Below are 144,179 nucleotides of genomic sequence, written 5' to 3' on the forward strand. Positions count from 1 at the left end.
CCGGGAGTTTACCCAAACCCATGTCCATTGAGTCGGTGACGCCATCTTACCATCTCATCATCTGTCATTCCCTTCTCCTCCCACCCTCAATCTTTCCCAACATCAGGGACTTTTCAAATGAGTCAGTTCCTCAAATCAGGTGGTCAAAATATTGGAGTTTCAGCTTCAACATCAGTCCTTCCAATGAACACCCAGGACTGATCTCCTTTAGAATGGACTGGTTTGATCTCCTTGCAGTCCAAGGGACTCTCAAGAGTCTTCTCCAACACCACAGTTCAAAAGCATCAATTCTTCTGTGCTCAGCTTTCTTTATAGTCCAATTCTCACATCCATACATGACCACTGGTAAAACCATAGCCTTGATTAGATAGACTTATGTTGACAAAGTAACGTCTCTGCTTTTTAATATGCTGTCTAGGTTGGTCATAATTTTCCTTCCAAGGAGTAAGCGTCTTTTAATTTCATGGCTGCAATCACCATCTGCAGTGATTTTGGAGCCCAGAAAAATAAAGTCAGCCACTGTTTCCCCATCTATTTCCCATGAAGTGATGGGACTGGGTGCCATGATCTTAGTTTTCTGAATGTTGAGTTTCAAGCCAACTTTTCCACTCTCCTCTTTCACTTTCATCAAGAGGCTCTTTAGTTCTTCTTCACTTTCTGCCATAAGGGTGGTGTCATCTGCATATCTGAGGTTATTGATATTTCTCCCGGCAATCTTAATTCCAGCTTGTGCTTCCTCCAGCCCAGGGTTTCTCATGAAGTACTCTGCATATAAGTTAAATAAGCAGGGTGGCAATATACAGCCTTGACATACTCCTTTTCCTGTTTGGAACCAGTCTGTTGTTGCATGTCCAATTCTAACTGTTTTATACCTTTTTGTAAATCAACATTCATCAGACAACATTCTTTATAGGGTGTAATCACTATGAGCTTTTTTCCTTCTTTTTAACACCAAGCCTCTTTAATAATTCAGAGCTGAATTATAAATCCACCTTTTACTTCAATCTGCTTGGATAGCCCTTCTATTTTCCCTTAACTAAAATCATCCAGTGGAACTTATGTCAAATCTTCAGATGATCATTAGTCAGGATTAATGTAATTTTTCAACACTCTTTACAGACCATGATTTTCTTAATCTTCTGCAAAAGCCTTCTTTCTTCAAACTTCAAGTCACATAGTCATGTTGGCTATCCCTTCCTCCTCATTCTCATTTTCTCTAAGTAATTAAAGCAGGCATGTCTTGCTATGTTCTTGTTATCTAAATCAATAGTACAATATATGTAATATATGTGGTACCTTCAGTCATGCTATACTATAATATTTATGTAATTATATATGCATTGATCAGTGCTGCTCTATACTAAGTCCTTAGTTGAGTGTAGACTGACCTAAAAGGTGTCAACTGATTGGTTTACAAGTGGCAAAAAAATGTATTTTTTTCTGAAAATTTGAATTAAAGTTATGCACACTTAGAGTGATGTAACAAAAGTTACAAGAGCAATGGTCTATCAGCACAGGTCTACTCTAGTCTCCTCCTCCCTGAAATCCTGGTTTAACCTTTCCTGTGTTCAATGCCTTACATCACTTTCTTTCTAACTACATTGGTGCACCTTTATTCATTAAGTTTTTCATACCTATTCTAACCTTACTTTCCTTTCTTCCAAAAATTGATTTTCCTGGTTAGTACTATACTTTGCATCACATAGCTACTGTTGTCAACAAACCACTCAAAACATTGTGCCATTAAAACAACTATTTGTTTATCCACAGTTGTTCAAATTAGTAGTTTATTTTCATTCTGAGTGGGACCTTCCATGCATCTTTACTCAATCTCAAGTTAGATGTGCATCTTTCTTGACCTTGGCTGTCTGCTCTACACATCAGTGATATAGCTGCTCTTACTTGGGAATTATTTTGTGGTTCTTCATTCCTGTGGGACTGGTTTAGTGCTGGTTTTGTGATATTGCCAGGGATCCTGAGAGAGAAAGAAGGCATGCCAATCTCCTTGACATCAAAACATGAAACTTACACATTACCACTTCCACTGCATATGTTGAGCAAAGCAAGTTAAGCAGACAGCCCAGACGAAAATAAAGATAAATGGATTCCATAGCTTAACGGAAGGGAGTATTGGGTTCCTTTGTATGGGGTATGGAGTCAGGAGGAGTATAACTAGTTTGTAATCTATTACAAACTATCTTTATGAAATCTCAGCTGTTAGGCCCTCTTACCTCAGTGCCCCATCTGTTCCTCTGTATGAAGCTACAGCACAGCTGAGCAGAATCCTTTCACAGTAGAAATTAATTTCATGACAATATTACTGTTACTATATTGAGGTGGGCTTTTCATAGTCCTCAGACACTCTTTGAATCTTCCTGTGAAGACTCTCTCGCATCCCTCATTATCAATTTCAAAAACTCTTCATTCTCCATGAGCCACATATACAACTACTTCAAACCTGCGAGAGAATAAAATCAACACTGTTCATGTGATGCTTTATTCTATGAGCTCAGGTGTGATCATGCTTTGTTACAGCTCAGTGATATTGAAAGGTCTGGGTGGGAAAAGATATGCCACATTTTATAAAGAGGGGAATATAATCTGAAAAATGACATTATTGTGGTGCCAGTTACCTGCAACTCATAAAATGCATCATTTAAATGAACAGCAGAGTCAATACATCTAGTGTAGAAAAATGTGAAAAAGCCAAAACTCACCTCTCTCAATTATTAGTTGGAAACACGGGCAAGGTGCTATCTTTTCTCAACATCTGCTTCTTAATATGCAAAATATATAAAAAGGTAAAGGAAAATGACTGGTAGTGTTTCTTATAGCAAGAGATATATTCAACTAAGGAATGTGATCGGGAAATATAAAAATTCTTAAGTTTAATGTTCTGAAGGAATAAAACAAAACAGACTATTTGATGTTTAATGGATAAATATTTTAAAAACACTTTTCATAGATATATTTTGCTAATGCATTTTTAAAGCTTTGTTGTTTTTTTTCTTTTACTATAAGTACACCTAAAGAAAGACAAAATTGTTTTCTAATACATATACATCTGTTACTTATTTCATGCTTTGTTATAGTGACATATTTTCTTAGTTCTAGTATAATCACTTCTCTGTAAACAATTATAAATCATTTAGGATTTCAGTAATTCAAAGAAATGAAGAGTATACAGATACAGCAATACTTCTAAACATGAAGAACAAAATGCTTCAGCTGCCACTAACACTTAGCTTTCAGGATGGCCAGCTAAAGTTCATTTTCAACATTTCTTGCATTATCAGTTTTTAACTTTCTATTAAGTAGCCACTTCCTCCAAAGACAGAAGGAAGACTGATACTCTGCTCTTTTTCTAAGATAAATTCAGTGGGATTCACGGCCAGTGTTTTGCAATGTTACCATGCCTAAAAATATCTCTACTGCAAATGCAGAGCTATCATAGAAACTATATAAAAAGAAAAACTAAGAAAGATACACAAAGGAGTAACACTGCATTAAAAGTTCAATTGAACGATTAGAACTTCTGTATTAAAATTAGAAGGCAACTCAATCTTTCCACCTCATACTCAATTCTGTACACACACACTTTGGGGGCTATTTCTCCCCATAACTTTGGGCTAGATTTGGGCCAGGTTCTTTTTTCCATCACACACAGACAAAGAAAAACCCTCAAATGTCATCTAGTCACATAATGGTCTTATCTCCATAATTAATATATCCAGCCCTGTGTCATAACTGAACATAAGTGGAATACGTCTCCTTTTTTCCTCAAGCCATGAGCTGCAGGAAGACAAGGAAGATGACTTCTTCCTTCTTCTCTCCTATTGGTTCCACCTCTCCTCATTTCTTTCTTTTTTCTTCCCAAGTTTTGTTGAGATATAATTGACATATAACACTGTATTAGTTTAAGATGTAAAGCACAACGATTTGATTTAACATAAAGAAACAATTACCGCAATAAGTATAGTGAACATCCATCATCTTATACAGAAACAAAATTTAACTCATTATTAACTAAATATTTTTCCTCATGAGGAAAGCTCTTAGGATTTACTCTCCATAGAGTTTTCATATGCAACATAGAGCAGTATTGATTATATTTATTATCCCTCATATTTATCTTTTTTTTTTTACAGTAGGGTCTTTGTTGATTATCTATTTGAAACATAACAATGTGTACATGTCAACCCCAAATTCCTAATCCTCACACTGCCCTTCTTACCTGGTGACTATAAATTTGTGCCCTAAATCTGTAAATATATTTCTGTTTTGTAAATAAGTGCATTTGTACTTTTTAAATTTTTTTTTAGATTCTACATATGAGCAAGGAGGTAAGGATTGAAAAGATGCAAAGGATGTTAAACAAAAAAAGATCTTCATGATCCATATAATCATGATGTTGTGATCACTCACCTAGAGCCAGACATCCTGGAATGTGAAGTCAAGTGGGCCTTAGGAAGCATCACTACGAACAAAGCTAGTGGAGGTGATGGAATTCCAGTTAAAGTATTTCAAATCCTAGCAGATGATGCTGTGAAAGTGCTGCACTCAATATGACAGCAAATTTGGAAACTCAGCAGTGGCCACAGGACTAGAAAATGTAAGTTTTCATTCTAATCCCAAAGAAAGGCAATGCCAAAGAATGCTCAAACTACCACACAATTGCACTCATCTCACACACTAGTAAAGTAATGCACAAAATTCGCCAAGCCAGGCTTCAGCAATACGTGAACCATGAAATTCCAGATGTTCAAGCTGGTTTTAGAAAAGGCAGAGGAACCAGAGATCAAATTGCCAACATCCGCTGGATCATCAAAAAAGCAAGAGAGTTCCAGAAAAACATCTATTTCTGCTTTATTGACTATGCCAAAGCCTTTGACTGTGTGGATCACAATAAACTGTGGAAAATTCTGAAAGAGGTGTGAATACCAGACCACCTGACCTGCTTTTTGAGAAACCTGTATGCAGGTCAGGAAACAACAGTTAGGACTGGACATGGAACAACAGACTGGTTCCAAATAGGAAAAGGAGTGTGTCAAGGCTGTATATTGCCACCCTGCTTATTTAACTTATATGCAGAGTACATCATGAGAAACACTGGGCTGGAGGAAGCACAAGGTGGAATCAAGATTGCCAGAAAAAATATCAGTAAGCTCAGATAGGCAGATGACACCACCCTTATGGCAGAAAGTGAAGAACTAAAGAGCCTCTTGATGAAAGTGAAAGAGGAGAGTGAAAAAGTTGCCTTGAAATGCAACATTCAGAAAACTAAGATCATGGCATCTGGTCCCATCACTTCATGGGAAATAGATGGGGAAACAGTAGAAATAGTGGCTGACTTCGTTTTTCTGGGCTCCAAAATCACTTTAGATGGCGATTGCAGCCATGAAATTAAAAATGCTTACTCCTTGGAAGGAAAGTTATGACCAACCTAGACAGCATATTAAAAAGCAGAGACATTATTTGCCAACAAAGGTCCATCTAGTCAAGGCTATGGTTTTTCCAGTGGTCATGTATGGATGTGAGAGTTGGACTATAAAGAAAGCTGAGTGCCTAAGAATTGATGCTTTTGAACTGTGGTGTTGGAGAAGACTCTTGAGAGTCCCTTGGCCTGCAAGGAGATCCAATTAGTCCATCCTAAAGGAGATCAGTCCTGGGTGTTCTTTGGAAGGACTGATGCTGAAGCTGAAGCTGCAATACTTAGGCTACCTGATGTGAAGAGCTGACTCATTTGAAAAGACCCTGCTGCTGGGAAAGATTGAAGGCAGGAGTAGAAGGGGACGGCAGAGGATAAGATGGTTGGATGGCATGACTGACTCAATGGACATGGGTTTGGGTAAACTCCGGGAGCTGGTGATGGCCTGATGCAGTCCATGGGTTCACAAAGAGTCGGACATAACTGAATGACTGAACTGAACTGAACTGAGAAGCACTAGAGAACAAAAAACAGCTGAAGAATACAACAAATGAATTGAAAGATAACCTAGAAGTAATCAATAGCAGAATAGCAGGCAGAAGAATTGATAAATAATCTGGAAGACAGAATGGTGGAAATCGCTGCCTCCTCACCTCTTTTTATCCCATGCTGCTTTCAACCCGTTGAAAGTATTAGAAAACAGGGGAGGAAGGGAAGAGAGGAGACAGAAGCATCCAAGCTTCATGTTGACTGAAACCATGGTAAGTTCTGGTGCTTTCTGTGCTTGGCTGCTATTAAAACCGACTTTGTCTTAATGTGTATATGTGTTCTTTAGAGAATCTTCCACCTCCCACATCATATTTGTACCCAACAAAGACACCACTCTACCTACTGGGCACTAACCACTTCTTCCTTAGCTACAGGCTTCTAAGGGTGCACCTCACATCATCTACAGAGAGGTTCCTAGCTATTTCCTGGGCCTTCTATACCAGAATCTAATGACATCTCCTTTTCAGCTCTCCCACATGGATGATATTTTTCTGCATCCTGGAGACTCTGGTGCATGCTTCAGCCTAAAAGATTCTGGCAGTAAAAGCCCATTCCTAACCAGCTACATTTGCTTTGCTCCATCATTAGGACTACAAGCCAGTCATCATCTCACACCTTTCTTTTCCTGAGAAATTGTTAGAGTACAGACTCTGACAGTGCCAGATTCCTGGGCTGCATGTACATTCTCTCTGTGGTCTCTGTAGGCTTCCAAACATAAGATCAAAGTGGAATACTCCCCAACTACCTCCCCACATACAGACTCACTCCAATACTGAGGAGGACAGCTCAGGCACTCTGGCTGTCCTTTCCTAATCCACATCTCTAACCTCCATTTACTTACTCAGCCTCTCCAAATTAGTTCACAAACAGAAGATCAGTTGCCAATTAAAGCTATAGTTGTCAGACACTTTACTTTCCTGAAAGGATGATTACTGCCTAATATCTCATTTTGGAATACATCAGCTAAAACTCAGGTGAAACTTGGACAAACATGGTTATGATTCTATTTTAAACACACTGTTACAGATGTTATAGATGCCAAAACATGAGTAGGGATTGCTGCATCAGGCCTTGTGAATTTCTAGGGACTTTCAGTTTCAAATTGGAAGTGACTGATGACATTTTAGAAATAACACCCAAAAAAGATGTCCTTTTCATTATAAGGGACTGGAATGCAAAAGTAGGAAGTCAGTTAACACCTGGCGTAACAGGCAAATTTGGCCTTGGAGTACAGAACGAAGCAGGGTAAGGGCTAATAGAGTTTTGCCAAGAGAACGTGCTGGTCATAGCAAACACCCTCTTCCAAAAACACAAGAGAAGGCTCTACACAAGGACATCACCAGATGCTCAACACCAAAATCAGATTGATTATATTCTTTGCAGCCAAAGATGGGGAAGCTCTATATAGTCAGCAAAAACAAGATCGGGAGCAGACTGTGGCTCAGATCATGAACTCCTTATTGCCAAATTCAGACTTAAATTGAAGAAAGTAGGGAAAACCACTAGACCATTCAGGTATGACCTAAATCAAATTCCTTATGATTATACAGTGGAAGTGACAAATAGATTTAAGGGACTAGATCTGATAGACAGAGTGCCTGATGAACTATGGACAGAGGTTTGTGACATTGTACAGGAGATAGGGATCAAGAAAATCCCCATGGAAAATAAATGCAAAAGAGCAAAATGGCTCTCTGAGGAGGCCTTACAAATAGCGGGGAAAAGAAGAGAAGCGAAAAGCAAAGGAGAAAAGGAAAGATATTCCCATCTGAATGCAGAGTTCCAAAGAATAGCAAGAGAGATAAGAAAGTCTTCCTCAGCCATCAGTGCAAAGAAATAGAGGAAAACAACAGAATGGGAAAGACTAGAGATCTCTTCAAGAAATTTAGAGATACCAAGGGAACATTTCATGCAAAGATAGATACGATAAAGGTCAGGAATGGTATGGATCTAACAGAAGCAGAAGATTTTAAGAAGAGGTGGCAAGAATACACAGGAGAACTGTACAAAAAAGATCTTCACGACCCAAATAATCACGATGGTGTGATCACTCACCTAGAGCCAGACATCCTGGAATGTGAAGTCAAGTGGGCCTCAGAAAGCATCATTACGAACAAAGCTAGTGGAGGTGATGGAATTCCAGTTGAGCTATTTCAAATCCTGAAAGATGATGCTGTGAAAGTGCTATACTCAATATGCCTGCAAATCTGGAAAACTCAGCAGTGGCCACAGGACTGGAAAAGGTCAGTTTTCATTCCAACCCCAAAGAAAGGCAATGCCAAAGAATGCTCAAACTACCACACAATTGCACTTATCTCACACGTTAGTAACATAATGCTCAAAATTCCCCAAGCCAGGCTTCAGCAATACGTGAACTGTGAACTTCCAGATGTTCAAGCTGGTTTTAGAAAAGGCAGAGGAACCAGAGATCAAATTCCCAACATCCGCTGGATCATCAAAAAAGCAAGAGAGTTCCAGAAAAAACATCTATTTCTGCTTTATTGACTATGTCAAAGCCTTTGACTGTGTGGATCACAACAAAGTGTGGAAAATTCTGAAAGAGATGGGAATACCAGACCATCTGACCTGTCTCTTGAGAAACCTGTATGCAGGTCAGGAAGCAGCAGTTAGAACTGGACATGAAACAACAGACTGGTTCCAAATAGGAAAAGGAGTATGTCAAGGCTGTATATTGTCACCCTGCTTATTTAAGTTATATACAGAGTACATCACGAGAAACGCTGGGCTGGAAGAAACACAAGCTGTAATCAAGATTGCCAGGAGAAATATCAATAACCTCAGATATGCAGATGACACCACCCTTATGGCAGAAAGCAAAGAAGAACTAAAGAGCCTCTTGATGCAAGTGAAAGAGAAGAGTGAAAAAGTTGGCTTAAAGTTCAATATTCAGAAAACTAAGATCATGGCATCTGGTCCCATCATTTCATGGGAAATAGATGGGGAAACAGTGTCAGACTTTATTTTTTTGCCTCAAATTCACTGCTTTAGTGATGGCAGCCATGAAATTAAAAGACGCTTACTCCTTGGAAAGCAGGTTATGATCAACCTAGATAGCATATTTAAAAGCAGAGACATTACTTTGCCAACTATGGTCCGTCTAGTCAAGGCTATGGTTTTTCCAGTGGTCATGTATGGATGTGAGAGTTGAACTGTGAAGAAAGCTGAGTGCCAAAGAATTGATGCTTTTGAACTGTGGTGTTGGAAAAGACTCTTGAGAATCCCTTGGCCTGCAAGGAGATCCAATCAGTCCATCCTAAAGGAGATCAGTCCTGGGTGTTCATTGGAAGGACTGATGTTGAAGCTGAAACTCCAGTACTTTGACCACCTCACGCGAAGAGTTGACTCATTGGAAAAGACCCTGATGCTGGGAAAGATTGAGGACAGGAGGAGAAGGGGACGGCAGAGGATGAAATGGCTGGATGGCATCACCTACTCGATGGACATGTGTTTGGACAGACTCTGGGAACTGGTGATGGACAGAGAGGCCTGGCGTGCTGCGGTTCATGGTGTTGCAAAGAGTCGGACACGACTGAGCGACTGAACTGAACTGAACTGATGGGAAAGCAGATCTGGAAGTGAGCTGATGTCTAAGTTGGCTAGACAAGTGAAGATCAGATCATGCCCACTGAGGAAGGCTGAAACTACAGTAGGACCTCTGATTCAAGATTTAGAGAACCTCATGAACCTAAGGAAGAGGAAACATTGCCAGCTGGGAAATTAAGGGACATAAATAGTGCTAGATGCTGTAAGCACTGGCAGGGGAGAGACAAGGTTATTGTCTATGTATTTATACCATGGAATTAAGCAAAATTTTCAAATAGCTGTGCTTTACCCTGGTGACTGACTGTTAAGCATTTACTAGTCCACTAAGTGATAGATACCTATATGCAATTCAATATAAAAATTAACATGAAACCAACAGAGTGAAGTCTCAGTCATGTTCGACTCTTTGTGACCCTATGGACTGTAGCGTACAACGCTCCTCCATTCATGTGACTTTCCAAGCAAGAATACTGGAGTGGGTTGCCATTTCCTTCTCCAGAGGATCTTTCTGACACAGAGATAGAACCCCGGTCTCCCACATTGTAGGCATACGCTTTACCGTCTGAGCCACCAGAGAAGTCCTACAGATTTAAGGTAAAATCTTAATACACATATATAGGTAACATACATGATTCATGGAATGACATGAGAAAAAAATAAAAGTCATGAACATATATATTAGCATGAAATATATGCAGTAAAAATCTATGGAGGGAAAATTAATGATTCCACAATGAAAAGAGAAAAAAATAATATATTTCTCTTAGAAACAGATCAATCAAGCAGGAAGAATATTAGTAAGAAGATAGACACTGTGAACAAGAGAATTAAAGTGCTAAATTTAATGAAATTATAGACATACACAAAATTTAAACAGTAGAACATTTTAATGATTGATATTGATGATTTTGATTAAAAATTGTGATTAAAAATTGGCATTAATACAATTAAATCAGTTATATACATATGTGTGTGTGTATATTGTATTCTAAAACATCTTGAGCTAAAAGAAAATTAAAACACTGTGACATGATTATTATTTTTACTTGTGCTTCCATTTTGTAAGGCTGTAGTCAAATCTTTTCATGTGTCTTATGTTTGCAGATACTAATATTCCATAGTGAAGGTATCAGACTTCGTCTTATTTTAAAATACACAAATAATTTCATACAAACTGACTAAATGTTTTAAAGCAAGGTACAAAGATTTTCAAGTATCCTAGAAACTTATGCTCAGTGTGACAGGAAATGAAATGAAAATTCATGAAGACCGTTTGTGACATCATGTTTAATTTCAAGGGCCAGAGATGCCGAGACAATTAGAAGACATATAGCAAAATTTCTGTCAAAGAAATGGTAAAATGGATAATCATGGACAAAGCAAGAAATTGATTGATAAGACATGCCTGTCTAAAGAACACTGTGCAAAATAGAATTAAAGAAACAGCCAACATTTTAAATCTGCTATTTCAGTTATAAATATTAAAAATTGCAGGATTATCCATTATACATTGATGAAACTACAGTTGTGAACCCAGTGATTTTTTGGTAATTACCAGCCTGGAGGTATAAAAAGAACCCCTAAAGTCACAGTATATTGCAATTATTTGTCATTTTGTAGAAATGGAAAAGTAATTTTTAAACACTATACACTGGTGGTACTGCACTTGTACAAATGAGGATAGGGAAATCCAAAGATACGTCAAGTAAGAGGCTTTCATCCACATTTCTTATTTTGATGTAAAGAAAGGTGCTCTGGCCAATAATGTATGGACCATTAAGAGATGATGCTGTTAATCTCAGGTGACTGCCAACCATATTAGGGGCAGATCATTAACTACTTGTTATTTTTTGCAGCTTTATGAATAAGGGGCTGGAATTAAATTGGTTATTGTTCATTGTGTATTTCACTGATTTTATTATGGGGAAGTTTATTTTATTGACACGGTAAGAATTTTAATAACTTTGTAACTAAACTTTCCAATATGAAAGATTTATGCCAGGTGCAATATGAAAGATTGTTTTAAGAAGACAAGATATTGAAATAAAAATTCATATATCAATGATCATTTACACTATTTTGGCTAAGAGTATATGGTCTCAGTGTTCAGACATCTCAGGAAACACATTATTATTTTTGTTTGTTTTTACACACGTGTTTCTAGACATCTGTGTTTGAATACTCTCAGTGAACAACAATTTTCTTTTAGACATAGAACCATGATGACACTTTTATACAAGCAATATTGACCCAAGAATCTCTTCATTATTGAATAATCATAAATATTACAAGACTTATCATTAAATGATTTATTTTCTAATGAGCTTTTTTGCAATATTTGAATGTACTTCCATAATTTATTGGTTATTTTTATTTCACAATTTAATTTTTAATTTAGTAAAGTTGTTTTGTTAATTTTTTTATGACAAGTGTTACTGGTTTCCCATTAATACTAGTGATAAAAAGCGTTCATTTTAAATATACTTTGTAACTAAACTTTATAAAGCAAAATAATACTAGGTAGATTATAATATACATTATCAATAACTGGTAAATACATGAAGTTTTGGAAGTATTTTACCATACAATAATGGCATAAATATTTTCGCGTTCCTTTTATAGAAGAAAATGTTAGTCGCACAGTCGTGTCTGAAACTTTGAGACTCCATGTACTCTAGCCCACCAGGCTCCTCTGTCCATGGAATTCCCCAAGCAAGGAGTGGGTAGCCATTACCTTCTCCAAGAGATCTTCACGACCCAGGGATCAAACCTGGGTCTCCTGCATTAAAGATGGAATCTCTACCAGGTGAGCCACCAGGAATAAGAAACTTTGCAAGAGAGAGGAGAAAGGAGGAAAAATATTGATTTTTCTAAGCTATATTGGGTGCTATAGTTTTCATTTTGGACTACCTATTTCATTTAATTCCTATGAAAAATCCAATATTTACTTCTGTACCTCTAGTTTAAGGCAGAACGTAAAGACTGAGATGTCTAATAACTCAAAGTTCAATTAATAACAAACTCTATGAAACACACTTGAATTCTGGGTGTTCGTACTGTACAATATTTTGCTTTAAGTGGACATATTGAATGGGTCAGTTTATATAAACAATGTGATTCCTTACTCCAAAGTTTATCCACAGAAGAGGTGGGCATGATAAAAAAAAGTATGTTTCAAAAATACTGTGAGTCCTGTAGAGTAGCAAAGGTAATACTGGTCTGAGCATCCAGAAGACAAGGAAGAGGAAGTGACAATTGCACATGACCTAAGGTTGTCTGGAGCCTTCAGACAGCAGAGAATAAAAGGCCAGTCAAAGTAGAGAGATGAGTAGAAGGACAAAAAGAAAGAATATATCATAATTTCACAATGACCTAATAAGCAATTCCAACATTAAATTTATATGAAGAATAAAGTCACTAAATATCTCTGTAGTAGATACCTCAGTTGAGATGTTTGCTGCCATGTACTTTCTCCCTGCCATGTGCCATGTAGCGGAGTCATTAACTGGTTCTACCTGATTGCCTGAGAGAACAGAGCATATGTTTTTCAGGTTGGTGCATTGAAAAGGGTGCATCAACAGTGATATGTTTCCCTTTACCCCACTGTGGCAACATATGAGACTTCATGGTGCCAGTGTTCATGACCAAAGTGTCCTATATGCATGTTCTTTATTTCATATTTGTCATGGAGTACTGCACCACCTGCATTAGGACCTGTATTGTTGATAAATAAATCTTTAGGGAGTTAAGGCACAGATTTAGGAACTAATTTGTTACTATCACAAAGCATGGATATTCTAATACAATAAATACAATTATAATTAAAATGATGATGTAGAAAAATTTCTGCAAAATAAAAGAGGAGCTAATGCCAATAATGTAAAAACTCCACAAAAATCAATTAGAAAGTGATTAACCCTGATAGATAGAAGTTTCAGAATATGAATTTGTAACATAAATAACTTAAAATTATATGAATAGATACTCACTTTTCATTAAGAACTATAGAATTGAAGATTTAAACATATTTATCTGTCTTCAAAACTGATATTCCTAATGATAAGGCCAAATATGAACAAAACACCACAAAATGCTGCAGTGAAATTCTATGGTTGAGGGAGCATGGTTTCTCTTTGTTTTCTCCATTGGTTGCTTGAACATTTCCTGTATATTTTCAATAGGCATGCAATTATTTTGTTATCAGAAAGACATTGTCATTCAAAAACTGAAATCATAAACAAATTAGAAGCATTTAAATAATATTACATTAATGTCCACACGGTAAGAACTTTTATAGGCACGGAAACATTTCAAGAACTCCAAAAGAATATATCTATCAACTTAAATATATTTTAGAAGTATTTGAGTCCTTAAGCTATCATTAATAAATTAAGAGAAATGTACAAAATGTTTTGTGTGAATGTGAAACAAGATTCAAAACTTGCAAACAGCATGATAAGATTATTTTAACAACCAACAAATATCTGAATGTCAAGGTAAGTAGCAGAAGGACACAAAGAAAGTAAAGAAAACTATCTCTAGTTCTGGTTCAGGTCTAAGAATACTTCCAGGTCTGGGAGATGGTAAGGGGTGGAGTTTTGTGCCTACTCAGTTCTGATTTCACCTGGCCTGAGCAATGAACTTTGACTTGCACAGCAACTATTCCTACTGCACCCTTGGTTGTGCAACACTCTCTGCAGTGACTTGGTAGTGCTTCCTTTGTAACTAAAATATGTCTTATTAAGATGAGAAAGACTGTAATAAATTGTCATCTTTGCCATAAAAATATGACCAGAAGAGAGGAGTCATGTCTTCAGTGAACTTCACACGTTGAAAATGTCACAAGGGACTTTTCTAGTAGTTGTGGAAGCTGTAAAAACAGATTAATTTCTAGCGGAAGAGATATCATTCAGTTCAGTTCAATTCAGGCAGTCGTGTCTGACTCTTTGCAACCCCTTGTACTGCAGCATGCCAGGCTTCCCTGTCCATCACCAACTTCTGGAGCCTACTCAAACTCATGTCCATCATGTCAGTGATGCCATCCAACCATCTCATCCTCTGTTGTCCCCTTCTCCTCCCCACTTCAATCTTTCCCAGCATCAGGGTCTTTTCCAAAGAAATATCATTACAAGTCTTATAAAAAAGACCAAGGTGGATATAGCACTGCCTCTATAACTTGAACATTTCAGTCTCTTACGTTTCAGCAGGGACATGAAACAAGAGTGAAGCATCCACAACTGACCACATGAAAACTCTCAAGGGAATATTCTATTTTCTGGATATCACATTTAAAAGTCTCTCACGCTGAAAGGAAACTTTCTCAAGGAGGCTTTTATCTGAACACTCTAAAATAAGTCTCCTGTGTACTTAGACAGTCCGTGGAATATGTCTGCATTGCTTTTCCCTCAAGGGGAAGTTCTGAGCAAACCATTAAATGTGTTTTATTAGTTTAAATTCTAGCTGATTCATGTGAATGTATGGCAAAAACCACCACAATATTGTAAAGTAATTAGCCTCCAACTAAAATAAAAAAAAAATCTAAATTGTTTTTTTGGATTATAGAAAATGTGTTCATCTTCAGTTTGAAGAAGAAACAAAATAAGGCACCAGTTTAAAAAACAAAAGAACAGACAAAACCAACAATTAAACCTCTGGCAACCAAAAAGACCACAAACTATAAAAAGTCCCTCCCACCCCCCCAAAAAAATAAAAACTTATTTGAGGTCTTGGAACTGTAATTCAGGGATCCTAGATTCCAGAGGAAACAACAATGTCCTGGGTGGAGTTTTGTGTGTGTGTGTGTGTGTTTTTTAATAGGATAAAAGGAGAAAGTTAATACAGACTTACACAAGTCGTTTGAATCAGAGAGTAAGATTAGTCTATACAAATAATTCAGTTATGACATGGATATGGATCATGAACAGTTCCATCAGATCTTTGTTAGTAGACTAAATGTTTCCTGCCAATAGAATGGGGAAAAGCCTGAAGAATTGCTTCTTGAAGGACTCAAGTTGCCTGGGAAGCTAGTAATTCTACACCTATGCTCCTTCTATGGAAATCATCTAAAGGGCGAAGCCAGCCCACAGTAGTGTGCCTGTGTCTGGGTTGGTCATCTCCAACTAAGACAGAGGTTATTTGATGCAAGTCAAAGATGGCTTGTTTATAGCACAAGATTATATTCTTCTACAAAGTAGAGGGAGTCCTCAATGACCTTGGGAAAATACTCAGCTATGGCCCATAATTCTGCAAGGAGCTAAGGCTCTGGATTCCAGATTGTGGCTGCCATAGAGTTAAAAAATACCAGTGACAAAGGGAAAAAAAAAAATTACAGGAGGGCTACTAGGTTGGGAGATTACAGAGGAGGATTAGGGGAATCAGAAAAATAGAATGGCAACACAGTGAGTCCTAGGTAAGCAGGAGTCAAAGGAGAATGAACAGAGGAATTGTTGATTTTTTTTTTTTTTGAGTATTTATTTAAGAGTAGAGGTCTTTTTTTGCAGCAGTGAACTTGGAAACACAGTATCCTGAAATGAAACAAGTTTAGGTTTTTAAACCTTTGAGTTTCATGATCTCCTCGAGAGACTTCAGCTTATGAATTTAAATAGGCTTACCACTCTGTTTGTTTAGTTTTAGACCAATTAGCCTCTAACTGTACATCCCAAATAATCAATTTTTCAGTTTCAAAAGTTCCCCATTGTGACTAGGTCAATTTTATGTCATCTATGGTATGTATTGCCATTGGTATGCTGACCTAGACAAGCATAAGAAACCCCCAGCTTTTTTACATATACCCTGCAGGAGTCCCAGATGGGGAAAAATCCTCCACCATAACAGTGTTAGGCTGTAAATGCCCCATTATAGTGAACTCAGAGAAAGGGAACAAATCCTTAATCAATTTGTTTAAAAAGGACACCAAACTAAAGGTCTGAACCTCAATCAAAGATGAAGGTTCAATACTGAGAGGACTTATCATCCAAGTCTTGTGCCACTAGGGAGGTGACAGAGCACAGGGGGCTCACACAAGCACCTTGTCAAATCCATGGCAGGTTTGGAGATGGACAGAAGACCACTTCATATCCCACTTCTGATACCAAAAAATGTCAACTGATAGGAACATGAACTGTAAAGAAGCAAAAGGACAATGCATTAGGGGGTCTTAGTATTGTAATTTGGGGATCACAGATTCAAGAAGAAACCAGAATAGTGTCCCATCAGTGGAAAATGGGTAGGAGTTTTTACAGGAAAATGAAGGATGTTGATACAGGTTTACATAAGCTGTTTACCAATAATTTGAATTGGAAAGTAAAATTATTTTTTTATATACAAATGGGTTATTGTATGCATCTCATTCATTACTAGGGGTACTTATATTTTCCTTGGCTAGATAAAGCCCAGTTTTTAGTATTATTCTATTTTGTAACTCAGTTACAATTCAGCAGTTTTCAAATTGAATGTTCAGTAAAATTCCAGCATGCAAAACAAACATGGATGTTCTCAGGTCACATCACAGTAACACCCTGAAATAATTTTTTTCATTCTTCCAAAATGTAGTCACTTATATCAAAGGTTTGTAAACTGCAACTCTAGGGGTGAAATACAGCATCAGTTCACTTCAGTCAGTCATGTCTGACTTTTTGCCACCCCATGGACTGCAGCATGCCAGGCTTCCCTGTCCACCACCAACTCCAGGAGCTTGCTCAAACTCACGTCCATAGAGTTGGTGATGCCATCCAACCATCTCATCCTCTGTTGTCCCCTTCTTCTCTTTTTTTCAATCTTTCCAGAACCAAGGTCTTTTCCAATGAGTCAGGTATTTGCATCAGGTGGCCAAAGTATTGGAGCTTCAGCTTCAGTATCAGTCCTTCCAGTGAATGTTCAGGACTGATTTCCTTTACGATTGACTAGTTTGATCTCCTGGCAGCCCAAGGGACTCTCAAGAGTCTTCTCCAACACCACAGTTCAAAAGTATCAATCTTTGGTGTTCAGCTTTCTTTATGGTCCAACGCTCAAATCCATACATGACTGCTGGAAAAACTACAGCTTTGACTGTATGGACCTTTGTCAGCAAAGTAAGGTATCTGCTTTTTAATATCCTGTCTAGGTTGATTATAACTTTTTTTTTAGAAGGAGCAAGTGTCTTTTAATTTCAAAGTTGTAGTCACCATCTGCAGTGATTTTCGAGCCCAAGAAAATAAAGTCTGTCACTGTTTCCATTGTTTCTCCATCTATTTGCCATGAAGTGATGGGACCAGATGACATGATCTTAGTTTTCTTAATGTTGAGTTTTAAGCCAGCTTTTTCAGTCACCTCTGTCATTTTCATTGAGAGGCTCTTTAGTTCCTCTTCAGTTACCGCCACAAGGGTGGTATTATCTGCATATCTGAGTTCAATTCAGTTCAGTCGCTCAGTCGTGTCCGACTCTCTGCGACCCCATGAATTGCAGCACGCCAGGCCTCCCTGTACATCACCAACTCCCGGAGTCTACCCAAGCCCATGTTCATCGAGTCGGTGATGCCATCCAACCATCTCATCCTCTGTCATCCCCTTCTCCTCCCGCCCCCAATCCTACCCAGCATTAGGGTCTTTTCCAATGAGTCAACTCTTCGCATGAGGTGGCCAAAGTATTGGAGTTTCAGCTTCAACATCAGACCTTCCAATGAACACCCAGGATTGATCTCTTTTAGGATGGATTGATTGGATCTCCTTGCAGTCCAAGGGATTCTCAAGAGTCTTCTCCAACACCACAGTCCAAAAGCATCAATTCTTCAGCGCTCAGCTTTCTTCACCGTCCAACTCTCACATCCATACATGACCACTGGAAAAACCATAGCCTTGACTAGACGGACTTTTGTTGGCAAAGTAATGTCTCTGCTTTTAAATATGCTATCTAGGTTGGCCATAACCTTCCTTCCAAGGAGTAAGCGTCTTTTAATTTCATGGCTGCAGTCACCATCAGCTGTGATGATGACAGCATATCTGAAGTTATTGACAATTTTCCAGTTGACAATTGATTCCAGGTGAAAATTGATGCCAGGTTGTGCTTCATCCAGCCTGGCATTTCACATGATATACTCTGCATCATACAAGTACATGTAAATAAGCAGTTAAATAAGGAGAGTGACAACATACAGCCTTGACATACTCCTTGCCATTTTGGAACCAGTCTGTTGTTTCATGTATTGTTCTAACTATTTGCTTCTTGACCTGCATGCAGATTTCTCAAGAGGCAGGTCAGATGATCTGGTATTCCTAGCTCTTTATCGATTTTCCAGTTTGTTGTGATCCATGCAGTCAAAGGATTTAACCAAGGGGCTTCCTTGGTGGCTCAGTTGGTAAAGAGTCTGCTGACAATGTAGGAGACCCAGGTTAAATCCCTGGGCTGGGAAGATCCCCTGGAGAAAGAAATGGCAAACCACTCCAGTATTCTTGCTTTGGAGAATCCTATGGGCAGAGAGAAAATAGTTTATGGGATTGAAGAGTCATACAGGACTGAGAAACTAAACCTAAACTGACCTAATGAAGCAGATGTTTTTCTGGAACTTTCATGCTTTTTCGATGATCCAATGGATGTTGGCAATTTGATCTCTGGTTCCTCTGCCTTTTCTAAATTCAGCTTAAACATGTGAAAGTTCACAGTTCACGTACTGTAGAAGCCTAGCTTGGAGAATTTTGAGCATTAATTTGCTGGCTTGTGAGATGAGTGCAACCATGTGATAGTTTGCACATTTTTTTACATTGCCTTTTTTTGGGGTTGGAATGAAAACTGACCTTTTCCAGTCCTGTGGCCACTGCTGAGTTTTCCAAATTTGCTGGCATATCGAATGCAGCACTTTCACAGCATCATCTTTTAGGATTTTAAAGAGCTCAGCAGGAATTCCATTGCCACTAGATTTGCTTCTAATGATGCTTCCTAAGGCCCACTTGATTTCACACTCCAGGATGTCTGGTTCTAGGTGAGTGATCACACCATCGTGGTTATCTTGGTCCTTTAAATCTTTTTTGTACAGTTCTTCTATATATTCTTGCTACCTCTTCTTAATATCTTCTGCTATTTTTAGGTCCATGCCATTTCTATCCTTTATTATGCCCATCTTTGCATGAAATGTTCCCTTGATATCTCTAATTTTCTTGAGATCTCTAGTCATTCCCATTCTATTTTTTTCCCTCTATTTCTTTGCATTGATCAATGAGGAAGGCTCTCTTATCTCTCCTTGCTATTCATTGGAACTCTTCATTCAGATGGATATATCTTCCATTTTCTACTTTGTCTTTCACTTCTCTTCTTTTCTCAGCAATCTGTAAACCCTCCTCAGACAATCATTTTGCATTTTTGCATTTCTTTTTTCTTGGGGATGGTCTTGATTCCTGCCTCCTGTACAGGTCACGAACCTCAGTCCATAGTTCTTCAGGCACTCTGTCTATCAGATGTAATCCATTGAATCTACTTGTCACTTCCACTGTATAATCGTAAAGGATTTGATTTAGATCATACCTGAATTGTCCAGTGGTTTTCCCAACTTTCTTCAATTAAAGTCTGAATTTGGCAGTAAGGGGTTCATGATCTGAGCCACAGTCAGCTCCCGGGCTTGTTTTTGCTGACTGTATAGAGCTTCTCCATCTTTGGCTGCAAATAATATAATCAATCTGATTGTTGTGTTGACCATCTGGTGATGTCCCTGTGTAGAGTCTCCACTTGTGTTGTTGCAAGACGTTGTTTGTTATGATTAGTGTGCTCGCTTGGCAGAACTTTATTAGCCTTTGTCCTGTTTCATTTTGTATTCCAAGACCAAACTTGCCTGTTACTCCAGCTATTTCTTGACTTCCTATTTTTGCATCCCAGTCCCCTATGATGAAAAGGACATTTTTTTTTTTTTCTGGTGTTAGTTCTAGAAGATTTTGTATGTCTCCATAGAACCATTTAACTTCACCTTTTCACATTAGTGGCTACAGCATAGAGTATTGCTGTGATATTGAGCGGTTTGCCTTGGAAACAAACAGAGATCATTCTGTCATTTTTGGGATTGTACCCATTACTGCATTTCAGACACTTATGTTGACTATGAGAGCTGCTCCATTTCTTCTAAGGGATTCTTTCCCACAGTAGTATATATAATTATCATCTGAATTAAATTCACCCATTCCATTTCATTTTAGTTCATTGAGTCCTAAAATGTTGATGTTCACTTTTTTCCAGTAGTATATTGGGCACCTATTGGCTTGGGCAGTTCATCTCTTAGTGTCATATATATATGTATACATATATATATATACACACACACACATATATACATATATATATACATATATATATATATATATATATACACCTTTTCCTACTATCCATGGGGTTCCCAAGGCAAGAATACTGAAGAAGATTGCCATTCCCTTCTCCAGTGGAGCATGTTTTGTCAGAACTTTCCACCATGACACATCTCACTTGGTTGGCCCTACGTGGCATGGTTCATAGTTTCATTAAGTTAGACAAAACTGCAATCCACGTGATCAGATTGATTAGTTTTCTCTGACTGAAGTTTTCATTCTGTCTGCCTTCTGATGGATAAGGATAAAAGGTTTATAGAAGCTTCCTGATGGGAGACATTGGTTGGGGGTGAATCTGGGTCTTACAACACACCAACATGTAATCTGGGAAATACAACATACCACTTGCTTTTGCAGTATGAGCTAAAAATATTTGTTCATTTTTCAATTGTTAGAGGGTAACCAAAACAAATAATTTGAAAATTGAAAATTATATGAAATTCAAATTTAAATGCTTGTAAATACAGTCCTCATCACTTCATGGCAACTAGATGGGGAAAAAGTGGAAACAGTGACAGACTTTATTTTTGGGGGCTCCAAAATCACTGAAGGTGATGACTGCAGCAGTGAAATTAGTAGAAGCTTGCTCCTTGGAAGGAAAGCAATGGCAAAACTAGACAACGTATTGAAAAGCAGAGATATCACTTTGCTGAGCAAAGTTCATATAGTCAAAGCTATGGTTTTTCCAGTAGCCAATTGTGGTGCTGAAGAAGATTCTTGAGAGTCCTATGGGCAGTAAGTGATCAAGCCAGTCACCTCTAAAGATATCAGCCCTGAATATTCATTGGAAGGACTGATGTTGAAGCTGAAGCTCCAATACTTTGACAACTTATGGGAAGACCCAACTCATTGAAAAAGACCTTGACGCTGGGAAAGAATGAGGGCAGGAGGAGAAGGGGCAACCAAAGATGTGATGGTTGAATGGCATCATTGACTCAATGGAGATGAGTTTGAGAAAACTCTGGGAGATAGTGAAGGTCAAGGAAACCTGGCATGTTCCAGCCCATGGGGTTACAGAGAGTTGGCATGACTCAGTTACTGAAGAACAACAAATACAATCATTTTGGAACACAAACTTATCCTTTTATAGATTGTCTATAGCTGCTTTCACCCTGAGATGGCAGACTTGAGAAATTGTAACGCTTTGTAGCCAAAATTATTCACTATCTCGCCCTTTACAGAAAAAGTTTGCTGAACACTGATTACTATTTCACCTGAAAATACTTTAAATTCATAATTCCTTTTTTTTTTTTTTAGTTTACAAAATAGTTCAATCTCCATAAATTTCAACCTCTTGCTTAGCTAGAAATTATAGATTTAGGGTAGGAATCCAATTAGCATCTACTGCGTCAACTACAAATTGGCACTCACCAAGAGCATAGCCAATGACTGAACAACAAACGCATTTGCCATCTGCCTCTATGGAGATTGAACCCCGTGCCATTATAGCTGTTGACCTAACAACCCCTGAGGGAGTTCAGGTTGGAGTGAGGCACTCTGTACTCCAGGGAATCTGGTAGAGCAGGCCTATAGATAGTTGGATGTTTTTAGGAACAGATTTTATGATCTCAATCCTTGCTTCTCCTCATATCTAGAGAAGCACTAAATCCCTTCGTGGTGACATCAGACCCTCATGACTAACAAAAAGCCTTTTGTAAATTGAGTGCTTCATGGCATTGAACTCCTCCTTCACCAAAACCTTATGTATTGACTTTCCCCCACTGCCACTTTGGAGCAGTCTCTCAGAGCTATCTGAGATGCTGCCTCCCAGGCTGCAGTCCTCATTTTGCCCCAAACTCACAACTCTCAAGTTGTATATCTTTTTTTAGTAGACAACTGCCTGAAAATAATTTCAGAAGGCAGTCAAAAAAAGCGTTAAAGCCTGTGCCATAAAACTGACAATGCCACAAGCAAGGAAGAGTCTAGAATATTCAGCTGCAGCATGATCTGACTCTTGACCTCACATTCCACATTATAGACGTAATGTAGATGGGGGGAAAAAAGTGGCTCTGAAATTTAAGCATTCCTCTTAAAGTTAACTAAACTTTGAGGGGAAAAAAAGTAGACTAAAGTCTGGTTAAGCAGGTTTGAGGAATTAAGCCTATGCAATAGATGGGGATCTCGGTTAAGGTTACTTGGGCCATCAGGGAGTTATCTTTTCTAAATCCATGCTGGATTGGAGGAAACAAATCCCAAGGACAGACTACATTTATCTGATAAGGAACTTGGCTTCCCAGGTGGCTCAGTGGTAAAGAATCCACCTGTCAATGCAGGAGATGAGGGTTTGATTCCTGGGTCTGGAAGATTTCTTGGAGAAGGGAATTGCAACTCACTCCAGTATTCTTGCCTGGAAGGACAGAGGAGTTTGGTAGACTACAGTCCATGGTGTCGAAAAGAGCTGAATGTGACTGAGTTCGAATGCACACACGATAAGGAGTTCTAGAACTCCAGCTAGCATTGTGAAAGATAAGGACAAGTCACCAATGGATGAAGGGTAGAGAGGAACTCATTCTTGTCTCGGAATCCTTCACAGCAACAATCAATGCCAGAAGAGCAGAGAACTGCATTCACCAAACAAATTAGGAAATAAACTATGTTATTTATATTTATAATAATATAAATGAAATACTTTAGTAGATATTTCCAAATTTGATAAAATATTTATAATAACGTTTATAACCAAATTGTTATATATATATATATATATATATATATATATGTATGTATATATATATATATAACAGCAATGAGAGATCCTCAAAGGAAAAAAATAAGCACAATAACCAAATATATCCAGGAAAATGTTACCAAAACAAGCAAAAATAGGACTAATGAAAAAATGCATCCAATACAAGGTAAGCCATAAGAAAAATCTCAGAAATTATTGTAGAAAGACAAATTAAGTATTGAGTCAATTTAATTATGGAATGAAGTCTACCCAGTTAGAAGGATTAGAATTTCAGACAGGACAGTAAATATTATGTCTTAGCAATGCACAATGATGAAAAACAAACACAGAATTTGCAGAAGAACACTATGGCTAAATTAAATACCAAGCATGCAATTTTAATAGAAGATAATAAACAATAATACTGTAAGAAATTTTCAGTTAAGGGTTAATAAAAGGTTAATATAAGGGTTAATAAAACACCTTATCCCAAAACTTTGTGTGTATCTGTGCCCAAAAGACCCCCTTGGGACTCTATCAGGTATAGTATTCCCACCATGTCCCCTTTCCTTAAATGAAAGGTTTTCCTTCATACTTTCCCTGGGTTTCACAAGGCTCACTCAAGAGTTAACAATGAGGACAATGTGAAGATGTAGTAATGAAGAATACCTATTGAATGGGAAATTGGTACCAAATTTAAACAATAGATCAGCCATAATTTTTTTCAGGAAGGGAATAAATAGCAATTCTTGATTCACATCCCTAAGTTGTTTTTACAGAAACCAGGTTCCCATCTGATGGAAACTACTGACTACAAGCACATAGATCCCTGAGAAATTAGGACCATAAGATCGATGATGTCAACTCCCAGAATATCACCCTGTTACACTTCCAAGCAATCAGGAGAATACCCAGGAGCTGATCCTAAACCCCACACCACTAATGTTGCCTTTAGAGACACTTCCCTGAAAGCCATCAGGGAGCTTTGGTCTTTTCAGCTTGAGCTGCCTGTTCTTGCTTGGCACACTAAAATAAATCTTGTACCTTCACCACAGCATGATGTCAGAGACTTTGCTGCTCATAAAATAAGTAGATCTGATTTTGGTTTGGTAGCAGTAGCTTTTTGTTTTTGTTTTTATATTTCTTTCATTAACAATAGATTTATTCTGAATTGTGGAAGTGTATATTGGTAAAGATAACCCTGTATGAGAGACATCAAAAGAGACACAGATAAATAGAACAGTATTATGGACTCTATGGGAGAGGGCGAGGGAGGGATGATATGGGAGAATGGCATGGAAGCATGTAAATTATCATATGTGAAATGAATCGCCAGTCCAGGTTCAATGCATGATACAGGGTGCTCGGGGCTGGTGCACTGGGATGACCTGGAGGGATGGGATGGGGAGGGAGGTGGAAAGGGGGTTCTGGAAGGGGAAAACATGTACACCCATGGTAGATTCATGTCAATGTATGGCAAAAGAAATACAATATTGTAAAGTTAAAAAATAGAAAATAAACTAATTAAAAAATAAATAAACAAAACAAAAAAGTTCCTAGATGCCCATCAGCAGACAAATGGATAAGGAAGCTGTGATACATATACACAATGGAATATTACTCAGCCATTAAAAAGAATACATTCAAATCAGTTCTAATGAGGTGGATGAAACTGGAGCCTATTATACAGAGTGAAGTAAGCCAGAAAGAAAAACACCAATACAGTATACTGCTACTGCTACTGCTAAGTCACCTCAGTCGTGTCAGACTCTGTGCAACCCCATAGATGGCAGCCCAGCAGGCTCCGCTGTTCCTGGGATTCTCCAGGCAAGAACACTGGAGTGGGTTGCCATTTCCTTCTCCAATGCATGAAAGTGAAAAGGGAAAGTGAAGCCGCTCAGTCATGTCTGACTCTTAGCGACCCCATGGACTGCAGCCTACCAGGCTTCTCCATCCATGGGATTTTCCAGGCAAGAGTACTGGAGTGGGTGCCATTGCCTTCTCCACCAATACAGTATACTAACACATATATATGGTATTTAGTTAATCGGTAAAGATAACCCTGCATGTGAGACATCAAAAGAGACAGATAAATAGAACAGTATTATGGACTCTATGGGAGAGGGTGAGGGAGGGTGGGATGATATGGGAGAATGGCATTGAGGCATGTAAATTATTATATGTTAAACGAATTGCCAGTCCAGGTTCGACGCATGATACAGGATGCTCGGGGCTGGTGCACTGGGATGACCCGGAGGGAAGGGATGGGGAGGGAGGTGGGAGGGGGTTTCTGGAAGGGGAAAACATGTACACCCATGGTGGATTCATGTCAATGTATGGCAAAACAAATACAATATTTTAAAGTTAAAAAAATAAATAAATAAACTAATTTAAAATTTTAAAAAAAGTGACTGAGCAGGAAAAAAAAAAAAGTACTTCACAATTTTATATGCTAATTTTCTCTGTGATATGCAATAGAATAATTTTTAAATGGTCCTAATACTGTTGAGAAATGCAGACAAGAAAGTGCAAAAAGCAATTTAAAAATATATTTTAAAAATGATAATTAATAAAAAGACATCAGGGAGGGGGAAATGCTCTAAAAAATACTGTCATTACAATATTTCCAAAGTTTGTGATATATAGGTAGTTTTTGCCTTGTCATTATATTTTGAAGAGTTAAAATGTACTTACACTATAAAGAAAGCTGAGCACAGAATAATTGATGCTTTTGAACTGTAGTGTTGGAGAAGACCCATGAGAGTCCTTTGGACTGCAAGGAGATCTAACCAGTCCCTCCTAAAGGATATCAGTCCTGGGTGTTCATTGGAAGGACTGATGTTGAAGCTGAAACTCCAACATTTTGGCCACCTGATGTGAAGAGCTGACTCATTTGAAAATACCCTGATGCTGGGAAAGGCGGGTGGAGAAGGGGACGACAGAGAATGAGATGGTTGGGTGGCATGACCGACTCAATGGACATGGGTTTGGGTGGATTCCAGGAGTTGGTGATGGACAGGGAGGCCTGGCATGCTTTGGTTCATGGGGTCGCAAAGAGTCGGACATGACTGAGTGACTGAATTGAATTGAACTGACACTATTATTTCAAGTTCAAAATTTCTAATTATGAAAAACTTACAAAATAGAAGTAAATAGATAACTACCAAAAAAATGAACATTCCAAGGCAAGTTTTTACTGAGCCCAAACTCATACTGCTCACTGCACAACAGAACAGTAAATGAAGAGATGTGTCAATGACTAAAGGCATAATGATTTTATTTAGAAAGCCAGCAGGGCAAGAGGATGGTGGGATAGTGTCCTAAAGAATCATTTTACCCCACTTAGAACCCAAGATACTTTTATACTTAAAGGGGAGGTGGGTGTAGCTGGTGGTAGCAAACATATTGATGCTAGAATTCTTGGTTTTTGCAGCTGTCCAGGGGGATCTGGTCACAATGCTCCTATAAATGTTCAGGAACTTGAATGCTATTCTTTGTCCTGCCCATTTTTATCTCTATTTGAATGGAAAAGTTTTATACTTTTAAAGGTCAGAGTCGTATCCTGTGTATTTCAAGCTATATGCAACATTCTGTTACAAAAAGTGCTAAGCCAGTATGACTAAGCACAGACAACAGAGCACAAACGTTAGAGCTAAAAGAATAGATCCAATACAGAGTGACATCTAGTTCTCCAACTTCATGAATCAGCTATATAACAGCCAAGGGGCTTGCATAACTCAATGAGCTATGAGGCATGCTGTGCAGGGCCACCAAAGACAAACAGGTCATAGTGAAGAGCTCTGACAAAACGTGGTCAGTTGGAAAAGGAAATGTCAATCCACTTCAGTATTCTTGCCTGGAGAATCCCATGGACAGAATGAAAAGGTAGAAAACATATGATATCAGACACCAGAAGATGAGACACCCAGGTTGGAACGTACCCAATATGATACTGGGGAAGAACAGAGGGCAATTACTAATAGATCCAGAAAGAATGAAGCAGCTGAGTCAAAGCAGAAATGTCAGTCTGTTGTAGCTGTGCCTGCTGGTGAAAGAAAAGTCCAGTGCTGGAAAGAATAATATTGCACAGGACCATATTGCTCTTTACAGCATCATACTTTACTTCTATCACCAGTCACATCCACAACTGGGTGTTGTTTTGCTTTGGCTCTGTCTCTTCATTCTTTGTGGATTTATTTCTCCTTTGATCTCCTCTGTATAGAGCTTCTGCTGAATAGTAGCATACTATTGGGCACCTACTGATCTGGATAACTCATTTTTCATTGTCCTATCTTTTTCCATTTTCATACTGTTCATGGGGTTCTCAAAGCAAGAATATTGAAGTGGTTTGCCATTCCCTTTTCCAGTGGACCACGTTTTGTCAGAACTCTCCACCATGACCCATCTGTGTTGGATGGCCATTCATGGCATGGTCATAGTTTCACTGATTTAGACAAGGCTGTGGTCCATGTGATCAGATTGGTTAGTTTTCTGTGATTGTGGTTTTCATTCTATCTGCCCTCTGATGGACAAGGATAAGAGGCTTATGGAAGCTTCCTGATATGGGAGCCTGACTGAGAGGGAAATGGCAGGTGCTGGAGCAGTGTCTGTGTGGTCCAGGAGCAGCTGTTAGGAGAGACCCCATGTTCAAGGGCAGAGAAACCCCAGCAAGACTGTAGATGCTGGAGCAGCGGCTGTGTGGCACTGGAGCAACTTTGAGGAGATATCTCATATCCAAGGGCCAAGGAGAACCCCAGAAAAACAGTAGGAGGGATGAAATGGTGTTTAGAATCAAACCCCATACCTGCCAGAGATGCTCAGAGGGCTCAAATAAACTTTGTGTGCACCAGGACCCAGAGACTCCACAGAGACTGAGACAGCACTGTGTTTGATGTCTCCTGCAAAGGTATGGGTCAGTAGTGGACTGCTGCAGGGGCAGGAGCTCTGGCTGCAGAAGGCCTGGTTATGGGATAAGCCCTCTTGGAGGAAGTCGCCATTAACCCCACCATAGAACTGCCAGCACTTACACAGGACTAGGGAAACCGACTCTTGGAGGGCACAAACAAAACCTTGTGTGTACCAGGACCCAGAAGAAAGGAGCAGTGATCCCACAAGAGACTGACCCGTGAGTGTCCAGGAGTCTCTGGTGGAGGCGTGGGTTAGTGTTGGGCTGCTGCAGGGTTAGGAGCACTGAGTGTAGAATTGCATGCATGGGACCTTTTGAAGGAGGTCACCATTATCTTCATTACCTCCACCATAGTTTGGCCCCAGGTAAATAACAGGGAGGGAACACAGCCCCACCCATCAACAGAAAATTGGATTAAGGATTTACTGAGCATGGCTGCACCCAACAGAACAAGACCCATCAGAACAAGATCCAGTACATTGTAACCCTGCTTATTTATCTCATGTGCAGAGTACAAGGCACTGCCGGCCCGCTCACAGAACAAAGGACTGAGCGATACCAGAGGAGAGCTAGCCGGCTGCGGACCGCCCCATCCCCCGCCGGACACAGCGGGCAGGCGGGGCCCGCCAGAGCCGGAAAGGGGCAAACTCCGCTCCAGAGAGGGCACCCCCTACCAAACTACAAACAGGCTCCCAGTTTCTAAGCAAAGACTACCTGAGATCCCGGAGGGTCGACAGCCGCCGGGAGGGTCGCAGCCAGAGACCAGCTCCCCAGAACCGACACAAAGCACACCGGAGCCGGGTGCGCCCGTAAACCGAGGCGGGGACCAGGGAGGTGATAAGCCGCACCGCCCCAATAGGGGAGAGCGCCCTCGCCAAACTCCTGGCCGCCTGGGCAGCTCCGACCGGGAACGGCACAAGCCGCGGGCGAAACCGAGTCTGCGCCTTTGTGGAGTAACCGGGAGCCTGAACCTGAGCGGCTTAGACCTGGGAAGTGCACGCAGCTCAGGACCCTCTCCCCCGCCGAGTAACCTGAAGCCTGAGCAGGGTAGACGGGGAAAGCACACACGCCGGGAGCGGGGGCGAACCCAGTGAGGCCGAGACACTGCGAGCTTACCACACACACGCCAGAATTGCAGTGTTCCTTCCTCCCCACAGCACGATTGAACAAGCGAACCTAAAGAGAACACCTCCACCGCTTTGTTGCAGGGCGGAAATTAGATACTGAAGAGATCTCCAAACAGAAGCCAAATAAACAGAGGGAAGCGCTTTGGAAGGGACAGGCCAACAGATTAAGATCCCTGTAGTTAATACCGACTGCATTGAAAAGGACCTATAGATCTTGAAAAGTATAAGCAGGAATAAGGATCTATCTAAAACTGAGCAGATCCCACACTGCTCACAACAGCTCCAGAGAAAGTCTGGGATATATATATTTTTTACTTTTTTTTTTTTTTAAATAAAAAAAAAATTTTTTTTTCTCTTCTTTCCTTTTTCTTCAAGTCCTCTATTACACCTTTAACTTTCATTTTCATAACCCACTATTAACTTGCAAAAAAAACAACAACCCTATTTTTGAAGCAAACTACATACATATATCTTATACCTTTTGTGTTTTCTTTTTTTTAATGTTTCCTTTCCTGTTCTACATTTTTTTACTGTTTCTTTTTTACTGTTTTACTGTTTTTTTTCTTTTTACACTGTTTCCTTTTTTTTTTTTTTAGATTGTAAGTTTTATAAGAGTCTAACCTCTACTCTAGATTTTTAATCTTTGTTTTACATATGTGATATCAACTTTGTACATTTAAGAACCCAATCTTTAGGACCCATTTTTACTCAGGAGTGTGATCACTGGCCTGATCACTCTCTCCCCTTATTGATGCTCTTTCTTCTCCCTCAGGGAACCTCTATCTCCCACCCTCCTCCTTCTCTTCTCAACCCAATTCTGTGAATCTCTGAGGGTGTTCTGGGTACCGGAGAACACTTCAGGAACAGGATACTGCCCAGATCTCTCTCTCCCCTCTTAATTCCTCCCTTTCTACTCATGCTCACCTCTGTTACCTTCCTCCCCCCTCTCTATGTATCTCTGTGAATCACTCTGAGGGTTCCAAACTGTGGAAAGCACAGAGGGAAGTGCTTACTGGCTAGATTGCTCTCTCCACATTTGAATTCCCCTCTTCCCCTTCTGGTCACCTCAACCCACCCCCCCCACATCATCTCTCCATGTAACTCAGTGAACCTTTCTGGGTATCCCTCACTGTGGAGAATCTTTTCACCATTAACCTAAAAGTTTTATTATTGAGGCTGTATGGAAGGAGAAGTCTTCAGGCTACTGCAAGAATAAGACTGAAAGCCAGGGGAAACATTAATTAATAAGAGACCATCCAATAGCCTCCATAAATTCACTGAAACCAAGCTCCACCCAAGAGACAATAAGTTTCAGAGCAAGACATACCACGCAAATTCTCCAGCAACGCAGGAACATAGACCTGAGCATCAATATACAGGCTGCCCAGAGGCACACCAAATCCATAGACATCTCAAAAATTAATACTGGTCACTCCATTGCACTCTAGAGAGCAGAAATCCAGCTCCACCCACCAGAACACCGACACAAGCTCCCCCAACCAGGAAGCCTTGACAAGCCAACTGTCCAACACCAACCGCAGTGAGGAACCTCCACAACAAAGAGGAACTTCATACTACCAGAATACAGAAGGGCCACGCCTAACACAGCAATCTAAACAAGATGAAAAGGCAGAGAAATACTCAGCAAGTAAAGGAAAATGAGAAATGCCCACAAAGCCAAACAAAAGAGGAGGAGATAGGGAATCTATCTGAAAAAGAATTTAGAATAAGGATAATAAAAATGATCCAAAATCTTGAAAGCAAAATGGAGTTACAGATAAATAGCCTGGAGACAAAGATTGAGAAGATGCAAGAAATGTTTATCAAGGACTTAGAAGAAATAAAAAGGAATCAATATAGAATGAATAATGAAATAAAGGAGATAAAAGACACTCTGGAGGGAACCAACAGTAGAATAACGGAGGCAGAAGATAGGATAAGTGAGGTAGAAGATAGAATGATGGAAATAAACGAAGCAGAGAGGAAAAAAGAAAAAAGAATCAAAAGAAATGAGGAAAACCTCCGGGACCTCTGGGACAATATGAAACGCCCCAACATTCGAATCATAGGAGTCCCAGAAGAAGAAGATAAAAGGAAAGGCCATGAAAAAATACTTGAGGAGATAATAGTTGAGAATTTCCCTAAATTGAGGAAAGAAATAGTCACAGAAGTCCAAGAAACCCAGAGAGTTCCAAACAGGATAAACCCAAGGCGAAACACCCCAAGACACATATTAATCAAATTAACAAAGATCAAACACAAAGAACAAATATTAAAAGCAGCAAGGGAAAAACAACAAATAACACACAAGGGGATCCCCATAAGGATAACAGCTGATCTTTCAATAGAAACCCTTCAGGCTAGAAGGGAATGGCAGGACATACTTAGAGTAATGAAAGAGAATAATCTACAACCCAGATTACTGTACCCAGCAAGGATCTCATTCAGATATGAAGGAGAATTCAAAAGCTTTACAGACAAGCAAGAGCTGAGGGAATTCAGCACCACCAAACCAGCTCTCCAGCAAATGCTAAAGGATCTTCTCTAAACAGGAAACACAGAAAGGATGTTTCAACACGAACTCAAAACAACAAAGTAAATGGCAACGGGATCATACTTATCAATAATTACCTTAAATGTAAATGGGTTGAATGCCCCAACCAAAAGACAAAGGGTTGCTGAATGGATACAAAAACAAGACCCCTATATATGCTGTCTACAAGAGACCCACCTCAAAACTAGAGACACACCCAGGCTGAAAGTGAAAGGATGGAAAAACATATTCCATGCAAACGGAGACCAAAAGAAAGCAGGAGTCGCAATACTCATTTCAGATAAAATAGACTTCAAAATAAAGGATGTGAAAAGGGACAAAGAAGGACACTACATAAAGATCAAAGGATCAATTCAAGAAGAAGACGTAACAATCATAAATATATATGCACCCAACATAGGAGCACCACAATATATAAGGCAAATACTAACAAGTATGAAAGGGGAAATTAACAATAACACAATAATAGTGGGAGACTTTAATACTCCACTCACGCATATGGATAGATCAACTAAACAGAAAATTAACAAGGAAACACAAACTTTAAATGATACAATAGACAAATTAGATTTAATTGATATTTACAGGAGTTTCCACCCCAAAACAATCAATTTTACCTTTTTCTCAAGTGCACATGGAACTTTCTCCAGGATAGATCACATCCTGGGCCATAAATCTAGCCTTGGTAAATTCAAAAAAATTGAAATCATCCCAGCCATCTTCTCTGACCACAATGCAGTAAGATTAGACCTCAATTACAGGAAAAAAACTATTAAAAGTTCCAACATATGGAGGCTAAACAACACGCTTCTGAATAACCAACAAATCACAGAAGAAATCAAAAAAGAAATAAAATTATGCATAGAAACGAATGAAAATGAAAGCACAACAACCCAAAACCTATGGGACACTGTAAAAGCAATACTAAGGGGAAGGTTCATAGCAATACAGGCGTACCTCAAGAAACAAGAAAAAAATCAAATAAATCAACTAACTCTACACCTAAAGCAACTAGAGAAGGAAGAAATGAAAAACCCCAGGGTCAGTAGAAGGAAAGAAATCTTAAAAATTAGGGCAGAAATAAATGCAAAAGAAACAAAAGAGACCATAGCAAAAATCAACAAAACTAAAAGCTGGTTTTTCGAGAAGATAAACAAAATTGATAAACCATTAGCCAGACTCATCAAGAAACAAAGGGGGAAGAATCAGATCAACAAAATTAGAAATGAAAATGGAGAGATCACAACAGACTCCACAGAAATACAAAGGATCATAAGAGACTACTACCAACAGCTATATGCCAATAAAATGGACAACTTGGAAGAAATGGACAAATTCTTAGAAAAGTATAACTTCCCAAAACTGAACCATGAAGAAATAGAAGATCTTAACAGACCCATCACAAGCACGGAAATAGAAACTGTAATCAGAAATCTTCCAGCAAACAAAAGCCCAGGACCAGACGGCTTCACAGCGGAATTCTACCAAAAATTTAGAGAAGAGCTAACACCTATCCTACTCAAACTCTTCCAGAAAATTGCAGAAGATGGTAAACTTCCAAACTCATTCTATGAGGCCACCATCACCCTAATTCCAAAACCAGACAAAGATGTCACAAAAAAGGAAAACTACAGGCCAATATCACTGATGAACATAGATGCAAAAATCCTTAATAGAATTCTAGCAAACAGAATCCAACATCATATTAAAAAGATCATACATCATGACCAAGTGGGCTTTATCCCAGGAATGCAAGGTTTTTTTAACATCCGCAAATCAATCAATGTAATACACCACATTAACAAATTGAAAGAAAAAAACCATATGGTTATCTCAATAGATGCAGAAAAAGCCTTTGACAAAATTCAGCATCCATTTATGATTAAAACCCTCCAGAAAGCAGGAATAGAAGGAACATATCTCAATATAATAAAAGCTATATATGACAAACCCACAGCAAACATTATCCTCAATGGTGAAAAATTGAAAGCATTTCCCCTAAAGTCAGGAACAAGACAAGGATGCCCACTTTCACCACTACTATTCAACATAGTCTTGGAAGTTTTGGCCACAGCAATCAGAGCTGAAAAAGAAATAAAAGGAATACAGATAGGAAAAGAAGAAGTAAAACTCTCACTGTTTGCAGATGACATGATCCTCTACATAGAAAACCCTAAAGACTCTACTAGAAAATTACTAGAGTTGATCAATGAATATAGTCAAGTTGCAGGATATAAAATTAACACACAGAAATCCCTTGCATTCCTATACTCCAATAATGAGAAAACAGAAAGAGAAATTAAGGAAACAATACCATTCACAATTGCAACAAAAAGAATAAAATACTTAGGAATATATCTACCTAAAGAAACAAAAGACTTATATATAGAAAACTATAAAACACTGATGAAAGAAATCAAAGAGGACACAAACAGATGGAGAAATATACCGTGTTCATGGATTGGAAGAATTAATATAGTGAAAATGAGTATACTACCCAAAGCAATCTATAGATTCAATGCAATCCCTATCAAGCTACCAATGGTATTTTTCACAGAACTGGAACAAATCATCTCACAATTTGTATGGAAATATAAGAAACCTCGAATAGCCAAAGCAATCTTGAGGAAGAAGAATGGAACTGGAGGAATCAACCTGCCTGACTTCAGGCTCTACTACAAAGCCACAGTCATCAAGACAGTATGGTACTGGCACAAAGATAGAAATATAGATCAATGGAACAAAACAGAAAGCCCAGAGATCAACCCACGCACATATGAACACCTTATCTTCGACAAAGGAGGCAAGAATATACAATGGAGAAAAGACAATCTCTTTAACAAGTGGTGCTGGGAAAACTGGTCAACCACTTGTAAAAGAATGAAACTAGAACACTTCCTAACACCGTACACAAAAATAAACTCAAAATGGATTAAAGATCTAAACGTAAGACCAGAAACAATAAAACTCCTAGAGGAAAACATAGGCAAAACACTCTCTGACATAAATCACAGCAGGATCCTCCATGACCCACCTCCCAGAATATTGGAAATAAAAGCAAAAATAAACAAATGGGACCTAATTAAAATTAAAAGCTTTTGCACAACAAAGGAAACTATAAACAAGGTGAAAAGACAGCCTTCAGAATGGGAGAAAATAATAGTAAATGAAGCAACAGACAAACAATTAATATCAAAAATATACAAGCAACTTCTGCAGCTGAATTCCCGAAAAATAAACGACCCAATCAAAAAATGGGCCAAAGAACTAAACAGACATTTCTCCAAAGAAGACATACAGATGGCTAACAAACACATGAAAAGATGCTCAACATCACTCATTATTAGAGAAATGCAAATCAAAACCACAATGAGGTATCATTTCACACCAGTCAGATTGGCTGCTATCCAAAAGTCTACAAGCAATAAATGCTGGAGAGGGTGTGGAGAAAAGGGAACCCTCTTACACTGTTGGTGGGAATGCAAACTAATACAGCCACTATGGAGAACAGTGTGGAGATTCCTTAAAAAACTGGGAATAGAACTGCCATATGACCCAGCAATCCCACTGCTGGGCATATACACCGAGGAAACCAGAATTGAAAGAGACGTGTGTACCCCAATGTTCATCGCAGCACTGTTTACAATAGCCAGGACATGGAAGCAACCTAGATGTCCATCAGCAGACGAATGGATAAGGAAGCTGTGGTACATATACACAATGGAATATTACTCAGCCATTAAAAAAATACATTTGAATCGGTTCTACTGAGATGGATGAAACTGGAGCCCATTATACAGAGTGAAGTAAGCCAGAAAGAAAAACAACAATACAGTATACTAATGCATATATATGGAATTTGAAAGATGGTAACGATAACCCTATATGCGAGACAGAATAAGAGACACAGATGCATGGAACAATTTTACGGACTCTGAGGGAGAAGGTGAGGGTGGGACGTTCTGGGAGAATAGCTTTGAAACATGTATATTATCATATGTGAAACAGAACACCATTCCATGTTCGATGCATGTGACAAGGGCTCAGGGCCGGGGCAATGGGATGATCCAGAAGGATGGGATGGGGAGGGAGGTGGGTGGGGGGTCCAGGAAGGGGAACACATGTAAACCCATGGCTGATTCATGTCAATGTATGGCAAAAACTATTACAATATTGTAAAGTAATTGGCCCCCAACTAAAATAAATAAATTTATAAAAAAAAAATAAATAAATAAAAAGCAGATACATCACATCGCTGACAAATGTTCATATATTCAAAGCTGTGTTTTTTTTTTCCAGTAGTCATGTACAGATGTGAGAGTGAACCATAAAGGAATCTGAGTGCCAAAAAACTGATACTTTTGAATTGTGGTGCTGAAGAAGACTCTTGAGAGTCCCTTGGATAGCAAGATCAAACCAGTCACTCCTAAAGGAATTCAACCCTGAATATGAATTGGAAAGACTGTTGCTGAAGCTGAAGCTCTAATACCTTGGATATTTGATGTGAAGATCCAACTCACTGGAAAAGACCTTAATGCTGGGAAAGACTGAGGAAAAAAGAAGAAAATGGGGGATGCAGAGGATGAGCTGGTTATATAGCATCTCTCACTCGATGGATATGACTTTGAGCTAACTCCAGGAGATACTGGAGAGCAGAGGGGCCTGGCATGCTACATTCCATGGAGTTGCAAAAGTCATTCAGGAGTTAGGACTGAAAGACAATAACAAATGCTCTTTTCTGTAAGTAACTGTTCTTATGATTGTAAACATATATTATTTCCTTTTTCAACATGATATAGCACTGCACTAATCAATATTTTACCAACATTTTCCCTATCTTTTTACACTTAGAAATGTGTGACAATCTTTATTAATATTTTGATATGCCTCCATTCTTTGAATATTTCCTTATTTTTCTATGGTTAACCATTAAAGTTGTTACTGCTTTTCTCTTACCCTCACCATTGTATCCACTTGTTAATCCAGAAAATATTTATTGGCTGCCCAATATATTTCAGCTCCTTTCTGAAATATGAAGAAGATACAACCACTGTCTATATTATTTAATAAAAAATAAGAACCAGAATGGTGTAACAAGACTCATTGAAAAATTTGTAAACCAAGATATCTGGGATTTTTTTTTTTCTGGTTTGTTGTTGTTATTGGTTTGTTTTACTTTTAAAATTTGTATGTTAGCCCAGGACTGGCAAGGTACTAGAGGCCCAAAAATATTGTTGAAGTCATTGTTGAATGGCTGTATGAATAAATGTGTAAGTGAATGATCAGAGGCAATATAACATGCAAGGGGGTATTTTGTTGCTTGTGTTTACATTTTCAAGTTTATAACTTCCTCCTCCATCCCTTTATCCTTATCCTCCATTTTTTCTAACTCCTCCTCCTCTTCCTTCTCGCTGATAGTGATGTATGTGTGTGTATGTGCTTTATTTTTATTCAGTTTTCTTGTGAATTGCTGTAGTATATCCATTACTGATTATCCTATAGATTTTTAACTTACTCTCAGTGCTTTGCTAGACTCTTGACACACTATATTGAGTTTTGTGTAAATATTTTTTCTAAGTTCATCTTTTTTATTTAAACTACTCTCAGGATTTTTTTACACATAAATTTTAACATTCTATTCAGTCAGTTTCAAAAAGAATCAAAGTCTTCAAAGGTCTATTAAAGTTTTTTCAATATGATTTTTGCCATAGCATATGAAAAAAAATAATCTTGCTTACTACACAATCACATAAGTCTATACAAATTATTTTCATGGTTTTATTTATTTTATATTATTTTTATTAAATTAAAATAATTTGTAATATACAAAAGTTCTAATTTAATTTATTTCCAAAATATCAATCACTTTGGTGAGTACCGTTAATTAACTAAACAATTCAATATTTATTGTCTCTTCATTCACCCTCGTATCATTTATCTCTGCCTATCTGCCCCATTCTACTATTCACTAATGAAAGTAAGTGAAAATGATAGTCATTCAGTCATGATAGACTTTTTGCGATTCCAAGGACAACATCCCACCAGGCTCCTCAGTCCATGGAATTCTCTAGGCAAGAATACTAGAGTGGATAGCCATTCCATTCTACAGGGGATCTTTATGACCCAGGGGATCGAATTAGGGGCTCCTGAATTGCAGGCAGATTCTTTAATACTCAAGTATAAGGAATCTATTACATCATAAAATATTAATTTATTTTTGCCATTAATCAAGCTCCGGTAGCCAGGGAAACGCCCTGAAGGGATGAACGGGGTCAGTGAATGATGCAGCCTCTCACTCATTTGGACTGCATCTTGGCAGATAAAATGATGCAGTCTCTCGCTCAAAGCACTGGGCTACATGTTTATTTTAAGCATCAGGTTTTCTTTTATACTTTTACAAAAGCATTAGGTCAGAGGTATGACATCTTCAGTTTCCCCTCACCCATATTTACTGTCTCCATAAATCACTGTTGTCCTTCAGAGTTCCCTCTTAAGTGTCCTTGTGATAACATTGTAACTCAAGTTTGTTTCTGGGCTGTATATCACATTCCTCAGTTTATTTCTTATCTCTCTAAATCCTGCTATCCCCTAGTAACTTAAGCTCATCATCTCCTAAAAAGGCTTTTAGCTATAGTATCTCTAAAATTCCTAGTTTCTATAAGCTACAGTAAAATATGCGAACACTACAACATACCTTAAACTTTAAGCTTCTAACTATTCTTAATTATTCCTAACCCCTAAACTCAGCAAACTTCTTTTGCCATAAACATTTCCCTTACAGGCGGGTTTCAGATAACAATGTTTCCCATGGTCTCAAGCTGCAGCCTATGTGCTCATCCTTGAGCATTCTTTGTAAAGATCCTTGAACAAATGTGAATAGTTAACTTTATGGATTATAACATTCTTTCCAGCCAACTCAACTGGAGGAAGGAAAGGACAAGTCAGAATCACAAGACCTAACTCCTTCATCCTGGGACCGTGCCTGCGGGATGAGGAGAGGGGGTTGGGGCCGTGCCTCCGTTTTGTCAGTAATGCCTATGGTGGCTCCCAACAGTTACTTTTTGTAGATTTCAGATACTCATGAAGTCTAAAAGTTATATACAAAATATAAATCAGTTCAATTCAGTAGCTCAGTCGTGTCTGACTCTTTGTGACCCCATGGACTGCAGCACGCCAGGCTTCAGTGTCCATCACCAACTCACGGGATTTACTGAAACTCATTACCATTGAGTTGGCGATGCCATCTAACCACCTCATCCTCTGCCATCCCCTTCTCCTTCTGGCTTCAATCTTTCCCAGCATCAGGGTTTTTTCAAATGAGTCAATGCTTCGCATCAAGAGGCCAAAGTATTGGAGTTTCAGCTTTAGCATCAGTCCTTCCAATGAATATTCAGGACTGATTTCCTTTAGAATGGACTGGTTGTATCTTCTTGCAATCCAAGAGACTCTCAAGAGTCTTCTCCAACACCACAGTTCAAAAGCATCAATTCTTTGGCACTATAAGAAAGATCTTCATGATCCAGAATGATGTCAAATGTAAATAAATAACATTTATTTTCCCCTTCTTATAGTTCTATCTCTATTCTTAATTGGTTTTGGTAATTGTAGTAATTATTAGACATTATTCCACAAAAGTACAGTGTTGCTAATGAAGACTCTTTTATAATTCCTTGTTTTAACAGTTATGATTCAACTTTTCTTATAATATAAGATAATGTATTTGACCTAAATATTCTTAATTATGTTAAGGAGTTATTCTATTCAGTTTCCTAAATCTTAATACGTTTAAATTCAAGATTGCATTTAAATTCATTATTGGATATTGAATTGTAATGTGAGTTAAGTTTGCATTTTATATACATTTGTAAACCTCTTCATGATTTGAATAGCTTGTTTAATTTGTTTATAAAAATTAATATATTTTGTGTCTCATTCAGTGTTTCAGAATTTTTTTCCTTTATGTTGTTTGCTTGTTATGTCCTTTAAATATTTTGATTATCTTGCTATGATCTCTCTCTAGTTGACTGCATTTAGAGTTAAAAATTTAGCTTTAATGAAATCTAATAATTTTATCATTTAATAAGGATGACAAATTTTAATCTAAGTGTATTCTCATAATTAAATAGTATCTTTGTCATCTTATTTCATAATTTTTGTATGCTTTTTAAATATATTTCTATATGCTTCCTTGGTGGCTCAGATGGTATAGAATTTACCTGTCAATACAGTAGACACATGGAGAAGGCAATGGCAACCCACTCCAGTACGCTTGCCTGGAAAATCCCATGGATGGAGGAGTCTAGTAGGCTGCAGTCCGTGGGGTCGCGAAGAGTTGGACACGACTGAGTGACTTCACTTGCACTTTCACTTTCATGCATTGGAGAAGGAAATGGCAACCCGCTCCAGTGTTCTTGCCGGGAGAATCCCAGGGATGGTGGAGCCTGGTGGGCTGCCATCTATGGGGTCGCACAGAGTCGGACACAACTGAAGCGACTTAGCAGCAGCAGCACAGTAGATACAAGATTTGATTCTGGGTCTGGAATATCCCCTGGAGAAGTAAATGGCAACTTACTCCAGTATTCTTGCCTGGAAAATTCCATGGACAAAGGGGTATGGTGGGCTAGAATCCATTGGGTCACAAAGAGCCAGATGACTGAGAGACTAAGCACACCACAGGACATATTCATAGCCTTCTTTTCCTTAACGGTCAAAAATTGTAAGCAACTAGAATATCAATTAATAGCTGCACTGATGAATAAATTACAGCATCTCCATACAATGATGTAATACATGAAACAAATAACTAGAAAATAAACCAAGACATCTAGGATACAAAAGTTAACAAAAATGTCTGATGTTCAGTTGCTCAATCGTGTCCAATTCTTTGCAATCCCATGGACTGCGGCATGCCAGGCTTCCCTGTCCATCACCAACTCCTGGAGCTTGCTCAAACTCATGTCTATCAGGTCGGTGAAGCCATCCAACCATTTCATTCGTTGCTGTCCTCTTCTACTTCTGCCTTCAATCTTTCTCAGCATTAAGATCTTTTCCAGTGAGTCAGCTCTTCGCTTCTGGTGGCCAAAGTATTGGAGTTTCAGCTTCAGCATCAGTCCTTCCAATGAATATTCAGGACTGATCTCCTTTAGGATGGACTGGTTGGATCTCTTTGCTGTCCAAGGGACTCTCAAGAGTCTTCTCCAATACTACAGTTCAAAATCATCAATTCTTCAGCATTCATCTTTCTTCATAGTCCAATTCTTACATCCATACACGACTACTGGAAAAACATAGCTTTGATTAGATGGAACTTTGTCAGCATTTAATCTCTCTGCTTTTTAAAATGCTGTCTAGTTTGGTCATAGCTTTTCCTCTAAGGAGCAAGTGACTTTTAATTTCGTGGCTGCAATCACCATTTGCAGTGATTTTGGAACCCGCCTAAAATAAAGTCTGTCACTGTTTCCCCATCTGTTTTCCATAAAGCTATGGGACCAGATGTCATGATCTTACTTTTCTGAATATTGAGCTTTAAGCCAACTTTTCACTCTCCTCTTTCACTTTCATCAAGAAGCTCTTTAGTTCTTATTTGCTTTCTGCCATAAGGGTGGTATCATCTGCACATCTAAGGTTATTGATATTTCTCCTGGCAATCTTGATTCCAGCTTGTGCTTCATCCAGTCAGCATTTCACATGATGTACTCTGCATATAAGTTAAATATGCAGGGTGAAAATATACAGCCTTGATGTACTCTTTTTCCTATTTGGAACCAGTATGTTGTTCCACGTCCAGTTCTAACTGTTGCTTCCTGACCTACATACAGCTTTCTCAGGAGACAGGTCAGGTGGTCTGATATTTCCATCTCTTTAAGAATTTTCCACAGTTTGTTGTGATCCACTCAGTCAAAGGCTTTGGTGTAGTCAGTAAAGCAGATGTTTTCCTGATACTTTCTTGCTTTTTTGATGATCCAGCGGATGTTGGCAATTTGATCTCTGATTCCTCTGCCTTTTCTAAATCCAGCTTGAACACCTGGAAGTTCATGGTTCACGTACTGTTGAAGGCTGGCTTGGAGAATTTTGAGAATTTTGCTAGCTAGGGCTTCCCTGATAGCTTAGTTGTTAAAGAATCCACATGCAATGCAGGAGACCCTGGTTCGATTACTGGATTGGGAAGATGGCCTGGAGAAGGGAAAGTCTACCCACTCCAGTATTCTGGCCTGGAGAATTCCATGGGCTGTAATAGTCCATGGGGTCACAAAGAGTCAGACTCAACTGAGCGACTTTCACTTTTGCTAGTGTGTGAGATGAATGTAATTGTGTAGTTGTTTAAACATTCTCTGGCATTGACTTTCTTTGGGATTGGAATCAAAATTGACCTTTCCCAGTCCTGTGGTCACTGCTGAGTTTTCCAAATTTGCTGACATATTGAGTTCAGCACTTTCACAGCATCATCTTTTAGGATTTGAAAGAGCTCAACTGGAATCCCATCACCTCCACCAGCTTTGTTCTTAGTGATATTTCCTAAGGCCCAGTTGACTGCATTGTAGGATGTCTGGCTCTAGATGAGTGATCATACAAGCGTGGTTACATGGGTCTTTTAGATCTTTTTGTATAATTATTCTGTGTATTGTTGCCACCCCTTTTTAATATCTTCTGTTTCTGTTAGGTCCATTCTATTTCTGTTCTTTTTTTTTTTTTTTTTATAAATTTATTTATTTTAGCTGGGGGCTAATTACTTTACAATATTGTAATAGTTTTTGCCATACATTGACATGAATCAGCCATGGGTTTACATGTGTTCCCCTTCCCGGACCCCCCACCCACCTCCCTCCCCATCCCATCCTTCTGGATCATCCCATTGCCCCGGCCCTGAGCCCTTGTCACATGCATTGAACATGGAATGGTGCTCTGTTTCACATATGGCAATACACATGTCTCAATGCCATTCTCCCAGAACGTCCCACCCTCACCTTCTCCCTCAGAGTCCATAAAATTGTTCCATGCATCTGTGTCTCTTATTCTGTCTCGCATATAGGGTTATCGTTACCATCTTTCAAATTCCATATATATGCATTAGTATACTGTATTGTTGTTTTTCTTTCTGGCTTACTTCACTCTGTATAATGGGCTCCAGTTTCATCCATCTCAGTAGAACCGATTCAAATGTATTTTTTTTAATGGCTGAGTAATATTCCATTGTGTATATGTACCACAGCTTCCTTATCCATTCGTCTGCTGATGGACATCTAGGTTGCTTCCATGTCCTGGCTATTGTAAACAGTGCTGCGATGAACATTGGGGTACACGCGTCTCTTTCAATTCTGGTTTCAGAAACTAATAACATTAATAATAAGAATAGTTTTACAGTGTTAGCTATATACCAGATTGCTTTAGGTAATTAATACAAATAATTATCTCTATCCCTATAATGTGCATATATTTTTATCCCCCTTAAGCAAACAAGAGTGCTCAGTACAGAGTGGTTAAATAACTTGATGAAATTATACAGCTAGTCAGTGTAGTTAGTAGCTGAAGGTATAACTTATAAGAATGAACCTTTTTTTTTTAATAAAGCGTTTATCGAAAAACATCATAAACAGCCAAAATGGTGGATTATTTTGCCTGACAGATATTCTTTAATAGTCTTAATGCCACTCCAAATAATTTCCTACCATTTTGTGTCAGCCTGGAGCTACTGTCATTCTATTTTAGAATCTATGTACAAAATAAACGTGTTTGCTTTAATTAGCTCTGTTGCAGAGTCATTTTTATATTAAAATCTACTGCATTATGCTAAGCAAATTTTAAGTGATCACCCCTATATATTGAAAAAAGTGATATGTTTTTATCTTGTAAAGACTTAAAGCATAAGGGTTATTATTCTTTCAACCCTTATATCTATGAGGAAGTTTAAAATGTTATGTTCATTGTTTTCAGGAAGACATTTGGATTAATGTTATCTAAAATATTTGTTGATAAACAAATAATTTAAAAATTAGAAACCACTTATTTATTTATTAGAAAATCTATAAACATTAGACATCATGGGAACAGTTATGACACAAAATAGTTCAACCAGATTAATTTTGTTTTAAATACCCATTCTTTTATTAAACAAATATTTGCATTTAACAGGAAAAATCTCTACTATTTTGGAATTTATAATCTGGTGAAAAGAGACAAAAATTAAGTAAATACTTAAATTGTATATTGGTTGAGCTCTGTGGTGAAAAATAAAGCAGGAGAGAAATACAGATAACATGAGAGAACTATGATAGAAATATTATAAATATATATACATATATATGTATTTATATATATGTATATATATATATATACTAAATACATAAATATACTAGTAGGTCTACATGTGTGTACTTAGTCAGTCTGTCGTGTCTGACTGTGAACCTACGGATTGTAGCCCACCGGGCTCCTCCATCCATGGAATTCTCCAGGCAGGAATAATATAGTGGGTAGCCATTCCCTTCTCCAGGGGAACTTCCTGACCCAGGGATTGAATCTAGGTTTCCTACATTGCCGGTGATTCTTTACTGTCAGTGCCACTGAGGAAACCTACTAATCCACTAATAGGTATACATAAGGGTATATATCTATATCTATATTTATATATACACACACAGGTAAGCATATATATATATATATATATACACTTATGTATAATAGTGTATACTTATATATAATATCAAGAAAGATAGGCTAGCTTTCTAAAGCATTTGAAATTATTACTTTTTAATTTTGAAAAAACATTTAACATGAAATATGTCCTCTTAGAAGTTTTTCTATGTGTATAAGGCATTGGTGACTATATGCACTAAGATATGTGACAAATAGTGAAAACTTATTCATCTTCCAAACTAAGACTTTATGCTTATTGAAAGGTAGTCTCCGTTTTCTTCTACTTTCAGTCCCTGGCAAACACCATTTCACTTACTTTCTGCTTCTATAAGTTTGACTATTTCTATTAACACCCCATAATGTATTTGTCCTTCTGTGACAGGTATATTTCACCTAGCATAATGTTCCCCTCGTTTAACCATGTTGCATGTGGCAGAATTTAATTCTTTGTTGTTGTTAAAGATTTTATATTTTCTAGAGAAATTTTAGGTTCATTATAATATTGAGAGGAAAGTACAGATATTTCTCATATACTCACTCCCTGTACATAGTCATAGTCTTGCTTACTATGAGCATTTCACACCAGAGTGGTACATTTTGGTATAACTAATGAATCTACCTTGACAATTATAGTCACCCTAAATTTTAGTATTTTCTCTGTCCTAAAGTCTTCTGTGGTCTGTCTACTCATTTCTCTCTCCATCACCCACTGGAAATTACTTACCATTTTACTGCCTCTGTAACGTGTCTTTTCCAGAATGGCATGTATTTGGATTTGAACAATATGTAACCATTTCCGATTGACTTCTTTCACTTAGTAATGTACATTTAAGGTTCCTCCATATCTTTTCATGGTTTGATATTTCACTTCTTTTTAACATTGACTAATATCCCATTGTCTGGATATATCACAGTTTATTTAGACATTTACCTACAGAGGAAATCTTGGTTGCTTCTGAGTTTTGGTAATTATGAATAAAACTGCTATAAATATCCATGTGTAGGTTTTTATGTGCACATATGCTTTCAACTCTTTGGATGAGCATGATTACTGAATTTATGGCAAGATTTTTAAAGTTTTGTAAGGAATCATCAAACTATCTTCTAAAGTGGCTGGTGTTATTTTGCTTTCTCACCAGCAATGGATAAGAGGATCTATTGCTCTATATCTTTGCTAGCATTTGCTATTGTTAGATTTTAGCCATTCTAATAGATGTGTAGTGATATTTGTTGTTTTAATTTTCATTTATATTATGGCCTGTGATGAGAAGCATGCTTTTATAGCATTTTTGCCACCTGTATGTGTCTTTCAGTGAGGTATCTGTTAAGATATTTGGTCCATTTTTTAATTGAATTGGCTACTTTCTTATTATTGAATTTTAAGGACTATTTGTACATTTTATATAACAGTACTTTGTCTGGTGTATCATTTGCAAATATTTAATCCCAGAGGTTGACTGGTCTTCTCATTTCCTTGATATTTACTTCTTTTTTAATGCTGACTACTATTCCATTGTATGTATATACCAAAGTACTCTTAGCCATCATCCATTGATGGACCTTTAGGTTGCTTCCTCATCTTGGCTATTGACAATAATGCTGCAAAGAACATGGAAGTGCAGGCATCTTTTCAAGATTCTGATTTCAAATGTTTTAAATAAATCCCAGAGGTGGGGTTTCTACATTCTGTAGTAGAATATTTTGAGAACTCTCCATATAGTTTTCTATAATAGCTGTATGAATTTACCTTCTTACAAAAAGCATGCAAATGTTTCCTTTTATCTATGTCCTTACTAACACTTATCATTTTTTTAAATGTCATCCTAATAGTATAAGGTGATATCTCATTGTCATTTTGGTTCCAATTTTCCTGATTATTTGTATCTTGAGTAACCTTTGCATATACATTTTGGCAATTTGTATGTATTTTTTGAGAAATGTTTATCAAGTTCTCTAATTTTCAATTTAACTTCTGTTAGTAAACAGTAGAAACTACTTATACATCTTAGAGATTAACTTCTTTTCAGTTATATGGCTTACAAACATTTTCTCCTATTGTGCATTGCCATGTTACCTTGCTAATTGTCTTTCAGCTTCATGTCGTCCCAAATGTCCATTTTTTGCTTTTGTTGCCTGTAATTTTGATGTCATATCTAAGAAATCATTACCAACACCATTACCAAGCTCCATAATGGAGCTTTTCTCTACATTTTATTCTAGAAGCTTTATAGTTTTAGGTCTTACATGATAATGGTATTCAAGCCTTATATTTAGATATTTAAGACATTCATACTTGATTTATTTGTATGATGTAAAATTTCAACTAAATAATAAAAAATATTTTAGAAAATAAACACATTTCCCTCTCCCATTCTTTCTAGCTGAATGCATTTAATGGGAGGAATCACATGCCCTGAAAAATTGGAAAAATTAAACAATTAAATTAGCAAAAGTATTAGTTTTCTCCAAAATTAAATCAAAGAGGCCCTCCCAGGACAAAGTCTGAAATTTTCAGACACATAAAAGTGTCCATATCGTCTATACCCAAATGGTAATCTCTTTCTTATACTGCTAAAAATAATTAAGATATTTGAGGTCTTTATGAGTGTTATTACATTTCAGAAGAAAATGTTTTTATTTTATGTCCTCCTTTCTATATTGTAATTTTTAAGGAATCATTTCAGTTCAGTTCAGTCGCTCAGTCATGTCTAATTTTTTGTGACCCCATGAACTGTAGCAAGCCAGCCTTCCTATCCATCACCAACTCGCAGAGTTTACTCAAACTCTGAGTCCAGTGATGCCCTTCAACCATCTCATCCTCTGTCATCTCTTCTCCTCCCACCTTCAATCTTTCACAGCATCAGAGTCTTTTCAAATGAGTCACTTCTTCCCAACAGGTGACCAAAATATTGGAGTTTCAGCTTCAACATCAGTCCTTCCAATGAATATTCAGGGCTGATTCTGATTTCCTTCAGGATGGACTGGTTGGATCTCTTTGCTGTCCAAGGGACTCTCAAGAGTATTCTCCAACACCACAGTTCAAAAGCATCAATTCTTTGGCACTCAGCTTTCTTTATAGTCCAACTCTCACATCCATACATGATTACTGGAAAAACCTGAGCTCTGACTAGAAGGACCTTTGTTGGCAAAGTAATGTCTCTGAGTCTAGGATGGTTATAACTTTTGTTCCAAGGAGTAAGCATCTTTTAATTTCATGGCTGCAATCACCATCTGCAATGATTTGGAGCCCCCCCCCCAAAAAATAAAGTCTGTCACATTTCCCCATCTATTTGCCATGAAGTTATGGGACCAGATGCATGATCGTACTTTTCTGAATGTTGAGTTTTAAGGCAACTTTTCACTCTCCTCTTTCACTTTCATCAATAGGCTCTTTAGTTCTTCTTTGCTTTCTGCCATAAGGGTGGTGTCATCTGCATATCTGAGGTTATTGATATTTCTCCTGGCAATCTCGATTTCAGCTTGTGCTTCATCCAGCCCAGTGTTTCTCATGATGTACTCTGCATATAAGTTAAATAAGCAGGGTGACAATATACAGTCTAGAAGTACTCTTTTCCCAATTTGGAATCAGTCTGTTGTTCCATGTCCAGTTCTAACTGTTGCTTCTTGACCTGCATACAGATTTGTCATTGCTTGAAGAGTTTCCACAGTTTATTGTGACCCACATAGTCAATAAAGCAGAAATAGATGCATTTCTGGAACTCTCATGCTTTTTTGATGATCCAACGGATGTTGGCAATTTGATCTCTGGTTCCTCTGCCTTTTCTAAAATCAGCTTGAACATCTAGAAGTTCTCGGTTCACATCCTGTTGAAGCTTGGCTTGGAAAATTTTGAGCATTTCTTTACTAGCTTTGGACTTCCCTGGTAGCTCAGACTGTAAAGTATCTGCCTGCAATGTGGGGGACCAGGGTTCGATCACTGGATCAGGAAGATCCCCTGAAGAAGGAAAAGGCAACCCGTTCCAGTATTCTTGCCTAGAAAATCCCATGGACAGAGGAGCTTGGAAGGCTACAGTCCACGGAGTCACAAAGAGTGGGAAACAACTGAGTAACTTCACTTTACTAGTTTGTGAGATGAGTGCAATTGTGCGGTAGTTTGAGCATTCTTTGGTATTGCCTTTCTCTGGGATTGGCATGAAACTGACCTTTTCCAGTCCTGTGGCCACTGCTGATTTTTCCAAATTTGCTGGCATATGAGTGCAGCACTTTCACACCATTATCTTTTAGGCTTTGAAAGAGTTCAACTGGAATTCTATCACCTCCACTAACTTTGTTTGTAGTAATACTTCCTAAGGCCCACTTTACTTTGCAATCCAGGATGTCTGGCTCTAGGTGAGTGAACATACCCTCATTATTATCTGGGTCGTTAAGATCTTTTTTGTATAGTTCTTCTGTGTATTCTTACCACCTCTTCTTAATATCTTCTGATTCAGTTAGGTCCATACCATTTCTGTCCTTTATTGTGCCCATCTTTGTATGAAATATCCATTTGGTATCTCTAATTTTCTTGAAGGGATCTCTAGTCTTTCCCATTCTTTTGTTTTCCTCTATTTCTTTGCACTGATCACTGAGGAAGAATCTCTCCTTGCTATTCTTTGAAACTCTGCAATCAAATGGGTATATCTTTTGCTTTTCTTCTTTGCTTTTTCGCTTTAAAAAATATGTGTTTACAAATCTCAAGCATGTTTGAGTTATATAAGACTTCATTTATTACCAGCCAATACATTTTGGTAAAATTTTAACTTGTTGGAAATTAATTATAAAAAAATGGAAAATATATAATAGAGGATACTTTTAGGAATTGCTTTCCTGTTTCCTAACAAACGTATATTTATAATTTCACCTTCCATAATAAATTTTGGACACCCTCTCCTACATGTTCAATAATTTTATAACTTTTGGGGGATATAAAACCAGGACATATTTAAAGCATAAATCATTTGTTATTATATACTATACTCAAAATGTTAATTCTTACTTTAAATTTCACAGTATGGATGTGCTACTAATTACATTCTCAGAGTCTTTGCAGGACTTCCTTTTTTTCACATATGTAATTCTTATATATGCAACAACACACACATATACATACATATGGACACACAAACACATAATTGATCAATGAACAACATGGGTTTGAACTGTACTGGTGCACTTGAAGATATCTTTTTTTTCTTTGTCAATCATACTGCTATATTCTGTGGTGAACAGTTGGTTGAATCCAGGGATGTGGAAACCTCAGATAGGGAGGCCACGTTTGGAATATGGGTATCTGCAAATGTTGGTGCCCATGGTAGTTCCTGGAACCAATCCCTCACAGATATTGAGAAGTGACTATATTTATTATTTCAGTGAGTGATAATTAGCTAAAAAAATGTAATGCTTTGTATATGAATTTGAAAATATTTCTCTCCATGTATTAGAAACATATAAGGGCTGTAAATTTTTTCCTTATACTATCAAAAATGTCACTCTTTAAAAAGTTTTTAATTTTTTTCTGGCTACTTTAATGACTAAATTTTAATTTATTTCAATCATTGGATCCATGAGACTTACTTTGAAATAATTAGGGAGAAATAGACTCAGATTTTTTCCAAAATAGTAGCCAGTATCCCACCAGCAGCCAGTATCCCACTAATATTTACCAAGAAAATAAATTTTCCTTCTGATTATAAATGCCACATTGTATTAAATCTCCTTAAAATATCTTAAATATCTTTAGGTTTTCTACCTTTTTCTTCTGTACCACAAGTTTTTAGTCATTACCATTTCCTAATTCATTAAAATATTTGATAAGGCTGATTTGAAATCAAACTTTTGATTCTAGTCTTTTTCCTGGCTATTTGTAGTTATTCACTTTTTTAATTAAAATATATCAAAACACCAATACAGTATACTAACACATACATATGGTATTTAGTCAATCAGTAAAGATAACCCTGTATGCGAGACATCAAAAGAGACACAGATAAACAGAACAGTATTATGGACTCTATGGGAGAGGGCGAGGGAGGGATGATATGGGAGAATGGCATGGAAGCATGTAAATTATCATATGTGAAACGAATCTCCAGTCCAGGTTCAATGCATGATACAGGGTGCTCGGGGCTGGTGCACCGGGATGACCCGGAGGGATGGGATGGGGAGGGAGGTGGAAGGGGGGTTCTGGAAGGGGAAAGCATGTACACTCATGGTGGATTCATGTCAATGCATGGCAAAATAAATACAATATTGTAAAGTTAAAAAAATACATAAATAAAATTCAAAAATATATATATATATATATATATCAAATTCCCAGCAACTATAAACAAATTCCTGTAGACATCTTTTCACTATTGAGTCTGACTACATAAGAAATTGTATGAATCATATGTATTCTTATTGATTTGAGTCATTGTATGTCTCTTCATAAAATTTGGCAGTTTTATTTAAAACATGTGCACATTTTGCTATGTTTGTATCTGTTAATACATATCATTTTTAACAGAAGCAACTTTAAATTCAAATTACATCTAATCTTCTTATAACATAAATAAGTTGTTTTGCACCACTTCCCTGGTGGCTCAGAGGATAAAGCCTCTGCCTGTAATGTAGGAGGCCCGGTTTGATTGCTGCGTCGGGAAGATCCCCTGGAGAAGGAAATGGCAACCTCCTCCGGTACTCCTGCCTGGAAAATCCCATGGACTGTGAAGGTTGGTAGGCTACAGTCCATGGGGTCGCAAAGAGTTGGCCACGACTGAACAACTTCACTTTCACTTTCAAGTTGTTTTGCAAGGGAGAAGGATGGCATAAATGTTCTTAATAAACTGTTAAACCAAAAATTAATTTTTGAGATTAACCTTGGGGCAGAAAATGTGATAGCCAGTTCCAGTGAGTAAACAAAATAGAGTTGTGCCCTCACTGAGCTTACAGTTTAATGGGTGAAAAACTAAGGAATAAAAAGCAAATGGACCACTTTAGCAACAGAACTGATCCTTTGTTGCCAACCTCTGAGCATTTTCAACTACTTCACATGACATCCTATTGTACATCCAGCATATGGGTTTTTCAGTGCTCTCATCTGTTTGTTAGACTAGCCAAAATAGCGGGCATTGTCATGATGCCCACAGCTAATTGTACTGGGTTCATGGCTCAGGTTTAAATGCAATGTAGAGAGAGGAAGTGCACAATTACTCAGATAAAGAACTCATTGAAACAAAACTGTTTACCACTTGTAATGCATAGATAACTGACAATATTTTTCAGTAGCATCGTGTATGTGTGTGTGTGTGTGTGTGGCTATACAGGAAATGATATAATTGATGAGATCATGAAAATAGCGATCAGAAATGTTCAGCTCTATTTTATATGAGCAAGATACACATATAATTTGATTTAATGGAATTTGTTGTTGTTTTTCAGTCTCCTAGTAGTGTCTGACTCTTTGTGACCCAATGGACTGCAGCACACCAGGCTTCCCTGTCCTTCACCATCTCCTGGAGCTTGCTCAAATTCATGTCCATTGAGGCGGTGATGTCATCCAATCATCTCATCCTCTGTTGTCCCATTCTCCTCCTGCCTTCAACCTGATGGAACACCTCATGATTAATTTTAAGAATAAAGAGATAATTTTGTGACTAATACTCTATCAGAACTTTTAGTATTAAACTTGATGATTTAACAAATAATTGTCTACATATTGTTTTAATTGTTCCTCAGAACATGTTGTTAAAATCAGGTCATATTTTTATTTATATATTTTATGATAAGAAAATTGTAGTTTATAGAGCACAATGTTTTGAATAATTTTCTGTTGTTACAAAGGTATTTGAGAGCAGCATTTTTAATAAAATTAGTATAAAATTATAGTGGGGGTTTCAAAGTGTATTAGATTTTAAGGATTAAACATCTACCCTTGCTCTTTCTGCTAAACTCCATAAATAATTCTTTACGTATTCTTCCACCATTGCTCTGCTTCTCTAGTTGATAATGTTGCTGAATATTATTTTTTAGCATTTTCAGATCAATGAAGGTTAAATGTAAAATACTTTTATGTGTGCTAAATGTGTAGCCTTTTCTATCCATAAACTCTTTTGATTGAAATGAGATATTAGTTACATAGTTTGAAAACCAACAGCAAAGAAAATTCATATTCATATAAATTTTTATATGCAGTAAATCAAGCATTTCTATCTATAAATCTATGAGATTTCTAGAAGAAAATTTTCAAATATAGTAATAATAAAAATAAAACAATTTGCTTGATGTTTTGTTATCATTGACTTTGATTTCTATGCACTCTCAAGTTCTTTGAATACAATCAACTATGGAAACAAACAGAAGATCAATCTAATAATACCTGCAACACTATAGAAATTACAAATAAATATATTGTGATCTAGATGAAAATTCAATATTCTGTTTGCTGTGTTCCATAAAGCTGTGAAATATAGCAAAATAATCTAAAATAATGCATTAATATCACATCTATTTTCTGTATTTCTTGAATATCTATAGTGCTGTCCCTTCTAGTGCAGAAAGTTAAATTTCCAGTTTTCACTTCCAAAGTCATTCATCTTTAGATATGCTATTCATTTTGAACCAATTTTCATATTAAGCCTAGACAAGATTTTTAATTTATGCAGGTGAAGCGTCTTGCTTCTCAACTAAGTGACATCTAATTGAAACAATTATTAGTGAAAGCATAACTTGAAAGACCATGATACCACATGGTCTCTTCCTGTGAGAACCCCCTCAGGCATATTCTAAAAATAATTATTTCAATCTATAGATATTATATTTTACAATATGTGTGGCATAGATTTGGAACTACATTTCCTCCTGAATTTCATTAGGTAGAACAATGTCTAAATCAATCATTACTTTGTTTTTAAATATTATGTCATTCAAGTTATTCTGTTACTTGTATTTGTATGTGCACTCAAAAATTGCTTCCTAAGTTGTTTAATATGTTGCAGCATACTTAAAATATTAAAAACCTTTATATTGCAAGTCCAAGTGTAAAATTAATTTCATCAATCTTGACCTGAGTCACTAATTAGTAGAAATTCTTATAATGGACTGTATGATTCCTTGATTTTACCTGGATAGAATGAATATACTTATAAGTATATAACATGCCAGCCTTTATAGCTTTTTTGAACATGTTGTTTTTCTTTTCTGCACCATGTTTTTCTTTAATGCACCCAACTACCTTATGAAATAAACGGTATTTTTTTTTCTCACTTTGGAAACAAATGGGGTTTGTTTGCATGTGAATTCTTTACTGTCTGAGCCACCATGGAAGTCAAAATGGCAATTAGCTTTTTTTTTTTTAATTACCAAATCCATACAATTACTTAGAGTTGAAGCTATGATTCTGAGATCAACCTAACTAAACCACCATCTGTCTCCACTGACTTATGATCAACTTTCAGATACCAGTGCCTTCCTCCCAGAGGATTTGATGTTATATTTATTTGTCCATACCATAAAAATTTCTACTTCTGGCCTCATTTCAATTTCTCACATATTAAGTAAATTATCTTTTGTTTTGAATTCTCAGCTACCATCATTGGTAATACCTATCAGTCTCATCTCAAACAGTAAAAAATGAAAATTAGGAGTCCAAAGAAGATATATTTGGTATTTTTATATCAGTTTATTTTAATTTGTCCTTAATTAATAAAATATACTTTGATTGTGGTTAAAACTTTGTTCTGAGTCTGTGCTCCACCAATTAACCACATGGTACTGTGTCTGTTGTACAAGAACTATTACCCTTGGCCACACACCAGGGTTCAGAATATACTGTGCAACGAAAGAGACATAAATTTTTAATGAAAACAAACTAAATAAAAACAAGCTGTATTGAGAAAAGGGTTAAATTTCTAAAGTTGAGTCAGCAGAGACTAGAAGATATGGGTTTCCCACCTTCCCTCCTTTCACAGAAATCTGCATTGCAGCTGACCTACCAGTGGAGGAATTGTAATCCTTCAGATCTCTTGCTCTCATAGGGAAAGTGTATGAAAGCAGCTTTGCAGTAGAGGAAATAATGGACTGTTTATTGGGAAGTAATGTTGTTTGGGGGTACTACTAGAAGCAGCTCCTTTGACACTTTTCTGTTTGTGCATCTGTTTTCCTCAGAGCTTAATCACAAAGATGAGATTATCAGGCAACATTTAACCTAGTTCCCGATTCCTGCTTTACTAATGTACACAACACTTTACCTAGCCTATTTATTCCTTTTATGGATTAGAAGGAGCAAGAATGAAGTAGATAAAGAATGACTGACTCCGTATCCCTAGTTTTCCCTTAGTAAACTTGCAAGTGGATCTCATGGGTGCAGGCAGACATTTTGGGCAAGAGAACATCCAATTCCAGGGAGTCCACGTGAGCAAGGCAGTGCCCCAAGTAAAATCAGAAGTCAGTATGCCGGGAGCCAGCTCACGAGATCCCACCCATGACAGAGTCATGAGAAAGAGGACTGATTGAGCACGGCTTCTCAGGCCTCAGGGATACTCGGAAGGCTGCCTCAGTGCTCACCTTAAAGATGATATCTGTTCCTCTGACGTTTGTTATAATAAACCCCCTCTTATTTTCTGTGACTTAGACAAAAGGCCTATTCTGAATTTTATTGTTTTTAAAATAGATCTTTCTGAAACCTCAATCAGCAAGGCCCCTGAACGGTAGCACCCTAATAAAATTATCTGGGATATAGAGTATGCTAACCTAAATTCCTCTTGTCAACATATTGGTTTGTTTAATAAATGTGCCTGTGCCTTTGGAGCTAATGTGCATAACTACTCCTTAACAACAAAACAGCATTGAGAGCCTCTACACAAAAGCCCCAATGGGCGCAGAGCACTTCGAGGAGAAAGAGGATTATTAGAAAACATAAAAAATATTACTTTACTTAGTCTATATTTACTCACTATGTTTTTATTCTTCACGTATCTAGCCTATATAATAAAAACATAATAGTTAGAAATTTATATAAGTAAAAGTTTAGCTTTAATACAAATAATAAGGCAATTGTTAATTCAGCTGGTGATTTTGCTAAGCACTGACCTTTGGGCTACATTGTCTCAGCTTGCTGTGCTATGACTTTATGGGACCACATTCTTTTCTGTTAGGGTCAAGGCATAAGATAGGTTACAGAGAAACAGGTTTTACTTTGAAAATCTGAGTTTATAAATTCTTTCTTTGTCATAATCTGCTGTGCCTGTATTCTTTAAAAAATGTAACTCTGGTACTTTCTATGCCTGATACAAAAGTGTTCTGGCTGATCAACCCTTATCAATAAAGGAGTCACAGGATGTTAGCAGGCCTCCAGGCCCAAAGATGATGTAAATAACTTTAAACCTTTTTGTAGCTAAAAAACACAAGCAATGTCCTGGTTCCAATGAGGGTCAAAAACTGCTGACCCATTGATTTGATTTTGCATGACTCTACACTTTACATTTGTTTCTATGTACAACTAAAAGTATAAAAGCTGTCTTAGAAACAATAAAGTCAAGAGACACTTGGAAACACCACGACTCGCTGTGTCTTCTCATTCTTATCGCTGACACCGTCCATCCTGAGGGAACCCTGACCAGCTGGAGCAGGTCTCCGGCATCAGTACGTCTGCATGCAATGGAAAAATAACAAAGAATCTGACCTAGTGTCTAATGATTAACTGAGAATGTTTCCCTTTAAAACTTGTCATGACTGAGCAAATTGTCAGAGTTGGTCTCCGGAAACAAGTCTACTTTCTTCCCAGATTGCTGATTCTTCTGAAAAAAACATCTTTCCTTTCTACCAACTCTTGCCCCTTGATTATTGGCTTTCAAGTGGCAAGCAGCTCAACCTGAGTTAGCAAACACCACACAATGGAGTTTTATGGGAACATGATCTTCTTGGCCCTAAAGACCACGAGGATGTTGGGATGTTAGAGCACTATGACTGGAAAGAAGAATGCACACATTAAGAGGGATATAAGTGAGTTCTAGTTCAGTTACAATCTTGAGAAAGTGGTTTCGGCTCACACATTTCCAGGGCAAGCCAGGTGTCACCCTGAATCATTTCCAGATAATTTTGCTCTTTGAATCACAATGCCTCATTTACTTCATTTGTAAATGGTGCCAGTAATATTAGCTAACTTATAGAATCATTAAGAAAATAAAATGAGTTAATTTATAAGCAGATGACTGGGCTATAGTAAAGGAGATGTCACTTAGTCTTATTACCAGTTTATTCTGTGAAATAGGTCCATCATAACAGCCTCAGAATCCAGACAGTTGCATATAAAATGAATGCAACCCTCAACACATAAAAAATACCGATTCATTTAATGAAATATTTCTTTTTCTTCTTTTGTTTTTAACTTTTAATTGTTTATTGTTGATTATGCAGTGGCATGTTTTTGTAAATATTGACATAGAATTGGTTTTAGAAATTGAATTGGCTCTTTAGAATCTGGTACACTTGTTTTGTATTGAATTTGTGCCACTTAACTATTGAGTGGTTTTGTGAAAGTTGCTTAATCACTGTAACCATCTGTTTCCTCCTTTGGGAAAATTAGTTAAAACATATATTCTGTGGTCATCAGGGTGATAAACATGGCTAACCCTCAAATGCTGTCTGACGTATTGTTGCGGTTCAGTTGCTTAATTGTGTCCAACTCTTTGCAACCCCATGGATTGTAACATGCCAGACATCCCTGTCCTTCACTATCTCCCGCAGTCTGCTCAAACTCACATCCATTGAGTCAATGATGGCATCCAACATCTCATCCTCAGTTGCCCCTTCTCCTCCTGTCTTCAATCTTTCCCAGCATCAGGTTCTTTTCCAATGAGTCAGCTCTTCACATAAGATAGCCAAAGTATTAGAGCTTCTGACATATTACAGATACCTAATTTATGTTAATTCTTTCTCTTGTCCTGCACACGATTAACAGTCTTCTCAAATGTAGTTTATTAAAACACAAAATTAAGATTTATTTGATTTTAAAATTGCTAAAGAAGCCAGACACTTTGCCTATTTAGTGCATTTCAGCTATCTGGTGGAGTTCCTTAGAATTAAAGTAGTATTGTTGCTTGTGAATTTTTTGAAGAGATTGAAGTTACTTACATAACAGACACTGTGGCTTAAAACTATAATGTTAATAATGAGTTATGCACCATTTCAGGAGCTTTCACTAGATTTAAGCACTTTTGAGTAGGATTCTTTGTGTTTGTGTAGCATTCTAAAATACTCAAGCAAATCATTTAATAATATCTGAATGTTGTGAATTTTAAGGACAGTCCTGTTGCTCACATTCTGAAGGGGGATACTAAGGAACACTCCACAGCACCATTTAGATAGCAAACAATTCCTTTTTTAAGGTGAAAAAGTCACTGCCCATTTAGACTTACCAACGTGTGACAATATAGTCACCCAACTCCCCCCACTGAGACACATACCCAGGTTCTAAGGAATGAAAACTACAAAGGATAATAGAACAAGACCAGTCTATCCCTGAGTATACACTTCTCTGCTGCTGGTTCTCCTGTCAACCTATTGACCCAGGTGGCTGCACTAACTCTAGCCTTCAGTAGCCTTCTCTGACATTACAAAAATGGTCTCCCAGCCTCTAACCTGCCCTTGAACAAATGATCTTCATAATGTACGCATGTGTTCTTTCTCAAACTCACCAGGGATGTATCCCTCCTTATAAATTAAAAAGTATATATTTCATGTGGTGGGGGGCAATAACATTTTGTCACCAAAGCAGGACTTTTTTGAGAGTAAAATATGGTTTTATTAAGAATTAAATTAGGACAACTAGAGTCCCATGGAACTCCTTGTAGCAAAAATGAATGTGTGGGATTTTCAGGAATTAATCATGCTTGCTACACTTGAGTTTATCTTTTATAATTCTCATCCTTTTTTTCTGTATGTTCTGGCTACACTAAATTGGTATTGTACCCTAAGAGAGCTTTTCTCAAATTTAGATAATCCCTTGTGATCTGTCTTCTTAGATAAAATCATTGCTTTCTTGATCTCATTTTCAATTCTCTATTTAAATTATCCAGCCACACTGGACTCCTCACTCCTGGACCTCCCAGGCTCACTTGTGCTCAGGGTTTTGCATGTGTTAAACCTTCTACCTACACTTCATTTCTCCCAAACAGCATGCTCACTATTTCCTCCAGGTCACTCAATGTCACCTTCTCAGTGGGACCATCCCAGCTTACCCCAACTAAAGTATTGGCCCTCTTCCTCAGTCTATTCCATACATCCCTTCTCTGCTTTATTTCTCCCTTAGTGTTTATTTTCAAACTCTAAACATATTATATATATATATATATATATATATATATATATATATGTATATATATATGTATATTTGTGTTCACTGTTATATTTCCAGCATCTACAACAGAATTCATCACATAGTCGTAAACAAGTATCTGTGAACTTGAGGGTACCTCTCTGTATTTCTTCCCAGGTGATGCTAGTGGTAAAGAACCCGTCAGCCAATGAAGGAGACCAAAGAGATGCCAGTTCAATCCCTGGGTTGGAGGATCTCCTGGAGAAGGGCATGATGACCCACTCCAGTATTCTTGCCTGGAGAATCCCATGGACAGAGGAGCCTGAGGGGCTACAGCCCATAGGATCACAAAGAGCTCGACATGACTGAAGTGACCTAGCATGCACTCACACTGCACTTGAACCTCCCTTTGTCTATACCATACAATCCTCCTTTCTTGGCCTGGTGAAGTTGTATTTATTCCTAACAATTCAACTCAGGTGTAACCTGTTTTAGGAAACCTTCCCTCACTTCCATGTCTCTCACAGGCACTGAACTTGCATCATATTATTGTAACTATTCTTCAACTTGCCTATCTCAGCCTTAGACTAGGAGCTACTTCAGATCAGGGAATGACATTTATCTCTGTTTCTCTAATGCAATACAGTGCCTGCAATACTGAGTGGATAATTGCACATTTCTTATGTTAGTGTAGCCAGTCCTTTTACCTCTTTTCTGTTTGATCAGTCCTGTTTGTTTGTTTGTTTGTTTTAGACCTTAATCATAAAAAGGAGATCATTAAGCAGCATATAACTTAGCTCCTGATTTCTCCTTTACTAAATATACTCAACACTTTATTTAACATGCTGATTAATTTCCTTCATTAGAAGGAGTAAGAATGAAGAATTTAGCAGCTAAAGATTTACTATTGACCCTCTACCTCTAGCTTCCCTTTACTTAAGTTACTGGATCTCATGATCATAGGTGGACCGCACAGCCAATAGAACACCTATGGCAGGCAGACACTGTGAGCAAGACAATGTCCCATGGAAGACCAGAAGAAGTCAGCAGTTCTGCATGCAACAGAAAGATGAAGACTGCCTGCCTCAGTGATTACCTGAGATTATTTCCCTTTTTTCCCTTTAAAAATTGGCATGGTTGACTTATGTCAGAGTTGGTCTCTGGGTATAAGTCTATAAGTCCACTAGCCCCCCAGATTGCCAGCTTTTCTGAATAAAGTATCTTTCTTCTCCATAGATTCTTGCCTCCCAATTTATTGGCTGTTGAGTCGTGAGAGGCAGAGCCTACAGCCAATTACATTAGGAAAGGCACTACATTTGGAATCAATCAAAGTCATCTTTTAAATGCTCCTAATGCTCACAAATTTCTCTAAAATTTCCTTATTAACAACTGGCCACACTTTTGCATGCCTAACAATCCCAAGGTTAATCATAATTCAATGTGATGTTGTATAGCATTGTGCATATGATGCCACATCTGAGAAATCTTTGTCTAATCTAAGGTCAGGTAGATTTTCTCATGTTTTCTCCTAGAATTTCTATATTAGTGGATCTTATATTTAGATCTGTAGTACATTTTGATATATTTTTGTGTGTATGGTATGAGGTAAGGGTAGAGATTTTCCTTACTTTCCTCCTCCCCCACCACATCCTCCCCTCCACTTTTCCTTCTTCCCACCCCCTCCTTCCAGTCATCATCTTTTTATTTTAATTCTTCTTCTTCTCCTTTCCTTCTTCTGGTTTCATGTGTGTATCTACTTGTCCTGGTACCATTTGTTAAAAATAATAATTCTTTCCTCATTGAACTGCATTGGCACTTTTGTTAAAAATCAGTTGATCATAAATACAAAGATAAATTTGTGAACTCTCAACTGTGTTCCACTGACCTCACCTATTCTTCTGCCTATATCACAATATCTTGATTACTATAACTTTGCAGTAACGTTTGAAATTAGGTAGTATGATCTCTCCAAATTAGCCTTTTATAAAACTATTTTGTCTTCTGGATCTTGTATTTTATATAAAGTTTTTTTTTTTAAATAAGCTTTCAGTTTATACAAAAAATGTCTATAGGGATTTTTGATAGGGATTCTTTACACTGTTTAGATCAATTTGAGTAGAAAATGGTGTCAACTATATCAAGTCTTCCAACCATGATTATGGAATATCTCTTGATTTTATTTAGAACTTTAATGTCTCTCACCAGTTTTGTAATTTTCAGTGTAAAAAGGTTATACTTCTTTTGATAAATGTATTCTTCTTTTGATAAATTTATTCTCTTTGAATGATATTGTGAATGGGATTGATTTTTGTATATTGATCCCATATTTTGTGACCTGGCAAACTTGTTTATTAATCCTGATAGATTTTTTAGAGCTTTCATTTATTTTTCATTTTAGTATATGACATGATAAATTTATATTCCATATATTATTATACATCCTGATCTCTATTTTTTCTGTATGTTTATTATAAACTATTAATATTGATTTCCCGCCTCACAGAACTTAGCTTTAAGACAAATTTGCATATCCTGTTAGTTTTTTTTATCTTAACAAGAAGCAGAGATCACAACAACCAAAGAATTCTTCCTGTTATTTTCAGGAGAGAAATATACATTTAGATCTGAATACAAAATAGTGATATGTCTCAAATATTTTTTGTTTCAGTATTGTTTTTTCAGTTTCCATATTACTTTCACATGTTGTTTGGTTTGATTCTTACATGTATAATTATTTCCCACTTAAGAAGAAAGCACCATAAGTCTCAGATGATTATGTTTCCTAATACATGCAAAGTTTCAGCAAAAAATCATCAATCCCTTACTCTCTCTTGAGTCCTTTCCACAACACTATAGAATGCATTTAATTTAGGAGGCAACACAAAAAACTATATATAATCCCATTGTTTGGCAAGCTTTATTTCCTGATGACTTGAGAGTCTCAAGCGATACTTCATCATCTAAGGTAATTATTCACAACTCAAAATTCTATTGTCCATGGAAAATGTATCAATTTTTCATTGACAGTCTATAAAATTCTCCTTGAGTTTGTAAAGGTCTATACATTTATTTTCATAAGAGTCAAGTTTAGAAAATAGGAGATGCTTCTAATTTATATTTGGTGTAATCATCTGTTATCTATTTAAACCAGATAAAGAAATTGAAATAAAAGAAATAAGCACCAATTTACACTAGCTATTAACTCTCCTGGGGTATGCTATTAGTCCTCAAAAGGTTTGTCAAGATTGTCCTTCAGTGTAATTTCATTTAGGGATATCACTAATGACCCCATTAAGGACATTAAACGTTCCCTTTTCTGATTAATCTTGAGAATATTTAACTCTATAAAGTATCTACTGACTAATCAGTTAAATAAATTAAGGCCACTTTAAGATGGTATCCTAAAGCTAATTGTGGGTATAAGACTTGTTACACGACTCTTATCTGGAAGTAGCTATTTCTACGCACCAGGGTTATATCAAATAAATTATTTCACACGTTCAACAATCTATTCTGTGTGCAACTTTACTCAGGAAAACTTGCAATATATTGGAGGGAAAAAATGAGATCATAGCTTTTTTTCAAAATACAGTATCTAATAAGCAGATAAATGAATAGATGTTTGCAGTCTAAAATTATACAGCCTAAAATTTTACAGTCTAAAATTGAATGTGTAAGCAAGAAGTTCTTGTATATGTCTTTTCCTTTCCATTTTTTCCCCACTATCTTCAAGTTAGAATGGGGAAGTGGGAAGAAAAGATAAGCTTTGTTAAAGACTAGTTACTTGCTAGTCATGTGCTAACACTGATTGGAAGTCCTGTGTTAACACTGTTTACAACAAGGCAAGTTATACAGTATCAGAGCTTTGCATTTCAGTTAATATTTTTTTATAGCTCAAAATATAGTTTATCTTTCTTGCATTAAAGAGTACTTCACTGTATTTCTCTTTGTAAAGAAAAACTTAATAATACACAATTGTAGATCTGAAAATTAATATTACTGGAGTATTATTAACATAAATAGCTGCCATGTTTCATTATATTGGGCTTGTATGATCTGGGGACAATTATGTGGATATCAACAGTATTTCTCAGTAGTTTAGAGCTAGAGAGGACCCAAACCAAATAACATATGAGTATAACTTTCTCATTTTGTAAGGGAAAAAGCTACAGGAGGAAATTCCGTTGACTTTGTCTAAATATGATCAAATGGTGGCCCAAGTAGGTCTTGAATATATGTCTCCTCATCCTCAGATGATACAGTTGGGTTTCCTGAAAAGCAAACTGGAAGTCAGTGTTCAAATGTTCACGTGCAAGAAGTTTAGGTATAAATGCTTTGGGATGAATGTGTTGTAGGGCAGGAAGGAACCAGGATTGAGCACAAGAGAAATTGAACTGCTTAGTCCTCCCACAATGACCTCAGCCAATCCTTTTCTAGGGGAACTCTAAAGCTGGAAGAACAGTCCAGTTGTGTCCCAGCTGGGACAGTTGGCCTTTATCTTCTTACACTGGTCATCACTCTATGCGGGCTGTCCCTTGGGAAGAGGCATGACCATGCGACACAGTGGCTTTCTTCAGTGCAGAGGAAGTCTCATAGAAGGACTCAGCTGAGAGCTGCTTGCGCCAACCCTTCCACCAGCTCTGGAATGAATGCCTCCTTCTCTAGGGGTACTAGGAGGGGCATCATCACATACACTGCATTGAAATTGTGTATTTAACTGGAAGACAGGTTCTCCTGTTGTCAAGGGTGACACAATAAAACAAATTGACACAAAAATCACATTTAAAATAACCCTTCCCTGCTGCTTAGTTATGTCAGCCTCTCGGCAACTCCATGGCATGTAGCCCGCCAGGCTTCTCTGTCCATGGAATGTTCCAGACATGAATACTGGAGTGGGTTGTCATTTCCTACTCCAGGGGACCTTCCTGACACAAAAATTGAACCAGTTTCTCCTGTGTTTCCTGCATTGGCAGGCAGATTCTTTACCACCAGGGCCAGTGTAGTACTTTTCTAATGGGGAAAATATGTAGAAAAGAATATTTTTGACACGAATAGTGGGCTTTCCTGGTGACTCAGTGGTGAAGAATCCACCTGCCAATGCAGGAGATGCAGGGTCGATCCTTGGTTCCGGATAATCCTCTGAAGAAGGAAATGACAACCCACTCTAGTATTCTTCCATGGGAAATCCCATGGACTGAGGAGCCTGGTGGACTACAGTGCCTGGGGTTGTAAAGAGCCAGACACAACTGAGTGACTAAGCAGCAGCAACACTGAATATTAATGTTTGGAAACAGCTTTTTCAAAAGTAATTTATTCTACAATTCCAAGGATTATTTTTAAGTATTCTTTACACTGATTTAAAAATGAGATATGCAAAGTTTTTAGAAGAAAAACTAGAGTTAAATTTACTAATTTTCTTAATAAGTCTGAAATATTTTATGTTAGTTTCCTAGGAATACTGTAACAAATGATCACAAACTGGTGACTTTAAAACAACAGAAGGGTATTCTTTAACAGTGTGGGAGGCCAGAAATCTGAAATCAAGGTGTCAGCATGGTTGATTTTTTTCTGGAAGTTCTGAGGAACGTCTGTTCTGTGACTGTCTCCTGGCTTCTGGTGGTCACCAGGAGTCCCTGACTTTCTCTGCTTGTGGCTGCCTCATGTGGCCTTCCTCCCTGTGTGTGTCACTGTCTGTCCTCTGCACTTTGTAGTAGAACACTAGTCATTAGATTTAAGGTTCACCTAATATTAACTAATTACTTCTGCAAATAACCTGTTTCTAAATATTGTCACATTCTGTGGTTCCATGTAGACAATTATCTTTTGGGGACACAATTCACCCCACTGCATATACATTCAGCCTTCTCCTTGTCATTGCAATTAGAGAAAGAATCATAAAATGTCCAATTTTCCCATGAATACAAAGTTACATTTGAGGTTCATTTTTTTCACTATATATTCATCATTGCAATCACATGTATCCTTATATTAAATGTTGAAAATGATTAGATTAAAAAATACAAAAAGAGCATTCATGCTTTGAGTTCACTTATTGTACTTAAGACCTCATGTACTTTAAACAGAGGGATACAAAGAGAGCACATAAAATTGCCCAAAGACCACTGAGGAAAAATAAACTTCCATTTAAAATTTAATAAAAGTATACTTTTTGCCTTGAAAGTAAGAGAGCATGGAAAATGGTTTAAATGAATTACATCTCTTTAAAATACTACATGTGAATGTATGGCAAAACCACCACAATATTATAAAGTAATTAGCCTCCAATTAAAATTTTAAAATATATATATATATAAAAATAAAATAAAATACTACATGTTTGATTTTATTTGATCTTGTGTCTTTTTTTTTTTCTGACCAAGCATTTTTTTTCTCTAGATGTAGAGATATTTTAATGCTTTCAATTGACCTTAGGGTTACCTCATAGTAGTTTTCTAGACATTTCATAAATGATTGTGGTGGCGCTCATCTTCCTAATGATGTTTTTCTCAGTGATACTTTTAAATGAAAGGGTAGATCCAACATTTCTCTTTACTTACTCTCATTCCTCAAGTTATTCAAAGCTGACCTCAATATATTACTCTTGAAAATTTACTAGGAAACTGGTGCCTACTACTCAGTTGATAAGTAAATAAATTTTGTTAGGGCATCAAAAACTGCTATCCAACTAACTCTTAAACGGTACAGAAGGACTGACTCTGTGAGATACTCTAACAGGTTGGAAGAACAGGCAACCCAGTTCAACAGGACTACCTAAGCCAACCAAAACATATTTACGCATAATCAAAAGACCTCTTAAATTGTCCAAGAACATGTTTTAGCAGAATTTGGCTGTAGCATGCTATTCTCTGGCTTGCTGGTCAGATGGGTCTCTTTTTCTTTTTGTTCAAATGTTCTTGAATTCATCCCCAAGCTATTCCCTACAATGCAGGCAGACTAATTTTGAAGAAGTTAAAATTCTTTCTTTAGCTCTTTATGTATAGATACATGGCTGTATAAAGAGATGTGATAGATAAAGACATAAATGATAGGTACATGATAATAGATGATAGATAGATGACAGATAACCTCTTTATAAGAGTCTACTAAAGTAAATAAGAAATTAGGTAGCCTTTCCCTTTCCCAGGGGATCTTCTCAACCCAGGGATCAAACCCAGGTCTCCAGCACTGCAGGAGATACTTAACCATCTGAGTCACCAGGCAAGCCCAGAACATCAAAAGACACAGAAAACTGGAATGAAGTATCCAAGTTTGTACTGATGTTAGAGTTGGGCCATAAAAAAAGCTGAGCACTGAAGAATTGATTCTTTTGAACTGTGGTGGTGGAGAAGACTCTTGAGAGTCCCTTGGACTGCAAGGAGATCAAACCAGTCAATCATTAAGGAAATCAGTTTATTGGAAGGACTGATGCTGAAGCTGAAGCTCCAACAGTTTGGCCACCTGATGCAAAGAACTGACTCACTGGAAAAGACCCTGATGCTGGGAAAGACTGAAGGCTGGAGGAGAAGGGGACGGCAGAGGATGAGATGATTGGATGGGATCACTGACTCTGTGGACATGAGTTTGAGCAACCTCTGGGAGTTGATGATGGAATGGAAGTGTGCTGCAGTCCATGGGGTCACAAAGAGTCAGATATGACTGAGTGACTGAATTGAACTGAACTGAGATTGTACTGAGAGTTAATACCAGAAATAACACAATGTATCCTCATCACTCTTCTTTCCACCCTGGCATGTACCCTGAAGTAAATGCCACTTCCTGCTGAAAAGTGTATGTGACAATGAGTAGGGCTATATCTGATAATCCAAGTCTTTAAGTCCTGGTAATCAGATAAGGAAGCCATTTGGGAATGTAGGTTTGTAGTGTTTTAAAAATAGATCCTTCCCTAGAGAAAATGCTGGAACAAGGGCGGTTACTGGCATTAAATGATTATGAGATTGGTTAGTTGAAACTAAAGTTTACGGGAAATTGAAACAGCAAGTATTGATAGTTGGGAGCAAACAGACACCAAAGTGGAATTTAGTCCCATTCATGATGTGGAAGTGAACAACACTCAGCAGAGAATACCTGAAGAAGTATTTTAAAAAATACCCATAAAAGTGCTTAAAAGAGAAAAAGTCAGTCAAATTTAAACAATTTGCTTGAACTAAAAAAAGAAAAAAAAGCTATATTGAAAACACTGAAAATCAAGAACTTTGCTAGGGACTTCCAAGAATGAGTAATGAACCTATTTACAGGGCAGGGATAGAGACACAGACATAGAGAACAGACTTGTATACACAGCAGGGGGAAGGAGACAGTGGGATAAATTGAGAGAGTAGCACTGACATATATAAACTACCATGTGTAAAACAGATAGCTAGTGGGAAGCTGCTGTATAACAAAGGGGCTCATCTAGATCCTTTGTAGTGACCTAGATGGAAGGGATGATTGGAGTGTGAGGGGGGCTCAAGAGGAAGGGGATATATGTATACTTATAACTGATTCACAGTGTTGTACAGCAGAAACTAACAACATTGTAAAGCAATTATACTCCAATCAAAAATAAATAGACAAAAACAACATCAATAACAACAAAAAGATGTACCCTTTCATCTGGAAAAAGCTGAATTTTACAATACTCATGATACAGTGGGTTTAAAGACACCGGGTATAATGCAAAAAAGACAGTAATGTCTGACAGATGAAAACCAAATTAGGTGAGTCTTATATTGTCTCAGTTTGCTCTCTTAGAAGATAGTAGGATACAGATGTGGTGGTATGAATCAGAGAAACAGAACCAAAGGATGAAAATATGTATCTATTTTGCCAGGAATTGGCTCATACAGTTGTGGAAGAGGATGTCAAATCTGAGATCTGTAGTACAGGTCAGCAGATTTTTACCCAGTAAAAATCTCTATGTTATAATCTTAAAGCAGGACCTTCTCTTTTTTGGAAACTTCCATTTTTGCTCTTAAGACCTTCAATTGATTAGATGAAGCCCATTCAAACCATCAAGAGTATCTTCTTTACGGAAGGTCAAATGTTTATAAATGTTAATCATATGTACAAAACATTACCTTTACAGAAACATCAATATAAGTTTTTGACCAAAGAGCTGGGTACTATAGCTTAACCAAGTTGATGTATACAGTTCACCATTGTGAACAGGAACCCATACACATGTTGACAGACTCCCTGATCTAGGGGGATAGAACTGAAAGCCTAGGAATACCACGACAGCTAGATTTTGCTGGGCAGAATGCCAGGGAAGCTTAAGCTACACATAGAGAGAAGACTAGTGAACTAAGGAGGGTCTTCTCTGAATATTCCCCATGTACATGTGAGCAGACTATGTGATACTAAGGAAAGAACTACCCTGAAACATTAGAGATGAAATTCCTACACTCACACAGGTCAGGAATAGCACCTGTAGTCATCAGCCAGATTTAAGTTTATTAGTGTAGATATTGTATTCAAGAAACTTGCTTCACGGGTGGGGAAAAAGTAGCTCTAAACTGAGTGCTGCTCTGGACTTGTCTAACAATTCATGAAAGTAAAATCTGAAAAAAATGGAAGGATTTTCAAATAAATTCTCCACGTCTCACAACAAAGTTTAGGAATATTTATAGGAAAACAAGACATGTAACATCCAACAAGGTAAAATTCACCAACACTTGATTCCAATAAAAAATTTAACCCACATATAAAGAAGCAAAAATAAAATTAATTAATATGACAGTATTACTACTGTGATGTTTCTATTTACAACACTTCTGACACCAAATATGTGACTTTTCTACACCAAACAACTCTCCCATTTTCTGTGGATACCAACTTCAAGTCTGTCAATTTTAACACTAACTACCTGGACTTAGCACAGATCTCACAGGTTAAGGACTCAGTCCCATAAGACTGCTTCTCACTTCAGATGTCAATTGCAAGTAGTGGGTCCCCAGGTTACTTGGATTTCTGTCCGTTTTGGCTAAAAATTGGATGCTTTTTATGATCTGCTCCTCAGTTTCAAAAGTTTGCTCTAATGCTTACAGAACTCAAGGAAACACTTTACTTACAAATACCAGCTTATTATAAAGGACCTTGTAAAAGATGCAAATAAAAACACAGATGAACAGGTACATGGGAAAGATCAGGAAGTGTCTAGAGTCCAGGTGTATCTGTTTCCATGAAGTGTAGCATGCACCCCCCTCCCAGCATGAGACTGTTCACTAACCTGGAAGACCTCCAAACCTTTCATTTAAGGTTTTTATAGAGGTTTAATTAGGTAGGCATGGCTGATTAAACCATTAGGCATTGGTGATTAGCTCAATCCCAAGCTTGTTTCTCCTTCCCAGAGATCAGAGTTAAGGTAAAAGTTCGTATTCTCTAATCACATGGTTGACTGCTCTGGCAGCCAGCCCTAATCCTGATGCTATCTAGAGATTACCAAGAGTCATCTAATGCCTGAACTCAAGAATGATTGAAAGGGGCTTACCATGGATAACAAAAGATATGCCTTTTCACTTAGAAAATTACAAATGTTTTAGAATATTTGTGCCAGAATCTGGAGATGAAGACATTTATAAATATATATACATACATATATATATATATATATTCTTGTTATAATATCAGAGACTAAAACTGGCATAATTATAATTAACAACAGAAATACAGTAATATAATTTAAATATCTGTACCAAAAATATTGAAAATGGTAAGTAGAAAAATGGAAGACATAAAAAGACCCATATAGAACTCATAAAGTTATTAACTAATATGTCATTGATTAAAAAAAATGTACTGATCAACCTTTACAAAAAAATTTAGTTGAACTGAATATATTTGTTGTTGTTCAGTTGCTAAATTGTGTCTGACTCTTTGCGACCACATGCACTGCAGCATGAAGTTCCCTGTTCTTTACTATCTCCTGGAGTTTGCTCAAACTAATGTCAGTTGATTTGGTTATGATATGAAACAGTCTCATCCTCTCTCACCCCCTTTTCCTCCTTCCTTCATTCTTATCCATCATCAGGGTCTTTTCCAGCAAGTCAGCTCTTCACATCATGTGGGTCAAAGTATTAGAGCTTCAGCATCAGTCCTTTCAATGAAAATCCAGGGTTGATTTCCTTTAGGATTGATTGTTTTGCTCTCTTTCTGTCCAAGAGACTCTCAAGAGTCTTCTCCAACACCACAGTTCAAAAGCATTAATTCTTTGGCACTCAGCCTTCTTTATGGCCCATTTCTCACAACTGTACATGACTATTGGAAAAAACATAGCTTTGACTATATGGATCTTTGTTGTCAAAGTAATGTCTCTACTTTTTTAATATGCTGTCTAGGTTTGTCATAGCTTTTTTTCCAAAGAGCAAACATCTTTTAATTTCAAGGCTGTGGTTACCATCTGCAGTGATTTTGGAGCCCAAGAGAATAAAATATGCCACTATTTCCATTTTTTCCCATTTATTTGCCATGAAGTGATGGGATTGGATGCCATGATCTTAGTTTTTTGAATGTCAGTTTTTAAGGCAGTATTATCATCTTCTCTTTCTCCTTTGCAATATGAAATATCCAAAATGAAAACCGAAAAGAACAAAACAACTCAAAATAAAACAAAACAAAGCAAAAAGTAAGCAGAGCACCAGGGACAATGTGTGATAATATCAATCACTGTAGTTTCTTGATCAATCTGTATATTTGTATTCCCCAAAGGAAAGGAAATGGAGGGGGAAAAATAATGGAAAATACTGAAAATATTCTAAATTTGATGAAAAGCATAAACCCATGAAATCCAGACAACATGAAAAACTACATGTATCATAATCATATTGTTCAAAACCAGTGATAAGGAAACAAAAATAAATGCAATGAACAGAAGAAAAACATACCTTTCCAATGCCTAGAATAGCAAAAGTGAAAGGCAGAGCAGATTTATCAATAGAAAAATGCAATTAAGAAGAAACAGTTCAATATCTTTTGAAACATTAATACTGAATTATCATTGTTAAAAGAAAAACAAAGCATAAACCCATAAACCCAAAATTCTATATCTAACAAAATCTCTTTTCAAAGAGAAGGTAAAATAAGAATTTTTTTCCACATAATAATTAAAAGAACTAATCACAAGCTGACCTGCACTACGTAAAATATGAAAGGAATTCTTTCAGACAGAAGGAAGATTCTATCAAATGAAAATAAGAATCAAAAAAAGTGAAAAATCCATTGGAAATGTAAGCTACATGTGTAAATATATAGATTTTCTTACAACTAAAACGTCTTGAGATAAAATTAAACGTTATGTAGGATTATTAACACAATTATGCATAATTAACATCATATAGCATTTATAATGTATGTAATGAAAATGCAACATATAATGTATATAATGAGACAGAGACTGTATATATATGATGTTGTATAAATGTATAACGTAAAACAACAATAGCACAAAAGCTGTAAATACAGAATTAGAAATATACAATTGTAATTAAACTGTAGGAATTGATAAACTATAATATAGAAGACTACAGTAGACAGTGTGATAAGTTAAACATATGCATTGTAAAACCTACAGCAAATATTAAAATAACAGTAGACAGTTGACCAACAAAAATTACATTGCATTATAAAAAGTAGTCAATAAAAGATAAAATTAAATATTAATATGAAGAGAAAAATGAGAACATAGAACTGATGGAACAAATAGATATGCAATGGACAAATAGAAAATAAGTAATAAGATGATAGATTTAAATGTAACTATATCAATAGCCTTATTAAATTAAGTGATTTAACTACTCTTCATTTCTTTTTTTAGCTATAAAAACTGAATAATTTATCATAAAAACTGAATAATTTAATGTTTTTTTTATATTGGGATATAGTTGATTAACAATGTTGTATTAATTTCAGGTGTCAAGCAAAATGATTCAGTTATACATGTATCCATTCTTCAAATTCTTTTCCCATTTATATTATTACAGACTATTAAGCAGGATTTTCTGTGTTATACAGTAGGACCTTGTTGGTTATCTATTTTTTAAGTTTATTTTTAATTGGAATATAATTACTTTATAATATTGTGTTGGTTTCTGATACATCAACATGAATCAGCTATAGGCTCCCCTCCCTCTTGTACTGCCCTCCCACCTCCCACTAGGTTGTCACAGAACACAGGATATGATGTTCCAGCATGGAAACAGTGGGAGAAAGAGAGGGTGGGAAAATAAGAGAAAGTAACATAATAACATGTACACTATCACTCTTCATTTCTAAAGGATAGTTTTGCTGAATAAAGAATACTTGATTGTATTTTCCTTTTAGCACTTTAAATATAGGTTCCATAGTTTTTGATGAGGAATCAGTTGATAAATATATTGCAGGTCCCTTTCATGTATTGAGCCCATTCTCTTATTGTTTTCAAGTTTGTATTTACCTTTCAACAGTTTTTTTTTTTTTTAATGATTCATATTGTGAATCTCTGTATTTGTCCTATGTGAAGTTTTCTAATCTTCTTGGATGTGTAAGTTCATATTTTTTATCAAATTTGGAAAGTTCTCAGCCAGCAATTTTTCAAATATTTGGTTTTCCCTTCTGTCTCTCTCTTCTTATTCTATAGCTTTCATTATACATGATTGGTATGCTTTATGGTGTCCCACAATACTCAAGTCTCCATAATTTTTCTTCTACTTTTTTTCCTATCTGTCCCTGAGACTAGATAGTATCAATTGATCTATTTTCAGATTAATTGGTTACTTCTGTTAGATCAAATCTGTAATTGAACTTCTGTCCTGAATGTTTTCATCTCTTACTGTACTTTTTTATCTCCAGAATTTTTATTAGGTTATTCATTATAATTTTTATGTTTTTGATATCTTCTATTTCATAAGACATCATTTTAAACCTTCCTTTAGACTTTTAATACAATTTCCTTCAATTTATTAAACGTATTTAAAAGACTTGATTTAAAGCCTTTGTCTAAGAAGTCTAACATCTTCAGTCTTCAAATACAGTTGATACTGACTCCTCCTATCTCATCCCAGTCTCCATTTATAGGCAATCATATTTTATTTCTTTGGATACATTGTACTTTCCTGTTGATAACAACATTTTAAAATAATATAATGTGGTAACTCTGGAAATCAGAACCCTTCTCCCATGCAACAGAGTTTGTTGCTATTGCTATTTATTATCTTTTTTTTTAATTTTTCCTTAGTGGTTTTCCATAATTAAGCCTGTAAAGTATGTATCCTTTCTTATTTATTGCCACTAATTCTCTGACTTGATGGAATAAGTTGCCACATAAGAACAAACCTAGAGGATCTTCTGTCTCTCATTTTGTCCCTGCCATATGAATATATAAAGACATGGTGGCCTTCCACAAGTCAGGAAGAGAGCTTGCTCTAGAGCTCAACTCTGATGGCACCCTGATCTTGGACTTCCATTCTCAGTGCACAAGTGTTGCATTTCTCCACATCTATGCTATTATTTGTTTTTTATTGTGCTTCTCACAATTGCCATTATAACAGATATGAGGTGATATTTCATTGTGGTTTTGATTTGCATTTCCATAGGGATTAGAGCTCTGCATTCACATATGTTCTGCATGCTCAGTTGCTTCAGCCACGTCCGACTCTTTGAGACCCCATGGACCATCGCCCACCAGGCTCCTCTGTCAATGGGATTCTCCAAGCAAGAATACTGGAGTAGGTTGCCATTTCCTCCTCCAGGGGATCTTCCTGACCCAGGGATCAAACTCACATCTCTTATGTCTCCTGCATTAGCAGGCAGGTTCTTTACCACTAGTGCCACATGAGAAGCCCCAGGATTAGTGCTATTGAGCATATTTTCGTGTGTCTGTTGGCCTTTTATATATCTTTTTGTCCATTAATATTCTTTGCCCACTTTTAATTGGATTTTTTGCTGTTAGTTGTATGAGTTCTGTATGTGTTTTAGATATTAACATCTGTCAAATATAGGGTTTGCAAAAATTTTCCATCCCATCATTTGTTTTTTCTCTGTAGGTGGCTTCTGTTGCTGTTCAGAAGCCTTTTAGTTTGATGTGGTCTTACTTGTTTATTTTTTTGTTTGTTTTGTTGCTTGTGATTTAGGGATCATATCCAAAAAGTCTTTACCAACACCTAAGAGTTTTATTCCTATGTTTTCTTCTGGATGTTTCTTGGTTTTAGGTCTACCTGCTTTTAATTCAGTTTAAGTTGATTTTCGTGAGTGGAAAAGATAGGGGGTCCCGTTTCATTCTTTTACACATGACTATTCAATGATACAAGTACTGTTTATTAAAAAGGCTGAATTTTCTGCATTCAGTATTCTTGGACCCTTCTCCAAGTATTAGTTAACCATCTACTCTTGGGTTAGTTTCTGCACTCTTGATTTTGTTTCATTGGTCTTTTGTCTATTTTTACTTCAGTATGTGCACAATGTTTGGTGACCATAGCTTTATAATATAGCTTGAAATCAGTTGATATCTTTTGCTTCGTTCTTCTTACTTAGGATTTTTTGGGTTAACTCAGTCGTGTCCAACTTTTTGCAACCCCACAGACTGACTGTAGCCTACCAGGCCCCTCCATCCATGGGATTTCCCAGGCAAGAATGCTGGAGTAGGTTGCCATTTCCTTCTCCAGGAGATCTTCCTGACCCAGGGATTGAACCTGGGTCTCCCACATTGTAGGCAGGCGCTTTACCTTCTGAGCCACTAAGGAAGTCTGATACATATGTAGTAGAAAATGCCAATAGAATTTTGAAAGGTTTTGCATTGAATCTATAGATAGGTTTGTTTCAATTAATATTTTTATCGTGTTGATCCTTTCAATTCCTGAACAGAAGATACTTTTCTATTTATTTATATCTTCTTCAGCTTCTTTCATTGTTATCTTGTAATTTTCAGAGTGGAGATATTTCACCTTCTTAACTGAATTTATTCCTAAATGTTTTAGTATTTTTGATGCTATTGTAAATGATTTTTAAATTTGTTATTAATATATAGAAATACAATTGATTATCAAAAATTAATTAATTAATTTTAATTGGAGGCTAATTACTTTACAATATTGTAGTGGTTTTTGCCATACATTGACATGAATCAGCCATGGGTATACTTGTGTCCCCCATCCTGAACCCTCCTCCTTCCTTCCTCCCCATCCCATCCCTCAGGGTTATCCCAGTGCACAGGTCTTGAGCGCCCTGTCTCATTCATTGACCTGGACTGGCAATCTATTTTACATATGGTAATATACATGTTTCAATGCTATTCTCTCAAATCATCCCACCCTCGACTTCTCCCACAGAGTCCAAAAGTCTGTTCTTTACATTTGTGTCTCTTTTGCTGTCTCGCATATAGTGTCATCATTACCATCTTTCTAAATTCCATATATATGCATTAATATACTGCATTGCTGTTTTTCTTTCTGATTCACTTCACTCTGTATAATAGACTCCAGCTTCATTCACCTCATTAGAACTGATTCAAATGCATTTTTTAATAGCTGAGTAATATTCCGTTGTGTATATAAACCACAGCTTTCTTATCCATTCCTCTGCCAATGGACATCTAGGCTGCTTGCGTGTCTTAGCTATTGTAAACAGGGCTGTGATGAACACTGGGGTACATGTGTCTTGTTCAATTCTGTTTTCCTTGGTGTGTATGCCCAGCAGTGGGATTGCTGGGTTGTATGGCAGTTCTATTTTCAGTTTTTTAAGGAATCTCCACATTGTTCTCCATAGTGGCTATACTAGTTTGCATTCCCACCAACAGTGTGAGGGTTCCCTTTTCTCCATACCCTCTCCAGCATTTAATGTTTGTAGACTTTTTGACAGCAGCCATTCTGACCAGGGTGAACGGTACCTCATTGTGGTTTTGATTTGCATTTCTCTGATAATGAATGATGTTCAGCATCTTTTCTTGTGTTTGTTATCCATCTGTATGTCTTCTTTGGAGAACTGTTCATTTAGTTCTTTGGCCCATTTTTTGATTGGGTCATTTATTTTTCTGGAATTGAGCTGCAAGAGTTGCTTGTATATTTCTGAGATTAATTCTGTGTCAGATGCTTCATTTGCTGTTATTTTCTCCCATTCTGAAGGCGTATTTTCACCTTGCTTATAGTTTCCTTTGTTGTGCAAAAGCTTTTAAGTTTAATTAGGTCCCATTTGCTTATTTTTGCTTTTATTTCCATTACTCTGGGAGGTGAGTCATAGAGGATCCTGCTGTGATTTTTGTCTGAGTGTTTTGCTTATGTTTTCCACTAGGAGTTTTATAGTTTCTGATCTTATGTTTAGATCTTTAATCCATTTTGAGTTTATTTTTGTGTATGATGTTGGAAAGTGTTCCAGTTTCATTCTTTTGCAAGTGATTGACCAGCACCACTTGTTAAAAAAATTGTCTGTTCTTCTTTGTATATTCTTGCCTCCTTTGTCAAAGATAAGTTATCCTAAGTGCGTGGATTTATCCCTGGGCTTTCTATTTTGTTCCACTGATCTACATTTCTGTCTTTGTGCCAGTACCATACTGTCTTAATGACTGTAGCTTTGTAGAATGTCTGAAGTCAGGCAGGTTGATTCTACCAGTTTCATTCTTCTTTCTCAAGATTGCTTTGACTATTTGAGTTTTTTTGTATTTCCATACAAATTGTGAAATTATTTGTTCTAGTTCTCTTAAAAATACTGTTGGTAGCTTGATAGGGATTGCACTGAATCTATAGATTGCTTTGGGTAGTATACTCATTTTCACTATACTGATTCTTCTGATCCATGAACAAGGGATATTTCTCCATCTATTTGTGTCCTCTTTGATTGCTTTCAACAGTGTTTTATAGTTTTCTATATATAGGTCTTTTGTTTCTTTAGGTAGATTTATTCCTCAGTGTTTTATTCTTTTCATTGCAGTAGTGAATGGGATTTTTCCTTAGTTTTCTTTTCTGTTTTCTCATTGTTAGTGTATAGGAATGCAAGGGATTTCTGTGTATTAATTTAATATCCTGCAACTTTACTTTATTCACTGATTAGTTCTAATGATTTTCTGGTAGTGTCTTTAGGGTTTTCTATGTAAAGGATCCTGTCATCTGCAAACAGTGAGATTTTTACTTCTTCTTTTCCAATCTGGATTCCTTTTATTTCTCTTTCTTCTCTGATTGCTGTGGCTAAAACTTCTAAAACTATGTTGAATAGTAGTGGTAAGATTGGACATCCTTGTCTTGTTCCTGGCTTTAGGGGAAATGCTTTCAATTTTTCACCATCGAGGATAATGTTTGCTGTGGGTTTATCACATATGGTTTTTATTATTTTGAAGTATATTCTTTCTCTGCCTGCTTTCTGGAGGTTTTGTTGTTGTTGTTATCATAAAAGGATGTTGAATTTTGTCAAAGTCTTTCTTTGCATCTATTGAGATAATTGTATGGTTTTTTATCTTTCAATTTGTAAATGTGGTGTATCACATTGACTGATTTGTGAATACTGAAGAATCCTTGCATCCCTGGGATAAAGCCCACTTAGTCGTGATGTATTATCTTTTTAATATGTTGTTGGATTCTGTTTTTTAGAATTTTGTTAAGGATCTTTGCATCTATTTTCATCAGTGATATTGGCCTGTACTTTTCTTTTTTTTCTGGCATCTTTGGTTTTGGTATTAGGGTTGAGTTTGGCAGTTTACCTTCCTCTGCAATTTTCTGGAAGAGGTTGAGTAGGATAGGTGTTAGTTATTCTCTAAATTTTTGGTAGAATTCACCTGTGAAGCCATCTTGTCCTGGCCTTTTGTATTTTGGAAGATTTCTGATTACAGTTTTGATTTCTGTGTTTGTACTGGGTCTCTTAAGATTTTCTATTTCTTCTTGGTTCAGTGTTGGAAGGTTATGCTTTTCTAAGAATTCGTCCTTATCTTCCAAGTTGTCCATTTTTTTGGCATATAGTTGTTGATAGTGGGATCTTATGATCCTTTATATTTGTGTTGTCTGTTGTGATTTCTCCATTTTCATTTCTAATTTTGTTTATTTGATTCTTCTCCTTTTTTTTTTTTCTTGATGAGTCTGGCAAATGGTTTGTCTATTTCATTTATCTTCTCAAAGAACTAGCTTTTAGTTTTGTTGATTTTTGCTGTAGTCTCCTTTATTTCTTTTTAATTTCTTTCTGCACTAATTTTTATGATTTCTTCCCTTCTACTAACCCTCGGGTTCTTCATTTCTTCTTTTTCTAGCTACTTAAGGTGGAAAGTTGGGTTATTTATTGGATTTTTCTCTTGATTTTTGTGGTAAGCTTGTATTGCTATGAACCTTCCCCTTAGCACTGCTTTACTGAATCCCATAGGTTTTGGGCTGTTGGATTTTCATTCATTTCTATGCATATTTTAATTTCTTTTTTTAAAAATTTCTTCTGTGATTTATTGGTTATTCAGAAACGTGTTGTTTAGCCTCCATATGTTTGTATTTTTAATCTTTTCTTTTTTTTTTTCTTTTCCTGTAGTTTATCAGGGGAGTTTAACAGGAGGATTCCTACGTGCTGTTTCTCATGAATCCTCAAATTGTCAGGGAATGTTTAACAGGAGGATTCCTACGTGCTGTTTCTCATAAAACCTCTGTTCCTTATCAGTGGAACGACACACCTTTCCCAGGACTGAGGTCATGGGATGAGACAGGCTCGGGTCGCCTTCAGCAAACATTCTCCTTATGACAAACCTGGTTAGTCTCGATCCTCTTTCTTGAGATATGATTTGTCTCCTGACCTTGAGACTATTATTATTCCCTAGTTCCCTTGGTAACGGTTGCTGTATGTTTGGTTTTCTGACCTTTATCATTGTCAAAAGAAATGTCTTGTACCACAGCATATGTATTCAGAAAGATCATTAAAGCACCCTTCCTCCATCAGAGGCTTGGGTCTCCGAGTCTTTCTTTCTCTCTCTCTCTCTCTCTCCTTTTCTCTCTATCTTTCTCACTTTCACTTTCGTATTGTTGACTCCAGAACACCAGATTCTGGTACATTAAAGGACCCCAACAAGTGTCACCCAGAAAAGGGACTGGTATATGTGGCAGTTCGGCCAGAGTGACCCAGAGCCTATTGAGGCTGGTAAGTACTGAGACATGGGTTAAACGGCTGGAAAGCCCCACCATTTTTCTCTTCAATTGGTGGAAAACTATCTTGACTGTAATAATTCTAGTCGCCTTCTTCTTGCTGTTTGCTTTTTATATCTGTAACTTTATAGTGAATTTTATATCTAAGTGGCTTAGACAATTAAATCACAAATGCTTATTCATGCTCTTACAGTCTATTGCCTCAACAAATTAGGACCTATGCCCCTTCCCAGCAGGAAGAGGTTATAGAATGATTTTAAGGCCTACACCCCTTCCCAGCAGGAAGAGGTTACAAAAAGATTTCTCCACCCCTTTCCCTGACAACCATATTCTCCTAAAAGCAGGAGAAAATGAAAGAATTAAAACTTAAGCAGACAGTCCAAGGACCTATAAAGGGGAAGCAAACATTCTGATTCATGCTTTCCTTAAGCCCTATGCAACAATGTATCTTGCCGGGAAACTGACCCTTCTTTAGGTCCAAAACTAATAATTACACAGCACAGTGTCTTACTCATGGAAATGCTTTTCTTAGGCTCTACCTTAATGATTATAATTGTAACAAATCTTGCCTAGGAACTTGTATCTCAAGACTTGTACCCCTGATTCCACAGCAACAATATATCTTGCCCAGAGACATTATCTGGAACCTGTTCTCCCTGGCTAATCTTATGCCAAAGTTATCTCAGAATGTATGTCTTGGGAAAGGGCCTAATAGAACTCTTACCATTTTAAAGTATTATTTTTATCTATTCTCAATAACTAATTGAAAAAGGTATAAGGTCTCACTTAAACTAATAAGACAAATACTCTTTCTACCCTCTTTTTGATATCTAAGACAGAAGTTTTCTCTGTTCTGTCACTTTAAATAAAATTTTACACACAAAGCTTTAAATGACTAAAGCCTATCTTTGGTCCCAGAGTTAACTCTCCTTAAATCAAGAAAACATCTTCAGTGGACAGTGTGGTTTCATGATATATCCTGAGATCATGCTAACAAGAATGCTCGAGCTGGCACTCCCCCAAACCAAATTACTTTTGAAATGTTAACTGGCACCGGACAATTTGATGCCATAGAAGTGCAAATACAATGCCCTCCCTTGTTGCATGTACAATTAAAAACAGTGGCCCTTGAAGCTTGGGATCAAATTACTCCTCAAGGAGAGCCTACAAGTAGCTACAATAAAATATTACAAAGACCTAATGAAAGTTATGCTGATTTTTTAGCTAGATTAGAAACTGCTATTTCCCATACTGTAATCAGAGAAGAAGCCAAAAAATAGCTGAAAAAGTTACTTGCTTATGAGAATACAAATCAGAAATGTCAAAAGGCTATCACTCCAATTCATGAGACTGGGACTATTATTGATTATTTGAAGGCTTGTCACAATCTAGGATCAGAAACTCAAAAGATGCAAATGCTAGCTGAGACAATGACTGTTGCCTTTAGAAAGGGAAATGAAGGATGCTTTACATATGGAGATAAGAACCATTTAAAAAGAGACTGCCCTAAGAAAGCTAATAAAAAACCTCCAAGAATCTGCCCTCGCTGCAGAGGAATGCATTGGGCCAAAGATTGTAAATCTAAATTTGATATTGAAGGAAAACCTATTCCAGGAAACTTCAAGCAGGGGACTCCCCAGTTCCCCTTCAACAAAAACCGGAGACAAATTTTATCTTTTCCCTCAAACCCTCATCATCTGGCAGTGCTGCCGTCGATACACCAGCCCTAAATGATTTTTTCCTTTACCTTCAAGCAGTTCCTTCTAGAATACCTACTGGACTTTATGGGCCCCTTCCCCTACAAACTTTTGGTCTTTTACTTGGCCGATCTAGCTTGACTTCTAAAGGAATTACTGTTCACCCTGGAGTAGTTGATTCAGATTATAAAGGAGAGATTCAAATTATGATGTCATCTCAGATTCTATGGCAATTCAAAAACGGGGAAAAAATTGTTCAATTACTTGTTTTGCCTTACATTTCTATTAACTCCTCTAATGATGTACAGATGGGCAAATTCGGCAATACAGATCAAAAGCAATCTTTATAGATGTCATTGGTATCTGAATATGCCCACCAAATATAAATATAAAAATTTATGGTTTTCTGGTCTCCTTGACACTGGATCTAATATTACTATTATTTCCAAATATTTATGGCCCAAATCCTGGCCTACACAAAAGGTCTCTTGCCAAATTGCAAGGATTTCTCAAACTAGAGTGCAAGAATTCTATAAAAGTGTTCAAATATACCCATGTGAGGGACCAGAAGGCCAACCTGCAACATTAAGACCTTATGTAATAAATGCACCCCTTAATCTGATAAGCAGGGACTTACTTATGCAATGGCAAACTCAGATATACATTCCACATTTTTCCTAGGGGCCACTGCTCATTTAACAGACAAAGCAATTATTAAAATAACTTGGAAGAATGATGAGCCTATTTGGACAGAGCAATGGCCCCTTACGAAAGAAAAACTACAGGCTACTAAAGAACTTATAGACACACAATTAGAATTGACACATATTGAGGAATCTTGCTCTCCTTGGAACGCTCCTATTTTTTTTTTTTATAAGAAAGAAATCTAACAAATGGTACCTCTTAATAGACCTTAGAAAAGTTAATGCATCTATAAAACCTATGGGTGCATTACAACAAGGAATCCCATCACCTACCACTATTCATCAAAATTGACATGTTATTATTATTATTGATTTACAAGATTGTTTTTTCAATATACCCCTACACCCTTTAGACGGGAAAGATTCACTTTCTCCCTCCCTTATCCTAATCCTATTGGGCCTCATAAACGGTACCAATGAACTGTGCTGCCTCAAGGAATGATGAATTCTCCCACCATGTGTCAATACTACATAGCAAAGCCCTTGAATCTGTGAGAAAATAATTTCCTGACTTTCTTATTATTCATTATATGGATGATATATTGTTTTCGGTTCCATCTGTTTTAAAAGCTCAACACATGTTTGATATAGCTCAACAATGCTTAAAAAACTCTGGATTAACTGGAGCCCATTATACAGAGTGAAGTAAGCCAGAAAGAAAAACACCAATACAGTATACTAATGCATATATATGGAATTTGAAAGATGGTAACGATAACCCTATATGCGAGACAGAATAAGAGACACAGATGCATGGAACAATTTTATGGACTCTGAGGGAGAAGGTGAGGGTGGGACGTTCTGGGAGAATAGCATTGAAACATGTATATTATCATCTGTGAAACAGAACACCATTCCATGTTCGAAGCATGTGACAAGGGCTCAGGGCCGGGGCAATGGGATGATCCAGAAGGATGGGATGGGGAGAGAGGTGGGTGGGGGGTCCAGGAAGGGGAACACATGTAAACCCATGGCTGATTCATGTCAATGTATGGCAAAAACTATTACAATATTGTAAAGTAATTAGCCCCCAACTAAAATAAATAAATTTATAAAAAAAAAAAAAAAACAACAACTCTGGATTAATCATTCCCCCTGAAAAAATTCAAATGTCTATACCTTACCATTATTTAGGATTTGTTGTTAATAGACAACATATTACTCCCTAACACAGATTCATATTGATAAATTATTAACTTTAAATGATCTTCAAAAACTCTTAGGCAATATAAACTGCATTAGACTCTCATTAAGCATTGCTAAATATCAACTGATTAATTTATTTAATACTTTGAAATGAGCTCCTAATTTAAATAGTCCTCGTTCACTTTCTTAAGAGGCACAAGAGGAACTCTATTTAATACAAAATAAATTACAAAAACAGTTTCCTACTCGCATTAGACTTAATTTACCTCTAAAATTATTTATACCCCCCTCTCTTCATTCCTCCACAGGACTTCTTCCCCAACTAAAACACCCAATAGAACAGATCTATACCCATTTTAGAAAGACAATCCCTGCAGGGAAAACATCTTATCAGCCAATCTGCCCCTATCAACAGAGCTGATTTGAACACTGCCTGGTTTAAATTTTAGACAAAAAAATATGACTACAAAAAAGAAAAATGACATGTTTAAAACTGAATGGCCATGATATTCTTTAGACTCCAGAAAAAAACTGATTAAAATGTAGTCCTTTAGAATTTGCAAAATTATTTATTTTTTCACCTACAATTAGGAAAAAGCTGGCTTATTAAAACTTTTTTTTTTTTGAGCTCTGATCCTGCCTGAAAAACAAAAACATGTCCGGGAAAAACCTGAAGTTAACTCTTATCATGTCCTTGAGATACACAGCCCACTCTGTTTGAAACTCCAGGCATGAGAAAATTGGTAGAACTTCAAGCCAAGGAAAAAACAGGGCAAAAACATTTTAAATATAAAATTATGAATTCTCTGTCTGTCCAGATTTATGTATGCCTCATTCTTTGTCCTTGGACAAAATTGCTAAAGGCCAGTTAGTCAACGAGCTCTATTTATCTGGCCTAAAGAAAAGTAAGCACTTACAAATCAAACAGTTCTAAATTAAAAATAAATAAATCTGAATTTACAGGTGGCTGTTCTCTGAGTGGATATATAAAATGATAAATACAAAAAATATAAAAGGTGTTTATAGCAAATGAAAGAGAGTTTTATGCATGATTCAAGTTTCTTATGACATTAGACTGTCTTTGAAATCTTTTATTGTTACTTTGACTAAGTAAATGACTAATGTTTCACAGTAAATATAAGCTGATACCAATCTGGAATTTTGTTTTCTCTTCCTGATAAAAGAACAAAGTTTTCTTGGAATATGACTTTTGAAAATAGATAATGGCCCTGTCTACACTTCAAGATATTTCAAACAGTTTTTACAATCATTTTCTATTAAACATATCACAGATATTCCTTATAATCCACAGACACAAGACATAGTCAAATTAACACATCACACACTAAAACTACAAAATAAATAAATGAATTAATTAATTAAATTGAATACAAATTTAAAAAGGGGGAATACGCAGGAACACTACTGTCTTCTTTATCTAAAGCATACTTTGCTAAATTCCAACATAAGATATTTTCTAAACCTATAACTATTGTTAATACAGCTTTATTTGTTTTAAATTTTTTAAACTTACCACAGGGAGATGTCTTGACAGGAGCAGAAAGATATTTTGAGGAGTTGGAAGACTGGAGGGGCCCCCACCTTCAAAGTAGAGACAAAACAACAAAAATCCCAGGAGGAAGAAATTTCAATACAGGCCATGGCGGCTCTAAAGATCTCCAGAAAGCACCGCCCCCAGCGGCATAGACCTTATGATTTTCCCTCTTGGGGACAAATAAAAACCCTTACTAATCAAGATAAAAATTTGGTTTCTCAACCGAGAATGCCTCGGAATCCTGAAAATATTTTTGCTGTCCTGCTTGCTTTGCTTGTTTAAGCCTCCCCCGCTTGAGCCCAATCAATAAATCATACTTACTGGGCTTACATACCCAAACCCCCTTTACTTCAGGTTGTGGGATGGACGGAAAAAGGACCAATCATTTCAACCAATGACTCCATACATATGCCTTCTCCTTGGAGCTTTAAAGGGCCCTCACACCCTGAAGAAGAAGGGAAACTAATTAATATCTTTTTAGGTTATGAAGTCCTTCCTTTGTGTATGGGCCCAGCAGAATTATGCATAAACGTTAGCTGACAAACTTGGGCTTTCACCATGCCTCCAAAAGAGGACTTTCGAACATTGCTTGGATTATTTACTGCCCTTCCTTTGTCCGTGAACTATGTTTATACTACTGAAACTTTAGGGAAAGAGTTAGGGAAAGAACAAAGAACACTATACAAAGGGTTTACTAATAAGAACTTGAAATATACTCTTGTTCATTGGGACAAATGTCAAGCAAAATCAGGAAAATTAATGTTTGTGGCTAATCATACAATTGTTGATTGGGGACCCCATGGTATGTGGTTATCTAACTGCTCAGGTGATATTAATAGCAGTGTGTGTGATTATGTTACTCAAGTAACATGGAAGGTTACTAACACTGCTATGGAGGATTACCATGACAAAGGGCTTCTTGGGTGGCTTGACAGTGGAATGCTGCCCCCTTGTCCTCGAATCGTCCTAGATGAATAGATTGGGCTTGAACAATGGGACATCTGGAAATTTGCTGCAAGCATGGAAGAACTTGTGACTTGGACCGGACATTTCACAGGGACCAGTCGTAGTCAGAGTAATTATTTCTTTCACTATAATCAATCATATTTTATACAAGCCTGTGTTTGACTTCCTTTTGTTGTAGCTATAGGAAACTTACAATTCAATAAGCCTTTATGTTCTGTAACTTGTATAAATTGCTAATTATATACTTGTCTTAATTCCTCTATTTCCTGAAGAAATGATTCCCTTTTGATTCTTCCATCTCGACGTAATCTGTGGTTACCAATAAATCTCCAGCGGCCATAGGAGAAGGTCCCATGGCTGGACTTGCTTCCCAGTTACTTACTAAACTGCTCTGATGATCAAAACAATTCATTGGATGGCTGATTCTTGGCATTTGGGGATTAATAGCTATTTGTACCACTGCTACAGTCACTGGCGTTGCTTTACAAACCCCAATTCAAACACATAATTTTATCCAAAATTGGACTAAAGATGCTCATACTATGTGCGCCACTCAGACTCAGATCAATGAGGATATTCAAGATGAAATAAAGGACCTAAGAACAGCCATCAAATGGATTGGAGATCAATTAATTGATGTGCAAAAACAAGTGATACTAAAATGTGATTGGAATTCTATTCAATTGTGTGTTACTCCTGTTCAATCATAGTCCCTACAACTGGGAACAAATCAAATTTCATTTACAAGACATACATGATAATGCCTCTCTGAATGTATAATTATTACAAACATAAATCTTTGAAACCTTTTCTAAAAATTTGCCCTCTTCCACTAATTTGGAAACTTTGGCTGAACAAATAGCTAATCAATTATCTGGGCTAGACACACATGGATGGTTTCAAAGCATTACTCACAATATCGGATCTGGAACTGTAATTTTGGTGATTGTCTTGACAATTATATTTGTTGTTTACCATTGTCTGCATGCAAAAATTGTTAAAAACAAACAAACAGACTCAAATGGTCAGAATCCTTTTTACAAATATTATAAATAAATAAGGGGGAATTATCAGGGAATGTTTAACAGGAGGATTCCTATGTGCTGTATCTCATAAAATCTCTGTTCCTTATCAGTGGAATGACACACCTTTCCCAGGACTGAGGTCATGGGATGAGACAGGCTCAAGTCTCCTTCAGTAAACATTCTCCTTATGACAAACCTGGTTAGTCTCCATCCTCTTTCTTGAGATATGGTTTGTCTCCTGACCTTGAGACTATTATTATTCCCTTGTTCCCTTGGTAACGGTTGCTGTATGTTTGGTTTTCTGACCTTTATCATAGTCAAAAAAATGTCTTGTACCACAGCATATATAAATACTCATAGGAAGATCATTAAAGCACCCTTCCTCCATCAGAGGCTTGGGTCCCCATGTCTTTCTTTCTCTCTCTCTCTCCTTTTCTCTCTATCTTTCTCTCTTTCACTTTCTTATCATTGACCCTGGACCACCAGGTTCTGGTCCATTAAAGGACCCCAACAGTAGTTGACATCTAATCTTATGGCATTGTGATCAGAAAAGATACTTGAAACGATTTCTTTCTTTCTTTTTAATTTACCAGGGCTAGACTTATGGCCCAGGGAGTCATCTGTCTTGGAGAATATTCCGTATGCACTTGAGAAAAAGGTGAAATTCATTGTTTTGGGGTGAAATGTCCTATAGATAGCAATTATGTCTAACTGTTCCATTGTATCATTTAAAGTTTGTGTTTCCTTCTGTTTAGTTGATCTATCCATAGGTGTGAGTGGGGTATTAAAGTCTTCCACTATTATTGTGAAACTGCTAATTTCCCCTTTTATACTTGTTAACCATTTGCCTTACATATTGTTTTGCTCCTATGTTGGGTGCATGTATATTTATAATTGTTATATCTTCTTCTTGAATTGATTATTTGATCATTATGTAGTTTCCTTCTTTGTCTCTTTTCACGGCTTTTATTTCAAAGTCTATTTTATCTGATATGAGTATTGCTACTCCTGCTTTTTTTTTTGGTCTCCATTTGCATGAAATATCTCTTTCCAGCCCTTCACTTTCAGTCTGTATGTGTCCCTAGGTTTGAGGTGGGTCTCTTGTAGACAGCATATATAGTGGTTTTGTTTTTGTATCTTTTTAGTCAGTTTTTATCTTTTGGTTGGGGCATTCAACCCGTTTACATTTAGGGTAATTATTGATAAGTATGATCCCGTTGCCATTTACTTTGTCGTTTTAGGTTTTTATAAAACTTTTCTGTGTTTCTTGTCCAGAGGAGATCCTTTAGCATTTGTTGGAGAGCTAGTTTGGTGGTGCTGAATTCTCTCAGATTTTGCTTGTCTGTAAAGCTTTTGATCTCTCCTTCACATTTGAATAAGATCCTTGCTAGGTATAGTAATCTGGTTTGTAGGTTTTTCTCTTTCATCATTTTAAGTGTGTTCTGCCATTTCCTTCTGGCCTGAAGAGTTTCTATTGAAAGATCAGCTATTATTCTTATTGGAATCCCTTTGTGTGTTATTTGTTGGTTTTCCCTTGCTGCTTTTAATATTTGCTTTTCGTGTTTGGTCTTCATTAATTTGATTAATATGTGTCTTGGAGTGTTTCACCTTGGGTTTATCCTGTTTGGGGCTCTCTGAGTTTCTTGGATTTGGGTGGCTATTTCCTTCCCCATTTTAGGGGAGTTTTCAACTATTATCTCCTCAAGTATTTCTCATGGCCTTTCTTTTTGTCTTCTTCTACTGGGACTCCTATGATTTGAATGTTGGTGCATTTAACATTGTCCCAGAGGTCTCTGAGGTTGTACTCATTTCTTTTAACTCTTTTTTTCTTTTTTCCTCTCTGCTTCATTTATTTCCAGCATTCTATCTTCCACCTCACTTATCCTATCTTCTGCCTCAATTATTCTACTGTTGGTTCCTTCCAGAGTGCTTTTGATATCAGTTATTGCATTATTCATTATTTATTGACATTTTTTTTTTAATTTCTTCTAGGTCCTTATTAAACATTTCTTGCATCTTCTAAATCCTTGTCTCTAGTCTATTTATCTGTAACTCCATTTTGTTTTCAAGATTTTGGGTCATCTTTACTATCATTATTCTGAATTATTTTTCAAGTAGACTCTCTGTCTCCTCCTCTTTTGTTTGGTTTGGTGATTGTTTATCATGTTCCTTTACCTGTTGAATATTTCTCTGCCTTTTCACTTTGTTTAGATTGCTGTACTTGGGATGGCCTTTCTGTAGGCTAGAAGTTTGTGGTTTCTCTTTATTTTGGAATTTGCTCCCTGTGGGTGGAGTTGAACAAGTGGTTTGTCAAGGTTTCCTGGTTAGGGAAGCTTGCGTTGGTGTTCTGATGGATAGAGCTGGGTTTATTCTCTCTGGAGTATGATGAAGTGCCCAGAAGTGAGTTTTTAGGTGTCTATGGGTTTGATGTGACTTTGGGTAGCCTATATTTTGATGCTCAGGGTTATGTTCCTGCGTTCCTGGAGAATTAACGTGTTATGTCTTGTTCTGGAACTTTCTGGGTCTTGGGTAGCTTAGTTTCAGTGTAGGTATGGAGGCTTTTGCATGAGCTCTTGTCGGTTAATATTCCCAGGAGTCAGGAGTTTTCTGGTGTTCTCAAGTTTTGGATTTAAGCCTCCTGCCTCTGGTTTTCAGTCTTATACTTACAGTAGCTTCAAGACTTCTCCATCCATACAGCACAGATGATAAAATATCTTGGTTAATGGTGAAAAGATTCTCCACAGTGAGGGACACCCAGAGAGGTTCACAGAGTTAAGTAGAGAAGAGAAGGGGGAGGGAAGAAATAGAGGTCACCTGGGGGAGAAAAGGGAGAGTCAAAAGGGAAGAGAGTAATCAAGACAGTAATCACACCCCTAGGTAAAAATGGGTACTGAAGATTAGATTCTTAAAGGTACAAAATAGATAACAAATACCAAAAGGAAAATATTAAAAATCTAGAGTATAGGTTACACTCTCAAAAATACAATATTAAAAACACAAAACAAAATCAATCACAAAAATTATAATATATATATATATGAAATTTGTTTTAAAAATAGAGTTTATTTATTGCAAGGTAATACCAAAGAATGCTCAAACTAACACACAATTGCACTCATCTCACACGCTAATAAAGTAATGCTCAAAATTCTCCAAGCCAAGCTTCAGCAATACATAAACAGTGAACTTCCAAATGTTCAAGCTGGTAGTAGAAAAGGCAGAGGAACCAGAGATCAAATTGCCAACATCTTCTGGATCATCGAAAAAGCAAGAGAGTTCCAAAAGAACATCTATTTATGCTTTATTGACTATGCCAAAGCCTTTGACTGTGTGGATCACAATAAACTGTGGAAAATTCTGAAAGAGATGGGAATACCAGACCACCTGACCTGCCTCTTGAGAAACCTGTATGCAGGTCAGGAAGCTACAGTTAGAACTGGACATGGAACAACAGACTGGTTCCAAATAGGAAAAGGAGTACGTTAAGGCTGCATATTGTCACCCTGCTTATTTAACTTATATGCAGAGTACATCATGAGAAATGCTGGGCTGCAAGTAGCACAGGCTGGAATCAACATTACTGGGAGAAATATCAATAACCTCAGATATGCAGATGACACCACCCTTATGGCAGAAAGTGAAGAACTAAAGAGCCCCTTGAAGAAAGTGAAAGAGGAGAGTGAAAAAGTTGGCTTAAAGCTCAACATTCAGAAAACTAAGATCATGGCATCTGGTCCCATCACTTCATGGCAAATAGATAGGGAAACAGTGGAAACGGTGGCTGACTTTATTTTTATGGGATCCAAAATCACTGCAGATGGTGATTGCAGCCATGAAATTAAAAGACACTTACTCCTTGGAAGGAAAGTTTTGATCAATCTAGACAGCATATTTAAAAGCAGAGACATTACTTTGCCAACAAAAGTCCGTCTAGTCAAGGCTGTGTTTTTTCCACTAGTCATGTATGGATGTGAGAGTTGGACTGTGAAGAAAGCTGAGCATTGAAGAATTGATGCTTTTGAACTGTGGTGTTGGCGAAGACTCTTGACAGTCCCTTGGACTGCAAGGAGATCCAACCAGTCCATCCTAAAGGAGATCAGTCCTGGGTGTTCATTGGAAGGACTGATGTTAAAGCTGAAACTTTGGCCACCTAACGCAGAGAGCTGACCCATTTGAAAAGGCCTTGATGCTGGGAAAGATTGAGGGCAGGAGGAGAAGAGGATGACAGAGGATGAGATGGTTGGGTGCCATCACTGACACAATGGACATGGGTTTGGGTGTTCTCTGGGAGTTGCTGATGGACAGGGAGGCCTGGAATGCTGTGGTTCATGGGATCGCAAAGACTCGGACATGACTGAGAGATTGAACTGAACTGAACTGAATAGTAGGTTATAAAAATGAAAATTAAAAGAATCATAAAGGACTTAATAAAAATTTAAAAAATAATAATAGTAAAAATATATCTAGGAATTTATCTGGAGCTTTGAGGGCAGGGTGGGTTCAGTTCTGTTTCAAATAGTTCCTTGTTTCACCTTATACTTCTTCTCAAGGTCTATAGGCTCCTTCCAATGCTTTGTCAATGTTAACTACAGGGTTTTAATCTATTGCACCTTCACTTCCAGAGCGGTTCCCTCTTCTTTATTTTGACTTCCTCTGTTTGCAAGTCTCTTCAGTGTCTAATATCTGCCCCAACACAAGGGGGCAAAGGTGGTCACTTATTTAAGCTTACTTGTTCAGTTGTGCTTTGGGGAGAGAGGGACGCTGCAAACGAATATCACTGGCATGCGTGGGGAGTGCTCACAGTGTCTAGGCCACATTGGTTTTGTCCCAAATCACGGCACGTGTGATTTCCCGGTCTACACTGCTCAGGCCCCAGATTGCTCTGCAGGAGACTTGTCCAAAGTGGCCCGTGGGTTTCATGCACTTCCCTGGTCTAAACTGCTCAGCTACAGCTTCTCAGGTACTCCATAAAGGCACGGACTCAGTTGGGCCTGCTTTTTGCACCCTTCCCAGGTATGAAGAGCTCAGGCAACCAGGTGCTTGGCGAGTGCACTGTCCCAGGTGGGCTGTGCATTTTAATTACCTCCCCAGTACCAGTCACTTGGTTTCCTGGGTATGCTGCAAGAGCGCCATTTCAGGTGTACCATATGTCTCCTCTGGGGAGCTGTTCTCTTGATGTGACCCTCCTGGCTGATGTCAACCATACAGGATCCCAGGAAGACTTGGTTAACAACTGGGAACGTGTTCACAGTTTGTTAGTGGATGTCATCTCTGGGGCCGAGTTTGCCCCTTGCCTTCCAGCTCTGGCTGTCACCTGCCTCCCTGCTTCCAGTGGAGGGAGGGGCTGGTCTGCAGCTGGCTAGCTTTCCTTTGGCATTGGCTCAATCCTTTGTTCTGTGAGTGGGCCAGACTGCACCTTAGGTTAGAGCTTTTCACAAGAAAGTTCTCTCTCTCTCTCTTTTTTTTTTTCCTCTCTCTCTGGCTATACCAAAGTTTGGGTTGCTATCTCAAGTTAGCTCCCTCAGATTGTCCTCAGGGCATTCAGGCCTGGTCCTTACCCTAAGCATGCAGCCCACGCCTCCCTGTTCAGCCCCCACTCACTGATGGCAGACATGAGTGTCTGGGCTACTTTTCCGCTGGGAGTAGCAGTTAGGCGCGTATTCTGTGTGTGTGTGTGTGTGTGTGTGTGTGTGTGTTTTACTTTCCTTCTAGTTATGTTTTCCTCTGAGATTCCAAAACTCCCTACAGACCCACCAGTGAGAGTGTTTCCTGGTATTTGGAAACTTCTCCTAAATGACTCCCTCCCCAGGAGGGTCTCCGTCCCTAACTCTTTTGTCTCCCTTTTTGTCTTTTATATTTTGTCCTACCTCCTTTCAATGAGAATGGACTGGCTTTCTGGGTGCCTGTTGTCTTCTGTCAGCTTTCAAAAGTTGTTTTGTGGAAGTTGCTCAGCATTCAAATGATCTTTTGATGAATTTGTGGGGGAGAAAGTGGTTTCCCCATCCTATTCCTCTGCCACCTTAGGACCACCCTCAATACTATTGATTTTTGTGTGTAATTTTAGTATCCTGTAACTTTATTGAATTCATTGATTGGATCTAACATCCTTTCAGTTGACTCTTTAGGATTTTATATATGTAGAATTCTAGCATCTGAAAATAGAGACAATTTTATGTTTTACTTTCTAATTTTGCTAACTTTTATTTCTTTTTCTTACCTGATTGCTTATCTAGGATTTCCAGTACTATGTTGAATAAGAGTGATAATAGTAGGCATCATTCTTTTTCCTAATCTTAAAGGAAAAGCTTTCAACTGTTCACTGATGAGTATGATGCTAACTGTGTGTTTGTCATTTACGGCCTTTATTATGTAAAAAATATTCTTTCTATTCCAAATTTGTTAATTTTATCAAGAGTTAATGTTTAATTTTTTCAAGTGCTTTTTCTACATTGAAGATGATCATGTGATTCTTTCATTTTATTCTATCAACATGCATCATCTTGATTTGCATATGTTGCATCATTCTTGAATCCCTTAGATAAATCTTATTTAATTATAGTGTATAATCCTTTTACTGTATGGCTGAATTTGGTTTACTGTTTTATTGATAATTTTTGCTTCTATATTTATTAGGCAGTTTGGTCTGTACTTTTCGCATAGTGTCATTTTCTCTTTTTGGTATTGGAATGAGACTAGCCTTGTAAAATTTGTTTGGTGGTGTTACTTTCCCTTCAGTTTTTGGAAGACTTTGGGCAAGGTCATTTTTACTTCTACAAATATTTGGTAAAATTCACTAGTGAATTCATATGATCCTGAACATTCCCCCCACATCTCCCTTTGGGAGAGTTTTGATTATTGATTCAGTCTTCTTACTACAGATTTATCTATTCAGATATTCTATTTCTTCCTGATTTCTTTTTTCTCTTAGTGGGTTGATTATTTTTAAGATTATTTTTATTACTTTCAAATTATCCAGTTTCTTAGAATATAACTGTTCATAGTAGTCTCTTATTATCCTTGGAATTTCTGTGATATCAGTTATAATCTCTCCCATTTTATTTATAATTTTGTTAATTTGCATCCTCTTTCTTCCTTGCTTAGTCCAGCTAACAGTTTGATATTTTTGTTATATTTTCAAATAACTAATTTTTAGTTTTTTTTAACCTTTTCTATTTCTTGTTTGCTGTTGTTCTCGATTTCTCCTCTGCTGCTTACTCTTTCCTTTTTATGATATCTCTGAGTTCAGTTTGTTTTTGTTTTCCTAGTTCCTTGTGAGAGTTGAACCATAAAGAAGACTGAGCACTGAAGAATATATGTCTTTGAATTGTGCTGCTGGAGAATACTCTTGAGAGTCCCTTAGACAGCAAGGAGATCAAACCAGTCAATCCTAAAGGAAATCAAACCTGAATATTCATTGGAAGGACTGATGCTAAAGCTGAGGCTCCAACACTGTGGTCACCTGATGCAAAGAGTCAACTCATTGGAAAAGACCCTGATGCTGGGGAAGATTAATGGCAGAAGGAGAAGAGGGTAGCAGAGGATGAGATGGTTAGATAGCATCACTGACTCAATAGACATGAATCTAAGCAAATTCTAGGAGATAGTGAAGTACAGGAAAGCCTGGCATGCTTGTCCAAATGTAACTACTGTCCATGGAGTTACAGAGTCAGACATGACTTAGCAACTAAATAACAACAACAGTAAAAATGCATAGTTAGGTTATTTATTTAAAATTATTCTTGCTTTTGAGTAAGGCATTTATTGCTATGAACTCCCCCCTTAAAAACTGTTTTTTGCTGTATTCCACAAGTTTTGGTACGTTGTGTTTCCAATTTTGCTTCAAGAGACTTTTTAATTTCCATTTTAATGCCTTCATTGATCCCTTGATTGTTCAGGAGAATGTTGTTTAATTAGGTATTCCCCAGTTTTTTCCTTCTTATTGATTATTAATATAATGCCATATAATGTCTTGTGGTATAAGTATGCTTTAATTTATTGAGAGTTGTTTATGTGTGGGGGGATGTGTGTAATTACTACAGAATTATCCTTTGTGGTTACTTTAAGGCTAACATAAAATATATTGTACTTTTAAAAACTCTTTGAATGTTTAGTTTATTGCATTTTAGATTTTGAAAAAGCACATCAATCCAAATCTAACAGACAGTGATGTTTGGTAAAAGACAAATAAATCATATTCCAGTTTATAGATACTTTGCCCACTGAGCTGACCTCCTCTTGGCTTTTGAATTCTGGCCACTTTTTTCTTTATTTGCAATTTTAAGTTATTTATTTATTTTTCGTTTTAAAAAAATGCTAATCTATTTTATTTTAAAATTAATTTTATGGAGTATAGTTGATTTATAACATTGTACTTGTTTCAGGTGTACAGCATAGTTTTAGTTGCTGTGCTGTGCTTAGTCACTCAGTCACATCCAACTCTTTGTCACCCCTCGGCTGTAGCCTACCAGGCTCCTCTGTCCAAGGGCTTTTTCCAGGCAATAATACTGGAGTGGGTGGCCATGCCCACCTCCAGGGGAATCTTCCCAACCCAGGGATCAAACCCAGGTCTCCAGCTTTGCAGGTGGATTCTTTACCATCTGAGCCACCACGGAAGCCCATGACTACTAGAGTAGGTTGTCTATCCCTTCTCCAGAGTATCTTCCTGACCCAGGGACTCAAATGGGGTCTCTTGCATTGCAGGCAGATTCTTAACCAGCTGAGCTATCAGGGAAGCCCAGTTTAGTTATACATGTACAGTTTTGTTTTGTTTTGTTTTGTTTTCACGTTCTTTCCCCTTATATATCATTAAAAAGTATTGAGAAGAGTGCCCTGTGTTATACAGCAGGTCTTTTTTGGTTATCTATTTTATTAATAGTAGTGTCTGTATGTTAATTCCAAGTTCCTAATTTATCCTTCCCCTTACCATATTTCCCCTTTGATATTCATAAATTGGTTCCCTATATCTGTGAGTCTCTTCCCGTTTTATAAATAAGTTCATTTGTTGTTTTTGTTTTGTTTGTTTTGTTTTGCTTTTGTTTTTGTTTTACTTTATTTTATTTTTTTATTAATTTATTTGTTTTAGTTGGGGGCTAATTACTTTACAATATGGTAGTGGTTTTTGCCATACATTGACATGAATCAGCCATGGGTTTACACGTGTCGTTTTTGTTTTAGATTTCACTATGGATTCCAGAGTTGTCTGAATTATCCGGGTGAAACTTACACTCTCTCAGTAAGTGGGACTATGTCTCAGTTACCCGCCTAAGTAGCAGGGGAAGAGCTCCTCCAGGCTACCCTCAGTTTTCCAAACAGGTTCTCTAGTTTACAGGGGTCAGAAATTACTCTTAATCTTGGCTATGAATTAATCTCTCTGTTTGTGTGTAGCACTGAAAAACTGTATGTTCTTATGGGCTTTGCTCTGGGGTCTATCTGTTCTGCCTGTCTGACTCTCAACTCAGTCATTGCTGGGCCACACTGTTTACAGAAATTGTTACCACCCCTTTAGGTCACATGGTGGTGGAAGACAGTCTCCACAGGAGGTGAGGCAATCAGATTCACAATGGTTGAGCCCATAGATAACCATATAACCTCAATGGTGCAAGGTCAAATTAGGGGTTACAGTAAAGCAAACTGCAATGCTAGTGAAGAGGGCAGATTGTCTCCTCTGTCTTCTCTTTCCCCATAGAGGAACCAGAGCCTCAAGAGAGACATCTCTGCATGGGACTGGGCTAGCCTAGGGTAAGGGCAGTGTGGTCAGTATGTAGTTTTTTTTTCTCTTATCCTTCTAACGTGATAATCTTGGTCTCTGTGTGAATCAGCCTCACCCCCTTATTCTAGGATACTCAGTTGTGTCTTGTATTTGAACAATCGTTTGATCTTTTGAAGGTGAGCAAAGTCAGGAACAACCTATGTTACTATATTGGTGACATCACTCTATTGTGTATTTAATAAATATAATTGTAACTCCTGAAAACCCTTTTTTCTTCATGTATTCCTTTTGTAAAATGTGACTTTTGTTCCATCTTTGCCTTACTATCCTTTAACTGTATATATTTTCCAGGTATTTTTCTCTATCCTAATATATTTTATTTTCCCTGTTATAGAGATATACGATTCTATTTTCCAAATTCCTTCACTGATTTCATAGCTTATATCCTCTCAGCCAATATCTTCTTAATCTATCCTGACTACCAAAACTGTTTTCTGGAAAACCATCAGTAAACTTTTTAGATAGAAACAATGGCTTTTTCCATTCTTCAACTTCCTCTCATCAATTACATAATACTCCACACTGCCAGGAAATTAATTTTAGGCTCTGCTCATTCTTTGGCTTTCGTGACATGAGGTAGTTATATGATATATAGGAACAGCATGGGTAGAGATTCTGAATGTCTAATCTGTTAACTTTGAAAGAAAATGTGAAACTTCGGTCATCGATTAAGTTCTGAAGTCAATAAAAATTAAATGTAAGCTTGGTCATTAATCAAGAGCGGAAAAAAGAGGTAAAGTGAACAAAAATGTATTGTTCGCCTAATTGTTGGGAAGTAGACTGTACATCAGGGAGGTTATTGTTCTAAACATAAAAGGCTCTGGCTCCCTTCTATATATGTTTAAAAAACCATTTACTTTTTTCATGGTATTTGGGCAGCAAATGAAAACTCTCACTCTGGTATCTGTCTTTCTGTCCATTGCTTTCCTCAATACTCCAAATAATATTGCTTGGTTCAGTTTCAGGGAGTTTCTTAAGATCTTTGGAAATCCTTATGTTCTGCTGATGAGTTTCTATGGAACTAAAGTGGTTTTGGTAAAGTGTGAAGAAATAGGAATAGTGAAAATGGATATTATGAAAGAGATCAAGAGATTTTTTGAAATTATTAGTTAAGAATAAATTTCATTGTGCCAACTTTAACAATGAAAATAATAAAAGCAGTTAGTTTATATTATTGTTTACTATATGGCAGACACTTTGAGAAAATATTAATTTGTGTTATGCCAAAAATTCTCCCAAAATTCAACGTTGTAAAGTTGATTATTCTAATTTTATAGATACACACTTATTTGCATTAAAGGGTCACATAACCTGCCAGAATCACAGAGTTATTAAGGCAAAACCAAAATTTAATCCCAAATGAGAAACACAGATTGATATTTTAGCAATTGGGGAAACTATGGCAATGCTCAGGCTGTGAATCCATGCTTCTGTGTGTTATAGAGAAAAATGATACGGTATAAAAAGGTTTTCTGAATGGTGAAAAGTTGGCTGTGTAATTAGTTATTTTTTCAGGAGACAACTGTGACAGCACAGGACTTTTTGTCCAGTGATGTAAAAGAGATTTATGTGCATCATCATAATTTTTGGCATGCCAGTTTTATTATTCCTCTTCTACATAGTCAGCCTTTAGATCCACTAGTGTTAGTTCCACCTGCGTGACAGCCCTGACTATCGTGGCCTTACTGTAGGAATAGGAGCTAATCCTCAGGTCAGTGCAGAACATGCTGCCCCTGTGGCTGAGTCCCAGAGGGCAGTGAAGCTCGAGTCAGAAGAGTGTAGTTCCTGTAGACAAGGCTCCTTTTAACATGAAATTTTGTCTCCTGTGGACCTGCATTATTTATTACTTAGTATAGTTTTCTTAATTCCTACCTACTAGTAGAAAGTTGAGTTCAGTAGCTAGGTCATACATCCCAGAGGGTGTAAGTGCACCTGGAAAGTATGTTTCTGCTGAGCATAATTGTAAGGCACCTTGACTCTATATTCTATCCCCACTACAAAGATGTTATAAAATTAAAAAAAAAAAAAAAAAAAACAACTATGAATAAGCAATAGACAAATGAAAAACTCCATTGGTAAGCAAAAACCAAGAGATACCACAAAAGAGGAGAACACTGTTTTTTCCCTGTTGTGGGGAAGGTTATTTCAAAGTATATGCCAAAAATCTCTGCCAAATAAAGGCATGAATATATTTTATTCAGGAGGAAAAAAAGTCAGAGAATAAGACAATTGTTAATCAGCTTTTCAGGTTTTTATAATTTAATTTGATTGACTTCTAAGTTCTTTGGGGGCAAATAATACATCCAGAAATGAAAGAAGCAGTGCCAATAATTCATTTTTAGGTAGTGTGGTTAAGTTTCATCCAATACAAATCTTTTTTAAAAATTTCAAAATTCAGCACTGGAAAATATGGTGCAACAGGAAAAGGCATTTTGTTGGTTTTTTTTTAAGGATTTCTAAAGATATTTTCAGCTGAGTTATCCATTTTGGGGCCTTCCAGAACATATCAATCAAATAGATAACAAAATATCTCTGTAAAAAAATTATATTTCAAACAACTTCCTGAAAAGCATAAATTCATTTATTTTACTTCTATATAGGGGTAACATATGTAGAAAATTAAAAATTGCATTTGTTACTTTTACATATCATTTACTAATGAAATAGTTATAATACCAAAGCCCATTTTTTCTTCCATGCAACCCCTAATTCATGACCATCTGGAAAAAATATCTATCATTAATTAGATTATAGAAATGATTAAAGAGCACATGGAACCACAGATTGCTAGTTTTAACAAAATTTTAGAGAATTTCTGGTCAGAAAGACCATAAAATGCATGAACATGTTATTTTGAAGTTTTCTCAAAAATTTTAGCACAACACTGTACACACTCTGGCTGCCTACTAATTGTGTTTTAGAAATTACAAAAAAAAAACTATTCAAATTATTACTGGAGTAACGCTTATGAAACTAAGAAGGATACTGTGGTTTCCTGGGCACAGAAGCCTTTCTGTATCCCCAATTCCTTATTTTTAGGGAACAGACTCCAGAGCCCATGACCTTCCCTGAGTTCCAAAGGGCAGATTCAAACAGTTGCTAATCAGGGAAGGGAGGGGATACAAAGACAAGGGAGGAGAGCCAAGAAAAAGCAGCGCAGCCTTGGGGCAGGGTCTTGGTTTCATTGCAAGGGATACACATAACAAAAACTTTGGGCTCTTAACAAAGCTAAACCCCTGACACACGTCAGCATTTTTTACTCCAGAGAAGAGGAGTGCAGGCCCTGCACACACCCTAATCCTGTCTGCAAACCCACTCTGGAACCATTGCTATCAAGCTCCTCACCAAATCCTCCTGGGTTGGGGAACACACTTTTTTGGGGGAAAATTAGCTCACTGTGCCCCTTTTTGCCTGGCAAAGTAATACAACTATCTTTTTCACCCAAAACTGTCTCCAAGATTTGATTCAGCACGAGTACACAGAGGCTGAGTTTTTAACATCATTTACCTTGTACTTCTTGAGACTTGAGCCAACAAGTGTAGGAAAAACCATACTTCCAGATCCAGTTATCTGAAGATACTTTTTACTACAGAGCCATGATGCTAAATTCTCCAGTTTCTGTAGTACAATTCTGCAAGACACCTCAAAGGGAGGATTCCTATATTTGCTTCATTATTTAACCTAACTCCCTTTGATTACTAGTTACCTATATTGTGCTGTGCTCAGTCGTGTCCAACTCTCTGTGACCTCACGGGCTGTAGCCCGCCAGGCTCCTCTGTTTATGAGTATTCTCCAGGCAAGAATACTGGAGTGGGTTGCCATTTCCTTCTCCAGGGGAATCTTCCCAACCAGGGATTGAACCCAGGTCTCCCGCATTGCAGGTGGATTCTTTACCGTCTGAGCCACCACGGAAGCCCCACTAGTTACCTATAAGACCAGTGATTAGAACTTTGGTCTCTAGAAAATAGTCTTTATTGTACTTGTATGCTCAGTCACTCAGCCATGTCCAACTCTTTGTGACTGTTTAGATTGTGATGCACCAGACTCCCTTGTCCATGAAATTTTCTAGGCAAGAAATACTGGAGTGGATTGTCATTTCCTACTCCAGGGGATCTTCCTAACCCAAGGATCAAACCCTCATCTCTTGCACCTCTTGCAATGGCAAGCAGATTCTTTACCACTGTACCACCTGGGAAGCACACACATAAAGTCCAGCAATTAGAACTTTGGTCTCTAGAAAATAATTTCTTTATTAGCCTTTCAATTACTCTCTATTGTACCATTCTATTTTTTTTTTTTTTAGAAAAACTGATCTGGTTCAGCAAAGTGCTTTGCTAAACAGAAATGCTACCTGAAATTATGCTACTCCTTTAAGGGTATGTTTACTGCTGTCATTCACTGTTGTTTTGTCTTCTTTAAGATGTTTTGTCCCCCTCAGATTATACCTCTTTCATCAGCTTCCACTTCTGATGACAGTGTCAAAGTCTAATCTTGTCCACATTCTAGAAGGGAGCTTTTGTGTTTGATTAACTTTCTTTTAAATTCCTGTTCTAAAAAAGTTGGATGTTATCATAAAAGAGATAAATATAGAAAAGTATGAATAATGGGAATGAGTTTAGCCATTTTGCATTTTAAAAGTCATTAGGAAGGATACAAGTTATTAAAAAATATAGTCACAGAACAATGAGAATCATTCTGTGTTTAGATCAAGTACAAGAATGTAGCTCAGAAGATCAGGGCTATGGTGAGAGCTCACATTTGGAGCCAGAAAGACTCAACTCTGAATTCTAGTTTAGTCTCTTTCTGATTGTGTGCACTTGCCCAAATCCTTCACATTCTCTGGTTCACAGTTTATCTTTAGAATTAGAATAATGACACTAAATTTAAAGCTGGAAATTTTGAGGGAAATTGAATTTTATTATAATTATTATTATGAGACTTGTCGGTGATACACATCTTGAATTTCTATATTCCAGAGTAATGCCACAAGTTCTGGTGAATAGGAACTCAAGGCACGATTTTGTTGTTTACTAGGTAATGGGATTTGACTTTGTTTATGTTTCCATATTTTAGTCTTCTTGTATATAAAATAGGAATTATGATGTTTACTTTATAGCCTTTATTTGTGATGGAAGGTGACCACTTTATAGATGGTCTTGATCAAGAGTTGGGGTGAGGATAGAATGACTCATGAGAGAAAGTGTGCAGAGGGAAGAGAGTCACTGAGAGCAGTACAGGAAGGGACAGAGAGAAGCCTGTGTAGACAGACAGAGGGAGGGAAACCACAACAGCACTGCCTAATGCAAAAGACAGTTCCAGAAAAGGGACAAAGAACAAGCACTAATCTATGATGTGGAGATAAGGATTTAAGTGCCCAGTGAAGGGATTTAGCTACAGTAAGTTGTTGTTTCTGGTTAGTTAATCATTAACATGACTCAAAAATAAGATTGATTATAGTTGATGTATTAATAGAAGCCATGAGTCTAAAGTATTTCTTCAAGAAACCTAGTTGTGAAGGAAGTGGTGGATGATAACAACCAGAAATCAATAAACAATAACTGTGCATTTTAATTTGATTTAGTGTTGCTTGTGCTTTATCTTTTTTTATTGCTTAAGTCCAGTTTGACTTAGTTCTTCTTTGTTTTATTTAGAAATAACCTGATATGCTTATAAGAGAAAGAGTACTCTTTTGAAATGAAAGGTTTTAGGTCAAGTGACAACATAAGTGGAAGGATAAGTCCAAGCCTCAGGGATAAATCGCTGAATTAGAAACAGAGAGAAAAAAAAAATATGGATGCAGGAGAGGTTTTTTTATTTGCTTGAGTGTTATAATGTGTTTTGTTATATTTACTATTGTATTCATTATACTGTTTTTGATATTTGTTTTATTTGCAGTAAGTTGTTTAGCATAATACAGGATAATGTTTAAGAGTATAGACTCAAGACCAGACTGCTTGAAGTGGAATCTAGATTTTACCACTCTCCCAGTTTGTGACATTAGGCCTTTTATTTCATCTCTCTTCATGATTCATTACTTGCTTATGAGATGAAACATTAATGATATTGAATCACAAGTTGGAATCAAGATTGCTGGGAGAAATATTAACAATCTCAGATATGCAGATAATACCACTCTAGTAGCAGAAAGTGAAGAGAAACTAAAGAGCCTCTTGATGAGGGTGAAAGAGTAGAGTGAAAAAGCCGGCTTAAAACTTAGCACTCAAAAAACTAAGATCATGGCACCCGGTCCCGTCACTTCATAAAAAATAGATGGGGAAACAGTGGAAATAGTGACAGATTCAATTTTCTTGGGCTCCAAAATCACTGTGGATAGGACTGTAGTCACAAAATTAAAAGATGCCTCTCCTTAGAAAAATAGTTATGACAAATCTGGACAGTATATTAAAAGGCAGAGACATCATTTTGTTGACAAAGGTCCATATAGTCAATGCTATGGTTTCTAGTAACCATGTATGGATGTAAGAGTTGGACTATAAAGAAGGCTGAATGCTTAAGAATAGATACTTTTCAACTGTGGTTTTGGAGAAGACTCTTGAGAGTACATTGAATAGTAAGGAGCTCAACCAGTCAATCCTAAAGGAGATCAACTCTGAATATTCATTGGAAGGACTGATGCTGAAACTCCAATATTTTGGCCATCTGATACAAAGAGCAGACTCATTGGAAAAGACCCTGATGCCAGGAAGGATAGAAGGCAGGAGGAGAAGGGGACAACAGAGGAGGAGATGGATGGATGGCATCACTGACTCAATGGACATAAGTTTAAGCAAACTCCAGGAGATAGTGAAGGACAGAAAAGCTTGGCATGCTGCAGTCTATGAGGTCGTGAAAAGCCAGACATAATAGTGACTGAACAACAACTGCAATAGTACATGATAGTATAATGATGATACACTTCAAGAATTAGCATAAGAATCGGTATATATAAAGCACTTGGACTAGTTCTTAGCAATAAGTAACTGTACTATTTTATTACTGAAGAAGTTTCTACTTACTGATCTTTATTTTCTCATTGTAGGAGTGATTTCCTAATCCACACTCCACTTCTCATTGCTTATTCTGAAATTATTCTCATTTTTCATACCTTATCCTTCACCCTCCTTCTAAGGCAATTTTCTCCCATTTTTCACATAGACAATACTGTGAAATTTCAAGAGTACCATCTCTATGAAGGTTTTATATTTGAGGATTTCTTATCACTCAACTGTTTTGAACATTTTCTCAACAACTCTGAGAAGACTTATCAAAAATAATAATGGATCAGAACTAAAAATGTGAGCTTTGAAGCCATACTGCAATGCTCATATCTCAGTACTGCGACCTCCTAGCTTTCTCTCCTTGGGACTGTGGCTGTTCCCTTATCTGTAAAGTAAGGATTATAACCTCTCTCATATGAATAGTTCATGATTGATCCAGTTAATATAAGCTGTAGTAGACTTGTATTTTCTAAAAAGGTTTCAAAAATATTCCCATCCTGCATTATATTTCAGCATAGAAAGTTGTTTCCAGTTACTATTTCTGAGTAAAACTCACTCCAAAATTTGGTAGCCTGAAAAAACAAAAACAAAAAATATCATTTATTTCACTCACAAATGTCAGGTTCTGCTTCACAAGGCTTTCTCTAGGGCAGCTAGAGTGGAGGGTGAAACACCCACTTTCAAGAAGGCTGACACACATGAATGGAGGTTCATGATTAGTGCTGGGGATAAACCCTGGATCATCCCTGGGTTTGGACTGGAGTAGCTTCAAGCCATAGAGCAAACTGAGGGTGAAATTGAAACAGAAGATATTTTATTTAATGGTCAAAGAACGGAGAAGTGGAAACTAAGTTCACAGATCAACTTCTCACCCATCTGGCAAGAAGGATTTAATTTGAAAGAATAAAGACAAGGGGAGGAAGAATGAGGCAATGATGACGAAGAATACACATTAGTTTACAGAGAAAGGGTAGGGTTTTTGGAGGGAGTGGGATGCCACCTCCTTTCTCTCCTTTTTGGTCCTACATGTTCAGTAATGGCTGCCTGTCATTGTTGTTGTGTTGCTAAGTCATGTCTGAGTCTTTGCAATTCCATGGAGTGCAGCACTCCAGGATTTCCTGTCCTTAACCAACTCCCACATTTTGCTCAAACTCATGTCCATTGAGTCAGTGTTGTCATCCAACCATCTAATCCTCTGTCATCCCCTTCTCCTCTTGCCTTCAATCTTTCCCTGCATCAGGGTCTTTTCCAATGGTCAGCTCTTCGCATCAGGTGGTCAAAGTATTGGAGTTTCAACTTCAGAATCAGTCCTTCCAACATATATTCAGGACTGATTCCTTTAATATTGATTGGTTTTATCTCCTTGCAGTAAAAGAGACTCTCAAGAGTCTTCTCCAACACTGCAATTCAAAAGCGTCAATTCTTCAGTGCTCAGCTTTCTTTATGCTCCAACTCACATCCATACATGACCACTGGAAAAACCATAGCTTTTGCTAGATGAACCTTTGTTGGCAAAGTAATGTCTTTGCTTTTTAACATGTTGTCTAAGTATGTCATAGCTTTTCTTCCAAGGAGCAAGCCATTTTTTTTTTTTTTAATTCCATGGCTGCCATCTCCATCTACAGTTATTTTGGAGTCCAAGAAAATAAAGTCTGTCACTGTTTCCATTGTTTTCTCTTCTATTTGCCATGAAGAGATGGGACTGGATAGCATAATCTTAATTTTTTGAATGTTGAGTTTTAAGGCAGCTTTTTCACTTTCTTCTTTCACTTTCATCAAGAGGCTCTTTAGTTCCTCTATGCTTTCTGCCATAAGGGTGGTGTCATCTGTGCATCTGAGATTATCGATATTTCTCCTGGCAATCTTGATTCCATCTTGTGCTTCATCCAGCCTGGCATTTCTCGTGATGTACTCTTCATATAAGTTAAATAAGAAGGCCACCTTTAGATGTGTCATTCATTCATTATGCTATTGCAGGAAAATCAATGTACAGTTAGACTCAGAGTCTGTTGGTGGTAAGGTTCTTTGCTAGCTTGATCCCAGTTGGATTCATTTCCTTTCTTATTCTGGACACTTTAACTTAAAGATGTGTGTTAGCTTCTGCTAAAGGTTAATGTTGATGGATTTTGAGAAGGCCTGGAGCATCTCAGGCAATATCTCCATGGCTGCTTGAGGTTCCTCTGGTTATGATCACTGGGACACAAGAAAACATACCAAGAAAGAGGAAGCTGAAGATGACTAGTTCTTCAGGCCACAAGCACAAAATGTCAGTGTAATATTTACCATGTTCTATTGGTCAAGTAACCACAGACTCTACCTTTCAATGGGACAAATGACAAAGATTTGGTGGACATTATTTAAAACTCTCCACAAATAAATATGTGTTTTTATTTTTCTTTCCTATGATCTAAAATGTTCAGCTGATAATATAATCGATCTTAATATTTATATTTACTTAGAAATTTGAAAATATATCCTGTGACTTCAAATATGCTTATCATTATATAATTACATTTATAAAATATATTTGAGTCTTCCATAAATCTAGAATAAAAGATAACTATTTTGTTTAATATTTATATATGTATACGTGCATATTCATACTTATATGTGTATATTATACATATTATAAAATATAGTTCTAGGTCATCTATAAGTTATCTCTGATTATAAAGTAAACAGAACTTTATCTATGTTTCTAAAAATATTTCTGTTTCCATCAATAATTCTCCCATTACCCCTAATAAATTTCTGTAGATGAAAATTAAACCTGTGTGGTGGTGGTTTAGTCACTAAGTCATGGCTGGCTCTTGCGGCTCCATGAACTGTAGCTGGCCAGGCTCCTCTGCCCATGGGGTTCTCCAGGCAAGAATACTGGAGTGGGTTATCATTTCTTTCTCCAGGGGATCTTCCGACCCAGGAATCAAACCCAGGTCTCCAACATTGCAAGCAGACTCTTTACGGACTGAGCTATGAGGGAAGCCCTGAAATTATTTTACTACTGATCTAGTGAAAATTGCTCAGTCATATCTGACTCTATGGACTATACAGACCATATGGAATTCTCCAGGCCAGAATACTGGAGTGGGTAACATTCTCTTCTCCAGGAGATCGTCCCTACGCAGGGATTTAACTCAGGTCTCCCCCATTGCAGATGGATTTTTTACCACCTGAGCCACTAGGAAAACCAAATAATACTGGAGCGGGTGTCTTATCCCTTCTCCAGGGAATCTTCCACACCCAGGAATCGATCCGGGGTCTTCTACATTGCAGTTGATTTTTTACCAGCTAAGCTACCAGGGAAGCTGTGTATGTGTGTTATATTCTAAAATGATGTTAAATTAGAAAAATCTTGTGAAAAGGCTTACATGTGTATTTTGAAGCTAATTTGAGAATATTGGTAAAGTAAAAGGCCCACCTTTTTTTTTTTCCTCCCCCTAAACTAAGTGCATTCACCATCTTCTGGTCATTGGTTGGCTGGAGTTTATTCTAACCTTTATAAGTAAATGCACACAAAGAATATTCTCTCTTTTGTATGAGATCTAATATGTTAACACCATAGATGTGGAGAGAGAACAGTGTGTTACAGTAATTAGGACAGGGAGAATAATGTGATTTCAGCAGTGGGTGTTTAGGTTGGAGGAACAGTACTGAAGTCCCCGCTGTTCTCATCTTTTTTCTTCAGCCAACCAGATGATCACAATCAGACAAAGTTACCTGATGGCTTTGACTGTGAATTGATATAACACGTGTTTTCTCCTGAAATTTAATTTCTTTCTGGTTACCGATAGCCTGCATACAGTGTCAGCTAATTATAAAATTCCTTAAAATTAAACAGATAAATATTCCATGAACTTTAAAAAGTTTTGATTCTAAAAAAGTGCCACAAATATGCTAACATTGTGCCCTGAATGTTATTTTTAAAAGGATTATATAAAATAGTTGTTGTGTATTCACTAAGCCATGTCCCACTCTTTGGACCCCATGAATTGTAGCATGCCAGGCTCCTCTGTCTTCCACTATCTCCAAAGTTTGCTCCAATGATGCTATCTAATGTCTCTGCCACTCCCTTCTTCTTTTGTCTTCAATAATTTCCAGCATCAGGGTCTTTTCCAATGAGTTGGCTGTTCGCATCAGATGGGAAAAGTATTGGAACTTTCGCATCAGTTCTTCCAATTAATATTCAGGGTTGATTTCCTTTAACATTGACTAGTTTGAACTTCTTGCAGTCCAAGGGACTCTCAAGAGCCTTCTCCAGCACCACAGTTCAAAAGCATCAATTTTTTGATGCTCAGTCTTCTTTATGGACCAACTCTCACATCTCTACATGACTCCTGGGGTGGGGGGAACAACAAAACACGCTGGTGCTTCTGCTTAGTTGTTCAGTCATGTCTAATTCTTTGCCACCCTTAGGACTATAGCCTTCCAGGATCCTCTGTCCATGAGATTTTTCAGGCAAGAATGCTGGAGTAGGTTTCCATTTCCTTCTCCAGGGGATATTTCCTACCCAGGGATCGAATCTGTGTCTCCTTTATTGCAGGTGGATTCTTAAACCTTTGAGTGATCCAGGAAGCCTCATAGTTTTGACTATGTGGACATTTGTTGGCAAAGTGATGTCTCTGCTTTTTAACACACTGTCTAGGTTCAACATAACGTTCCTTCCAAGGAGCAAGCATCTTTTAACTTCACAGGTGCAGTCACCATCCACAGTGATCTTGGAGTCCAGGAAAAGAAAATCTGTCATTGATTCCAGTTTTTCCCTTATATTTGTCGTGAAGTGTTGGGACTGGATGCCATGATCTTTGTTTTTTGAATGTTGAGTTTTAACCCAGCTTTTTCACTCTCCTCCTTCATCTTCATGAAGAGGCTCTTTAGTTCCTCCTTATATGCTGCTGTTAGAGTGGTATCATATGTTTATTGAGGTTGTTGATATTTCTCCAGGTAATCTTGACTCTAGCTTGGTATTCATCCAACTTGGCATTATGCATGATCTAGTCTACATATAAGTTAAATAAGCAGGGTGAAAATATACAGCCTTATTGTATATCTTTCCCAATTTTGAACCAGTCGATTGTTCCATGCCCAATTCTAACTGTTGCATCTTGACTAACATACAGGTTTCTTAGGAGGCACTAAAGTGGTCTGGTACTCCCATCTCTTTAAGAATTTTCCACAGTTAGTAGTGATCCACAGAGTCTAAGGATTTTGCATGGTCAATGAAGTAGAACTAGAGTTTTTCTGGAATTCCTTTGCTTTCTCCATGATCCAATGAATATTGGAAATTTTATGTCTGACTCCTCTGCCTTTTCTAAACCCTTCTTTTATATTTGGAAGTTCTTGATTCACATACAGTTGAATCCTAGCTCAAAGGATTTTGAGCATAACTTTGATAGCATGTGAAATGAGCACAATAGTATGGTAGTTTGAACATTCTTTAGCATTGCCCATCTTTGTGATTGAAATGAATACTGGCCTTTTCCAATCATGTGGCCACTGCTGAGTTTTCTAAATTTGTCGGCATATTGAGTGCAGCATTTTAACAGAATCATCTTCTAGGATTTTAAAAGGTTTAGCTAGAATTCCGTCACCTCCATTACCTGTTTCTAGTAATGTTTCCTATGGCACATTTGACTTCACACCCAGGATATCTGGCTCTCGGTGAGTGACCACACCATCATGGTTATCTGGATCTTTAAGAATTTTTTTTTTTTTTTTGTATAGTTCTGTGTATTCTTGCTACGTTTTCTTAATCTTTCTGCTTCTCTTAGGTCCTTACAGTTTCTGTCCTTTTTCTTGTCTTTCTTGCATTTACTATTCCCTTGATATCTCCAATTTTCTTGAGATCTCTAGTCTTTTTTATTTTCCTGTTTCTTTGCATTGTTCATTTAAGAAACCTTCTTATCTCTCCTTGCTCTTCTCTGGATCTCTGCATTCAGTTGAGTGTATCTTTCCCATTCTCCCTTTCCTTTCTCTTCTCTTCTTTGTTCAGCTATTTATAAAGCCTCCTCAGACAGACACTTTCCCTTCTTTCATTTTTATCCCTCCTTTGGGATGGTTTTGGTCAATGCCTGCTGTACAATATTATGAATTTCAGTCCATAGTTCTGCAGGCACTCTGTCTGCCAGATCTAGTCCCTTGAATCTATTTGTCACCTCCACCATATAAATATAAGGGATTTGATTTAGATCATACCTGAATGGACTAGTGATTTTCCCTACTTTCTTCAATCTAAACCTGAATTTTTCAGTAAGGGGCTTATGATCTGAACCACAGTTGTCTCTACGTCTTTTTTGTTGTTGTTGACTGTGGAGAACTTCTCCATTTCCAGTTTCAAAGAACATAATGATTCTTAAGAGGTGACTGTTCAATCTTGCGGTCTCCTGCTTGACCATGTTCAGCTTACCCTGATTCATGGACCATGTTCCTGTACAATATTGTTCTTTTTGGCATTGGAGTTTACTTTCAACATTAGACGCATCCACAGCTGAGCATCATTCTCACTTTGGCCCAACCACTTCAGTCTTTCTGTAACTATTTATAATTGCACTTGCTCTTCGCCAGTAACATACCGGACACCTTCTGACATGAGTAACTCATCTTCCGGTGTCATATCTTTTTGCCTTTTTATACTGTTCATGGGTTTCTTGTAGCACAAATGCTGGAGTGGGTTGCCATTTCTTCCTCATGTGGACCACATCTTGTCAGGACTCTTCTGTATGACTCATTTGTCTTGGGCAGCCTGGCATGGCATCTTTCACAGCTTCTTTGAATTATGCAAACACCTTCACCAGTACAAGACTGTATTCCATAAGGGGTTTATATTGATAGGCCTATAAAATTGCTCCTTTCAAATCTGTTTTCAGAAATTAAATTCTTCATAAAATTTTGGAAAGTAAAATCCACTACAATATTGTAAAGTAATTAGCACCCAACTAAAATAAATAAATTTATTTAAAAAAAAAGTAAAATCAAAAGCTTGCATTAAATAAAACTTAATGTCTTCTTCCAAGAAATGTCTATTCAGGTCCTTATCCCCTTTTTAAAGGAAATCATTTTCTTGTTTGTTTTCTACTGAGTCATTTGAGTTCCTCACATATTTTGAATTTGTAAACTCTCAGATGTATGCTTTTCAGATGTTTTCCCCCACTCCATAGGTTGCATTTTCATTCTGTTAATTGTTTCCTTTGCTGTGTGGAGGTTTTTAATTTGATGTGGTTTCACTTGTCTGTTTTTACTTGCTATTGATATCAAATGAAAAAAAAATTGCTAAGATCAATGCCAAGAAAATTTTCCCTATGTTTTCTTTTAGTTATTTAGAATTTCATGCCTAATGCATAAGATTTTAATCTATTGAATATTTTGAGTTGATTTTTGTATATACTATGAAATAAGTATCCAGTCTCAGTCTTCATATGGATATCTATTTTTCCAACATCATTTATTGAAGAGACAATTTATTCACCATTATGTATTATTGGCACCGATATTGAAGATCAATTGGCCACAGATTCATGGATTTACTTTGGGGCTCTCTATTCTGTATCACTGAAGAAGGAAATGGCAACCCACTCCAGTATTCTTACCTGGAGAATTCCATGGACAGAGGAGGCTGGCAGGCTACAGTCCATAGGGTCGCAAGGGTTGGACACGACTTAGCGACTAAACTACTACTATTTTGTATCATTGGTCTATACATTCATCTTTATGCCAAATACATACTGTTATGATTGCTAAAGCTTTGTATTATATTTTGAAATTAGGAAGTATTATGTCTCTTTTCAAGATAGCTCTAGCTATTCAGGATCTTCTGCAGATCTGTGAATTTAAAGGTTATGATTATTATTTTTTTAAAATTTCTGTGAAAAATAGCTGTTGGCGTATTGATAGGAATTGCACTGAATTTGCATTTCTCTTTGGGTCCTATGGATATTTTAACAATATTAATCATTCTAATTCATAAACATGGTATGGCTTTTCACTTGTCCATGCCTTCTATAATTCCCTTCAGATGGTTTAAAGTTTTCAGCATATTTCGTTTGTTACCTTTGTTCCTTTTTTTTTTTTAAGTTACAATTGTGATTGACATAGTTTACTTAATTTCTTTTTCAGATAGTTCATTGATTGTGACTGATATTTTAGAAATGTGACTGATTTTTTATGTGGACTTTTTATTGTGCAACGTTATTGAATTTGTTTATTAGTTCTAATGTTTTTTCTTAGATCATTAGGGTATTGTACCTATAGGATGATATCATCTGTAAACAAAGAGTAATTTTATTTCTTCCTTTCTGATTTGGTCGCCTTTTATTATTATCTTTCTTACCTAATTGCTCTGACGGACTTTCAATACTATTTTGAATAAAGATAAGAATAGGCATTCTCGTCTTGTTTTTTATTTTAGTGGAAAACCTTTCAAAGTTTCACCATTGAGTTTGATAACAGTCTAGGCTTATCATAGATTGTCTTTGGTGTATTGATGTTCAGATTTTCTATATCGATTTTTATTTTAGAATTTGTATCATAAATGGTAAATTTTGTCATTTTTATGTCTATTGAGGTGATCATATGACTTTTATCAACTTCATTATACAGTGCATTTATTGATTTGTGCGTTTTGAATCATCTTTGAATCTCAGAAATATATTCTCCTTAATCATGGTGTATCCTTCTAATGTATTGCTGATTACATTGGCTAATATTTGGTTATGGATTTGTGCAACTAAGTTTGTCAAAGATATTGGCCTGAGATTTTCCTTTCTTGTAGTGTCCTTATCTGACATTGGAATCAGAGTAATACTGGTTTTGTAAATTTATTTTGGAATTGGTCCCTTATCTCTCTTTTTTTTTTTTGAAAATAAGTTGAAAAGTGTCAGTGCTAACTCCTTAAATGTTTAGTAGAATTCACCAATAAAGCCATTTGGCCCTGAAACTTTCTTTGTTGGAAGTTTTTGATCACTGATTCAATATCTTTGCTAGTAGTTGATATGTGCAGATGTTCTGTTTCTTCATTCTTGGTAGGTTGTATGTTTTTAAGAATTTATTCATTTCTTTTAGGCTATCTAATGTGTCGGTATATAATTGTTCATAGTATTTTCTTATGATCCTTAATATTTCTTTGTTATTGGTTGTATTGTCTCCTCTTTCATTTTTGATTTTTTTGAATCTTTTTTCTTCGTTAGTCTAACTATAGATTTGTTAAGTTTATTTATCTTTCAAAAAATTACTTCTTACATTTCCCTGATTTTTTTTATTGTCACTAATCTCCATTTCATTTACTTCCATTCTGATCTTTGTTATTTTCTTCCTTCTATTAAATTCAAGCTTAGTTTGTTACTCTCCTTTCTACTTCTTGAGGTGTAAATTGTTTATTTGAGACATTTTAAAATCTAAGCATGTATCACTTTACACTTTCTATTGGAACTATTTATGTTGCATTTCGTTTTCATATGTTGTGTTTTAATTTTCATTTATCTCAGAATATTTTTTATTTTCTTTTTGAATTAGTCTTCATATCATTGACTGTTCTTAAACATGTTGTTTTAATCTCTCCATAGTTCAGTTTCCCTCTCTTTTCTCCCTTTCTAGTTTTATACTCTTTTGGTCACAACAGATGTTTTATATAATTTCAATTTCTTCTTAAACTTGATCAAACTTTTTTGTGGCAACATATAATTTATTCAGAAAAATGCCCCATGTACTCTTAATAAGAATGTGTATTCTGTTGCTTTATTGGTTAAATTGTCTGTGTGTGTCTGTTAGGTCCGTCTGGTCTAAAATTTAGATTAATTCTAATGTTTTCTTATTAGTTTTCAGCCTGCATTATCTATCTACTGTTGTTTGTGCAGTCAATGCCATCAGGAAAATCTATTCAGGTGTTCTCATCTTATGTATCAAGTGTCCCAACCTAGTGAGTTTTCCCAAGTAGGACCTCAAGTGCCTAATGTGTCTTGTCTCAGCATTATATCTGTGGAGCTCTCTAACACTATCGGGTCTCCAATTTTCTTCTTTTTTTTTTTTTTTTTTTTTTTTTTTTTATAAATTTATTTATTTTACTTGGGGGCTAATTACTTTACAATATTGTAATAGTTTTTGCCATACATTGACAAGAATCAGCCATGGGTTTACATGTGTTCCCCTTCCCGAACCCCCCACCCACCTCCCTCCCCCTCCCATCCCTCTGGATCATCCCACTGCCCCGGCCCCGAGCCCTTGTCACATGCATCGAACATGGAATGGTGCTCTGTTTCACATATGACAATACACATGTCTCAATGCCATTCTCCCAGAACGGCCCACCCTCACCTTCTCCCTCAGAGTCCATAAAATTGTTCCATGCATCTGTGTCTCTCATTCTGTCCCGCATATAGGGTTATCGTTACCATCTTTCAGATTCCATATATATGCATTAGTATACTGTATTGTTGTTTTTCTTTCTGGCTTACTTCACTCTGTATAATGGGCTCCAGTTTCATCCATCTCAGTAGAACCGGTTCAAATGTATTTTTTTTAATGGCTGAGTAATATTCCATTGTGTATATGTACCACAGCTTCCTTATCCATTCATCTGCTGATGGACATCTAGGTTGCTTCCATGTCCTGGCTATTGTAAACAGTGCTGCGATGAACATTGGGGTACACGCGTCTCTTTCAATTCTGGTTTCCTCGGTGTATATGCCCAGCAGTGGGATTGCTGGGTCATATGGCAGTTCTATTCCCAGTTTTTTAAGGAATCTCCACACTGTTCTCCATAGTGGCTGTACTAGTTTGCATTCCCACCAACAGTGTAAGAGGGTTCCCTTTTCTCCACACCCTCTCCAGCATTTATTGCTTGTAGACTTTTGGATAGCAGCCATTCTGACTGGTGTGAAATGATACCTCATTGTGGTTTTGATTTGCATTTCTCTAATAATGAGTGATGTTGAGCATCTTTTCATGTGTTTGTTAGCCATCTGTATGTCTTCTTTGGAGAAATGTCTGTTTAGTTCTTTGGCCCATTTTTTGATTGGGTCATTTATTTTTCGGGAATTCAGCTGCAGAAGTTGCTTGTATATTTTTGAGATTAATTGTTTGTCTGTTGCTTCATTTGCTATTATTTTCTCCCATTCTGAAGGCTGTCTTTTCACCTTGTTTATAGTTTCCTTTGTTGTGCAAAAGCTTTTAATTTTAATTAGGTCCCATTTGTTTATTTTTGCTTTTATTTCCAATATTCTGGGAGGTGGGTCATGGAGGATCCTGCTGTGATTTATGTCGGAGAGTGTTTTGCCTATGTTTTCCTCTAGGAGTTTTATTGTTTCTGGTCTTACGTTTAGATCTTTAATCCATTTTGAGTTTATTTTTGTGTACGGTGTTAGGAAGTGTTCTAGTTTCATTCTTTTACAAGTGGTTGACCAGTTTTCCCAGCACCACTTGTTAAAGAGATTGTCTTTTCTCCATTGTATATTCTGGCCTCCTTTGTCGAAGATAAGGTGTCCATATGTGCGTGGGTTTATCTCTGGGCTTTCTATTTTGTTCCATTGATCTATATTTCTATCTTTGTGCCAGTACCATACTGTCTTGATGACTGTGGCTTTGTAGTAGAGTCTGAGGTCAGGCAGGTTGATTCCTCCAGTTCCATTCTTCTTCCTCAAGATTGCTTTGGCTATTCGAGGTTTCTTATATTTCCATACAAATTGTGAGATGATTTGTTCTAGTTCTGTGAAAAATACCATTGGTAGCTTGATAGGGATTGCATTGAATCTGTAGATTGCTTTGGGTAGAATACTCATTTTCACTATATTAATTCTTCCAATCCATGAACACGGTATATTTCTCCATCTGTTTGTGTCCTCTTTGATTTCTTTCATCAGTGTTTTATAGTTTTCTATATATAAGTCTTTTGTTTCTTTAGGTAGATATATTCCTAAGTATTTTATTCTTTTTGATGCAATGGTGAATGGTATTGTTTCCTTAATTTCTCTTTCTGTTTTCTCATTATTGGAGTATAGGAATGCAAGGGATTTCTGTGTGTTAATTTTATATCCTGCAACTTTACTATATTCATTGATCAACTCTAGTAATTTTCTAGTAGAGTCTTTAGGGTTTTCTATGTAGAGGATCATGTCATCTGCAAACAGTGAGAGTTTTACTTCTTCTTTTCCTATCTGTATTCCTTTTATTTCTTTTTCAGCTCTGATTGCTGTGGCCAAAACTTCCAAAACTATGTTGAATAATAGTGGTGAAAGTGGGCATCCTTGCCTTGTTCCTGACTTTAGGGGAAATGCTTTCAATTTTTCACCATTGAGGATAATGTTTGCTGTGGGTTTGTCATATATAGCTTTTATTATGTTGAGATATGTTCCTTCTATTCCTGCTTTCTGGAGGGTTTTAATCATAAATGGATGCTGAATTTTGTCAAAGGCTTTTTCTGCATCTATTGAGATAACCATATGGTTTTTTTCTTTCAATTTGTTAATGTGGTGTATTACATTGATTGATTTGCGGATGTTAAAAAAACCTTGCATTCCTGGGATAAAGCCCACTTGGTCATGATGTATGATCTTTTTAATATGATGTTGGATTCTGTTTGCTAGAATTTTATTAAGGATTTTTGCATCTATGTTCATCAGTGATATTGGCCTGTAGTTTTCCTTTTTTGTGACATCTTTGTCTAGTTTTGGAATTAGGGTGATGGTGGCCTCATAGAATGAGTTTGGAAGTTTACCATCTTCTGCAATTTTCTGGAAGAGTTTGAGCAGGATAGGTGTTAGCTCTTCTCTAAATTTTTGGTAGAATTCCGCTGTGAAGCCGTCTGGTCCTGGGCTTTTGTTTGCTGGAAGATTTCTGATTACACTTTCGATTTCCGTGCTTGTGATGGGTCTGTTAAGATCTTCTATTTCTTCCTGGTTCAGTTTTGGAAAGTTATACTTTTCTAAGAATTTGTCCATTTCTTCCAAGTTGTCCATTTTATTGGCATATAGCTGTTGGTAGTAGTCTCTTATGATCCTTTGTATTTCTGTGGAATCTGTTGTGATCTCTCCATTTTCATTTCTAATTTTGTTGATCTGATTCTTCTCCCTTTGTTTCTTGATGAGTCTGGCTAATGGCTTATCAATTTTGTTTATCTTCTCGAAAAACCAGCTTTTAGTTTTGTTGATTTTTGCTATGGTCTCTTTTGTTTCTTTTGCATTTATTTCTGCCCTAATTTTTAAGATTTCTTTCCTTCTACTGACCCTGGGGTTTTTCATTTCTTCCTTCTCTAGTTGCTTTAGGTGTAGAGTTAGTTGATTTATTTGATTTTTTTCTTGTTTCTTGAGGTACGCCTGTATTGCTATGAACCTTCCCCTTAGTATTGCTTTTACAGTGTCCCATAGGTTTTGGGTTGTTGTGTTTTCATTTTCATTCGTTTCTATGCATAATTTTATTTCTTTTTTGATTTCTTCTGTGATTTGTTGGTTATTCAGAAGCGTGTTGTTTAGCCTCCATATGTTGGAACTTTTAATAGTTTTTTTCCTGTAATTGAGGTCTAATCTTACTGCATTGTGGTCAGAGAAGATGGCTGGGATGATTTCAATTTTTTTGAATTTACCAAGGCTAGATTTATGGCCCAGGATGTGATCTATCCTGGAGAAAGTTCCATGTGCACTTGAGAAAAAGGTAAAATTGATTGTTTTGGGGTGGAAACTCCTGTAAATATCAATTAAATCTAATTTGTCTATTGTATCATTTAAAGTTTGTGTTTCCTTGTTAATTTTCTGTTTAGTTGATCTATCCATATGCGTGAGTGGAGTATTAAAGTCTCCCACTATTATTGTGTTATTGTTAATTTCCCCTTTCATACTTGTTAGTATTTGCCTTATATATTGTGGTGCTCCTATGTTGGGTGCATATATATTTATGATTGTTACGTCTTCTTCTTGAATTGATCCTTTGATCTTTATGTAGTGTCCTTCTTTGTCCCTTTTCACATCCTTTATTTTAAAGTCTATTTTATCTGAAATGAGTATTGCGACTCCTGCTTTCTTTTGGTCTCCGTTTGCATGGAATATGTTTTTCCACCCTTTCACTTTCAGCCTGTGTGTGTCCCTAGTTTTGAGGTGGGTCTCTTGTAGACAGCATATATAGGGGTCTTGTTTTTGTATCCATTCAGCAACCCTTTGCCTTTTGGTTGGGGCATTCAACCCATTTACATTTAAGGTAATTATTGATAAGTATGATCCCGTTGCCATTTACTTTGTTGTTTTGAGTTCGTGTTGAAACATCCTTTCTGTGTTTCCTGTTTAGAGAAGATCCTTTAGCATTTGCTGGAGAGCTGGTTTGGTGGTGCTGAATTCCCTCAGCTCTTGCTTGTCTGTAAAGCTTTTGAATTCTCCTTCATATCTGAATGAGATCCTTGCTGGGTACAGTAATCTGGGTTGTAGATTATTCTCTTTCATTACTTTAAGTATGTCCTGCCATTCCCTTCTAGCCTGAAGGGTTTCTATTGAAAGATCAGCTGTTATCCTTATGGGGATCCCCTTGTGTGTTATTTGTTGTTTTTCCCTTGCTGCTTTTAATATTTGTTCTTTGTGTTTGATCTTTGTTAATTTGATTAATATGTGTCTTGGGGTGTTTCGCCTTGGGTTTATCCTGTTTGGAACTCTCTGGGTTTCTTGGACTTCTGTGACTATTTCTTTCCTCAATTTAGGGAAATTCTCAACTATTATCTCCTCGAGTATTTTTTCATGGCCTTTCCTTTTATCTTCTTCTTCTGGGACTCCTATGATTCGAATGTTGGGGCGTTTCATATTGTCCCAGAGGTCCCGGAGGTTTTCCTCATTTCTTTTGATTCTTTTTTCTTTTTTCCTCTCTGCTTCGTTTATTTCCATCATTCTATCTTCTACCTCACTTATCCTATCTTCTGCCTCCGTTATTCTACTGTTGGTTCCCTCCAGAGTGTCTTTTATCTCCTTTATTTCATTATTCATTCTATATTGATTCCTTTTTATTTCTTCTAAGTCCTTGATAAACATTTCTTGCATCTTCTCAATCTTTGTCTCCAGGCTATTTATCTGTAACTCCATTTTGCTTTCAAGATTTTGGATCATTTTTATTATCCTTATTCTAAATTCTTTTTCGGATAGATTCCCTATCTCCTCCTCTTTTGTTTGGCTTTGTGGGCATTTCTCATTTTCCTTTACTTGCTGAGTATTTCTCTGCCTTTTCATCTTGTTTAGATTGCTGTGTTAGGCGTGGCCCTTCTGTATTCTGGTAGTATGAAGTTCCTCTTTGTTGTGGAGGTTCCTCACTGCGGTTGGGGTTGGACAGGTGGCTTGTCAAGGTTTCCTGGTTGGGGGAGCTTGTGTCGGTGTTCTGGTGGGTGGAGCTGGATTTCTGCTCTCTTGAGTGTAATGGAGTGACCAGTATTAATTTTTGAGATGTCTATGGATTTGGTGTGCCTCTGGGCAGCCTGTATATTGATGCTCAGGTCTATGTTCCTGCGTTGCTGGAGAATTTGCGTGGTATGTCTTGCTCTGGAACTTATTGTCTCTTGGGTGGAGCTTGGTTTCAGTGAATTTATGGAGGCTATTGGATGGTCTCTTATTAATTAATGTTTCCCCTGGCTTTCAGTCTTATTCTTGCAGTAGCCTCAAGACTTCTCCTTCCATACAGCCTCAATAATAAAACTTTTAGGTTAATGGTGAAAAGATTCTCCACAGTGAGGGATACCCAGAAAGGTTCACTGAGTTACATGGAGAGATGAGGTGGGGGGGGTGGGTTGTAGTGACCAGGAGGGGAAGAGGGGAATTCAAATGTGGAGAGAGCAATCTAGCCAGTAAGCACTTCCCTCTGTGCTTTCCACAGTTTGGAACCCTCAGAGTGATTCACAGAGATACATAGAGAGGGGGGAGGAAGGTAACAGAGGTGAGCATGAGTAGAAAGGGAGGAATTAAGAGGGGAGAGAGAGATCTGGGCAGTATCCTGTTCCTGAAGTGTTCTCCGGTACCCAGAACACCCTCAGAGATTCACAGAATTGGGTTGAGAAGAGAAGGAGGAGGGTGGGAGATAGAGGTTCCCTGAGGGAGAAGAAAGAGCATCAATAGGGGGACAGAGTGATCAGGCCAGTGATCACACTCCTGAGTAAAAATGGGTCCTAAAGATTGGGTTCTTAAATGTACAAAGTTGATATCAAATATGTAAAACACAGATTAAAAATCTAGAGTAGAGGTTAGACTCTTATAAAACTTACAATCTAAAAAAAAAAAAAAAAAAAAAGAAAAAAGGGAACAGTGTAAAAAGAAAAAAAAACAGTAAAACAGTAAAAAAAGAAACAGTAAAAAAATGTAGAACAGGAAAAAAACATTAAAAAAAAAAAAACACAAAAGGTATGATATATGTATGTAGTTTGCTTCAAAAATAGGGTTTTTTTTTTTTTTTTTGCAAGTTAATAGTGGGTTATGAAAATGAAACTTAAAGGTGTAATAGAGGACTTGAAGAAAAAGGAAAGAAGAGAAAAAAAAATTTTTTTAATTAAAAAAAAAATTAAAAAAAAATTAAAAAAAAATAATAATAGTAAAAAATATATATATCCCGGACTTTCTCTGGAGCTGTTGTGAGCAGTGTGGGATCTGCTCAGTTTTAGATAGATCCTTATTCCTGCTTATACTTTTCAAGATCTGTAGGTCCTTTTTAATGCAGTCGGTATTAGCTACAGGGATCTTAATCTGTTGGCCTGTCCCTTCCAAAGCACTTCCCTCTGTTTATTTGGCTTCTGTTTGGAGATCTCTTCAGTATCTAATTTCCGCCCTGCATCAAAGCGGTGGAGGTGATCTCTTTAGGTTCGCTTGTTCAATCGTGCTGTGGGGAGGAAGGAACACTGCAATTCTGGCGTGTGTGTGGTAAGCTCGCAGTGTCTCGGCCGCACTGGGTTCGCCCCCGCTCACGGCGTGTGTGCTTTCCCCGTCTACCCTGCTCAGGCTTCAGGTTACTCGGCCGGGGAGCGGGCCCTGAGCTGCGTGCACTTCCCAGGACTAAGCCGCTCAGGTTCAGGCTCCCGGTTACTCCACAAAGGCGCAGACTCGATTTTGCCCGCGGCTTGTGCCGTTCCCGGTCGGAGCTGCCCAGGCGGCCAGGAGTTTGGCGAGGGCGCTGTCCCCTGTTGGGGCGGTGCGGCTTATCACCTCCCTGGTCCCCGCCTCGGTTTACGGGCGCGCCCGGCTCCGGTGTGCTTTGTGTCGGTTCTGGGGAGCTGGTCTCTGGCTGCGACCCTCCCGGCTGCTGTCGACCCTCCGGGATCTCAGGCAGTCTTTGCTTAAAAAACTGGGAGCCTGTTTGCAGTTTGGTAGGGGGTGCCCTCTCTGGAGCCGAGTTTGCCCCTTTCCGGCTCTGGCGGGCCCCGCCTGCCCGCTGTGTCCGGCGGGGGATGGCGCAGTCCGCAGCCGGCTAGCTCTCCTCTGGTATCGCTCAGTCCTTTGTTCTGTGAGCGGGCCGGCAGTGCCTTAGAGTTGGGCTTTTCGCGGGATAGTTCTCTCTCTCGCTGTCCCACAGTTTAGGTTACTATCTCACGTTAGCTCCCTCAGATTGCCCTCGGGGCACTCGGGCCCGGTCTTTACCCTAGGCAATGCCGCCCGCTCCTCTCCGTTCAGCCCCCACTTGCTGGTGGCGGATGATGCGAGCGTCTGGGGTTCTTTGCTGGGAGTTGCTTTAGGCACGTAATCTGTCGATTTTATTTATTTTTCCTCCCAGTTACGTTGCCCTCCGAGATAAAAAATCCTCCCCCACACCCGCCGGTGAGAGGGTTTCCTGGTGCTTGGAAATTCCTCCTCTTTTACGACTCCCTCCCCGGGACGGGTCTCCGTCCCTAACTCTTTTGTCTCTCTTTTTATCTTTTATAATTTCTCCTACCTCTTTTGAAGATAATGCGCAGTTTTTGTGAAAGCCTGACGTCCTCAGCCAGCCTTCAGAAGTAGTTTTGTGAAGTTTGGTCAGCGTTCAGATGTTCTTTCGATAAATTTGTGGAGGAGAGAGTGGTCTCCCCGTCCTATTCCTCCGCCATCTTCTGCCTCACTTTCCATATAAGATTCTTCTCCAATTTTCTTCTGAACTGTGTCAGATATAAGAGACTCCTTTTTTAAGCAACAAGAAGATCAATGGCTTTTGTGCTTTCCTTTAACTGTCCAAGGTCATCAGTTTCTCATTAGCTGTCTGCAGTGCATCCCTGAAATCAATGACCTTATATTGTTGCTCCATTTGGTCAAATGTTTGAATCATCACATCATTCAGTGTACTATACTTTACAGGAGGTTTTTTCCTAAGTCACTAGTGGTGAACTAATACCAATTGTCCTATTGCCTAGAGCAGAAGATCTTCACTTTCTACTTACACTACTGGGAGGTATCTTCTTTGTCTCTGGACAGGGAGAGAGTAAGTCACAAGCCCATCTTACCATTTCTTAGATAACTAATGACATCTCTTATATGTGTTAGAGATTTCTGAAAAGCAGGCACTGACACCAAATTGAGTATGCAAGGGTTGTATTGAAGTCATGCCTATGAAAGAAAAAGAGGAGGGAGTAAGAGAAGTGAAAGACTTCCTACTCCTTACGCAGATCTAACATTTGTGAAAACAAAATGGACAGGCAGATTAATTGGAAAGTTTCTAAGGCTATAGGCAAAATGTTCACTTATGCTGATGGGGACCTCACTGGGTAATTATTGTCTTCCATCTTGCCAATACAGGCCTTTATGAGCACCCCTGACACACTAGTCATTGGTTGAGAAAAGTCAATGAAAGAAAAGTAGATTCAATGTAAACACAGTGACAAAGGCAGAAGGGAGACTGCCTATGTGACTGGTCAATCTTGGCTTCCATAATAAATCTGAGCTGTGCACTATCATGGCCCCCAAACACGGAGCTGTCTAAGGTGATTTTAGACTGCTCCAAACTTACTCTGTATCTTATAGCTATCTATATCCTTTGAATTGTTAGTAAAATTTGATACTGAGTAAAAAGTCTGATGCTTGTGAGTCTGATTTGACATTCTGCTCTCTCTATTATCTTATTTTTCTTAGTAAAATAAGAATTTCACTAATACTGATAGTTAAGTGATGCCAGCTTTTAATCTGATGTTTTAAATTTAAAAAAAAAGGCAATTCCAAAATATAATTGAAATATGTTTATCCAATTTATTAGATGAAAATAATATTTTGGAAATTTATTCAGTTATTCAAAGGTACTATACCAGATATAGTTTTGTAAATCTTATTTTAAATTTACTTTAAAAGTTTGGGAATTGTTTTTTGGGAGATCTGTGACTTAGTGACATATATGAATATTATCTTAGCATCAAATTGGTTTACAGAAAGGGGAAGTTTGTTTGTTTGTTTCTCTATAGAAAGAAATAGAATCACAAAATAGAGATGATGAGTCAAGCAGTCAATATGTGTATCTATTGATTAATCATGTTTGCTATTATTTTATGTTTATTTCTATTTTTAAGTTCATACATAAAATTAGCCTCTAACTTGCCCTTCTTTTTTCCTTTTGGAACTATTTACATTTACAGTAACTTAACCATTTAATGTCATATTTTGTTTTCTCCAAATGCTCCTACAATCTCCACCCTCCAGATTATTTTTTGGCAAATACTATACATATATTGTTGCTTTCCTGTAGTCATTTCATATGTATACCTAAAACATGGGCTTCCCAGGTGGCATTAGTGGTAAAGAATCCATCTGCCAATACAGGAAACATAAGAGACACAGACTCAATTCCTGGGTTCAAAAGATTCCCTGGAGAAAAAATGAACACCCACTCAAGTATTCTTGCTGGAAAAGCCCATGGACACAGCAGCCAGTTGGGCTACTATCTATAGGGTTTCAGAGTTGGACACAACTGAAGCAACTTCAGTTCACTTCAGTTAAGTTGCTCAGTCATGTCTGACTCTGCGACTTCAAGGACTGCAGCGCACCAAGCCTCCCTGTCCATCACCAACTCCCAGAACTTACTCAGACTCATGTCCATTGAATTGGTGATGCTGATCAACCATCTCAGCCTCTGTTGTTCCCTTCTCCTCCTGCCTTCAATCTTTCCCAGCATCAGGGTCTTTTCAAATGAGTCAGTTCTTCTCACCAAGTGGCCAAAGTATTATTAGAGTTTCAACTTCAGCATCAGTCCTTCTAATAAATATTCAAAAACTGATTTTCTTTAGGATAGACTGATTGAATCTCCTTGCAGTCCAAGGGACTCTCAAGAGTCTTCTCCAAAACCACAGTTCAAAAGCATCAATTCTTTGGCATTAAGCTCTCTTTATAGTCCAATTCTCACACCCATGCATGACTACTGGAAAAAACATAGCTTTGACTAGATGGAGCTTTGTTGACAAAATTATGTCTCTGCTTTTTAGTATGCTGTCTAGGTTGGTCATAACTTTTCTTCCAAGAAGCATAGTAGATGCTTCCTGATATGGACCTTCTTTATGCTGAGGACCATGAGACTCCTAGGGACATGAGAACAGGGTCAGTGTTTTACACAAGGTTAAAATTTTGAGTAATATAAAATAAAGTTGCCCTTGGCAGAAAATCATGATGGGCCTTAATTCATGGGAGAAAGGAGGACCCTTCCAAGATCAAATAGTCCAGTGTGACCAGTTGAATCAAGCTTTTTCATTCATTATTGCTATCTTATATTTATTTCTTAATGTCACAGGAACTGAAGAGAAAGTTTTATCCACTGCTGTACATAATGGGTGCACACACTTGGGTGGGACACATGTACACCCATGGCTGATTCATGTCGATATATGGCAAAAACCACTACAATATTGTAAAGTAATTAGCCTCCAATTAAAATTAAAAAGAAAAAAAAAGTGATGTGGTGTCAGAAGGACATACAAGGTTCCATTTATGAATTTGGTTTTCTTATGTGTTTTCATAAAATGTATAAATTGATTCATATATCCCTAGATCAGATCATATTTTTATACATGATGGCAAATGTTTTTTTGTTGCAGAATTAAAGAAAATAAGTTCTAAACTCTAGCTATTCAACTTAAAATTAGGAGGGCATGGGCCAAATTTTCTGTGGCACTACAAAACCAGCATTTCAATAAATGGTCATGATAATGTGATGCAACAACCTCAAAAACATGCAACAAAATGTAATTATTAGTATACTTGACAGGCATATGTGTTTTGTCTACAATTTTCAGCCTGCTACTATGACTTATGGGAACAACTCATCTACCTGCTTAACCTCTCCTCATCTACACAAAGAAAATTTCCCAAAAGTGAACAGAGGTCTGAAGTTTTCATCACACTTGCTCCTGAATCAAATTCTTCCACAGACATGTATATTTTGTATACCAAGACCCTAATTAAGCGGTATTGTTTAAAATAGGAGAATAATTACACCAAGCTATTTTGTTAGTCATTCTATCAGGAATAAGTGAATGAAGACAGATCATATGTCACATACAGAAGTAGATAAAGTGCCTTGTATATGTCACTGAAAGTTCTAAATGATTCATCTCAGGATAAACTGCTGTCAACATAATTTAATGAAAAATGTCTTTAAAGGTCTAATCAGATTTAATGTACTTGAAAATGAATTTAATAAATTGCAACTTTTGTCATGAAACAAAAAGCCTAATTTTCATATATTTTCATATGAATGCGTTTAGCTAAATTTTTCCAGGATGTTTCACAGGTTTGAAATCAAGAGTACACATTACAAGAATAAACTTAAGAGAACAATATTTGACATGAGTTTATTATTTTAGTTACTAAGTAGTGTATCAGATTTAAATAGAATAGAATGAGTTCAGAAACCAATATTTGCTATGTCAGTATCTTAGATAAATGTGCATCTTCAAGTCAATTCCATGTTTACAAATCAAATTTGGTTAATCATATATTAATTTACATATTAAAACATGATTTTTGGAACTGATAGGGCTTTAGTACAAACTATATCAGCTTGTGAGGAAAATTTGAATCAGGTGTATCTGGGTGGTGGTTCAAACTCATTCTATCTCATCTTTTAATGTGTGAGTTCACATCCTGTAATCATAGGTCTGTGTGGGTCCTCATGATCTATCCAACCAATGATCACAACCTTCACCTAACTGATTATCTCAAATTCTTTCTCAAATCTAACTTCTACACAGCTATCTGAATGATCAAGTGTTATGTCTTAGATCTCACAGCAAAATAAGCCCCAGAAAGATGAAAAATGAATATACTAAAGGAAATGATGAGAGTATGAGAAAGAAAACATAATAAATTTATTTTATATATTACTTTTGGAGTGTGAAGTTTTTTGTTTTGTTTTGTTTTTATAATTATGAAGAAAGTAGAAGTCATGAATTGGTAAATTGATAAATTTTCCCTATCAATTTTAACTGCATGGAGAAAATTATCAGAAAATATTTAAAAGCAAATGAGAACCTAGACAAATATCTGTCAATTTTAAAACACATAAATTATAGGTTCATTAAAATATAAGAAAATACATACAAATGAACCACAAAAGAAACAATGGAAAATGGATAAAGGATACAAACGACGTGTTAAAAAGGAAAAATAGTAAGACTTAAAATATGGAGGTGAATTGGTTTATAACATTACATAAATTTCATGTCTTTGTATGAAAAAACAAATACAATATTGTAAAGTTAAAAAATAGATACATAAACTAATTAAAAAAATAAAAAAATTTAAAAAAATCATGTCTACAGCATTAAAACTAAACTCGTGCACACCCTACAGTGTGCTCACCACCTAAAGTCTAGGATGCACCCATCACTGTACAATTGGCCCCCTTTATCTATTTCACTCTCTTCATGTATTACAGCCTTGTCATGGCAAAAGAACTTGAATAACTCAATGAAGTTATAAACAATGCAGTGCAGGGCCACCCAAGTTAGACGGGTCATGGTGAAGGGTTCTGACAAAACATGGTCTACTAGAGGAGGAAATGGCAACCCACTCCAGTATTCTTGCCTGGAGAAACCTATGAGCAATAAGAAAAGGGAAAAAGTGAAACCGGAAAATGAGCCACCCAACTAAGAAGTTGTCCAATATGCTACTGGGGAAGAGAAGAGGCCACTGCTAATAGCTCCATAAAGAATGAAGTGGCTGAAACAAAGCAGAAGCGATGCTCAGTTGTGGATGTGTCTGGTGGTGAAAGTAAAATCTGAAGCTGTAAAGAAAAATATTGCATAGGAACCTGGAATGTTAGGTCCATGAATCAAGGTAAACTGGACACAGTCAAGAAGGAGATGACAAGATTGAACATCAATATCTTAGGTATCAGTGAACTAAAATAGATGGGAATGGGCAAATTTAATAAGGATGATAATTATATATATTACAGTCAGCAAGAATCCTTCAGAATAAATGAAGTAGCCCTCATATTCATTGAAAAAGCCTAATATGCATTACTTGGGTGCAAACTCAGAAACAACATTATGATCTTGGTTTGTTTCCAAGAAAAACCATTCAACATTACAGTAATTCAAATCTAAGCCCCAACCACTGATGCTATAGAAACTGAAGTTGGCTGGTTCTATGAAGATTTACAAAACTTTCTAGAACTAACCACCACACACACACAAAAAATGTCCTTTTCATCATAGGAAATTGGAATTCAATAGAAGGAAGTCAAGAGATACCCAGAATTGTGGGTATGCTTGGCCTTGGAGTACATAAGGAAGCAGGGCAAAAGCTAATAGAGCTTTGTCAAAAGAACATACTGGTTATTAGCAACCACCCTTCCCCAACAACAAAACAGATGACTACACATGGACATCGCCAAATAATCAATACCAAAATCTGATTATGTTCTATGCATCTGAAGATGGAAAAGCTCTATACAGTCAGGAAAAAACAAGATCTGGAGCTGGTTGTAGCTCAGATCAGGAGCTCCTTATTGCAAAATTCAAGCTTAACTTGAGGAAGGTAGGGAAAACCACTAGGTCATTCAGTTCAGTTCAGTTCAGTCGCTCAGTAGTGTCCGACTCTTTGCGACCCCATGATTCGCAGCATGCCAGGCCTCCCTGTCCACCATCAACTCTCGGAGTTTGCCCAAACCCATGTCCATTGAGTTAGTGATGCCACCCAACCATCTCATCCTCTGTCATCCCCTTCTCCTCCTGCCCCCAATCCTTCACAGCATTAGGGTCTTTTCCAATGAGTCAACACTTCGCATGAGGTGGCCAAAGTATTGGAGTTTCAGCTTCAACATCAGTCCCTACAGTGAACACTCAGGACTGATCTCCTTTAGGATGGACTGTTTGGATCTCCTTGAAGTTCAAGGGACTCTCAAGAGTCTTCTCCAACACCAGAGTTCAAAAGCATTAATTCTCCGGCGCTCAGCTTTCTTCATTGTCCAACTCTCACATTCATACATGACCACTGGAAAAACCATAGCCTTGACTAGACGGACCTTTGTTGGCAAAGGAATGTTTCCGCTTTTCAATATGCTATCTAGGTTGGTCATAACCTTCTTTCCAAGGAGTAAGCGTCTTTTAATTTCATGGCTGCAATCACCATCAGCAGTGATTTGGGGGCCCCCAAAAATAAAGTCTGACACAGTTTGCACTGTTTCCCCATCTATTTCCCATGAAGTGATGGGCCCAGATGCCATGATCTTAGTTTTTTGAACGTTGAGCCAACTTTTTCACTCTCCTATTTCACTTTCATCAATAGGCTCTTTAGTTCTTCTTCACTTTCGGCCATAAGGGTGGTGTCATCTGCATATCTGAGGTTACTGATGTTTCTCCCAGCAATTTTGATTCCAGCTTGTGCTTCTTCCAGCCCAGTGTTTCTCATGATGTACTCTGCATATAAGTTAAATAAACAGGGTAACAATATACAGTCTTGATGTACTCCTTTTCCTATTTGGAACCAGTCCGTTGTTCCATGTCCAGTTCTAACTGTTGCTTCCTGACCTACACACAGGTTTCTCAAGAGACAGATCAGATGGTCTGGTATTCCCATCTCTTTCAGAATTTTCCACAGTTTATTGTGATCCACACAGTCAAAGGCTTTGGCATAGTCAATAAAGCAGAAATAGATGTTTTTCTGGAACTCTCTTGCTTTTTCGATGATCCAGCGGATATTGGCAATTTGATCTCTGGTTCCTCTGCCTTTTCTAAAAACAGCTTGAACATTTGGAAGTTCACGGTTCACGTATTGCTGAAGCCTGGCTTGGAGAATTTTGAGCATTACCTTACTAGCATGTGAGATGAGTGCAATTGTGTGGTAGTTTGAGCATTCTTTGGCATTGCCTTTCTTTGGGATTGGAACGAAAACTGACCTTTTCCAGTCCTGTGGCCACTGCTGAGGTTTCCAGATTTGCTGGCATATCGAGTGCAGCACTATCACAGCATTATCTTTCAGGATTTAAAATAGCTCAACTAGAATTCCATCACCTCCACTAGCTTTGCTCACAGTGATGCTTTCTAAGACCCACTTGACTTCACATGCCAGGATGTCTGGCTCTAGGTGAGTGATCACACCATCATGATTATCTGGGTCATGAAGATCTTTTTTGTACAGTTCTTCTGTGTATTCTTGCCACCTTTTCTTAATATCTTTTGCTTCTGTTAGGTCCATACCATTTCTGTCCTTTATCAAGCCCGTCTTTGCATGAAATGCTCCGTTGGTATCTCTAATTTTCTTGAAGAGATCTCTAGTCTTTCCCATTCTGTTGTTTTCCTCTATTTCTTTGCATTGACCACTGAGGAAGGCTTTCTTATCTCACCTTGCTATTCTTTGGAACTCTGCATTCAGATGGGAATATCTTTCCTTTTCTCCTTTGCTTTTTGCTTATCTTCTTTTCCCCGCTATTTGTAAGGCCTCCTCAGGCAGCCATTTTGCTTTTTTGCATTTCTTTTCCACGGAGATGTTCTTGATCCCTGTCTCCTGTACAATGTCACGCACCTCTGTCCATAGTTCATCAAGCACTCTGTCTATCAGATCTAGTCCCTAAATCTATTTGTCACTTCCACTGCATAATCATAAGGGATTTGATTTAGGTCATACCTGAATAGTCTAGTGGTTTTCCCTACTTTCTTCAATTTAAGTCTGAATTTGGCAATAAGCAGTTCATGATCTGAGCCACAGTCTGCTCCTGGTCTTGTTTTTGCTGACTGTATAGAGCTTCTCCATCTTTGGCTGCAAAGAATATAATCAGTCTTATTTCGATGTTGACCATCTGGTGATGTCCACGTGTAGAGTCTTCTCTTGTGTTGTTGGAAGATGGTGTCTGCTATGACCAGTGAGTTCTCTTGACAAAACTCTATTAGCCTTTGCCCTGCTTCATTCTGTACTCCAAGGCCAAATTTTCCTGTTATGCCAGGTGTTTCCTGACTTCCTACTTTTGCATTCCAGTCCCCTATAATGAAAAGGATATCTTTTTTGGGTGTTAGTTCTAAAAGGTCTTGTAGGTCCCCATAGAACCATTCAAGTTCAGCTTCTTTGGCATTACTGGTCGAGACATAGACTTGGATTACCGTGATATTGAATGGTTTGCCTTGGAAATGAACAGAGATCATTCTACCATTTTTGAGATTGCATCCAAGTACTGCATTTCAGACTCTTTTGTTAGCCATGGTGGCTACTCCATTTCTTCTAAGGGATTCCTGCCAACCATAGTAGGTATAATGGTCATCTGAGTTAAATTCACCCATTCCAGTCCATCTTATTTTGCTGATTCCTAAAATGTCAACGTTCACTTTTGCCATCTCCTGTTTGATCACTTCCAGTTTGCCTTGATTCATGGACCTAACATTCCAGGTTCCTATGCAATATTGCTCTTTACAGCATCAGACTTTGCTTCTATCACCAGTCACATCCACAGCTGGGTATAGTTTTTGCTTTGGCTCCATCCCATCATTCTTTCTGGAGTTATTTATCCCCTGATCTACAGTAGCATATTGGGCACCCACCGACCTGGGGAGTTCATCTTTCAGTGTTCTATATTTTTGCCTTTTCATACTGTTCATGGGGTTCTCAAGGGAAGAATACTGAAGTGGTTTGCCATGCCCTTCTCCAGTGGACCACATTCTGTCAGACCTCTCCACCATGACCCATCTGTCTTGGGTGGCCCCACATGACATGGCTTAGTTTCATTGAGATAGACAAGGCTGTAGTCCATGTGATCAGATTAGACAGTTTTCTGTAGTTATAGTTTCAGTGTGTCTGCCCTCTGATGCCCTCTCACAACACCTACCATCTTACTTGGTTTCTCTTACCTTGGACGTGGGGTATCTCTTCACTGCTGCTCCAGCAAAGTGCAGCCATTGTTCCTTACCTTGGACAAGGTGTATCTACTCACGACAGCCCCTCCTAACCTTGAATGTGGAGTAACTCCTCTTGGCCCTCCTGTGCCCATGCAGCTGCCGCTCTTTGGACCTGGGGTAACTCCTCTTGGCGCTGCCCCCGGCCTCCAACCCCGGCTAGCTCCTCTCGGCCGCCACCCCCAACCTCCGGCCCGGGCTAGCTCCTCTTGGCCGCCTCCAGCCCAGGCTAGCTCCTCTCAGCTGCCGCCCTCGGCCTCTGGCCCCGGCTATGACCTAAATCACATCCCTTATGATTATAAAGTGTAGGTGATAGATTCAAAGGATTAGATCTGGTAGACAGAATGCCTGAAGAACTATGGACGTAAGTCTGTAACATTGCACAGGAGGCAGTGACAAAAATCATCCCAAAGAAAAATAAATGCAAGAAGGCAAAAACAGTTGTCTGAGTAGGCTTTACAAATACCTGAGGAAAGAAGAGAAGTGAAAAGCAAGGGAAAAAGGAAAGGGTATATTCAACTAAATGCGAGAGTTCCAGGTAATAACAAGGAGAGACAAGAAAGCCTTTTTACATGAACAATGCAAATAAATAAATAAATAAATAAAATGAAAACAATAGAATGGGAGAGACTAGAAATGTCTTAAAAAAATTGCAGATATTAAGGGAACTTTTCACACAAGGATGGCCACAATAAAGATAGAAATGGTAAGGACCTTACAGAAGCAAAAGAGATTAAGAGGAGGTGGCAAGAATACACAGAAGTTCTATACACAAAAATCTTAATGACCCAGATAAACACAATGCTGAGTTCACTCATCTACAGACAGATTTTGAAATGTAGAGTCAAGCAGACATTAGGAAGTATTACTAAGAATAAAGATAGTAGAGGTTATGGAATTCAAAAGCTGAGCTACTTAAAATCCTAAAAAAATGATGATGTTTGTAGTGCACTCAATATGTCAATAAATTTGGAAAACTCATCAGTGACCACAGGACTGGAAAATGTCAGTTTTCATTCCAATTCCAAAGAAAGACAATACTCAAAAATGTTCAAACTATCATACAATTGTGCTTATTTCACAAGCTAGGATGGTTCTTCTCAAAAATCTTCAAGATAGTCTTCAGCAGTACGTGAGCTGGGAACTTCCAAATGTGCAAGCTGGGTTTCAAAGAGGCAGAGGAACCAGAGATCAAATTGCCAGCATCCATTGGATTATGGAGAAAGCAAGAGAGTTCCTGAAAAACATCTGCTTCATTGAATATGCTAAAGTCTTTGACTTTGTGGATCACAACAAACTGTGGAAAATTTTTAAAGAGTTGGGAGTACAAGAACACCTCACCTGTCTCCTAAGAAACATATATGTGAGTCAAAAAGCAATACTTAGATTGGTACATGCAACAATTCACTGGTTCAAAATTGAGAAAAGAGAATGAGAAGGTTATACATTTTCACCCTGTTTGTATAACTTGTATGTAGAGTACATCATGTGAAATGCCAAGCTAGATGAATCACAAGCTGGAATCAAGATTACCTGGAGAAATATCAACAGCCTCAGATAGCAGCTGGTACCACTCTAGTAACAGAAAGTGAAGAGGAACTAAACAAGCTTTTGATGAGGGTGAAAGAGAAGAGTGAAAAATCTGGATTGAAACTCAACATTAAAGAGCTAAGATCATGGCATTTTGTCTCATCACTTCATGGCACATAGAAGAGAAAAGGTGGCAGCTCTGACCAATTTTGTTTTCTTGGGTTCCAAAAATCATTGTGGATGGTTACTTTAGCTCTGAAATTAAAAGACACTTGTTTCTGGGAAGGGAAGCTATGACAAATCTAGACAGGATAGACATCACTTTGCCAAAAAGTCCATATCATCAAAGCTACAGTTTTTCCAGTAGTCAAAGAATTGATGTTTTTGAATTATGGTGTCAGAGAAGACCCTTAAGAGTTCTTTTTACTGCAAGAAGATCAAATTGGTCAATTCTAAGTGAAATCAACACTTAATATTCAATGGAAGGAGAGTTGATGAAGAGGAAGATCCAATTCTTTGACCACCTAATGGGAAGAATTGACTCATTTTAAAAGACCCAGAGGCTGGGAATGATTGAAGGCAAAAGGAGAAGGGGGCAGCAGAGAATGAGATGGCTAGATAGAATCACTGACTAACTGAACTTGAGTAAACCCTGGGAGGTATTTGAGGACATAGGAGTCTGGCCTGCTACAGTACATGAGGTCTCAAATTGTCAGACACAACTTAGTGACTGAACAACAACAACAAAAATCTATTTCCCCTTCTTTTCATCCACATTTTCCCACTGGTAACCACCAGACTTTTCTGTATCTGCAATTATTTTTGTTTTGTTTTGCTTTGCTTTTATTTGGTTTTCTTTATATTCTTCATATGAGTGAAATGTATAGCATTTCTCTTTTTATCTTATCTGACTTATTTCATGAACACAATGCCCATAAGGCACATCATGTTGTCACAAATGCCAATATTTTATTCTTTTTTATTACTGAATAATATTCCAGTATATATGTGTGATATATGTAATGTGATTTTATGTATATGGCATGTATGGGCTTCCCAGGTGGCTCAGTGATAAAGAATCTGCCTGTCAGTGCAGGAGATACCAGAGATGTGAGTTCAATTCCTGGGTTAGGAAGATCCCCTGGAGTAGGAAATGTCAACCTACTCCAGTAGTCTCACCTGGAAAATTCTATAGACAGAGGAACCTGTTGAACTACAGTCCATATGGTCCCAAAGTGTCAGACACGATTGAGCATGCACACATGCACATTAACTACAAAGCCCTGGATTACAGATAAGTGATTTACTGCACTACTCAGTCCTGGGTAAGGCTGATAGAAGAACAGGAGAAAATGTACGTGCTCAAGATGGTATCAGTTATGCTAACAGTCATGTATTTCTCAAGATTACATTGGCTACTTGGGGTCTTTTGTGGCTCCATACAAATTGTACAATTTTTGTCCTATTGGTGTGAAAAATGTCGTTAGAATTTTGACAGGTGTTGCACTGAATCTGTAGATTGCTTTGAGTAGTATGGAGATTTTAACATTATTAATTCCTACAATCAATGAGAACAGACTAATGCTTCTATTTCTTTATTGTTATTGTTCAATCACTAAGTCACATCCATCTCTTTGCAACCCCGTGGACTGTAGTACACCAGGTTCCCCTGTCTTTCACTATCTCCCAGAGTTTGGAGATCCTCACGTGGCACAAGAAAGAAACTTTCTGCCAAATGCAAGAGACAAGAGATACAGGTTATATCCTTGGGTAGGGAAGATCCCCTGGAGGAGGACATGGCAATTCAATCCAGTTTTCTTATCTGGCTAATCCCATGGACAGAGGGAGCCTGATGGGCTACAGTACATTGAGTTGCAAAGAACCAGACATGACTGAAGCAACTTTGTATGCATGTATCCATGTCCAGTGAGTTGGTTATGCTATCTAGCCATCTCATCCTCTGCCACTCATTTCTCCTTTTGCCTTCAATCTTTCCCAGAATAAGTCTTTTCCAGTAAGTAGAGTCTTTGCATCAAGTGGCCAAAATATTGGAGCTTCAGCTTCAGCATCAGTCCTTTCAATTGATATTTGGGCTTGATTTCCTTTAGGACTGACTGGTTTGATCTCCTTACAGTCCAAGGAACTCTCAAGATTCTTTCCCAGCACTACAGTTCTAAAGCATCAATTCTTCTTGGTCTTAGGGTGATTAGCTTTTCACCATTGGGTGTGAATTAAAATTAAAAGATGCTTGCTCCTTGGAGGAAAAGCTATGACCAATGTAAACAGCATATTAAAAAGCAGAGATGTTATTTTTCCAACAAAGGTCCTAGTCAAAAGTATGGTTTTCCCAGTAGTCATGTATGAATGTGAGAGTTGGACTACAAAGAAAGCTGAACACCAAAGAATTGATGCTTTTGAACTGTGGTTTTGGAGAAGACTCTTGAGAGTCCCTTGAACTGCAAGGAAATCCAATCAGTCAATCCTAAAGGAAATCAGTCCTGATTATTCATTGAAAGGACTGATGCTGAAGCTGAAACTCCAGTTCTTTGGCCACCTGATGCAAATAACTGACTCACTGGAAAAGACACTGGTGCTGAGAAAGGTTGAAGGCAGTGGGAGAAGGAAAATAGAGGATGAGATGGTTGGATGGCATTACTGACTCGATGAATATGAAATTGAGCAAGCTCCAGGATTTGGTGATGGACAGGGAAGCCTTGCGTGCTGCAGTCCATGGGGTCGCAAAGAGCCATACACAACTGAGCGACTAAATTGAACTGAAGTTGGGTGTAAATTTAGCTGTGCATTTCTTATATATGACCTTTATTATGTTGAGCTATATTCCTACTATACCTTTTATTAATTGAGAGTTTTTATCATAAATAGATGTTGAATGTTGTCAAACACTTTATCTGCATCTGTTGAGGTGATCGTATGATTTTTGTTCTTTATTTTGTTAATGTAGTGTATGTAGCATGTTGATTGATTTGCAAATGTTGAACCATCATTCCACCCCTGGAATAAATCTCACTTAGTCAGGGTATAAAATTACTTACTGTCATCTTAAATTTGCCAATATTTTGTTGAGCATATTTTTAATTATGTTCATCAGGGGTACTGGCCTGTATTTCTCTTTTTTGTTTGTTTTACTAGTCTCGTTTTGATATTGGGGTGATATTTTTGTAAAATGATTTGGAAAGGAGTCCCTCTTCTTTAGTTCTTTGGAATGCTTTGAGAAAAATAAGTATTAAATCTTTTTTAAATGTTTGGTAGAATTTACCAGTGAAGATATCTGATCATGGGATTTTGTTTTGTGGCAGGTTTTTGATTACCGTTTAAGTATGCTTATTAGAATCCATCTGCTAATTCAAGAGATTCAGGTTTTATTCCAGAAGATTCCCTGGAGAAAGAAATGGCAACCCACTTCAGTATTTTTGCCTGGGAAATCCCACAGACAGGGGACTGTGGTGGGCCACCGTCCATGGGGGTCACAAAAGAGTTGGGCATAACTTACTCACTAAATAACAACAACATCCTTACTAGTAGTCATATATTCAGATTTTCTACATTTCATGATTCAGTCATGGGAAGTTTTATGATTCTAAGAATTTATCCGGATTGTCCTATTTGTTGGCGGATAGCTATTCATAGTATTCTCTCATAATCTTTTGCATTTCTGTGTTATTCATTTGAACTTTTCTTTCATTTCTGAGTGTATTTGGCCCTCTTTTTCTTTTTTCTTAGTAAGTCTAGGTAAAATTTTGTCAGTCTTGTTTATTTGACAAAAGAACCAGCTCTTAATTTAGCTGATCTTTGTATTACCATTTCATTCTCTATTTCACTTATTTCTTCTCTGACCTTTATTATTACTTTCTTTTAACTAATTTTGGGATTTGTTTGTTTTTTCTTTTCATTAATTCTTTTATGTATAAAGTTAGCATGTTTATTTGAGATTTTTCTTGTTTTTGCAAGTAGGTCTGTATCACTATGAACTTCCCTTTAGGACTGTTTTTGCTATACTCTATAGATTTTCATATATTTTCAGGTAACATGCATTTATAACTTGATTTATTTGTTGATACAACAGCTATTCAGTAGTATGTTTCACTTAAGGTCACTATTTACTTTTTGAGTTTCTGTCTGATCTATCCCTTGATACAACTGAGATGTTAAGTTTCCCTACTTTTACTGTGTTGCTGTCAATTTCTCCCTTAGATTTGTTTAAAACTGAATAATATATTTGGTATCCTACATTGGGTGAACATATATTAATAATTACTATATCTTACTGATGAATAGCAAGGAGAGATAAGAAAGCCTTCCTCAGCGATCAGTGCAAAGAAATACAGCAAAACAACAGATTGGGAAAGATTAGAGATCTCTTCAAGAAAATTAGAGATACCAAAGGAACATTTCATGCAAAGATGGGCTCGATAAAGGACAGAAATGGTATGGACCTAACAGAAGCAGAAGATATTAAGAAGAGGTGGCAAGAATACACAGAAGAAAGGTACAAAAAAGATCTTCATGACCCAGATAATCATGATGGTGTGATCACTCACCTAGAGCCAGACATCCTGGAATGTGAAGTCAAGTGGGCAATAGAAAGCATCACTAGGAACAAAGCTAGTGGAGGTGATGGAATTCCAGTTGAGCTATTTCAAATCCTCAAAGGTGATGCTGTGAAAGTGCTGCACTCGTTATGCCAGCAAATTTGGAAAACTCAGCAGTGGCCACAGGACTGGAAAAAGTCAGTCTTCGTTCCAATCCCAAAGAAAGGCAATGCCAAAGAATGCTCAAACTACCACACAATTGCACTCATCTCACATGCTAGTAAAGTAATGCTCAAAATTCTCCAAGCCAGGCTTCAGCAATACGTGAACCATGAACTTCCAGATGTTCAAGCTGGTTTTAGAAAAGGCAGAGGAACCAGAGATCAAATTGCCAATATCCGCTGGATCATTGAAAAAGCAAGAGAGCTCCAGAAAAACATCTATTTCTGCTTTATTGACTATGCCAAAGCCTTTGACTGTGTGGATCACAATAAACTGTGGAAAATTCTGAAAGAGATGGGAATACCAGACCATCTGACCTGCCTCCTGAGAAACCTGTATGCAGGTCAGGAAGCAACAGTTAGAACTGGACATGGAACCACAGGCTGGTTCCAAATAGGAAAAGGAGTATGTCAAGGCTGTATATTGTCACCCTGCTTATTTAACTTCTATGCAGAGTACATCATGAGAAACGCTGGGCTGGAAGAAACACAAGCTGGAATCAAGATTGCCAGGAGAAATATCAATAACCTCAGATATGCAGATTACACCACCCTTATGGCAGAAAGTGAAGAAGAACTAAAGAGCCTCTTGATGAAGGTGAAAGAGGAGAGTGAAAAAGTTGACTTAAAGCTCAACGTTCAGAAAACTAAGATCATGGCATCTGGTCCCATCACTTCATGGGAAATAGATGGGGAAACAGTGGAAACACTGTCAGACTTTATTTTTTGGGGCTCCAAAATCACTGCAGATGGTGATTGCAGCCATGAAATTAAAAGACGCTTACTCCTTGGAAGGAAGGTTATGGCCAACCTAGATAGCATATTTAAAAGCAGAGACATTACTTTGCCAACAAAAGTACGTCTAGTCAAGGCTATGGTTTTTCCAGTGGTCATGTATGGATGTGAGAGTTGGACGGTGAAGAAAGCTGAGCGCCGAAGAATTGATGCTTTTGAACTGTGGTGTTGGAGAAGACTCTTGAGAGTCCCTTGGACTGCAAGGAGATCCAATCAATCCATCCTAAAAGAGATCAATCCTGGGTGTTCACTGGAAGGTCTGATGTTGAAGCTGAAACTCCAATACTTTGGGCACCTCATGTGAAAGGTTGGCTCATTGGAAAAGACCCTAATGCTGGGTAGGATTGGGGGCGGGTGGCGAAGGGGACGACAGAGGATGAGATGGTTGGATGGCATCACTGACTTGATGGACATGGGTTTGGGTAGACTCCGGGAGTTGGTGATGGACAGAGAGGCCTGGCGTGCTGTAGTTCATGGGGTCGCAAAGAGTCGGACACGACTGAGCGACTGAACTGAACTGAACTGATGAATAGTCCCCTTTTTATCAATATATAATGTCTAATATTTTCTCTGGTTACCTTTTTTGGCTTGAAATCTACTTTGTCTGACATGATTATGGCTACATCATCCCATTGTTGCACTTCGAACTTATAGTTTCTCTAGAGCTGAAGTAAGTCTCCAAGTGGCAGCATACATCTTGGTCTTGTTTTTCCATTCATCCAGCTGTTTTTTGATTGTTGAATACAATTGATTTACATTTTGTGTGATAATTTCATACATGAGGACTGAATAATGCCATTTTATCTTTTGGGTTTGGGTTTTTCTATGTCTCTATTCTTTTTCTGGTATTTCTGTCTGCTGTCATAGTCTAATGGTTCCTTATGATATTTTCTTTAATCAGTTTTCTATCCTTTCTTCTCCTCCTCCTCCTCCTTCTTCTTTTCTTTTTGGTTGTGTGTCTGTGCTATAGACTTTTGTTTTGTGGTTACTATGAGGTTTTTATAAACTGTCTCATAGATAAAATAGGATTTTTTCTGCTGGCTGTATCTTAACTTTGTCTATTCAGGGTTTTTCCTTTTTCTCTTTCCTTTTGTATTTTTGCTATCACAAATCATCCCCTTTTATATTGTGTTTGTTACCAAATTAGAGCAGCTTTAGCTATTTCAGTGTTCTTTTATCTTTAAATTTTATGGTATCTAGTTAATTATGCTTGTTAAGTGTTTAACAACTTCTTCTGATACAGTTTCAATTTTTTTATTCTGTCTATTTACTACATTTCTCAACAGTTTGCCTTTTTGTTTCTTTTGGAAGAGCTTCTTTCAACATTTCTTGTAATGCAGGTTGACTCAATGGTGAACTCCTTTACCTTTTATGTCTGGAACAGGTTTTATTTCCCCTTCATGCTTGAAAAATAATTTTGCTCGATTGAGTATTCTTAGCTGACAGTACTTAGTGAAAGTGGCTCAATCGTGTCGGACTGTTTGCGACCTCGTGGACTATATAGTCAATGGAATTCTCCAGGCCAGAATACTGCAGAGCCTGTCCCTTCTGGAGGAGATCTTCCCAACACAGGGATCGAACCCAGGTCTCCTGCATTGCAGGTGGATTCTTTACCAGCTGAGACACAAGGGAAGCCCAAGAACACTGGAGTGGGTAGTCTATCCATTTTCCAGCGTATCTTCCCAACTCAGGAACCAAATCGGGGTCTCCTGTATTGTAGGCGGATTCTTTACCAATTGAGCTATGAGGGAAGCCCTGACAGTACTTATCTTTTAATATTTTGAGCATGTCATTCACTTTCTTCCTGTCTGTGGGATTTCTGCTGAGAAATCTGCTGATAGTCTAATGAAAGGGGGTACCTTGGTATGCTAGTTTCTTTTTCTCCCTGGCTTTTAAAAATTCTTCCTTTACATTGACTTTTGACAGTTTTTACATTGTGTGTCTTGGAAAATGTCTTTTTGCATTGAAATGATTAGGTGTTCTATTAGCTTCATGGACTTGTATACACAGTTTCTTCCCCATATTTGGGAAGTTCTCAGCTATAATTTCTTTAAATATGTCTTCTGCTCCTTTCTCTCTCTCTTTTTAGGATCCTTACTATACTTACGTTGCTTTTTAAAAAATAGTGTCCTATTGTTCTTAAAGTTTTTTTTTTTCATTTTCAAAAATAGCTTCCTTTCCTTTTCTACCTAAACTCTTTCTAGATTTCTATCTTCAAGCTTGCTAATTTTCTCTTCTATATCAGTTCAGTTCAGTCTCTCAGTCATGTCTGCCTCTGCGACCCCATGGACTGCAGCACGCCAGGCTTCCCATTCATCACCAACTCCCAAAGCTTGCTCATACTCATGTCCGTCGAGTTGGTGATGACATCCAACCATCTCATCCTCTGTCGTCCCCTTCTCCTCCTGCCTTCAATCTTTCCCAGCACCTGCGGCTTTTCCAATGAGTCAGTTCTTCGCATCAGGTGACTGCAGCCATGAAATTAAAGAGGATTTAATTTACCAGAAGGATTCTTTACCAGCTGAGTCACAAGGGAAGCCTTTGTGTAAATTGAAGGAGGGAGACAAAGAGAGCATCTCATCCCTACATGATGCTGATGTCATCCCAACATGACTCTTAAATATGAGTAACATTAGGCTAAACTTTTTGCATAATATAGGAAACACATTAAAACTCTAATATAAAAATTTCCATATTAGGCAAGATTTAGAAAATTATACATATTTTATTTGCATATTTTATTTGCATACTATGTAGATAGATGACAAAAAGAAGAGCAGCTGAGAGGGAGAGATAAATAATATACACTTGTACAATTTGTATTAAAAAAATTGATAGAAATAATAGTGCGAGTTGTTTATACCACTAACAAACTGATATGTAAAATGACACGTACAAATACCTTCATATTTTTGAGCATCATTCATATTAGCATAAAATTTAAAATCCTCAACTCTGTCTATAAAGCACCGTTAACATCAATGTGCCATACTCAACACCCACACAATTTCACTTTTCTATGATTCTCTTGTGATTTTCTTTCTTCCTGCTCCTATGATTCTTTCAACATTATTATCAGAACTTATCACAGAGTAAGTAAAAATGATGTAATTGATAAAATATTAAGCTACTGATGGACAGTAGCACTATATGAATGTTAAGGTCCTTTTCAGCCTTAAAGTATAATTTTTGTTGGAGTTAAAATGAGTTTTACTGTCAATGCATCAAATATCTAAGGGGGCTGTAATTTCAAGTATAGTTTTAACTAACTAAAATATAAAAACATATTAGGAAAAAAATGGTAAAAAATAGTGTTATTATAGGATGTGTAATTTTTCAAGGCATCATTTAGGCTTGTATATGTTAGAGAACATTCAGGTATTTATGATGTTGCCAAGAATGATTTCAAATTTTGATGGCTTTTTTTTTAGGAGGGTGAAATTAATCCCTTTTCATCTACTGGTGCAGTTTCACACACCTATATCAGCATGTATTCCCAGACTAGCCATAATAATGTACCATATAATTGGAATTCTTTTAGAATTCACAATCCTTCGGCATCATAAACCAGCATGATTCACACTAAAATCAGAGGAACAATGATTAGAGTTTGGCTGAAGTTCATCTCCAGTTATTTATATAGTAAACACAATATGATCAAGCTCTTGAAAATCAAAGACAGTGAATTTTGAAATCAACAAGAGAAAAAAAAGACTCATTATGTTTTGGGAATACTGATAAATTCATAAATAGATTTCTGACCAGGCACCTTGCAGGCCAATAGAGAGTAGAAAAATATTTTCAAAGTATGCAAAGGAGGAAAAAAAAAAATCTGTCAACCAAATAAACTTTCCACAGCAAAGTTTTCCTTCATAAATGAAGAAGAGATAAAGATTTTCTCAGAGAAACAGAAGCTGAGAGATTTTATTACTAGGAGATGCTACAGGAAATTTTTGAAGCTGAACAATGTGAAACATATGAAAGTATACAATTCACTGGTCAAGGTAAATGTACAGTCAAATTCAAAATGTTCTAATACTGCAATGATGGTATATAAATCACTTTGAACTCTAGCATATAGTTTAAAAAAACATATTAAGAGTAACTATAGCTACAATATTGTGTTATGGATACATAGCACAAAAAGATGTAATTTTGTATATTAACAACATATATTGTGGAGTGGCATCTAAATATATAGAAAGTTTGTAAGCAAGCTAAGCTGCTATCAATTTAAAATTCCCTGTTAAAATATAAATGTATTAGAAAAGTCTCATGGTAATCCCAAAGCAAAAACCTAAAATAGGTTAAAAAATAATAAATATAAAATAATTAAAGCCCACCATTATAAACCATGGTGTTAGAGAAAACTCTTGAGAGTCCCTTGAACATCAAGGAGAGCAAACCAGTCAGTCTGAAAGGAAATCAGTCCTGGATATTCATTGGAAGAACTGATGCTGAAGTTGAAGCTCCGATACTTTGGCCACCTGATGCGAAGAACTGACTCTTTGGAAAAGACCCTGATGCTGGGAAAAATTGAAGGCAGGAGGAGAAGGATACAACAGTGAATGAGATGGTTGGATGGCATCACTGACTCAATGGACATGTGTTTGAGCAAGCTCCAGGAATTTGTGGTGGACAGTGAAGCCTGGCATGCTGCAGTCCATGGAGTCGCAAAGAATTGGATATGAATGAGTGACCGAACTGAACTGATCAAACCTCAACTCACAAAGAAAGAGAGCAAGAGAGAAAAAAAAAGAGAAAGGAAACTATTAAAAAGACTCACAAAGTAATGAACAAAGTGGTGATAGTAAGTCCTTACCTATCAATAATTATTCTAATTATAAATGGTTCAGTTCAGTCACTCAGTCGTGCCCGACTCTTTGCGAGTAAATGGTTTACATTCTCCAAATAAAATAAAGTTAGTGACTGAATGGATTAAAAATATCCAATTTTATGCTGTCTACAAGGAACTCACTTATGTTTTAAGGATGCACATAAACTGAAAGTAGAGAGATTGAAATCTACATCCCATGTTAACAGAAACCAAAAAGGATTAGGGATAACTATACTTTGCTGTACAGTAGAAATTATCACAATTTGTAAATCAACTATACTGCAATACATTTTTTAAATGGGTCCTTAACCTTATAGGACTGGGAAGAGGAAGAGGCACCAAAGAGTTCTCTCTTCTTCTGCATGCAAAAAGAATAGGCCATGTGAGGACACCAAGAATTCTATAATCCAGGAAGATAATGTTACTAGAAACACTATTGGACCTTGATCTTAGACTCTTAGCATCCATGACCACGAGAAGAGAGATTTCTCTTTTTTAAGTCACTCTATCTATGAATTCTCCTTACGGCAGCCCTGGTAGACTAAATCATTAGCCAGCTGATATTTGAACCTTCTTTCTGGTGGAAGAATATTGATTTGAGAATAACCATAGTCTTCTTCTTATTTATATTTGTCAAGTAAAATTAACTTCATTGTCATAAAGAGGCAGTTCCCTGATAGCTCAGCTGGTAAAGAGTCTACCTGCAATGCAAGAGAACTGAGTTTGATCCCTGGATTGGGAATACCCCTGGAGAAGGGGAAGGCTACCCATTCCAGTATTCTGGTATGGAGAATTCCATGGACTGTATAGTCCATGGAGTTGCAAAGAGTCAGACACGACTGAGCGACTTTAACTCACTCATAACATATATATGAGACAGAGTGGATTTCTCTCTCTTTATTGTAAGTGTGATTTTACAGAACCGTTTTCAACAACAGATGTTATATTTGGTCAGTTAAGTTATAATGATGATTTGAATGAAATTACACACACACAGTCACACATACAATAAGCAGCAAAAATAAACAAAACTTCTAACTCTGACTACCTTTCCTCAATGATTAAGAATGCAAAAACATTCAATGTTAAAAGTTAATGGGATTTTCTGGTACTAAGTGCCACTGGTTTCTAGAGACACTAGACCAAGCATCAACACAGTTTTTACTTTGTGAGCAGATATAGATCATTGTAATGAAGAGGCTATTCGAGTTAGTGTAGTCTGAGCATAATGTTTTTTGATTATCAGAGGACAGTATCTTGCTAGTCTTATGGAGCCAACCGAGTGTTTTTATCTCCTAGGGAAATAATTCATACATAAAAATAACAGGCATGCTTGTACACTGAGGTACACAAAATAAATATAAAAGTTTATTGCCAGAGACCTGCTCCAGCTGGTCAGAGTTCCCTCAGGATGGACGGCGTCAGCGATAAGAATGAGAAGACACAGCGAGTCGTGGTGTTTCCAAGTGTCTTCTGACTTTATTGTTTTCAGGGCAGCTTTTATATTTTTAGTTGTACATAGAGACAAATGTAAAGTGTAGAGTCACGCCAAATCAAATCAATGGGTCAGCAGTTTTTAACCCTTATCGGAACCAGTACACTGTTTGTGTTTTTTAGTTACAAAAAGTTTAAAGTTGTTTACATCATCTTCTGGCCTGGAGGCCTGCTAACATCTGGTGACTCTTTTATTGATAAGGGTTGATCAGCCAGGACACTTTTGCATCAGGCACAGAAAGTACCAGGGTTACATTTTTTAAAGAATACAGGCACAGCAGATTATGACAAAGAAAGAATTCACAAACTCAGAGTTTCAAGGTAAAACCTGTTTTCTGTACTCTATCTTATGCCTTGAGCCTAACAGAGAAGAATGTGGTACCATAAAGTCATGACACAGCAAGCTGAAAACAATGTAGCGCCAAGGTCAGTGCTTAGCAAAATCACCAGTTGAATTAACAATCATCTTATTATTTGTATTAAAGCTAAACTTCTATTTATATAAATCTCTAACTATTATGTTTTC

At 37.2% G+C, this 144,179-nt stretch overlaps 2 long non-coding RNA genes across 2 annotated transcripts; both read right to left on the bottom strand.

The window, feature by feature from the left end:
• Positions 1–10,409: 10,409 nt before the first annotated feature.
• Positions 10,410–84,522, bottom strand: LOC145522355 (uncharacterized). Its single transcript, XR_014065995.1, has 5 exons — positions 84,189–84,522; positions 16,569–16,661; positions 13,531–13,705; positions 12,982–13,064; positions 10,410–12,369 (listed from the first exon to the last, which is right to left on the bottom strand). It is a non-coding gene; the product is annotated as an uncharacterized LOC145522355 (long non-coding RNA).
• Positions 78,391–81,219, bottom strand: LOC145522357 (uncharacterized). Its single transcript, XR_014065997.1, has 2 exons — positions 78,594–81,219; positions 78,391–78,538 (listed from the first exon to the last, which is right to left on the bottom strand). It is a non-coding gene; the product is annotated as an uncharacterized LOC145522357 (long non-coding RNA).
• Positions 84,523–144,179: the final 59,657 nt, after the last annotated feature.

Source organism: Giraffa tippelskirchi, chromosome 10 (genome assembly GCF_054371585.1).
Source record: "Giraffa tippelskirchi isolate mGirTip1 chromosome 10, T2T-mGirTip1v1.2.pri, whole genome shotgun sequence".
NCBI classification, from domain to species: Eukaryota; Metazoa; Chordata; class Mammalia; order Artiodactyla; family Giraffidae; genus Giraffa; species Giraffa tippelskirchi.